The 144179-nt window shown below is 40.0% G+C and overlaps 2 protein-coding genes across 13 annotated transcripts in view; one reads left to right on the top strand and one right to left on the bottom strand.

Moving 5' to 3' along the window:
* Positions 1 to 26650, top strand: part of aatkb (apoptosis-associated tyrosine kinase b) — a 302389-nt gene extending 275739 nt beyond the window's left edge. For 9 of the 11 annotated variants that reach the window (XM_078571176.1, XM_078571183.1, XM_078571177.1 and 6 more), the window contains 8 exons: positions 1878 to 2011; positions 4485 to 4569; positions 8818 to 8939; positions 12451 to 12600; positions 13125 to 16692; positions 20967 to 21120; positions 23516 to 23743; positions 25515 to 26650. In XM_078571176.1, coding sequence (XP_078427302.1) covers positions 1878 to 2011; positions 4485 to 4569; positions 8818 to 8939; positions 12451 to 12600; positions 13125 to 16692; positions 20967 to 21120; positions 23516 to 23743; positions 25515 to 25543 — 4470 coding nt within the window. In that variant the 3' untranslated portion in view covers positions 25544 to 26650. Of the gene's footprint in view, positions 1 to 1877; positions 2012 to 3197; positions 3304 to 4484; positions 4570 to 8817; positions 8940 to 12450; positions 12601 to 13124; positions 16693 to 18545; positions 18652 to 20966; positions 21121 to 23515; positions 23744 to 25514 lie in introns of those variants that run through there. The other 2 variants (XR_013580640.1, XM_078571184.1) reach the window with 2 other exon arrangements.
* Positions 26651 to 34971: 8321 nt separating this feature from the next.
* baiap2a (BAR/IMD domain containing adaptor protein 2a) lies at positions 34972 to 124429 on the bottom strand. Of its 2 annotated transcripts, XM_078571171.1 has the most exons (16): positions 124042 to 124429; positions 118002 to 118077; positions 114269 to 114313; positions 110704 to 110790; positions 75742 to 75803; positions 75036 to 75107; positions 71803 to 71940; positions 55934 to 56086; positions 54073 to 54324; positions 49844 to 50045; positions 47172 to 47373; positions 46920 to 46976; positions 43800 to 43968; positions 40111 to 40145; positions 39021 to 39086; positions 34972 to 37157 (listed from the first exon to the last, which is right to left on the bottom strand). In XM_078571171.1, the coding sequence occupies exons 1-15, from the start codon at positions 124087 to 124089 to the stop codon at positions 39059 to 39061; spliced, it is 1626 nt and encodes a 541-aa protein (XP_078427297.1). In that variant the 5' UTR covers positions 124090 to 124429; the 3' UTR covers positions 34972 to 37157; positions 39021 to 39058. The 2 variants fall into 2 exon arrangements, with proteins under 2 accessions (XP_078427297.1, XP_078427298.1); XM_078571172.1 differs by lacking the exon at positions 114269 to 114313 and having other exon boundaries at positions 124042 to 124376.
* Positions 124430 to 144179: the final 19750 nt, after the last annotated feature.

Raw genomic sequence — 144179 nt, 5'->3', positions numbered from 1 at the left:
CATTAAAACACAATTTTGAATTGGGTATATTTTACACAATGTATGAAAACTGCATAATATATTTAACTTCAATTGTATTTTTTATTACAGAGTATATATTCAGTTTTTGTACCGCACTCCACCCATGCCACAGAATAGTGATAGTGGCAAATAATGTCAGAAAGAAAGGACATGCATTTATTCAGCCTCTTTCACAAACTCAAGGCAATGAAGTACTTTACAGTGTAATCACTGTTGTGATGTGAAGAATGGCTGGAGCTACTTTATATACAACAAACAGGCTAGGCACCTTTACTTTTCAGCACTGTGCATTGAGGGGTAAACATTGACCAAGATATCTGGAGAACTCCCCTGCTCTTCTTCCAATACTGCGTGGGAACATCAACCGGGCACGGCTTTGGTTTAATATTCTCACACACCAGCTCTAGCAACATAGCATTCCCATATCACTGCACTGAAGTGTTAGCTTAGATTCCACAGTCAGATTCCGGGAGTGGGGCTTAACCCCATGAGGTTCTGATTCAGAGACAAGTGTGTTACCACCCAGCCAAGGCTTGGTAGTATGTGTTCAATCGCAAGATATCTTCAATCTCTGCAAATAACACAAGTTATTGTGCTGCACAAATAATACATTCTAGAGTATATACCTAATGACAAGAGATTGCAGGAGAACCATATGAGTTATTCTCACTCCCTTTAGAACCAGACTAGAACCAGGGCCCTTCCTTTATACTTCCTGCTGTTGTGGCTCTGGTTAGCCTCGTGTCTGAGTCAGAAGGTTGTCAAGGACATAATCCAGGCTACACTTCAGTGCAGTACTAAGGGAGTGCTGCACTGCTGGAGGTGCTACCTTTTGAGTGGCACATTAAACCAATCCGTCTGTCCTCTGGGGTCCAATGGTCACTATTTCCAAGACGAGTAGGGGAGTTATCCTCGGTGTTCTGGGCAGTATTTATCCCTCAGTTAACATTTCAAAAACAAATTACTTATCATATTGCTGTTTTTGGGAGTTTGGTGTGTGCTGCATTTCCTACATTACAACAGTGACTAGACTTCAGAAGTACTCCGTTGGACTTTGGGTTGTCCTGGGGTTGTGAAAGGTGCTACAGAGATGCAAATAATTCATCCATTTTGAGATGGCGATCACGTTACCAGTGTGACCCTCTTGGCCTGTCACTCCCACACCAATCTCTTGTAGGATATTAAAATTTTCACTGTGTTGCTAGCTGGCATACTTTTACATGTGCTTTGATGCAGGCTTGTAGAAACCAAGTAAGTGGGAACAGTAAGAGGTAAATTTTCCTTCTCACTGATCTTGGAGAACGCAGGGGCAGTGGTGGATGGGATGGGAAGACCCATTGAGGTAAGGTCTCCATCTCCACATGCTGATCACACGTTTCCCAAATTCCTGTAACTGAGCTTCCAGTTGCAGGAATATTACGATGAGGTGGCTGAGGGGTGTTCCCAGTCTCCTGTTTCACCTGCATTTCTCTGCATCAATGTGGTTCCCCAGTAGGGTGACGCATTGTCGTAGGGTTTATCCCAGGGCCCTCTGCGGACCGGCTGCTCTGCCTGTCAGCCTCAGGAGCAGCTTGAAGCGAGATGGAAAAGGTGATATCTAATGATTGCTAATGTCTCAGGATGTTCATAGCCTCACCCCAAGCAAACCACTGCCCCCCCCCTCTCCCTCTCGCCATGAACCTTGAAGCTCCATGATAACCAGTAGCGGTAGAGGAAATAGAGCAACATCAAGAGGTATAATTGTGTTCACCATTCCGATATCCAGTGTTCATTTTCTGTTGGTACAACAGACCAGCAAAGCAGATTATCCTAAACCTGTCGACTGATGTTTGCTCTTTTGCTGCTCTGTTCCCAAGGGTGACTTAAAAGGTTATCTGAGGACTCATAATGCAGCTGACGAATTGGCCCCTGACACTTCAACACTGCAGAGAATGGCATGTGAGATCACATCAGGCCTACAGTACCTCCATAGACATAATTACATACACAGGTAGGATGCTTTCTGTACTCTCTAAGACTCCCACATTCCTCCCGTAGTGTAAATTTAAATTAAGTTTTAATGACATTTCTGGAATTCAAATCTTTTATATATAGCTCTATTAATTGCCTCCTTGATTAAGGTTTGGGAAATCATCTGGAAGCCAGCAAGGATTCGGCACAATCTGGCTGTACTTTATCCATCTGGGAGAGTTAACCATGATGTGTTTAGAAACTAAATGCGCGTGGGTAGAATATTAAAAGGCATCTCTTGAGCTCAAGCAGCTGCTTTTCCACTGTCGCTGTTTCACTTGGGTCACAGGAACAGGGACAAAGCATTGCAGCAGAGAGCCATTGGCGCAAGAGGGGGGGACTTTCTATAACTTCAGGGGAGACCCCTGGTGGAACCCCTACTACCACAGTGCTTTTCACAATTCCATTGACAAGCAAGTGCCTTTTGAAACATGGAAAGCATTGGTATTATTGTGAGTGGCTGGTCAAATTACATTGATTTGACTAATTTCACGCAACAAAACTCGATTAAAAGCTGGCCATCTATCCTTTTCTAATGTAAACGCATTCAGCCTTATCTTTACAAACCTTGGAGCAATTCAAGTAAGAAAACCCTTTAACACAGCTTTAGAAGGTAGCACAGAATATGAGGAAGTATTCAGCACTACAGCGTAATGTAAAGTACAGTTATCGGTGACTCAGCCCGAAATGATCCTATTGAAGTGACTGACCCATGGGCATGATGGTATTGCTCCTGTGTACTGCAAGCTAAGAAATTACCAAGTTGCTGCTTTTTGCTACCTAAGTTTAAGATAAAAGTTGATGATGATTCTCAAAGGCTTATTTTCCCTTTTATTTTCAGCCTAATGATTGCTTTTGTCTCTTTTTTACACGTTTCTTTTTTCTCTGCTCTGTTTTTCTACCTTGTACCTGCTCGTCGTGACATTGTAGCTGTGGGTGATGATCTGTCAGGCCTGAAGCCACTCTCTCCTCCCTCCCTCCCACCCTCTCTCCCCCCACCACATCTACACCATCCCCCTCCCCTCCCCTCCCCCCCTTCCCCGCTGCACCCACATCTTTCCTGCCGTGGAGACCGTCATTGCTGTTCATTCCCTGCAACAATATCCTGGTGCTGACAGAGTGAACCTCACGGCTCCAGCATCAGTGATTTTGTTGCAGAGGGTGATCACTCACTGCTTGCCCAGCCGAGCTCACTCCCTGACTCGCGGTAAAACCGGGTTTAATCAGCAGCAGCTTCTCCGGTCAGACAGCCTGCTGCTCAGGTCCTGCCAGGTGATTCTCTCCAAAGGTTCTGACCTTTCTCTTCTTCACCTTTCGCCTAAGATTTGGTAAATTTGCTCAGGAAAGCGCGATGAGGTGTCAAGTCAAAAGAACTTTGCAATGACTACTTGTCACGGGTTGTTTCGAATGTGGTAGAGACAATGGCACCTTTTAAAGGAACGTGTTGAAGCAGGAAGATATAGGATTATTGGGAGAGGATAAAGAAGGGGACTGTTAGCAAAGGGCTAGCACAAACAAGGTGGGCTCCATAGCCTCCTTTCGTGCTGTAAACATCTATTTTAATGATTTTTGGCTCCCACTGTTCATAGCCTCCCCATTATATACTGTTGCAAGGCCGTCTTCCACCCCCATGTTATAATGTGGTTCTGCACCTCCTTGGTTAGAGCTCAAGTCATTTTCCACTCTCAAGTGATGCTCTTCAGCATAGTCACTATGAAGTGCATGGGATTGGCCTGATCGTCACCCATTCTTGTGGGGCAGTAACTCACCTCCAGCTGGAAGCATTCCCAATCCCTGTAGGCCAGACCACACAGCGCTCAGCCTGTCGGAGCAGCAGCGCACTGCACCAAACAGTTATAACAAGGCAAGTGACTCGCAGGCTTCCCTATCAAGTGGGCTCCCCAAGTAAAATGCTTCAGAAAAAAATTAAAATCTCTCAACCTGGAATATTTTAAAACAATATATGGTTTCGGGTGCTCCTCAATGTTTCAGCAAGTTTCTCTTAGTCATTACCTGCAACTTGGAGTATCCCCGGTTCAAAGCCTGGCCTGTATTGGTGAGGCTGATCTCCGCTGGGAAGGGTGAAGCCTGTAGGGATTGGCACCAGTGTCCCCCGATCCCATGGGAACAATTGGCTCTGATTGCTACCCGGCCATTTGCTGGTAAAATGTCACACCCGCACATCTTGTGAGGGCAGGGGCAAGCTTGGTTGACTAACCTCCTAACCTGTCATAGTCGCAGGTTGCAAGGTGATGATACCATGTTGGGGGTTGAACCAGCTTCAAACCTTTGTACAATTAATGAGCACTTGGCTAAAGTGAGTGTTTGATGCCTATGGGTCACACCCTAGCAAGGCCTTCAGGAGATGAAGAGAATTGACTATGATCAAGTAGCGATTGTACCGATTTGCAACTAATGTTACAGAGTAATGGCTGTGGTTCTCCTTTATTCAGTGACATGGCCCTGCGAAACTGTTTGCTGTCTGCAGACCTAACTGTTAAAATTGGAGACTACGGACTGTCTCACAATAAGTACAAGGTAAACGAAGAAGGAATAAAGAATCGGGTGCATGTTTGAGCTGTGCGCTATTTAATTTTTGGCGTGCTTTCTAGTTACTAAATAACACATTGTATAATGCCATTTCGGGAATGTCGGGAAGTTATAAGATTGTGTTTGGCTGAAATTCCCACCCGAAGTCAACGGATCTTTGGCCGGCCCTATCAAAATTTCCATCCCACCTGCAACGATTCCCGACGTGGGTGGGCCCGGAAAATCCCTGGTTTCCTGTTGTCGGTTCAACGGGAAATCCATTCGAAGAAGGTATGGGTTTATGAGGTGATGCGGGGTTCTTGTGAGTAGTCTAAACCTATCACACAATTGGGAGCACTGTCCACACTGTTCCATCCATTGACTGGGGCATCATTGAGATAGGTTGGCTATGCTCCCTCCCAGTCAAGGAATGACACGGGTGAACTTCCCAAAAAAATTATCAAGAGAGATCGTTAACAACAAAACAGAAAAACTACTCAGTACGTTAAATCAGCATTGGAAAGGGAGACTGAGGATTCGGGTATGGCCTGGTGAAGAGTCACAAAATACCTAGTTAAGGTCAGTAAGGTAGTCTAGGGGTTATGCTCGTGCACTAACAATCCATAGTTGTCACAAGTTTAGATCCCGCCACGGTTGGTTAATTTAATAAATGTGGTATTTTTTGGACTGATCTGAGAACAAAATTATCACCAAAGCTGCCATTTTTTTTGAAAATGTAACTGGTTCACTGATGCCCTTCAGGGAAGAGAACTTGCCGTCCCTACACATTCCCTTCACATCCCTGTTGAAAGGCTTAGTGAGGAGTTGACACCAGCTACAAACCAGCCGCACTGTGGGAGCAGCATTACCACGTGCAGTGCAATGGTTCAAGCAGAAGGCCCGAACACCACCATCTCAGGTCAACCAAGGGATGGACAATAAGTGCCAGCCTTTCCACTGTCACCCATAGTGAGCGACCTGTTGTGGATTTTTCTTTTTTTTTGTGTTTCCAACATTTAATTTTCTTTTCAATCTCCACTTCAGGAAAGTTGTTATCAACCAGCGGGTTGCTGAATTTGCTGCAAGAGAGCAACGTGGCTGAGATTGGCTATTTATTACTAGTAGTCTCCACCATCAAACTGGACCAGTTGCCCTTGCAGAAACCCACTTGGCATGTACTTAAAAGATACCCCTATGAGATCATAAGATCATAAGAAATAGGAGTAGGCCATTCAGCCCATCGAGCCTACGTCAACATTCAATAAAGTTATGGCTGGCCTGATTGTGGCCTTAATGCCACTTTTTTGCCTCTCCTCCATAACCCTTGATTCCCTTTCTTTCCCTCCCAACTCTGCCTAACACAATCTTGAATATATTCAATGACCCAGCCTCCACTGCTCTCCGGGGAAGAGGATTCCAGAGACTAACAACCCTCTGAGAGAAGAAATTCCTCATCATCCCTGTCTTAAGTGGGCGACTCCTTATCTTTAAACTGTTCTAGTTCTAGATTCTTCCATGAGAGGAAACATCCCCTCAGCATATGGTCTGTCAAGCCCCCTCATTCAGCCAAAGCGGCAGAGTTTTGTTCATAAAACATCCATCCTTTAGTCGCAGAGTGTTGAGATACTGGCCTGTGGCTGCTAACTCTTGCAGCGGGAGCTCCTGCCCCTGAGACACATGGGCTGGATCTGGACTTTGTGCTAGAGTGTAATGTGAGTGGTAATGAGCTGCCAATCAGTGTGACATCTCAGTCACAACTTCATGGAAAGAGGGCTGCCGGCTCATTATCACCCCTTTTCTACACTCTCGCACTAAGTCAAGATCTAGCCCATCATGAGAAGAGTCAAGCACAGGCCCAAACTGTATCCTTGTGATGGGAACAGATAGAATAAAGTGGAGGAAGTCACCTGGGACCACCCTTTCCCACCTTCCGAGTGACTGGTGTGTAAGGGCAGTCTGAGAGCAGAACCTCTTCCTATAGTTATCTGCACATGGAAAGATCAGGGAAGGCAAATTGGAGAGAGAAATAAATTGGGAGTACAGTGTACAGTATTGGTCTCCTTAAGGAAGGATGTAAATGCATTAGAAGCAGTTCAGAGAAGGTTTGCCAGATTAATATCTGGAATGGGCGGGTTGTCTTATGAGGAAAGGCTTGTCAGGCTAGGCTTGTATCTGCTGGAGTTTAGAAGTGTAAGAGATGGCTTGATTGAGAGATATAAGAGGACTTGACAGGGTGGACGTGGAGAGGGTGTTGCCCCTTGTAGGAAAATTTAGAATTAGGGGCCACTGTTTAAAAATAAGGGGTCGCCCATTTAAGACAGAGATGAGGAAATTTTTTTTCTCTCAGAGGGTTGTGAGACTTTGGAATTCTCTTCCTCAAAAGGTGGCTGAGGCAGAGTCCTTGAATATCTTTAAGATAGAGGTAGATAGATTCTTGATAAGCAAGGGGTGAAAGGTTATTGGGGGGAAGCAGGAATATGAGGCTAAGATCAGATCAACCATGATCTTACTGAATGGCAGAGCAGGCTTGAGGGGCCGAGTGGCCCACTCCTGCTCCTAATTTGTATGTTCGCACTTCACTCTTCTTTAAACCGTACTTATAAAAGATTTGTAACTAAGGCTGACCAAGATTGTCCTCATTGTAGACAACAGCATACAGGAAAAGTGGGATGTAATTAGCCGTAGTCCAGCAGGGACCATAGGTATGTCTCTCCTATAGAGAGAGAGAGAGAGACAATTGGTTGTATAACTTGAGGGGCACCACTCCACATCAAGCTTAGGACAACATAGGGAGGCAGTGCCCCCATGAACTACCATAGCCAGTACAGGGATTGAATTTGTGCTATTCTATTCTGCATCACATTCTAGCCATCTAGCCAGCTGAGCTAACCAACAAGGGCTGAGAAATGTTCAATCAAAGATTTGCACCTCAAACATTCCTCATCGCTGGAAAGGGCAGGTGTGCCAGCACCAGCAATGGCCGTGGTAGGGACTTGGCCAAGACTCAGTGCCCCCCTAACAATCACACGTTACAGAGTTGTGATGCCGTGGTCTGTGAGGTCAGAATTTTGAACGACTATTAAAGATTCTGTGATTGGAATTAATTTTCTGAGGGCGTGATGTTACACTTTGTGATGTAAGATGGTTCTTTTTCAGTACCCAGCTCTGGTTGGTAGGTTACAGTTGTTGAATTAAAATAAGGTGACCAGGACTGGGTTATCTTCGAGGGTCGGAAAGACGCATGAAAAGAGTTTGGTTCTCCGAGCGTTAGTAGGTGATTACAATTAGGGTCTCGCAGGAATATGACATAAAATTGGTACTTGGTATATTTTCATGGAGGGCAGTTCACTTCTCTTAACAATGATGGCAAAGTGTCAAATAACATGTCAGTGTCACGCTACGAGGTTACAAAAATACATCTGCCTGAATGGCCTTTACCTGAGGTCATCTCAGTGGCAGTAGTTGGGTGAGGGGAGAGGGAATGTATGTTGCTGATCAAACTGCCGCTCGGTATTGTGTGATTCTTGTGAGACATTGAACCTTGACGTAGTCCCACCATGGCCATTGCTAGTGCTGGTACGGCCTAATTTAAACAAACCTCTGCCCTTTCCTGCTTGGCGATGTCCTGAGAGCAAGGTCAGAACTTCAGCTCCTTACCGTACGTTAATTTAGATTCCACGGGCCTGCTGCAAGAGAGATGGATAAGAACAAAGAATTGCAAGAACAACCCAGGGGAAGCTAAGGGTGAAACTGATAAAATATCAAAAAAAAAAAGAAGCACAAGTGAGAAAGGAAAGCAAGATTTCCTAAACGAGGAGCATAGGAAATAAGAGCTGGAGTAGGCCGTATGGTCCCTCGAGACTGCTCCGCCATTCAACAAGGTCATGGAAGGTCTTCCACCTCAACTCCACATTCCTGCCCTATCCCCAGATGCCTTGATTCCATTGAGCTGAAAGAGAGCAATGATGTGCAGGGTTAGAGGTGAAAGTTCTTCTCTGACATTTCCGTGGGCACCATCATGGCCCGTTAACTTTCCAATGATGATGTCTACAATAATCACAACCTTGTTCATCCTGTCTAACAGTTTCAAATTTACCAATCAAACAAAAACGGGAAAGGAAAGAGCTTAGTTAGGTTGTGGCATCTAATCGAAAGTGACCAATATTCCCGTATGATGTCACTTGTTGTCAAATGTTGGTGTGGGGATTCTTTGGGAGCTGTGTGATATGAACACTGTCTTTCTAATATTTTTAACAGAAAGATTACTTTGTAACTCCTGACCAGCTCTGGATTCCACTGCGCTGGATTGCACCTGAGCTTATCGATGATGTTCATGGGAATCTGCTGGTGGTGGATCAAACCAAGATTAGTAATATCTGGTGAGCGAGTGGCGAGAATGACAGTATCAGTATCTCAGTAGCCATAGAGCAGGACATAGAAATGGAACTCATTTTGGTGCATTTCGAAAGCTAATCTGTATTTTTGAAGAATTTTGAAGGTCTTCCTCCAAATGAAGAAATCCCAGTACTGGAGAAACTTACCATTTTCCCACCAAGCTATCTGATTGTCATTCTAAATCTACTGGTAATATCAATAATGGAAGGGAACTTCCCGTAGCGTCACTGTAATATTTAATTTCCCACCATGAACCATTCTTGAGGCCTCACCAAGTGGAGTTGCCAATGTGGTGCCACTTTGTGAAAAGTTGTCAGTAATTTTGTGCATAGGACTCACTCCCATTAAGGACTAAGTCACTTATTTCACACGGAGGATTGCAAAGAAAGCACCTTCTCATTTATCGAACGTTTTTCGCCTTCTCAGTTTGTTCCATTTCACAGCCAGGAAATTTGCTTTCCAAGTGTCGTCACTTCTTTTCTCCTCATCCTCCGATAAAGTCACCTAACAAAAACCTTTTGATCACAAGACTGTGATCGATAGACTTTTGTTAGGTTAAGTTGTGATGGGATATGGGGCAAAGGTCTGTGAATGGAGTTGAGGTACAGGTCCAATAGAATAGACTCGAGGGGCTGAATGGCCAACTCCTTTTTCTATTATGTGGGCATTGAGGCAGCCAAATGCCCTCTGCAAGATCCTACAAATAGCAAATGGTCAACTGATCAGGTAGTCTGTTGTTTGTGATGGTTGTGGGATGAATGTTAGCTGTGGAATCTTTAACATCCATATAAACAAGCACGGTTTAAGATCTTAAATCTGGAATGAATGCAGCTCCAACAGCGCTCATGGAGCTCTATACCATCCAGGATAAAGCAGCCCGCTTGATCCTCCACCTTCAACATTCACTCCCTCGACCACTGATGCACAGTGTGTACCATCTACAAGATGCACTGCTGCAGCTCACTAAGGCTGCTTTGGCAGCACCTTTCAAACCCAGGACCTTTACCACTCAGAAAGACAAGGGCTGCACATGCATGGGGACACCACCACCTGCAAGTTCCCCTCTAAGCCACAGGCCATCCTGACTTGGAACTGTTCCTTCACTGTCGTTGGGTCAAAATCCTGGAACTCCCTCCCTAGCAGCGGTTCAAGAAGGCAGCTCACCACCACCTTCTCAAGGGCAATTAGGGATGGACAATAAATGCTGACCCAGCCAGCGATGCCCACATCCCCATGAATAAATAAAAAATAGAAAGAAGCATTCATGCTGAAAATAATGCTTAGGGAATGCACAAGTAACAGTGGGACAGAAGAAGATTTGATATCTTGTCAGAGACAAGCTGATGAATGAAGCATTAGGCTTGGAGCAAAATAAATTCTGTATTCTGCAGATCCTTTCAACGATTTCCTTGAAACTACTGATTTGTACAAAATAAAGTGATAAATTTCAATTATCTTGGTGATAAGAAGAACATATCATGCTATCTGATCAGCACATCCATTACTAGCTCATACATCATTATCACAGCCAAATCTCTCTTGCAACTTAATTGCCTCTGTTTATTTAATGTTCATGCTGGAGTCCTGGAGAAGAGGCAATCATTACGGACAAATTCATTCATTTATGAAGTGTCAAACTTTGGTTTCAATGATTTATGTTTTCTTTTATTCTCCATAACCTGTAATGGGATTCATATTTTCATTGTGTTCCAGCCTAGACTGTAATGGAAAGGTACAAAAAGTAAGTTCAGTTGTCACCTTTTAGTGACCAAATATTAATCCGTGCTGGTGATTTGATAGGAAGCTGACAGCCTCTCTATGAATCTAAAGGCCAAAGGGAAATGGACAGCATAATTGATTAGAGGATAATAAGGTAGTCCTGTCTGAAGATGCTTTCACAATCAGCAATTCTGCAGTTTGTGTCAAGGTAGATGATGTTCATGTCTCCCATGTTTATGTTGCTAAAAGCCAACTCCCTCATCCTGACAGTAAGATCATGAACCAGTCATCATTTTTTATAACTGCCTGCTCAGTATTAACAGGAGCAATTTAATTCAAAACCGTCATGAAGATTGTTTGTTTGGAAATAAGATGGCACTCCGATGCTTAGGTAAGCATTCCTCTTACGCAGTTGAGTGAATTGATAGAGCAGAATAGGAGGAGCTATATCCAACCTGTGCTTGATCTCATCTGAAAGTGAAGCTGGCAATGGGCACAATGTTCCACTTACCTTGAGAATCATGAGTTTGCCTGTAAAAAAAAAATGAAATTGGAGGTTAGGTGGTTGAGGAGGAATTAAGACAAAAGTGAATGTCTTTTTTTCCCTGAGCTAACCCATTGGCTCAGACTCTAAAGCTAGGGACCCAGATTTCAGTCCAAGCCTTATTGGGCTTTTGACCTGTGCTGTCGCTTAGGGTTGGTATTTTGGGTTGTTAGCTGGTCCACTATATGGTCATCTTAATGGGGCCCTTGATCTCTCAAGAAACAAAATCACAACCAGAGTCAATTGCTGTTCTCAGCTGATAACGAGATGCAGTGACAACGTTATGGACATGTCTGCAACCCCTCTAGATATTGGCAATCTTGTATTCAATGAAAAGGCAGTGCTTGTAGTAAGTGGCTAAAGACCATAGTAATTATCTGAGGGACAAATCATAAATGTGAGAGAAAGAGAAACCTAAAGCAGGAAAAATATATGCACAGATTGGGGATATTAAGACTCTTGAGATGTTTTTTGGAGAAGAACTTAGCAAATAAAGAGCTTTCCTCTCTCAGTTTAATTGTAGTTTCAGATAAATTCCTATCCCTTGTGTATCGCAAGCATACACAAAAACATCTCTACACTACTTGGTGTGTGATTAATTATTATGTAAAGGCTATTGATTAAATATTAAAAACAAGTGACCGCTTCTGTAAGAACAGTGTTCCACAACCTCCTACCCAAAACTGAATGCCAAAATACCTGTCCAAGTACATTGAAAACTAGGATATGGAGAGTATCAACTAGCCCCTTATCTCTTATACAGTCACACATAAATAGTTTACCTATGATTGGAGAGCTTTAATTACTTGAACAGCTGAATTATTCCACCATCTAGAGCTGTGAATATTAGTCCTGTGTTGCTGTGTGGCTCAGGCTAGATATATGTTTCCAAGTAACATTCCAACCTTCGGTTTTGGTACAATATTGTCTCCATGTATTAACTATGCTTGAGTCCTTGGTTTAATGGCAACTGATAACTGTAGGAAGGGCAAATAATTTGTTTTTGGCCAGGTCCATCAAACATGCAACTCAGTTGTCACCGCCTTCTGATGGGTAATAAGTGTCGGCCTTGCCATCGGTGCCCACATCTTGTGAATGGATAAGTCACACTTGGTTGAAAGTGAACATTTGTCTGTGGACAACTTTGGGATTTGTGAGAGTTGCAGTTGGCAGCAGCCGCCCTTCCTTTGGTTATGAATTGTTTTCATTCTCTAGTTCTTTATTATATACAGGTCGCTGGGTGTAACTTTATGGGAACTGTTTGAGTTTGGTAACCAGCCTTATCACCGGTGCTCAGATAAGGAGGTGCTGACGTATGCTATTAAAGAGCAGCAACTGAAACTGCCAAAACCCCTGCTGAACCTGCCACTGTCTGACCGATGGTAAGTCAATGTCTTCGCAATTTGCATATATAATGTTTTGGTGATTCAGGATCTACTTAGTAACCATTAGCCTTCTATCCATTACACAATGATAATTACTTTGTAATATGAGTCCAGACTAATCTTAATACAAATTCCAGCATACAACCATCACCTTTATAAATCACTGTCATTCACTGAAAACATCAAGTAATTATAATCAGTATTAGAAGTCTATCAGCCATGTCTTTGTGCAATTATCATAAACTACAATTACTTGTAACTTATCGATAAGCTGCTGTAAATTATAATTATGCTCTAACTCAAATGCGTTCTTAATGTCAGTCTTCATAAACTGTAATTTGTAAACAATTTTGAAAAATGGATTCTGTTACAACAATTAACTTGTGCCATTCTTTGCTTTTTCAAAATTATACATTAATTCCCATCTTTAAACAAATGATCTTCTTTGCAGAAATGCATATATATACTTAATCATATCACCACACCAAAACCACCCCTTAAACCTCTCGTGTTGGTTACAGGTACGAGGTGATGCAGTTCTGTTGGCTGCAACCAGAGCAAAGACCCACAGCAGATGAAGTCCATCTGCTCCTCAGTTACCTTTGTGCAAAAGCATCCAGTGAGGCCGAGGAAGAGTTTGAAAAACGCTGGAATGCAATGAAACCAAGTGGCTCAAGCACCAGCCATACAGCTGAAGTCTCGTCCTTTCCACTCCTGGAGCAGTTTGGAACAGATGGGTTTCATACTGAAGTGGATGATGTGTTGACGGTAACTGAGACGAGCCAAGGCCTTAACTTTGAATATAAGTGGGACCACACACAGATGGATAATTTTCCGCCATCTTCTGCAAGCCTGGGCCATGGCAGTGCCCAGTATCAGGAGATCTACTTTCCTAACAGTGCGTCGGGAAGGCTAAGTTTGAGTGTTTCCCCTGTCTCCTCAAACTCCTTCTATGAATCTAAGCAACAGTCTAACATTCCACAGAACCTGCAGCCGCCAGGCGTTGTGCCAGTTATTAGTGCACACAGCCCTTCAGTAACTGGTGAATACTACATACGTATTGAGGAACCAACTGAATGCAATATGGATCTGGACTATACGATGTGTTCCTATAGCCCTGAGTACAATGCAAACTTGCAGGTGGAGTCATCGTCCTGGCAAGAGTTGCAAGGAAGGGACAGCATAGATGATTGTGAGAACAGCCCAACCATCTCCTTGACCATGGAACCTCTTTTGGGGCAGGTATCATCAACAACCCAAGATTCCTGGGAAGACAGCCAATATTTTAGCAAGAATAAGAGCCAAACATACTATGAACATTTCACAGTGGATGATGCTAATCAATATTTGTTAGAGAATTACTCTGAAAATAGTAATGATTGGAAAATACAGACTCCTGGAGAAAACAGTAGTGAGGACCCTTTGGGAATATCTCCTTTGGTAACCAGTTCCTTCAGGGATTCCTGTTCATTGCTTGTAACTTCTTATGATGAACTGGATGAAACTGGATCAAATAAAACATGTCAAGTACCTGCTGCTGAAGAGTTTAAATATTCTGCACAATTTGTAAATACAACATTACATTCAATCGATGATTTGGACACCATGAAAACTCTTGCAATCAGTGACCCTTCACAAGCAAACATGCCATCCAAAAAGGTTACAGCATCATCTACAAGCACATTGTTAACTGAAGATGAAAACCTATTGACACCTGAGATAAAATCATGGGAATCCAATAGTTTCTTAAATAATAACAAGGTGGATTTAGCAAAACAGTTGCAGGAGCAGGAAAATAATGGCACTGAATTCTTTCATGGAAGGCTCCGACCAGAATTTTCAGAACTAGACTTGTCCAAGCTGGGAAATGTCGCACCGCTCTCTTCCCACACAACTGATGCACACAACTCTAGGTTGGGTCATTCTGTTGAAGCAGAGAATGGGAACTGCAACAGGAAGGCAAAGTACAAAGAAGTTGATCAGGACAGTCAAAGTTTTGATCAGTCACTCTCCATTACTGAAGAGAAAGATGGACTTTTTAACACTTTATATAGAGTGACCCAGCAAGAGGAAAGTCGGATTCTCATTTCTGATAGATTGCAAGCTTCAAGGAGTGAAGAACTAGTCGACCCTTTACTTGGCATGACCGTGAAGAGTTGTGCCCTTAGTGACTATGGCAAAGCCAGGACCCAACCTGAGGGTGGTGAAATTAGTTTACCTGGCCGAGATGCAGACGTAGCCAGTATTAATGATCAATCGGAAGTCATTGTTCAAGAGACCAATCAGTTAAAGATTGATAGAGAAGAGGTTCCTAGTCCGACCCAATTGAAGATTGAAGTAGAAGTTAAAGATAGCAATGTCATTCATTTAGAACTGGAAATGACCGATGATACATACCAGGTGCAAACTGCAGTGAGGGATTTGACAAGTTCTCCCCAGTTTGAAACAGTTGATAAAAGTGAAAATTGCACCTCATCTGGTATAGAATCTAAAGACCCTGACAGCTCTCCAATAAAGACCCTTTCCAGTGTAAGCTTTGCTGAAACTGATATGTGCAGTGATGAAGATGAAACAGATATCACTTCCGGAATATTTACGGATTTAACCCAGGACTACGAAAATAGTGACATTGTTCTCTCTCACAAATCTCTGCAGAAACTAGTGGGGACACCAGATTCACTCGAGTCACTTGACATCCCATCTACAACTAGTTCCTGTGAAATGTATAGTCCAACATCACATTATTCATCCCTCCAACCGAAGGCTGCAGACAGTGGCTATGACACAGAGAATTTTGAATCCCCTGAATTTGTTTTGAAGGAGCCAGTTGAACAGAAGGACCCTGAGTTGTTCACCAAAATAGGCAAACCCAATAACGTTACTGTGATGAAGGTGGGTAGTGATGATGCGGAAATGTCACAGGACTCTGAACCACAGTCCATTGATGAAAAAAATCCCTACAGGGACTCAGCATATTTCTCAGATTATGACGCTGAGTCAGAAAGATATCAAGCCTTAGATTCAGAGAAAGATGATCCTGCCCAAGGTGAGATTGATCTCATGGAACTAAATAAAGAACGCCTTGCCAACATTCCTCTACAACAGAATGACTGTGTGCATCTGAATTGCTCAGAGCAGAACAGCGCTGACCTGAAGCAAAACGAAAGCCTAAAGAGTGCAGGTAGAAATTTAGAGCATTGCAATTTGATCCAAAGGTTACACGATGATCCTGCAGAGGGCTTAGTGAGCAGCAAAAAGGGTTTCTCTGCTGAAGTTTCCATTCTCATTGAGAAAGAAATAGATCCAATATTTGATCATCCAGATGCAGTCGTATTGACAGAAGCAGAAACAGAGTTAAGTGTTCCTGTAACAAATGAGAGATTTCATGATCAGGACTTGGAAATTGGGAATGAGAAAAAAGCAGTTCAAGCTGACTATTTAGTTTGTAGACAGATATTAGGAGAAGCGGGTTGCTCCAATTCGAAGGACAAAGATGGATTTGTTCAAAGCAGTTGTAATTCAGAAAATCTTCTCGTAAAGAAGCAGGTATCTTTACGTAAGAAAGGGTGCCTTCACAAAACATCAGGCTGCATCTTTGATGGGACAGAATTAATACTGGAAGAGCAGTTATCTGAACAAGGTAGCGACACAGTTGGACTTCAATGCACTGATGTTGAGATGAGGAAATTCCAGCCGTATTCTTTGAACGTTGAGGAAAAGTTGGAGAGCTGCATTGTTCCCAAAATACAGTCAGTTCAGTTGTCATTAGAGCTTCCTTTGTTAGGTATTAAGAAAGAATCCCGACAGGCTTTTGATGGGGAAGAAGGAGATGAAGAAGATGAGGATGATGATGAAAGTGATGACTCCGACGAGGAACTTGGCATCTATAACATTCAGGAACACAGTGAAGAGAGCGAGGAAGAAATTCCCGCTGTTCCCATTATTGTAACGGAGAAGGATGATGGGAAGAACCTGAGGAGCCTTCTAAAGTTACCTAATCTGGTGTGCGAGACCTTCTGTGATGATCTCGACCGAAAGAAAAAAGCGGTGTCATTCTATGATGACGTCACTGTCTATCTTTTTGACCAGGTAGGGAGGGTCCTGAAAACATTTCTTTTTAGTTTAATAGATTGATGCACCAGCTTCGATAGTAAGTTATCTAATCAGCCATCAAGGACAATTTAAAGTCTATCAGTATGTAAGATACTAAGTGGAATAGAAAAGGCTAATCCAAGGCACAATTTCAAGATAAACCACAACTTGAAGACAAGGGACTTGTGGTATAAAATTCAATACAAGGCTGATACCAAAAAGCTCTTCATCAAACCTTGATTGATACTTGGTATAGTTTTCTGGGTAAGGTAGTAGAAGCAAAATCTTACCAGTCATTTAAAAGGCAGATGGGTGCTGTAATTTCTCTGGAAAGATGAGCTAGGTGGACCAAATGGCTTCAGATGCTTATCTCCCAGACATGAGTTGGGACTTCCCATCTACTGTTCCTCATCACTCCACATATGTGCAACAGGGGTGTTGGATTTTCAGGTCTCTGCCCGTGAGTGCAATGTTAGTCCCCCTCAGAGTCAGAAGGGGCACTAATAATTCTGACAAACCAATTAATGGAAGATTAATATGACTCATGATAATCGCCTCCTCTGCCATTAGGGTGTCTGGTTTTGGTAGGGTTTAAGCCCCAATTCTGAGATGCCAATATGCCATCAGTGCAGTGCTGAGAAAGTATCGAATTGTTGGTGATACTATCATCTGACTGCACAGGCGGGACACATGACAGTATTTGAGGGTGATGGTTCTCTTAATGCCCTAACTAATGTTTATCCCTTAAAATACAACTTTTTAACATATGAAGACAAATTGTAACAGTTTTGAAAGAAAATCCTAAAACCTGCCCATATCTTCTATAAGATTCCCAAGGCAGACCTGCCCCCCCTCCCCCAGGCATGGAGCAAGTCCTTTTCTCCTTCCCCAGAGATGAATCTTCCATGTGTAACAGGAGAGCTTTTCTCTTTAGGTCCTTTCCCCTGTGTGAAGTCTCAACGCCTCCTCGGTGCTCGTTTTCCCAGGCTCCGCGCCTGTGTGGAAGCAGTGGCAGGCGAGCATTGGCAAGAACTCAAAGAAAGTAAATCAGATCCAGTGGGCAAAAAGGAAAAGGTGTGATCAGAGGGCAGGAAAGTGGGAATATGTGAACCAGGCGAAACCACAAGGAAATGGATAAAGTAAAGGCAGTGTTGGTGGGACTGAGAATTTAGAGGGGAAGATAGTCCCACTATCTTAAGCCCCTTTCCTCATCAGCATAGTTTTTTATCTGTGGGATCATCCTGGGGAACCTATGATGTATGTTTTCTGTAGCTTCAATCTCCTTTCTATTATGGGCTCCAAAAGCTGTGCAGTGTTGTATGGCCTAAGCACAGTCTATACAAATTTATCATTACCTCTTGGTTTCTGTGCTCCTACTTGTAAAAGGCAAGTGCAATGAACAGTTTTGTAGTTGAATGCCAGGGCTTCTCTACCACCCACACCTTACAGCTTCTTGCCATTGGAGATATATATATATATATATATATATATATATATTCCCATTGCTTGTTTTTCCCTTCCAGGTGCACTGGCTCAGACGTCTCCAGATTAAATTGTATCTGCCACCTATCTGCCCATTCTCCTGACCTATCTATATCCTCCTGAACTCTTTCATGGTCCCACATAGGGCCTGCCAAACCTCCAAGCTTTAGCGTCATCAGTAAATTTGGTGAATGGTGTGGAGTCAGAATATGAGGATGAAATTAAATTAGATGTTTCTGGAAATCTGCCTTTTTCTAGTTCATATGTATTGAAACTGAGAAATGTACTTCTTAATTCTTTGACATGGCTGTTAAATTCTTACTGTTTAATATGGTGGTGTGATGAATTCACTCTTTAAAACAATGCAGATCTGAAACAATACTTCCTTTGACATGTGTCATCAGACAGACACATATGCATCCTGTCTGAAGCTCCTGTTTAACGTACTCACTGACTGCCTCAATACTTCAGCAAGTAAGTGAAACCATGGCTGTGGCTTGTTTGCATCTCCAGAGACAACAGTGACATTTGGTAAAGTTATATAATTGGCACCATTTTTAGAAAGTATTAATAATTTACAATATTCATTTGCAACAGCTCCAATTGTGTTACTGTCGTATTTGATTCCATAGTTAAATTGATTAAAGGATTCACTTTGTTCCAAGTGTTCAATACTTTGCTCCGGGTAACCTTCTACTGTGCTATTGATTGTAGCATTTATTGAATCAACAGAATGGCAGTGCTTAATATTAAAGTGATGACAGATCTGAATAACCTAATACATCTTCGGTATTGGCGCTCATCTCTGCTTTGGCACTTTTCTTTTTCAGAAATTGGATTAAATAACACAAAAGCAACGAAATACGCAGGTTGCAACACGGATTCAGGCCATTTGGCCCAACAGGCTCTGCTAGCATTTACCCTCCACACAAGCAAATTGCTCCAATCGCATTTGCCCACCGTGTTCCCATACCCCTTCAGCCACTTTTCCAGCCTAAACTTAAATGTTGGCATCATTTCTACCTCAACCGCTAGCACTGAAAGTAAATTTCCCAAGCTCACAATCTCTGTGTAAAGTGGTTTCTCCTGTCCTTTTCTAAATCTTAATCTTGTAACTGTGGCTGCCTTGATCATGATCCTTCAGCTATTCAGCACTGATAATTAATGCCATTAATGGATGTGCAGTCATAGAAGTTCGAAACTGATTTTGTTTATTTAAATTTCAACGTGGTATAGTAGGACTTATTTAACATTGTGCAACATTAAAGCATAGATTTCATTTTGCAGTTTGTGCTGTCGCTGGACATTTAAACATTGTAATATGTCATTGCAGGTATTTTAAATGCAAACAACCTGTATTATTTTAAGAATCTTGCATCTCTGTACATGTGTGTCCTTTTGGTTGTGTAGCTTATGACTTGCAATACTGTAGAAATCCTTCTGAGGGCAGAACCGGAAATGACTGTCCCTTCAACCAATCACGTCTCTAAGCTTCAACTAATTGGGTCTCAGAGGCAATGGCATTTTCCAGTAGGTTTTTAGTGCTTGGACTTGGATCCTCATGGCCTGGGTTCAGTCACCTTCTTGACAGGATTAGTTTGTAGGCTTTCAAATTGGAAAACCTGCTTTAACAGGGGGACCACATGAAGGTTGTAAGCAGGCATTTGAACCTCCTGATGTCCACAGGGAAAGCAGCCTCCTCAAAGAATAACACCAGCTGACAGTTAACACAGCGCTCCCACTGACACAGGACCTCAAAAAAAAACCCATGCACCTGTCTGAAACCCCATAGCCCCTTCTGGAACACACCCACAAACGGATGGCAGCCACACCTCTCGATGGCGCACCTCCTGGCTCACTTCAAACATCACCAACTGCGACCTGGTAACTGACCCTCGTGGTGAAGTCCCAGGTTTCAACCTTCCACAGAAAATCTGGACAATTCTCAACCACTAGAGGACTGGCCAGGGAAGGTGTGGCCACTTCCACAAGTGGAACACGAAGAACAGCTCAAATTGTAACTCTGGCCATCCAAACCATACTGAGCATCTGCCCTGAGGGATCCATTCCTGGTGGCATCACAACCATTCACACTGTGTCAGCTGAAGCTGTTGAATGGATTGTTAACCTCGACATTGAACTCTAACTGCTTCCCCGGCCATAGAAAATATATGTAGAGTCAATCTCTTCCGTCTATCAGTGCAGTACCATTAATCAGACCACCTCTGTTATGCCTCGGTTACAAAACCACCCAATTGCACTCTCACAAGGTGCCGATGTCTGGGCATTATATAGTCCTGGAAATAAACACTGTCTGGTTAGTGCATTAACAATTAATAATTCACTGAAAAATACCATTACCTCCCTATTCCACTTTCCAATCCCGCTCCCCCAAACGAACACAAAATCAAGAGCCTACGCCTTGGGTAAACATTCCCCTACTAGCAGATAGCAACACAAACTGCCCACACTCAGGGCCGAGCCCATCTTAAGTTTGGCGTCCAAAAGCTTGACGGAGAACAGGCACATTCACAACAGATCAAAGATGTGCAGATGCACCTGCTGGTAACTCCACTCTCCTTGCCCTCTGATGTTGTGCCCAGCTGCTCTCCGCTCTCCCATTCATTCCCTCCCACAGCTCTCCATTCAGTGCTAACTCCAGCTGTCTTTCACCCACATCCTCCCAGTGCTCTCTCCTGGGGAAAAAGAAAATGTGGAAGAGTACCGATCACATCAGACACTAGCAAATGTGTGGAAGTATACTCAAATGTGTTATTGCTTTATTCCAGGAAAGTCCAACGGGTGAACTAAGTGAGCAGAACATTCCAGAAGTTGACCCAGCTTTTCAATACCATCCTGAACACTCGCAAAACAAAAGCACCAGTGTCTCCACGGCAACAGAGAGGCAGAATACCTCGTCGGATGGAAACTTCTCTGAAGAAAGTAATCTGAATTTACTGTTTCCAGTATGATTGACATATTCACAAAATGCTGCAGATTGAAAAAAAATCCAATTCTGCTTCATGGTTGTTAGAAGATTTTATCAGACATTACCTGATAGATACTGTATATAATCTGGGAGGTTGGAGCAAGTATGTACAGCACCATCGTAAATATTAGCAAAGATTTCCTCTGTTCATTTACCAGTTGGACCCTAAACACATTTATAATGCCGATTGATCAGAGAAAGATTTATCTCATAGTGTCTCTGCGTATCGATGTTTATCCATGAGTATGTTTACGATTATAATGTTCAGTTCTCATCCGCTCACAGAAACACATCATTTGGCCCATTCAGTCTAATCCCACTTTCTTGCTCCATTTTAATGTCCCACTTCTTTCAAACAACAATCTAATTTAAAAGTGTGTATGGATTTTACTTCAACAAGGGGTTATGATGGATAATTCTACATTCTAACTACCCTCTGCATAAGGAAATTTTTACTAACCTCCCCTTTCATTTTCATTGCTATAGCTCCAATCAGTCTGTCAACGCAATCTATATCACTACCACATTGTAAACCTTCACAACCATAAGAGAATTGCTTGTCAGGCTGATGTTCTGGGCTGCATGATGTGTAACTGCAACTCCAACCTAATCATCATCTTGTACAAATTCAAAGTTTTATTCCATTTATTTTTTATTTCCTGTGACTCTCGACACAAGTCACACTGACCTTGTTTGCCTTTTTTTATGGGCTGTTACCCTCTGTAAACTTGAGCTCATCCGAAACTCTGCTGCTCTTCTTCTAACTTGCACCGAGTTCTGTGCACCCATCAGCCTGGTGCTCACTGACCCATATTGACTCCCAGCCTGGCAACGTATCAGTTTTAAAATTTTCATCCCTGTTTTCAAATCTCTGCATGGCCTCGACCCCCATACCCATCTCATTCATCTCCTCCAGACCTCCAACTCTCCAAAATCTCTACCCTCCTCTAATTCCGGCCCCTTGCGCATCCCCGGGTTTTATCGCGACACCAGTGGTGGCTGTGCCTTCAGCTCTTGAGACCCTAAGTTCTGGAATTCCCTCCGTAAACCTCGGCATCTCCCTCTCTTCCCATAAGACGCTTCTTAAAACCTACCTCTTCATCCAAGCTTTTGGTCGCCTGTTACAATATCTCCTTATGTAGTTTGGTGTCAATTTTAGTTTGATAACACTGCTGTGAAGTGCCTTGGTATGTTTTACTAGATTAAAGGGGCTATCTAAATGCGTGTTTTGTATTACCATATATTTGTATATCTCCATATCAATGTCTTTCTGATCATCTGCTCCAGTTAAAATCTTACCTTTTAAGGTATTTTGCCTTTATTCTTAATTTCATAATACAAAGACGTCTTTCATTTTTCTGCATTGTTCTGTATCTGCCAATCCTGTTCATCCAGCTCTGGCAATCTTTCAGATTCTTTGGGACAATTCCCAATACCTCCCAACTTAATGTCATAAGAAAATGTCAACACTGTTCCTTTAATTTCTGAGCCCAGATCACTTATGTCAAGAGTAAATAACATTGGCGCCAACACTTTTCCAATCTGGAGAACCTGCCTTCTGCCTTCTAGCAATCTCACTGCCAGTGTGAAGAAATTCTCCTTATTTCTGTGTTCTCCTTTATTCTCTGGTGCAGTGCCTTATCAAATGCTTTCTGAAATCCATATAAACCACATCCAATGCCTTCCCTTAACTATCCCTTCTGCAGTTCTTAGAAGAATTCTGTAAGGTATGTTATGATACCTGGGAGATAACACACCAATTGTGACTCAGATTTATTATTACAGCAGCATCTGCCTAATCTTCCCGCTGTTAAATCTCTCTCGCTGCAATGGCATCCTGCACATATCTGTGCCATGGTCTGCTTGTGACTGCCGTCTGCTGGGTTTTGTCTATTACAGCGAGCATTCAAGTGTTGAAAATGTGTTTGTCACAACAGTATCCTCCTGGGACCCTTGGCCTTTCCTTCCTTCTGTTCATGCATGGCCACAGTTTTCACGTTTGTGATCCCAGCATATCCCACCAGGAGCATACATCAGGAAATGATGCAAGTAGCCCATAATTTTCTGTCTAGACTGGAAATCGTATACTGTGTGCCTGATTTAGTACTGCACACTTCCAGGGGGCTCAAGCAGAAAATCTTTCCTTTCTAAAGTCCTAATTTATTATATGGACTATGTAAGAAAAATAAATAGTTATCAAGAGTCAGCCAATTACAAAAGTTGACCTTTTGAATGAGTTGGTTCCATCAGATGGTTGTAATTATGAGTATAAAAGTGTTTGCTTTTCAGTACAAATAATTAATTATCAACCTCTATTTACCTTCTCTCTTGTGTTTCAATGTGCATCAGGTGGAGGCTTTGAGTGGGATGATGACTTTCCTTTGGTGCCAGTAAAGTCATCCTTAGTGACTGAAGGTTCCTCTTTGGCATCTGAAGCTGCTTCCAGTGCTGTTCCCTCAGGCCCAGAGCAAAATCAGGTGCAGAAAACACGATTCTCCCGTTTCACCGTCTCACCTGCCACCGTCTCTAGGTTCTCAATTACACATGTATTGGACTCGGAGATTGAGTCGGTCGGAGGTAAGCGAAAGCTCTTTTAATCGACTTTGCTACAAAAACAGGATGACAGTTTTGCAAAGTGAACAACACTGGGAGATTTCATCAATGATGTGTAATCCTTCTCCAAAAAATAAGCATTAAGAAGGGTGGTTCTGCACTGCCATTTCTTCATTTTACAATTATGACTGCATTCCAGATGGGGTTGTCAACTGTGATCAAATGTATTCCTGGAGGTTTCATCACATGACTTGCCCTACCCCGGCCAACACATCCATCTTTGTGATGTACTACCTACCTCCGCCAATTGGAAAGCAAAAAGTCTCATTACCCATATATAAAAGTAAAATACTGAGGATGCTGGAAATCTGAAATAAAAATAGAAAATGATGGAAAAACTCAGCAGGTCTGACAGCATCTGCGGCGAGAGAAACAGAGTTAACGTTTCGAGTCCGTGTGACTCTTCTTCCGAGTACTTATTACTCAACTGGATGATGTTTGACTGTCAACCAAACAGCCTTTATCTTCCCACTTTCAATATTTTTATATCTGGTAAAGAGAAACGTTCAAAGAAAATTAAAACAAACAATCTTTTTTTAACATCCCAATGGTTTTTCACCAGGGTTTACACACAGCAGTGTCCTGGAGATTGATCTTCAATTCCTGGAGACTCCAGGCCAATCCTGGAAGGTTGGCAACCCTAGTTCAATGGTTGTGCTCTGTATTTCTGTATGATAAAAATATGCTGCACTGCCCCTATTAACAACTTTTCCCTCCACTGCCTTCTGATCCTGAACGGTTCTGGTTTTGAGATGAACAAGCTATTTTTTTTTTGCTTGGGCAGGAGCTTATTGGCTGTCCCCTAGTCCTTGTTTCCTGTGAGTCCCAGCACATGTTAGGGCTTCCCCCCCCATTCAGTGATTCACCAGTGGCCCCATCAAACAAACTAACTCCTCTCTCCCTTAAGAATTTACTGTATTCTTAGAACACACGAATGCGAATTCCTACCTCAAATGCTTCAATCACTAGATTCTGAAGAAGTACCTTTCATTGTCTCAGGTTGTCCAGTTCAAATCTTCTGACTCCTGACCTACGTTTCCAAACTCTACCAAATCCAGGAATTTAATCCCTGGAAAGCTACAATTGACTTAACGTTGAATTTTTAACGTGATTTCGAGATCTTCCTCTTGCAGCCTAGCCGGGCACTGTAAAACATACAGCACGCATCAATCAAGTTCCTTGATCCCTGGCTCAGTGTTCTCTTTACTTAAATCAGTTGATCTGAGGGACCCAGCTGAGGTCAGCATTCCATGTTTATTAAGCTCGGGGTGAGATGCAGTTCCAGAGTGCCTGCAGAAACTCCGTGTGAACAACATGTGTGCATGTGTCCCTGCCCATGTAGTGACACCCATTTCCACAACCTGCGCATGTGTGGGATCTTCCAGGTTGGTTAAAGGTGAATATGGGCCATTCTGACCATTGACACACATGTCGCAGACTCAGGCAAATGTACACGTTATCAATCCATGATATTTCTAAGAAGAATGGGTGACTTCTCCCCAGCTATCCTGGCCAATATTTATCCATCAACCGACTCCTAAAAAGAAATTGCCCAGACATGATCTCATTGCTGTTAGTGCTGTGCACAAATTGACTGCTTTGTTGCCTACATTGCAACAGGGACTACATTTGATTGTAAAAACACTCTGGGACATCAGAAGGAGTGTGTGTGTCTCTTCCACTGGTACTCAGAAAGCGCCATCACTAACGCCTCTTTTTCCTGAATTCCTTGCAGGCAGTTTTGAGGAGGGTGAAAGGGAATGACGCACACATGGGCCAGGGCTGGAATTTTATTTTATTTTTGGAAAATAAAGCAAATGGACAAGACCTGACAGGAAAAAAGAACCGCAAATGAATGTTTCGCTCGATGACTTTAATTGCTTTGAATTGTTGGACAATTTGATCGCAAGTTTTAGCTGCTAGCACATATGGACGCACTGTTACAACACCTGTGGTGGTTAAAGTTGCTGTGCAATTCACAAAGTCTCCTCCATGTAGTTTGGGCACCCCTTCCCTATCCAGCCGATCTGTATTTAATCAGGACTCCGAGGATTTCACTGCAAGCAAATGTGGTGTAGCGCCCAAAGTCATGGGGAAGGTTACCACCGACCGGAAGGTTTTATCACACGGAGGAGACCCTACACGTCGCAGGCCTACCACAGTGAGGAACCTGATATCTCCAATGCAGAGCAACTGTGAAGGCTTATTGAAAATAGACACTGCAGACTGTTTGGGCTCCATTTGTAATGAACCACATTTTGCAAATAATGCCATCCGCTTATAGTCCTCATCTGCTCAGGCATCTGACGAGACGTGCTTGGACGAAGCTGCTCACTAACCTTTGCCCACATCACAGTACAAATGTCGTACCATTGAACATGCCTCACAGTATTCAGTCCACAGTATTTAGTGTTTCTGCCTTTACGCGTTTGATATTGAATAGTGTAGAAAATCAGTTAAACTGCAATCTCTATACTATTTTTGTAAAACCATTCAGACTACTGATGAATATATTGTAAATGTTGCCAAAGAGATGTAAAAATTGTGCAGCTCCTAGCTACATTAGTTGCTACCTGTATGGCTTTAAGCTATCGTGTCATAGTACAAATTTTAAAAAAAAGGAGACGCTGAGTATGTAGCAGTTTTTTGCCTCCCTCATCAAGCTATACAGACGCAACATTTATTATATTAAAAAAAAATTGACCAGTTGCATGATGCCAGTGAGCAGGGCTGTCTTTTAAGTGTTACAGCTGTTAGTACTTTGTATAACTGATCAATACGGGTCATTACTGCTCTTCAATGTTTTATTTCCATTTAGCTAGCAGCATGTGGTTTAAATCACCAGACTAATAAACTTTTTACAATATCTTACATTTGGTTTTGTTTCCTGCCTGACTCTTTCTCTGCTGCGCAGTTAACGAGATTCCTTCGGACCCTTCCCCTACTTTTGTGGGAAGGTTTTCCTCCGTCAGCCCTTCTACACCGGCTGCTTGCTCAGGACGTGACCCAGGTGTAATTTAAACCCACCCCACCCACTTAGTCGTCGGTGAAACTCCACTCACCTTGGGTCTCCCCAGAAAAGACGATGGAAACACAGGATTTGAACGCAAAATAGTGGTAAGACTCCTATGTAATTTAAAAAAAACAGAATTTGACTGACTCAGTCACCATGACCAATGGTTTCTAATTACTGCGTAAGTAGCCTCTTTGTATATTGCAGGAGATGCCATTGCTTAGACAAAAAAAATGGACAAAATTGCAGATTACAACCCATAAAACACCGGTCGAAAAAGAAAATTGGGAATCCTGTTAGGATCAGAAACAAAATTTGATTTATTCAGCCGCTGTGAGGTAGTGGCCTAAGGCAAATTAACCAGTCAGAAGCTAAATTGATAAATAGAGCAGCAGTTTCTGCAATGGATGTTGTGAGTCAAAGGAGCAGGTTTCAAATTGTTAGTTAGGTTGTAATTTATTGTGCTGTTCATTGTGTGTATTTGGTCACACTACCATCTCTGACCACTGAATGCTTCATAGCAAAATGAGTTTAAGTGCATTGGTAACTGGGGTAGTTTGATAAATTTACTCTGGAGTTGGTTGAACATCAGACAGGTTGGTACAGCAGGTGTGACAATATCATCCCCTCTGCTGGTAGATTTCACTTCTTTTAAGAATCGAGGATATTTTGGATATAAATAGACCTATTAATGCCTGCTTAATTTTTCAACTTTTTTAAAATTCAGTCCAATTTTCCTTTGCTCTCTAACCCAACTTTGCATGAAGATTACATATGATCACGTGTGATTACATATGGTATGTTTTGATTACATACGATCAGAGGAGACTATTATATAAAAGTCTGCTATTTAGTCTGCATTCATCCCACTTCAAATATCAACATTTTTTTTTTAGAAGATGTTTATTTTCTGCTGCCTCTCTCTGACCCTGATAATCTGGCCTTTCCCTAATGCAGGAACTAGGGGTTCAGAATTGCCACCAACCCAGAGAGTTAGCTTAGCAATTAGCCTCTACTTGATTTCATGATGGTGCATATTTAAATATTTCCCATGCAGGGAGACTATGAACATTGGCCTGGTAAAACGTTTATATTTCACCCCTCTCCTAACTTTACTCAGTTCTGCTGAAGGGTCATGAGGACTCAAAACGTCAACTCTTTTCTTCTCTGCCGATGCTGCCAGACCTGCTGAGTTTTTCCAGGTAATTCTGTTTTTGTTTTGCAGCTCCACCTCACTAGCTAAACATTTAAGGGCTGAATTTTGTGGTCAGTGGCAAAGGAATGGCACTCGCCACTTTTCTTGAAGAAAGCTGCCCACAAAAGACCTAGCGATCTCTGTGGCATGACTTTCCCTTTTCCTAATGGTAGCTTAAATCTGGCGGCAAGTCAAGGGGATCTTCAGGCATGCAGCAGCAGTGATGTCAGCAGGCAGGATAAGCAGCAAATTATATGGAGGTATTCTCACAGGCAGCAAAACAGGAAGCACTGGTTATCTTAATTTTTAATTTAAATTTACAGATGGCAAAATAAGCGATAACTGGATGAAGATGGAAGTTAAAATGCTCTAGCGAAACTTTTTTTAAAAAAGAGTAAAAATACATGGAGCTTTTATCATTAATGGCAAAATTTGACATTCCGCAAATTTAAATTTGGATGTTCCAGGCCAGTATGGGTGAGTAGTAATAATTATGGAGTTAGTACACCTTTCAAAACCTCATTGAACAATGTGTAAACTTTTTTCAAGGGTTTTTACTAAAAGCTTTAAAGTGGAAGTTTTCATCAATTCGCTGATGGCCTAGGGAATGCAATTTGTGAAACCTCAACAGTGCATCCTCTGGAGGAAGTGTGGCATCACTGACAGCAACCTTTTGGAGTTCTGAGTAATTTTGTGAGTTTTTGCAGGCACCTGAAGTTGCTGTCAGTTATAGTGGAGTAATGACATCGAACACTGACAGTTTGCCATCATTACCATCGCAAAGTCTGGGCCCCAAACTCTGTTATAGGCACTTGTCACAGAAGAGCAGCTGGTCTACAAAACCATCCTGACCAACTCTGTACAAGTCAAACACCCCAGAAAGACAATGACAGCCTCCTTCATACAAATTTTTAATTGTTTTATCAAGAGAGCTTCAATTGTATCCTTAAATATACACAGACAACAGGTAATTCTGGGGGAAGTAATGTGCACAATTATAAAATTGCTAACAAAAAAACAAAGCCCCTTCCAAAAATATGTCCGGTAACCTAGGTGTGGGGAGCTGAGCTTTCCTGCCCAAAGACCTGGGCTGGTTTCTGAATTTCTTCTTCTCTGTAGCCAATATCTCTAGTTAGTGAGAAGCTGTGGGAATGTTTTGATGGGACCAAGATCATAAACAATTGAGAATCATGGTGTTTTATGAGTGTATAACTGCATTGTGGCAATCGGTGTGCTTTGTGAATCTCCCTCCCCGTGATTTGTGACTCCTTACTTTGGGGAACTAACTGAGGTCTCTCCCGTCTATGTGGCTGGCTTTGCTGTGAGTGTTTCTTTCCCGAAGGCTCCCTCTCTCTCTGGAAAACCCCAGGAAATGTCCCTCAGGGAGAGGTGCGGCTTGGTGGACAATATATTTTATGATTCCCCCACGTCCTCCTACATGATGGGGATGCTTTCCTGAATGTTATTCATTTTGGGAGTTAAAGATCTAGCTGTATAGGATGGGACCTCTGGTGCTGGTGATCCAATTTTTTCCCCCCTGCATTTCTACCATTGCCAAATTTCTCCACTTGGGAATAATTGAGGGAAGATGGAGGTTGAAATGAATGAAGAAATGAACAATGACTGTCCTTTGTTCATAATTAATGGTTTGCTAATGGAATTGTATTCTGAGAAATTGCAGGATTCAAAATTGCTCATTCCCACAAATTCATTCATAGGTAGCTAATTATGAAGGAAAAAAGGCATCTCTTTTTTGGCTAAGAGAATTTCACCCTGTGAATGCTCTACTCCTGCTTATTTAGCTCAGGCTGTTGCAGAGCTCGTATTTAACATCTGCAGAAACAATGTGGGATGTTACTCACCCACTGATCCCTGTGCTGGATGTGTCAAGATGGTAGCTGCTTCTCTTTCACTTGGACCGTGGCTGCTCAGTTATTATAGAGAATTGACAAACAGTAATTATTGACTTGTCTAATATGAATAAACAATTATTGCTCTCGCTGTGCATATCAAGTGAGTCAATTAAAATTAGGAAAAGGTCAAAAGACAAACATTGCAACTATTATTAGTAGCTAACAGCATCTAGTTACTAAATGGAAATCATAAAATAGACCCCGTCCTGTGAGACTGGAGAATGCTTATATTAAATGCCTGCTATTAAGGGGCGGGCTGTGATTGTGTACCAACATTTCTGCAGATGCAGTTATTTTGTTAGACCAGCTGGAAGCCTGTTTTAATTTTAAATTGGGCTGTGTTTTTTTGCCTTCAAGTGTGAATTTAAGTACATTAGAATTTTCGTTTTTATGTACTCAGTGTTAACATCAAGCACTCAGAGGTCAGGGGGCACTACAGCAAGACAGTAAATTTCTGCTCCACCTTAACCCCAACCTCACCAAAACAAACAAGCTTCAAAAGAGCAACCTGGCAGAGAGGGAATTGGTCTGGTTCTTTTTTTTAAGGGGAGGCGATGACATAGTGGCATAGCATGTAGCTGGACTAGCATTCCAGAGATCCAGGGCAATGACCTGGGTTCAAATCCCACCACAGCAGATGATGGAATTTGAATCCAATAAAAATCTGGACGATTGTCGCAAACACCCATCTGGTTCACTAATCCCCTTTAGGGAAGGAAATCTGTCGTCCTTACCTGGTCTGGCCTACATGTGACCCCAGACCCACAGCAATGTGGTTGACTCTTAAATGCCCTCTGAACATGGGATGAGTAATGAATGCTAGCCTAGCCAGTGATGCCCACATCCCATGAATGGAAAAAAAAAAACAAGCATGTGATGGGGAGCTTGGGAAATTTTAACTGATCTCAGTGTAAAGAAATATCTCCAGAAAGGATTATAGAATGGCTACAACACAGAAAGAGGCCATGTGGCTTGTTGATCCTGTGTGGGCCTCTCCGAGACTTTTAGCTTGTTCATATCCGCCACCCTTTCCCTGTAGCCCTGTTTCTCCCCTTCAGGTAATTATCCAATTCCCTGTTGAAAGGCACGTTTGCATCTGTCTCCAATCTGCCATCTTTCCAAGGCCGTACCTTCCGGTTCGTAACCACTCGCTACATAAAAATATTTTTACTCATGTTGCCTTGAGTTCTTTTGCCAATCACTTTAAATCTGTGTTCTTTGATTCTCAACCCTTGCTCTAATTGGAACGGTACTTCTCCTTATCTACTCTATCTAGGCCATTCAGGACCTTAAATGCTCCCCTCAATCTTCTCCAAGGAAAACAACCCAGATTCTTCAATCTATCCATGAGACTGTGGTCCCCCTGAAGAGGCATTGGCACTTATTGATGCCTGGGAACTGCAAAGGACTATATATGAATCTACGCTGCATTACAATGCAAACAGTTTGTGTATTTGGTCCCTGTGAGGGGTTCAGAATTTGTGTATTTTTGGTGTGGAGGCCATTGTGGATTAACACCTGTGGCTGTGACCTTTGGTTGACTGGAGATTACAGCCTTTAAGGTACAGAATGTATCAAGGGTTCATGCACTTGACCCTGCAGGAGCTGACCCTGTTGGGAGATTTAAGAGGTCACAGGTTAGTTCAAGGGCTAGAGAACAGCAGCCCATGATGAGCAGTGGTAGCTCAGATTAGTCCGGAGTGGAGGAGGCAGCAGGAAGTTGCTGGCTTTGTGAAGGTGGGAGATTGGGGCTCAGAGAAGCCCATGAGGAGCGGTGTAAAGTCAGTGAAGCTGAAGTGCAGTTGTCTGCTCTCTGAATCTGGCAGTTGGGTGCAAAGGAAAGCCCATGAACAGTGGGGTTCTGCTCAGGGCAGCTAGGAAGCTGGGGCAGGGTGGGGGGTGGTGGTGGGGGGGAGGCAGGGTTTGGAAAAGGTGGTTCTTAAAAACTGTTGTCTCATTGGTGAATAAATCCTGAACCAAAACGCCAAAATCTGTTGGCGTCAGTAACTTGCCAATTAATTAAAAAGTAGTTAATCTTCATGGTATCCATGCTATGTGGCCCACGATGGAGAGAGCTGGGGCACTCCTAAGACTTGGGCAGAAAATACAAACTCCAGCCCAACCAAAGCATTGTGTGGTGGAATTACTGGGAATCGACATTGGCTGGAAGAGGCAGATCCGAGTCTGATTACACAGTGCAAGGAACATGGAAAAGACTTGCACAACTATTTGTAGAGGTGGTCAGAGAGAGAGAGACTGCTGATGTACATTACACCATCTCCCTTCACTTCTATTGTTTTTTTAAGATGTATTATGGGCAGAATGGCTTTTTTCTGTGCTGTTAACATCTGAGTCTATGAATACTTCTCAAACTCTTTTCCCAAGTAAATATTTTTAATGTATCATTGACAGAAGCACTGCCGATCTATCTTAATCATGTAATATAGAAGGATGTGAAGGCGAGAGAAGAAATATTAAAGTGGTAAAAGCTTGTGGTTGATTTTCTATTTCCTACCTTTGCATTTCCATTATTTTGGTTTTGTCTGTTCAAGTTCCCCATCAGATACACTCATCTGAATTTTGTTGCAAAGTCTTTGCATCTTAAGTCCTGACATCAGTTTCCATTCCTCCTGGAATTGATATTTACAGATGCAGTGTGGATTCTGGAAGTTAGTTCCGAGGTGAGATGATCCAGTGTGAAAAGCCTTTGGAGCTTTTGCTAATGACTCACTCTCTGTGCCCTGCCTTGAATAATATTTCACAGCTGTCACAGCCATTTATTGCTTTCTATTGTGCCAAGTGTCACCACAACTCACGTCATCTCAAATGGAGTTGAATATGACTCTCACTTGACAGCTCATATTTTGTGCCACCTCATGCAATCTTATAACTATTGTTCAAATGCCTGTTTCATTCCCTAATAGCCATTTCGTAGCAATAAATATCCATGCATTAATTTCTGTCTTTTCCTAAAAGTCTATGTTCTACTTATTCATCCAGTATTTCTAGGCTTAATATGATTAGTTTTTCCTTTTTACTTGTATTCAGTTTCATTCACAATCCATTCAGAGACCAAAAAAAATACCATATTTCTTTCAAAATGTCTTTATCTGCATTCATGTCATCAGGGATAAACCTATAATTTAGGTTTGAAGAAGCTGTGTTCCTGATGAGATTAGTCACTTCCATTTTGCTGATGTTTTTGGAATGCAAATTACTGGCATCTATGGAATTGGTCATGTGAACTCAGGGTATAGAGCAATACTGAACACACACAGCTGTGCTTTACCTGTATAACAGCTGCTTCCAACATTGACTCACCACAACCTTCACCCTTAGAGATTCTCACTTTACCCAATCCATCTTCTTTAACAATCTTGTTCGTATTTACCCCAAATTTAGGAAGGAATAAGAATTCTGCAATGCTTTTTATTTTAAGTCCCTTACTTTGTGGTGCTTGAAATACCAGATTTTCTCTCGATTTACCTGGGTACGTGTTTTATTTTCAAAAAAAGAGAAATGGAACATTTTTTAAAAATCAATCTCTATTGCCAATTTGAGATCCTCATTCATAGTCACTTAACCATTCTATTTAATATAAAAATGTGCTTTTCTTTACCAACTCAATTTTAAAAATTCATTCACAGGATGTGGGCTTCACTGGCTGGGCCAGCACTTGTTACCCATCCCTGGTTGCCCTCGAGAAGGTGGTGGTGAGCTGCCTTCTTGAACCGCTGCAGTCCATGTGGTGTAGGTACACCCACAGTGCTGTTAGAGAGTTCCAGGATTTTGACCCAGCAACAGTGAAGGAACGGCCAATATATTTCCAAGTCAGGATGGTGAGTGGCTTAGAGGGGAACTTGTAGGTGGTGGTGTTCCCATCTATCTGCTGCCCTTGTCCTTCTAGATTGTAGTGATTGTGGGTTTGGAAGATGTTGTCAAAGGAGCCTTGGTGAATTCCTGCCGTGCATCTTGCAGATTGTACACACTGCTGCTATTGTGCCTCGGTGGTGGAGGGAGTGAATGTTTGTTGATGGGAGGCCAATCAAGCAGGCTGCTTTGTCCTGGATGGTGTCAAGCTTCTCGAGCTGCGCTCATCCAGGCAAGTGGGAGCTATTCCATCACACTCCTGACTTGCGCCTTGTAGATGTTGGACAGGCTTTGGGAAGTCAGGAGGTGAGCCTCTGACCCGCTCTTGTAGCCACAGTATATGGCTAGTCCAATTTCTGGTCAATGGTAACCACCAGGATGTTTCACCCAGTGATGGGTGAAAGGCTAATTCAAAGAAAGAACCTTCTATTTACAAAGTTTGCCCTATACCAGATTAGAGATTGCTTTTAATTGCAACGCCTTTCAAAAGAATTTTGTAGTTTTGCACTGACTTAAAGTTCATGAGAATGTTACTCTATTTACTAATTCATTCCTTCCAGAGAATCCTATCTTCTGCTCAGTTCTAATCTAGTCAGTGAAAATAAATTGCATGTCTGTAAGGCAATAAGCTAAGTACTATAAAAGGTAAATTAGCTCCATATTCAGCTTTGGCTCAATAGGGAGCACTCTTTGCTTCAGAAGGTTGCAGCTTTAATAGGGTTGTGCCTTCACAATTTTAAAGTACTTGTTTTGTAATCTGCATCACTTTAATGAAGCACCAAATAAGAACGGGGATGAGACTGTTTCTTAGGAGACAAAGTTTAACAAAGATAAAAGTGGGTAAGTGACAATGCAATGGTGCTGTGACATGTTACAAAATGTATCTATGATATACCACATAGCAAGCTTCAAATCAAAGTTACGCTTACTTGGGAAGGGGGCAGGCAAGGTAGGCAAGAGTAAGTTATCAAACCAGGAGGAGGCAAAGAAAAGCGGGCATCCTAACAGCATTCCTGAACAAATCTCAACAACCAAGCCACAGACTGAAGTTGTAACCCGCCCATTTGACTGGAATAACATGCAGGCTCTGGAGCTCTGAGTAAAGATATGAGCGGAGTCGATGATAAAGTGACCATAGTGTAGTAACTAAGCACTGAACTTTTCAACTAGTAAATTTCAATAAAGGAACAGAGACAAGGAGGATTTTTAAACAGTGAAACAATTTTATTTCTCATAAGTTACTATCAAAATCATTTTTGATTACCAGAAGAAATAAACTCTAAATGGGTCAATTTAATTCACAAAACATGGTGATTCATGAAAAAATGGCAGCTATAGAAATCTGCATTACAATACAGATTATAATCAACAGTCTTGGCATGTCTTACTACATTACAAAGCTTATGTAAAAATGAAAGGCACCAATTAAACCATATTCCTGCAATAATGTCAAAAGTAAAGGCATGAGGGCTTAATACAGAATTGAAAAAACAGGGTGGCTGTTTTATACGTAGGGTTTAAGTGTACTGATTTGGCGAGTGGGTATGTTTCTCTGTAGCTGAATCTCCACAGTAGCACAGAATAAGAGACTACTAAGTATTGAAGTGCCATTTTCAACATAAAAATAAATATGAAACAGCACAGGCTGAATTTAGTATTCATGGCTTTACAAAAAAAGCACAGCCACACTCAGCAAGTGTCTATGTTTCAACTACCTTTCCTTTATCATCTATAAGCAGTTTAAGACAAATCAAAGTGACTGATGCAATAAAGTTTCTTTTAAAATATCAACCACTGCCTTTACTCAAAATATACCCTCAGAAAATCACAAATTTCATTTGGTTCTTGCAATAAATCATTTCCATGGTTAACTCCTTTCATAGTCCAACCATTGTTCCTTTAGTGATGACAACAGTTTCATTCTTTAACTTATTTTTGCAATGAAAAAAAGTTTTGTATAACTTAACAAATGGGATATCATAGTAACAAGATTTTTTTCATAATTCTGACTAACAGTATATCATTTCTTAAAAAATTACAGAACACTCTTCATTCATAAAAGTGAACCATGGTGTTTTATCTTTGCTCATTAATACTGGTTATCTCTGTGTCTAAACAATCCTTGCTTTAAATATTCCATTTGCAAGGGAGTCACCACTCAACTATTGCTGTGTTGAAATGACTATCACGTCACATAACCTGCCACACGTGCAGCTCCAAATGTTTCCTCCACGTCATCATTTTACAGAATAAAAAAAGTTCCAATTCCTCTTCCCACTTTGAAGCAATGCTGTTAAATAAGTAAAGGGATACTTCTTATATTCTTTTTGCCCCAATGCATCCTGAAGTTTGTGCAAGAGAAAGAACAAGAATGTTTCCCGAAGCATCATGCTTCCTGTTTTTCAGTCTTACCAGCTCAAAGGCATGGTTTCATTCTTGTGGACTTCAGTGGCTTACTTGCTCATTCAACTGACCTACCACCCCTGATAGTCAAAAAAAAAACAAAAGCACTACACATACTACAGATAGGAATGTGAAATAACCTTTGATAACTTTACATTGTGCTGTTTGTTGGGGGAAAAAAAGATGAAACATTAAATTCTACAAAAAGTATAAATTCCTGTTTCTGCAGATTATACAATGCCTTTGCCATCACCAGAGTACTTATTACTTATTTTCAAAAGGAATGGAAGATTTATAGGTGACAGCAAGGATTCAAATAGCAACCATTAAAATTCGAACAAATTGAAATAACTTTGGATTAAAGTTAGCTCAGTTATATATACAATTCTATAATATGATATTTACTTTCTTACCCCCACCCCACCCCAAAACACTTATTTGGAATATGAGCACAGTATACATTTTATAACTAGTTTAACAATTCTCCATATTGCAGTATTCTAGTTTCTACAAAGTGTCAACATTTAGCCAATTCCCGCAAATAGCCAGGTAATAAAATATTGTTTTATATGCTGATTAGTACAAAGTATATAATAAAAAAATACTAACTGCTAATTCTTAACCACATGCATAAATTACAAACACCATACAAATCCCTAGCCAGGCAAGTGTAGTTAAACAATTCTCCCCACATGATCCCTCAAATATAAAGCAGGGAATAAGTTGGGTGGGATTTAAAAGTGGCATTTCCATAACAACATGTGCAACTGATATATCTGTAACTTTAGTGACCATCTTCAGGTGGGTCAATTCTAGTCTAAAGACACTGTTTTCATGCAGCTTCAGATTTAGACATCTTTGGCATCTTTTGCCAGTAGCAAGTGTACAGTGTAAGAATCTTGCAGAGCCAGTGTTCAGTTCACTTTAGAGGCTGATCTGTCATTAGTTTTGGTAGGCTTCAATTTGATATTTGCAACAGCTTCTCTGCAGAGGAGAAAGAGAAAAAGCATGTTAATGGGTGATTCAGAGGAATACAGCAGTGACACCATGACAGTACGGCTTGCAAGAGCTCATGGCACCCCATGAGTACTGTGCTGTGGATATTGGGAACATAAAAATGGGTGTGACCTGGTTGTTATAAATATATAAAATGACTTTCTGCAGCCAGATGTGAGTTAATATTAAAATGCAGTTCATTGAACAGCAAAATTTTAAAAACTGGATTTCCATAAGGATTCTTACATAGTGCTGATTAATGAGAATTAAATATTTTTAATGTTTGTGGTTTTACATTATTCTATTTCTTCTGAATATTCTCCTACTGAAAGTTTGGGCTTTTTTTTTTGCCATTCCTGGGGTGCCTATGCCACTCTGATGGACAGGCTGCAGGATTGCTGTTCTCTGAACCCTGTTCAATACTAGCTGCAAAATGTGCAGGAACCGCTGTTTAGGATTTGTTCTTTAGTTTTCTATGCCTTGCTATCTAGCCTCTGCTCCTGCTGTCTGACACAAAGCACTGGTATGTTTTCAGGTTATACAGAAAACTTGAGAGCCAAAATAATTGATTCATTTATACTAGGTTTCTTTCAGCAGATAGATTTCTCATTTGCTTGGAGATATTTCTATTCAAATTCTAAAATTACTGTAGTGCTGTTGTCCAATTTACACTGGCCTAATACTCTGGGATTGGTATAATCATCAAACATCATAACTGAACATCTGCAAAAACATAAAATTACACACCACGATTCAGCAATTCACCTGCAATTTAATTTGTCTGCTTAAAAGATTTTGGAATTGAAAACCGAATGAAATTTTTAATGCTGATTCTTTGAAAGGCATCAGCTGACCATTACCATGAAGTCATACTGCAGGCTGCAATTAACGACTGCAGCCTTCACAGTCTGTACTTCTGTGGCACACCTGCTCTTGCCGTGCTGAAATGGTAACACAACTGTAAGTGACTTATTGGAACAAATCACATAAGCCAGTAAATTGCAAGCCACAGGAGGACAAGCAGAGAGGTTGTCAGCAATGAATCACAAGACCAAAATGAGTCAACGCCCTGAGTCAAAGGAGCTTTTGTGTGATTGGTGCAACAGTGAAGAGACCCAAAAGAAGGACAGTGATGAAGTTTGTGAAATGATGACAGAAAACATCAGCTTATTTCCTAGGGCAATAAGACATCAAAAAGAACAGGAACAAGTTATTTATACAAAGTAGGAAATAATTGGATAACAAATCTTTTAGTTAAAGCTTTATAGAGCATATTTAGGACCCTATTTCTTTTAATAGTTAGTTTTGTTGGTTTTATTCCCAGTGTCACTCCCTTGCTTGCCTCCATTTCTGGCAGTTCTTAATAGGCTCCACTCAATGGAGTATCATATGCAAGTGAGGGGGTTCTACCTCAGAGGGGACGAAACATGGCGGAGAGCAGCCAAATGATATGAAATGCACCTTCTGCCAGTCAGTCGAGAAGTGGCGCTGAACAGCACACACTGGAAAGTCTGGGGGAAGACAAATACTGGCACACAGCACTTTAGCAATGTCTTTAAAGGAGCTCAGATTGATTCCAGGGGTAATTGCCTTGATAATGAAGTTCTGACAATCTTAAATTTGAAATAGAATTGAAGGAGCGCTCCAATTTGATTTACATTTTCAAAACAATGCAATAAAAATACATCTTTTTTGCCAGGATGAAACACAGAAACAGATGGAGCTCAGGACTGTGGAGAAAGTGAGACAGAACTTGCCCATTTGTGAAGCCACAGTGGAAAATGAGTGATCGTCACCAGCAACAGACAGGGTGATAAAAATCAGACCGGCATATTGAAATGCCAAACTTACTAATCTAGAGAGGCCTTAAATGTGTCAGAAGTTTAAATTCAAAACCTTTCAATCTCGGCATCAGAACTGCAATGAAAAAAATTCAGTCGATTTGTACCTATAATTGTAAAACTCTGGGAGGGAAATCAAATGACACAACACTAAGCTCAGATAAATCATCATTAACATAAAAGCAAAATTTTCATCAGCGTATTACCAATAGAGGAAGGCCCTCCCTCATTCAATGGTTCAGTAATATTATCCAGTGAGTAGCTGATCCATATGGACCAGGTGGCCAAGCCACTACAACTGGCCTAAGGACATTTGGGGTTGGGAAGAGGAAACCCAGTCCTGCTCATCATTCAGAGGGAAGGCTGCAGGTGCAGGTGGGGAAAGCTTTTCCTCGATGGTTCCAGCTGTGGAATGCCTGCCATCATTTACCATCAAAGCTTTCACCTCAGCAATGGCCACAGAGTAACTGAAACCTGTGGAATCATAATCTGTCCAAAGATTCCAGAAGGGACAGGAGTGAGAGAAAAAAATGACATATAGGAAGAACGTTAACATTTAAAATAAACTTTAAAATATTATTACACCGTGCCAACTTCATTTGAAAACTCAATGCTGACACATCAGAAACCCTGCTGATTTTACAAAGCAACATTTAAAAGCTAAGCATTTCCCACAAAAATAGTTGAAGAATCAAATGAAATAACAAAGTTACTTCCAGGAGATACACCTGACACAAAAGGTCTAATACCCATGACTGACTGCCCAATGCTGAATCAATCAATTGACTAACCTGGCTTACACAAGCAAAATACTGCTGATGCTGGAAATCTGAAATTTTAAAATAAATGCTCGAAATACTCAGCAGGTCAGGCAGCATCCGTGCAGAGAGAAACAGGGTTAATGTTTCAGGCCGGACAGGTCTTCAACTAGAAACGTTAACTCTGTTTCTGTCCACAGATGCTGCCTGACCTGCTAACTTGGCTTTGGTGGTTTTTGCCCCTCTTCTAACTTATGAAATTAACTTTGAAAAAAGATTGACTTATGATTTAGTGAAAGTGTAATGTTTTGGTTTCAAAGTTTAAATTTAGAAAATTCTTACTTCAAAGAGAGTCTTGAATGATTAAAATCTGGGCCCTGGAAAGAATGAGATAAAATTAGTATTACTCGAGTGTCCACTAGATGTCAGCATCAATGCTTACTATTTTGTCACTATAGTAGTCACTATTTTGCTGCAAAACTACATTATTACCAACTTCTAGTAATGACAAATCTGAACACATATTTAAGCTTTATGCTCATTGTTTCAACTTTCATATGGTGCACCCCACCACCCCCAACCACAATATTAAATATTTGGTACATTTCCAGGGATGAATTTTCCAAACTAGTCGAAACTGAGAAAGAACTTGCATTTATACATCTTACCTACCCTCAGGATGTCCCATAGAACTTTATAGCCAGTAAACTACTCTGAAGGGAAGCACTCTAGTGCGGGCAAACAGAGCAGCCAGTTTGCGGACAGCAAGGCCCCACAAAGAGCAATGCAATGAAGAACAAGTTAATCTGTTTTGGTGGAAGAATAAATGCTGTCTAGCTTGCTAGGAGAACTCCTCGCTCTTCAAATAGTGCTGCATAGCTTTTTAATAAAAAGGCAGGAGGGACCTCACCTCAGCATGCCTTCAGAAAGATGCCTGCTCTGATAATGCTGCATCCTCCCAGTACTCAGGAGGTGTGAACTTAGGATATATACCCCACATCCTAGTGTGGAGCTTGAACCTACAACCTTCCGATTCCAAGAGGACTGCCAAGCAGTCCATTTCTTCATTCACTTTAATATCCCAATGTAAGGAAATGGAAAGCCGTTTGAGGTTGTATTTTTTCACAAAGCAGGTGGAATATCTGATTTATCATCATCGACAGTAGTCAAATCACATGAGAAACAAAACTTAATAGCTAATAAAATCTCTACGAGAGGGAAAATCCCAAAACCTTCAAATCAAATTTTAGTGGATCGACAAAAAGGTTATCAATAAAACAAGTATGGTGGTGTGGGCAATGTGAATTGAAATTTGAGAGAGAGAGAGATGAGCATCTTCACTACAATAACATTTAAAGTTTAAGTGGCAGAAAATTAATACATTCTTGAAATCTCTCAATTTCTGATCGTTACGAATTCAATGGCATTCCCCTTTCAGGAAACAATTTCAACACTAATTAATTCGTAAATAATTCCTCTAGTCTTTAGATGTTCGCTGGCCTAATGCAACAGGTTTGTAACAGTCTCTGAACAGAATATTAAGTTGTTTAAGTGCGCAACAAGCAGATGACCTAGAAACTTGGATTAAGGAGTGTTCTGTAGTGTGAAGAGGCTCCACTGTATGCAATCACCATGTTGTAATTAAAACCCTGAAGGTCAGCCCACATCTCTTATGAATTTATTTGAACCTCAGCTTTGAGCAACCTAATCTTCTGTTGAATTTGGTATTAGTGACTCAAAAGCTCTGCTGTTTTGGTAATATATTGAGCTGCAGATGCTTTACACGAATGTACTATTTAATTATTTGAAGGCAGCACTAGTGCTTATAGTGCACAATTCTCAAAATTAAAAAATTTTAAAAGTAAGGTTTCAATGTTATGCATTAATTTTTAAAACCTCTGCAAGAGAATATTTAAGAATGTTCAAAATATTCTGTGCTTTTAGTTATGCCTATACTTGGCTGTATTTACTCATATAGCAATTAGGGCCTTTCAAAGCACTTAGTTTGTTACATGACAAGATACTGTACAAATTAAACTCTTATCTTTCAGAAACCCATTTCAGAGATTTACTGTCAGATTTGCAGTTCCTTCCATCAGCACATTATAAAATCCTCAATGTAACTGTACACTGAAGTCCTTTGTGTTCATGGGCAGAATTTTGCCCTTGGTGTGTGGGATCGGCGAGGGTGGTCAGGAAGCCACCCGCAATCAGCAGCACTCTGCGATTTTACGCGGGTGGGCCAATTAAGGCCTGCCCAGAGCTTGAGTGCTGAACACTGCCTTTGCGGGCGGGGTGGGGGGTGGGAGGGGCAGTGCGAGTAGGCCTAGCATGAACTTCGCACATGCGCACGAGAGAACGCTGAATAATCACCCTGAGGCACGGAGCTGCCTCGGAGGGGTGAAGAGATTTTTTTTAAAAATAGTGAAGAGCAGAAAAAAATGAATGAATGAAACATGTCCCCTCATGTGACTCTGTCACATGAGCAGGGACACGTTTTTAATTAAAAATTGACGTTTTTATTTCATTTATATTTGATTTTGGAAACCTCATGGGTGGAGAGTGAAAAATTCAGCACAGTTGATAACTTAATGGCCTGAATAGGCTTTTTAATTGTTGGCGGGTGCTCTGCCGGCTCCGGCCGTGCTCGCCGACCGAACTGTTGTGCAACTGCGCGTTAACGCTGTCATTTCATGCTCTATCGGGTTCGGCGTGCACCCAACCGCCAAGCTAAAAATCCTACCCCGTGTGTGCATATCACTTTCCATCATGATTGCTAGGAGTGGCAGATAAAACATAATCATAAAAACAATACGGATGTGGGATGTAAGACAACTGAAAATCTTTAAAGAAATTTCAGGCCATTAGCTTCTTCATTTCAAAAAAGTAGGTCTGGGAGCAAAGCTACTCAGTTCTACTGTGTATTAAGGTTGGTAGAAATCTGGAATAAGCCTCAAAAAGATGCGAGGCTAGGTCAACTGAAAATTCAAGAATTGAAATTGATAGTACTCTTATCTAACAAAAATCTAAGGGTTACAAAATCAAGTTAGATGAATGGAATTAAGATTCAAATCAGCCATGATCTAATTGAATGGTGAAACAGGCTCAAGGGGGCTGAATGGTCTAACACAACAAACTGCAGTTGACGTTATTGCACTGTTGTAAGGAACAATAAAAAGCCTAAATTTGAGAGTTGCCTTTATCTTGCCTTTCTCAATCGAGGCATAGATTACAAAAGTAGGGAGGTCATGTTGGAGTTGTATAGAACCTTGGTGAGGCCACAGCTGGAGTACTGTGTGCAGTTCTGGTCACCACATTATAGGAAGGATGTAATTACACTGGAGGGGGTGCAGAGGAGATTCACCAGGATGTTGCCTGGGATGAAACATTTAAGTTATGAAGAGAGGTTGGATAGACTTGGGTTGTTTTGGTTGGAGCAGAGAAGACTGAGGGGTGACCTAATCGAGGTGTACAAGATTATGAGGGGCATGGGCAGGGTGGATAGGGAGCAGCTGTTCCCCTTAGTTGAAGGGTCAGTCATGAGGGGACACAAGTTCAAGGTGAGGGGCAGGAGGTTTAGGGGGGGATGTGAGGAAAAACTTTTTTACCCAGAGGGTGGTGACGGTCTGGAATGCGCTGCCTGGGAGGGTGGTGGAGGCGGGTTGCCTCACATCCTTTAAAAAGTACCTGGATGAGCACTTGGCACATCATAACATTCAAGGCTATGGGCCAAGTGCTGGTAAATGGGATTAGGTAGGTGGGTCAGGTGTCTCTCACGTGTCAGTGCAGAATCGATGAGCTGAAGGGCCTCTTCTGCACTGTGTGATTCTGAGAGAGAAATAACAGGGTAAAATTGAACCTTGGCAGTAACACAAACCAGTAGGTAGAAGATCAACCACCTGTTAGACACCCCACCAGAAGACCATGGAAAGGAAAACTGAGTGGAAAGTAGAATGTATTGATGATCCACTACCACCTAAACTGTGCCCCACCAAAGGTGAAATTTACTTACAAAACATAGTTTTAAATACCTGTGAGAAACATGGCACTGCCATACTGTAGGGCCTGGGTTTAAAAGTGCCTGAGCTGGGCAAAGGATGAGAAGTCATTTTTAAAGTTGAGTTGTAGTCAGGTGGAGGAATGGAGAGATCTTCCTTCTGCAGCAGGTTCCCCGTGCTGCTGCTTTTCAGATGGCTCAAGCTACATGAGGCAAAACATGGCAAAATTAATACTTGAGATTAGACATGGATTGTACCATTTAACACAAGTTTATTCATCGCTCAAGTGTATTGAAGGCACTTTTCATGGCAGAGACAGTGAGGAAAACCAACTTGCAGGACATGGGGGTTATCATCATTGCCAAGTTTGATGGTGGGCAATCAAAAGCACATGTCCCACCTCAAGAAGCCAGTTGTAGTGCAAGCTGGATCTTGGCTTTTATAATTAGATCAGTTATTAAATCTTCTACAATATCAATTCTATATTGTTTTGACCAAGAAGTATTACAATCATTCCCACTTCAGATGCACAGAAACAATTAACACAATTCGACCACACCCATGGAAATATTTTCTTGCAAGTATCAATTCCATATTTCTTGAAGTAAACGTCCCTAAAAATAAACTACTTTATAACTTTTCTGATTTATTAGGAAGGAGATTTTCTCTGGACAGCTTCTTGAAAGCGTTCAGGACAGAAAATGCACTATTAAAAATAATGGATGTTCAATTTGAAAATACAGGGTGTAAAACAAAAGATGATTAGTGAGATTAGGAGCTGATGTCAAAAGCATAGATTTTAGGTACTTTGAGGTGGCATGGACTGGAAGATGCACTGATATAACAAGCTTCCAGGTGTGTCAGCATGAAAGATGCTCTCTTCAAATTAGGATCAACACCTCCAAGTTCACATGATGTGTGTCAAATGTATTCACCCCAGTGCTTCAGCGTGTCCGCTTGATATCATGGTCATAAAATATTTTTGTTGGAACGTTAGGTGCATTTTCCAGGAATACCATCTCACTAATTTACAGGAATATTTCTTTAGCGGGGCTTCTAATGTGCAAAAAATATCTAGAAGGCTTAACCTTTAGTGAAATGTCGATTTGAGTGCTGCTTGTTGATCAGGTTGGGGGCATGACACTAAATTGAAATAGTTGATAAATTCAGCCATGAGAAAAATTCAGCAGATTACCAATCAAGTGTGACAAGCATGGTAAAATGAAATCACAAGTCATGTGTCTGAAAATTATGTCAAAATAGACAATTAATATAAAATCTTATAATTTCATTCGCTTCTCAGCATTATTTATAAATGCATAAATAACTCTTGAATCCAATCAAATTAGCCCAATTCTCTCTGTCTCAATCTACTTGATTGAATTTAGCCTAGAGGCACCTAATAATCGACAAAGGTTCCAGTCCTTTTAATACCATGCAACTCCAACACTTGTGGTTCAACGTAGGTTCAAGTAATCAACATCCAGGAGATGTTCACTTATACAATACGCTGCTACTGTGTACAGCAAAAATGGGTTCAGTTCAAGCAATCAAACAAAATGGACAGATTGAAGAGTGAGCAGGAGCACTGAGACTTGGTGGCATGGCAGGAAGTGATACTGGTATAAAAATGGACCTAAAATACCAGGGCAAGCTGGATGAGCAGGACAACTTTGCCTGCTACTAGATCACTACTGGATAATTCACTGATTGCCAGCAACATGATTTCTCTTTAATTTTCCAAAATATTTTCTTAACGGAAGTGGGAGTAGAAAAAAAGAACTATAAAGCTATTTGCTCTCACTGGAAAGAATTTCAGAAACCAATTTCTACAAAAGAAATTTGAATAGTGAATGAAATAGCTTTGAAAAGTGGGTGTTCCAACAGAGATTAAACAAATTTGAACAGCGGATGTAGAACCAGAAGATTAAAGGGCTGTGACTAGTGAATGTTGCACCAAAGGTTAAATGGCTTTGAAAAAGTAGGTGTAGCACCTGAAATGAAACCGCATGAAATCGATAGTGTCACACCCAAGATGAAATTACTTTAAACAGGGGGTTTAGCACTTCAAAAGCAACTATGCTAAAGATAAATCACTTTTTGCAAACAATTTGTTGCAAAACCAGTGCACAAGTTACAACTTAATGTTGGTATTTATATGATCTGAAAAGCAGGTGGATGCAACTCATGGTATGACTGTGAATTTGCCAGGTTGTGGATATAACTAGTACACCTTATTTTGACGGTTTTTTTTATCTTAATGCATAGCTCAGAAATACTAACATAAAATTTAGTTGAACAGATCAGCACAGTCAGTCATTGATAGTAATTTAAGTTGAATGGAGATTTCTTTATTTTCTCCAATCATTAAGTCGAAACACATTTCCACTTTATCTCCTACTTCACCAGGAGGCATAAATTGTGCAACATAGCGCATAATAATATATTTAAAAAAAGACAGACAAAATCTCGACCAGATATACAGACTGATTAACTTGAACAGGGATGGCGGCAGCAGCTGTCACAAACAGGAGAGCTTCTCCCCCTTTAAGTCTTGACCTTGTCTTTTGCAAAGTAACTGAGCCAGACTAAGTTGGGGAGTTGTTTTGGTATGGCTGGTGAGGGGGATGGGACGGTATTCTAATTTGGAAAATTCAGTCACAAGTAAAACTGAACTGGAAGATTAAGTCTCCGAATGTAAATAAATTACTCATTCAATCATTACTGAAGTCTGATAAACAGGTAAAGTGAGCTATTACAATTAACAAGCGTACTAATGAAGAAGCTTTTCACATGCTAGTACAATGGTGAATCTTAATTACCAGTGATCATGTTGGTATCATGCACTAATGTACTGTGTCACTGAGAGGTCAGATACAAGTGGAGGTTTGGCAGTACCCAGTAAAACAAAAGTGGCCTTTCCCAGGAAGGAATGCCAACTCTCACTGCTTTGTGCTCCTCAGTGGCTCATTACAGAACGGTGCCAATAGAGAAGTAGAAGCAGGAAGCCTGCTGGGCCTTTCAGTGGGATTGATACAAAGTATGGGTGAGGAGCCAGTATCGGCAAAAAAACCTATGCCAGGGTGAGCAGGTGGGTACGGGGGAAAATCAGCACATCTTCAAAATCTTACTTATTCTTGAATAGCTACTTACTTGTGCAATAACCCGCCCTGCATCACACGAGTGTAAGAAAAGGGAAACCATCCTCTCCTAGAAACAAAGAGTGATAGGATTATTGGGTCATATAATCTTGTACAGAATAAAATATCAGGTATCGCTAATGTCAACAAGAGCCAGTAATGTTAGTTATGCCACATACTAAATAGAGTTATTAAGCTGTATCAAAGATGAAAGGGAGGATGAAACTGGAAGGAAATAGGAACATACAGTAACAATATTACTTACATCCGCGTCTTTTCATTTTCTCCATAGTGCCAGCCATCCTTGGCCTCAGGAACCAACAATGTGATGACATCGCCTTCACTGAAGCTCAGCAGTGTATTGTTGCCTTTTGCCTGATGTGAAAAAATAGCTTGCACTTTGGTTCTTCCATTCTTTTCTAATCCAGCAGCCATTGAGCTGGATCTGGGTAAAGTTCTGGTCTCAGCTGAATAGTAAGAAAAGATGATGATGATGTCACATTGAGTATAAAGCATGGAGCTCCCTCTTATTTGCTAAGCCTCATTCACACTGTTTCCCAGTTTCATCCTGGCATAAGGATATATTTTTATATTACCCAGCACTAGTAGGGGCTTTCTGCTATCCAACTGAGGCTTGCTAGGGGCAATAAGTATAAAAGGGCAAAATATAGCAGACTTCGGAAATCTGAAATAAAAAAAATAATAGAAATGCTGAAAATACTCAGCTGATCTGGCAACATCCTTGGAGTGAGTTGATATTTCAGGTTAATGATCTTTCATCAGAATAGTAGTATAGGATTGGAGTCATGTGTAGTTCAGACCAGACAGAAAGTCAGGTTCCCTTGAAAAGCACTAGTGAAGCAGTGAGATTTTTATGAAAATCACACTGCTTTCAATGGCTGGGGCCATCTGGTAAATTACAAGATTTATTAGACTTAATTTCACCTCTTGCTATAGTAGTTACTTGAATTTACAACCGCTGGATTGCCAGGTCAGTGCATAAATATGGTGAGTTCTGGGATTACAATATTTCCCCCTGCCCATTCCCAAAAATTTATTACAAATCTAAAAACAATGGCCCGGAACCAAGAGGGTGAACGTGTCAGTAAATATCGAGAGTGAGAAAGGGTCTATAATAAGTCAAATACCATCTTCCTCATATATTGAGACCCATGCCACTGACAATACCAGTATATAAAACCAGCCAGCATCAAGCTTATACTTGGAGCTTAGTGAAAAGAAAAACTGCTGCAGTTGCAGAAAAAAAAGGTGTGCGGATGTCCTTAATCCTTTTACAATAATACATTCACTACATCTTCATTTCTAAGTCTCAACTTCATGGGCAAAATTTTCCCCCTGTTGGAGGGGGGAAGTTCAAGAGCGGGCGTGTGGAGGCGCGCCTCTGGTCGGTGCCCCCAATTGGGGGTGTGCTGCCTTTTTACGTGGGCGGGCCAGTTAAGGCCCGCCCAGCGTGATGTCCATAAGGAAGCGCTATGCGCTCCCTGTGCAGGCGGGGGGGGGGGGGGGGGGGGAGAGATTCCCTCAGCCGAGAGTGTGCTGTTTCACACATGTTCATGAAAGAGCGCACTCATCTCCCTGAGGCTAAGTGCTGCTTCAGAGAGATTGGCTACACATTAAAAAATATTGAAAACAGAAAAATAAAATTTCCCTGTCATGTCCCCTCATGGGACACTGTCACATGAGTTGGGACATGTCCATCACTTTCAGTTTAACTTTTATTAAAAATTTATAAACATACATGAAACCTCATCCTGCCGTGGATGAGGCATCATGCTTTCTCCAATGCCCGCCAGGGCTCCCGGCCTGCCCGACAACCTTAAGTTTGGACAGGCAGAACCACTAATTACATTAATTACTTTGCCAATGGCCTCAATTGGCCATTGAAAGGTCGGCGGGCGCACAGTTGATTCAGCTGAGCCCCCGCCTACCTGAAAATTGAAATGGGGGCGGGGTGACATCGGGAGTTCCGCCCGACATCATCCCGCATCATTTTATGTGTCGGCGAGTGGGCCCCGCCCCCCCACTCCCCAACTGGGAAATCCTGGCCGACGAAACTTAAAAAATAACACACAACTAATACATTTTCCAAACAGTAGCCCTGGTATTGTGACGTGTACAAACATTACAGCACAGCATCTGTTGTGACTACATCGCTATCCATACATGCGCAAGATAAGGCCTACACAAGGAACTTTTGCTGAGCACAAAGCAAGCTGCATTAATAAATAAAAGAAAAAAGAAAATACTGGAAATTCTGAAGTCAGGCAGCATTGGTGGAGAAACAGAGTTAGCCTGAATGATCAATAAACTTCTGTCAGAATTCTGATGTATTCAGACCTGCTGAGTATTTCCAGCATTTCAGGTTTCCAGCATCTGCAGTATTTTGGTTTTGTAGTATCTGCCTCAATCCCATGTCACAAGGTACTGGGCTGCTCACAAGTCTTGGCTAACAATGCAACTTATCCACCGCAAAAACTGTTTACTCAATATACTTTGAGCAGCTTTTGGTGAAAAATTGGGGCAGTAATAACATTCAATATCTAGAAATCTCATCATACTGGACAGTCAGTTATTTGAAAACCAATGACTTTAGCATGATCACAAACTAGCACAGCTTTATGAAATTAAATGGAGTTATTTATATAAGTGACAGGGTCTAAAAGTTAACAGCAGTGAGAGGGTTTGAAGTATTAATATTGATGTACAACTGGAATGGGATTGTTTTTTTATGTAATTTAGGAGGAGGGTAACTAACTACCACAAGACTGTCTCAACTATTATGGTGATAGTTTCAACACTTTTTTTTAAAAAAAATAATTTGCTCTTCCTGTGTATTAAGGAGGGTTAAGTACTTTTCACAACTACTTTGCACCAAGTCCACACCCAGTTCTAATGCCTAGATTAACAGCCACTCACCTGACAAAGGGCTGGCTTTCAATAGCATTGCTTTGCGTGTGGGTAGTGTATTGGAGTAGACATCAGATTGTGGTTTTGGAAGTTGGGGTGGCGTAGGAGGCTTTGGTTTGACTTCAGACAGGCCAGGGTGCTGATAGTCCACAGAATGTGAATTTGTTAGGTCACCATTAGGCACTAATGAAATATCCTGGCCCATCATGCGCTGAAATTCAAACAGAAAAAGTTATTAGTTATTCAATGTCTAACTTAACTGTGTGTGAAAATGAAAATAAAATTTTCTAAAACATACAGCGCATATTCCATTCCCTGTATTTGCATAAGGCCAAGGGTAACTGTTTTCCAATATTTTAGTGTTGTACATTTGTCATCATCAGCCTTCAAGACTACTCCCCTCAATAATAATCAGTATGTTTAGTTTGGAGTTTAGTGTTACACATATCAGGTAGTTTATTGTTAACAAATTATGCAAATGCTTAGATAAGTTTCCTTTATTGTGATAGAAGCTTCAACCTGTGTGTAATTAATTAAAATCCATTTATTCTCCTATCACCACTTATTTTAACAGCATACAAAATTCATATTGAGAGGATCCAAATCACAGAAATTACAACATGGAGACTGGCCATTCAACCCAACCAGTACTTGCTAGTATTTATCCTCCACATGAAAAGTAGTCTAATCCCAGATACCTACCCTCTTCCAATATTCCTTTATTCCCTCTTCCTTCAAACACCTCTCCAACCTAGAGTTCCATGTTGACATGGTTTCTGTTTCAATCACTAACTCTAGTGATGCACTCAACAATCTTACAGTACTCTTTAAAGAGTTTCTCCTGCTCTTTATGTTAAATCTTGACCAAATGGGAATAAATGGAACTCAATTATTTATATAAGAATGAGAACAATGACTAGTTGGTCATGGTCAATAGATTTAGAGCCCATAGGTACAAATAAAGTTAGTTGCCTAGAAGCCCAACAGACTTTGTTTTGCTGTGTCTCAGTCACACAGTGCTAACAGCCTACGCTCAACTGAGGAGGTCCAAGGATCATGGGATTTTGGATCTTAGACCTCATCATGCAGAAAGAGCAGTGGTGGGAGCCCACATGAGCTCTTGGATCAATCACTAGGTATGATTGCAGGACTCTGGGGTATTGTTGGCTGAGCCTCAGAGTGTGATTGGGGAGGGGGAGGAGGAGATCACAGTGGTCTGCATTATTATTGGGGGGAGAGGAGTGTAAGGAAGGCAGGGCTTGGAGATATTGGGTTGGGGAAGGTTGATGTCTAGAGGTCACAGGCAGGAGTGAAGTTGGAGATCTCGAGACCGAGTGCGGCAGTGATTAAGGTACTAACTTTTTATCAATCATGCTGCACAATGTCAGTTTTCTAGGAGGCATTCAATACTGTGCCTTGGGTGCAAATCAAAGTTGCAAGAGGGAAGCAGGTGTTAACGTGCCTTATTTATGTGTGTTAATTACCTACATCAGAAGCAGGCATTAGGCAAAGGACACCTCTCATTTGGCCCTTACCAAAATGCATCCAAGCATGGCCTGCAACAGAATTATACACACACATGGACACCATCTTGGACATAAAATAGTCCCCGTCACATTGATAAACTAGATGCTACACAGCCAAATTTCTAGCCTAGTGAGCCCAAGAGCTAGCACAGCATTTGTTTCTCTACACATAAGATTTGCATTAGTTATTGTACAAGGACATTTAATCATTATCATAAGGAGTCAACCACAAAGGAATTTGGTCACATGATCAGCAGTTCTTTTACGATATATCCTCGCTGCTTTTCATTAATTCCACAACACCAAGTAGGTATTGGGGACAGGTAATTAGACAGAAATCAGCTCCAGTAATTCAAAAAATTAAATGTTTAGTCAGATTTTTACTTGCATTAAAACAGAAATCTTATTCAATCGCTCAAAGTTAGTGGCAGTAGAATGGACAAGTTTGCTTCCTCCAAGTAACCCTGGATACGATTTAGACAAAAACCATCTACTAATAAAATCTAAAGAAATTTTCAGAATACCAAGGCGCTGAAAGAGCAAAACCAATGAACATAAATTAGACCAAATTAATTAAATCTTGAAAGAAACCCACAGATACCAGTACCGCCACTGAAATTGTTGCAAAGATTTTTTAATTATGGTGTGAATAGTTGGTCAGTCTGTTTCAATCTTACTGGGGCAAAATCACTGTTAGGATAGACAGTGAGTGACAACTTCAATTCATGCGTGCATTAAAACTTAAAAAAACTATGCATGAAGTGTACATTGTGCAGATTAATAGATGTGTTGTAAATCAATCTCCTTGCAGAGTGTGTAGCACCATGCAATTACTTCCCAGATAGGTTTTGGGTCACAAATTGTTTGACATCTGCTGTCATTGCCACTCACTGATTAGCTGTTGGGAGGCATTATTCAAGTAGGATGAAGTCAGTTATTTTTCCTCTTGCTACTGTGATAAAGAAGCAATTGCTATTAACATTGTTGGACTAGGCCAACTGAAAAATGACAAGACCGACCAATCTAAGATAGAGTTCCAATTCTTAGAGCTATTACAGTACACAGTTCACCCATAAAGACACAACACAGTAATGGGGAGAGGTTGAAAGGATCACCTAGGTATCTGTTCTTTATGTCCAGGTTCAAAATGAGCACAGATCATTTATCTCATTATTGCAGCAGCACTAAAGTTCTATCTATGGCTTAAACAAAGGAGCATTGTTGATTGTACCCAAAGCCTTTTTCAGAGGGATCAAGCCAATAAGTTACATTTTGACAGATTTGAAGACAATTCTATAGCTGAGTAATATCAGTGATATAAAGCCACCTACAAAGTATACACATAGCCTTAGTATTAAAAGTGACTCATTTAATATGTTCCTCCACTACGCACCAATTTCATCCATTACCAAAAGAAAGCCTCTGAATAATTCAGGTCAGTGCTGCAGTTGTCAAACAAACCAATAACTGGGCTATCAACTACTTCCTAGGAATGGTAAAGAATATAATAATTCAAGAACAGGAACTTCTATCAACCAATTCCCAACAGATAATCAGCCAAAAGTCAAGCTACAGCTGCAGTCTCCCAGCTGCAAGATAATAGAGTAAAGGCTAGTAATGACTCATTAAGAAGGGAACTGAAGAGAAAGAATCAATACATAAACAGTTTGATATTCAGAATGTTAGATACTTTGGTATAAATTGATTTTCATTTAATTTAGATATATATATATATATATATATATATATATATATCACTGCAGTCTAACTGCAACAAGACTAACTTATACCTATCCTGTGTTCACTGAATAAGAAAGCAGCAGCTTTTGAAAATTACTTTAACATTTAGAGACTGGTATTTGTTCACTGTATTGTATTTACAACTGTCAGTTGCAATGCATAAATAATCCTTAACAGCATTTCACAATTCTCATTTATATAGGTCCAATGCCATTTGCCATGACTTCATAAGCATTTACATTATGGGATTACTGAAGGAGATTAATTTAGCTTAATTACACAAGAGGTTGCATCAACAGCAAAAGTAAATTTTCAGGCTCATAAGAGGAGCTGTCGCCTCCATCTGATCAGGGTCCCAGCAAAATCTCCAGGGATAGAAAACCTCCAGCCATCCAGAGGAAAACATGCGACCAATTTCAGGGGGACAAACACTTGGCGAGACTGGTACACAAAGAAATCAAACAAGCTCTGCAGGACCTTGCTTCTCATTATGTGTTAGACAAACTTATCTAACTCATAACCCTTAACCTCACCACCTCCCTGATAAGCCATGTGATGAGTGGGAAGAAGTAGTGGAGGAATTCCCTCCACAACTCAGGCAGCAAGATGTTCGCGTCAAATCAGGTGAAATTTATAAAGTCAGTTTTTCTTTCCCCAGCAACAATGCCACATCAGCATAAGAAGTGGTGCGGGTGAAAACTCTTGAAACCAATTTGGACTTTGGTAGGCAGAACAGGGAAGCCCTCCAGTTGATATCTAGGCATGATCGCATTATATTTTTCTGTCACACTGCTCTAAAAACAGTATAATTAGATAAACTGAGCAGCAGTGTTAAGCGAGAATTCAAAATCTACTTTTATACTGCATGAGGATTCTATTCATGCATAAAAATAGATGAATATATTCAGGCCTTTTAACAAAATTAAAGAGTTTCAAATACACTAAGTTGACTTTGACAACATCAATACTTACAGAACCTTGACCCAATCCACCTCCACCAACAAAGGGTGCAAGTTCTGGTGGTACTGGGAGTGGTTTAGCACCAGGAATGGGGTCTGATATAATCAGCCCTGATTTGGTGGTAGCACCGGGGTCAGAGATGAGGGTTCCTCCAGTGCCTGAAGACATCTGCTGCACCAATGACATTGCACGGTCAGGAATTTTGGATGGATCACTACAGGACTGTTGCCAGCCAGGAATCTTTTGTGTTATCATATCTTTGCCCTGATAAAGAAAGAACAATTTAGGAGGTTATTTCAGGTGAATCCAGACAGAGTATAACACTTTAAAGGGTCTGAGGTTAATCAATTTTAACAGGGGACAAAATCTAAAAATTGACACTATTTGCCTTGAATATTAAAAACTGCAAAAAAAAAGTAAAATGTAAATTTGATAAAAGGAGTTAAACCATTAAAATACAATGTTTCTGCAAAATTTAATTGCCGAATTCCTGATAGTATCCATTTGTATACAACTATGGCTACTGACTCTGTACCGTGCTTCACAGCTGTAAGGAGTCAGCGAAAGATCTCCAATTGCCTATGCGCCTAAAGGCTTTTAACTCTTAAAAAAGCAACCTTTTTTATACAAGTTTTTTCTGCACAAATCAGATATTCTGTAATTTTTCCAAATTGTTTGTGTAATTTCAGTCAATATGCCAAATCTATTCATATAATCACACAGTGCCACTGATAGAAGATTAGAAGACACTACTCTTTACTGCATACTTGCATTGGTGAATATCCTTTTCATTCTTTAGTGCTATGAAGGTTTTTCTTGGATAATTATCAGTAACAAAATGAGTTCCCTTGGTGGCTCAGCTAATCACTTGGATTAAAGGTTCCATCTTTGGATCTATGCCAAGTTAGATGGTTACAACTGAACAGTGCTACAAATGTTCAAATGTCCTCTGCCTTCTGGCTTGTGAAAAAGCACAGGCAGAGGGCCCTTGATCCTTTCTGATCATTGTCTAATAAACTTGCACAGCTTATGTGGACTGGTGAGAACAGAAGCAGAACTGGCTGCAAAACCTTTCAGGAGCAAGTAGCTTGCTGACATTCACTGTCAGCCTACATGAATATTTGGTACTTGGGTGAAGTTTGGGGGATAACAGAACTGTGCACTGGGAAGGGATCAATGTCCTTGCCTCTCTTGAAGCAATGAAGAAATTGGCAAGGAAAAGAAAAAGGAACTAAAATTACATTTTGCCACAATCACAGCAACAAAGAAAAGGAAGCTAATGAAAAGAAATAGAGTTACATTTTTTCCTCAGGATATACAATACAAAGATCTACTGTGGTGTTACTCATCTGATATGGGTGTGTACTACTGCAACTACAGCAGTTCAATTATTTATGAGGCACCACTTCTAATATCAAGGTAACGTTAAACATTGTAACTGAGGAACGTTGTGTGATATTGAACAGGTCAGGAACAGGCCAAACCTGAACCTTGGCCTCTACGAAGTTAGCTGAGTTTATCCAGGCTAACAATTGGACAATACAATCAACCCCAAGCTTACCCAAGTTAGAAAGAGGAAAAATGAAATAACTCTGGGTTCCTGTTCCCAATTGAGGGAACAATGTGAACAGGTAGGCATCAGCTGAGAACAGAATTGATCTCGACTGTGATACTCATTACAGTGTTTGCATATGAAGAATGGTCAATTGAATGAGCTAATATAAGCTTATGGACATTGGAGGACAAATTGCCATTTTTAGATGAGGAGAGAAACATGCATACCTGTTTCTTTATTCCTCTTTGAACATTTTTGAAAAGCTGTAATGTTGTGGTTTAGATTTACTTAATTTGAAAGGATTAGCAAATTACTTACCCTGCTGTGGTATACCATGTTATTCTTGGCAACTGCACACTGCTTTTCTACCAGAAAGCAGTACCGCCTACGTTCTTCACTCAATGCCGTTTTGTAACCACCTCCAATGTAGTTCTCCAGATCAGACTGCTTTTTGCTTATTGTCTCCACAAACTGCAGAAATTAGGAGACAGAAGAGAGAAAAATAAAAGAAAAACTTTTAGCAAATGACGGTGAAACAATGATGTAGGAAGAACGAAGAAAACATTTTTAGTTATAATGACTCGTTATGGTAATGGCATTAAATTAATGTGGGTGCAGAGAGAAAAATCATAGGAAATATTTAGTTTACATATTTAATTGCTCACATACTTTGTTCAACATTTCAACTTTAATACCCAAAGACCCATCAGAAACAAATTTCACTCAAAAAGGCCAATCACTTAATACTGCATTGCTTCTAGGTCGGCCTCTCTCATTCATGGAAAATACTTTGTACTCCATTGTTTCCCATAGAATATCCCTAGTGTGGTCTAATTTAAATAAATTTTATTCGGTAATTTGAAAATTGACTTTTGGCTGATGAATGAGAAACAGGCAGTGTTGGGACTTAACCTGCATCCACATAGATGCACATTAGCTGAATTAACGCATACAATGTTTGTCAATTGCTCAATTTTTATATTACCAGTGAACTTATGCTAAATTGTAGATTCCCAATCTGAAATATAAATTAAAATATTGTAAACAAAATTTACATTGCCACACAATTTTAGTTTGGATTAAATCAGGGATTACTCAGTTTAAAGTCAAATCCACATTTTTGACCTGCGCTCGCATTCAGAACATATGATCCAATGTAAAGTGGCAACATAATAATGGTGAATTAATGACAATGGTTCAATAAGATCATTGCAGGGGTATATTTTTTCAGTGTGGCCCCATGATATACAATCTGCTTTATACACAAGTTAAATGGCAACAGTAGGCACGGTTAGAATTGATTTTACAGCAAGCAAATTCCCAAGAATTTAAAAGGACAATTCAACAATCCTTGTGGCCATTTTTCTGGCGCTGGGCCACCAACCATTAGATTTATTGAACTTCGTTCTCAACTTGCTACAGTGGGATTTAAATCCTCAATTTCTGGATTGCTAATGGGGTTTGCATATTTCTATACAGGATTACAATATTGTCTAAAATGTTTGGTTGTAGACTAATAAACTCAGCAAAATGTATGAACTAGTTCAATGACGATGCCTCTCTTCCTGACAAATGTATTGAATGACTGGTAATTTCTGCTGTAATTTATCTACCATCGTTAATTACACATCACTTGTCAAACTTCTGTCCCTGTTGATATACAGTCAAAATAAGGCAATGCACATATATCAAGATGTATTACAAAATATTTGCTGAAACACAAACTTTAAAAATGTAATGGGAAAATAGAATGTGACCAGTTAGCACTACAGAAACAAAGTTATATTTTTAATAAATCAAAGTTATTAAACTAAATAGTCATTGTAATGGCTCACAAAGTACCACAGAGCAGGATTACTGGAACTGGCTATTTGTTCTCCTCGTTCATGGACATGTTCTTATTAATGTGGTAGTGCGAATAAATAAATAATCGAGAAGGAGTAGCAGCAGAAGTTGCATTAGAAGTAATATAATATCTCTAATAAAGGTAAAAATTTAAGTAAACTTTTAATCAAACATTCCTAAACTTCCCTCCAACACAAGTTGATTAAACATTGGCACTTCAAACATGCCCTTCCAGAGATGTGAGGAGATAATTGCAGGGGAATCAGAGACGATTTCCTGGGCAGGCATCAAACATCTGCTTCTTCTAACCCACAAAAACAAGAACTGAAAAAATACTGTGCCTTTTATGAAAGCCTTTAGCAGTCTTTTAAGGCACAGCTGGTTAGCTACTTCAGTGTTTAGTACAACTAGATAGACGAAGGGTGGCGGAAGCTCTGCCTATGTGCAAATAAATTTCCAAGGCCCAATAATCAGCGTAGAACCCTGATTTACATTAAAGGTCCTAATATGTGTTTCAGGCAGGCAAGGCAGCTGACTAAAAGTCGCTGGAGCCAAAATGGTGCCTGACATGGCAGATCACACCATTAAATTTGGAGGCTTAATGCCAACTTCTATGCTGGAAAAAAAGGTGAGCGTAATTTATATTTCTCTCCAATGTGTTCACTGTTAACTATGGTTTAATAGTTATAACATTTGATGGGTGTGAAAATTGGAATTATTGAAAGAGATTGATTATGTATGCTAATTTCTATCGAAACAAGTTTCACAAGGACTTGGTGCCAAAAGTTGGCTGGCTTGTGGTCAAATACGAACCTTAAAGGTTTAGCATGAAAGTAAGCAGAACCTCACAAAATAAAAGGCTTTACTCTGCTGCACTGCCAATTAAATTTGCATAAAAGTGACATTTAAAGCTTTCAGAAGGTCAAAGAACAAAGGGAGCAATTATATTTTATGAGTCCTAGAGCAGTGTCATCTTACTTCTGAGAGCCAAATCAAAACTAATCCTTTACTGCAGAAAAAATAAATCTCTTTGCTGGTTTCAAAGATTAAGTGAAGTAAACTTGAAAAGTGTAAACTCATTTTACTAGAAAACTTGTACAGTCTACTAAATTACTCAAATATGGTGAGAAATGTAAAGGAATTGAAAAAACATTTAGGTGAGAATTTTCTCCCCATCGGGGAGGCTGAGCAGGAGCGGCTGTGTGCCGCCATTTTACGTGGGCGGGGCCAATTAAGGCCCGCCCAGTGTGACGTGAACCCGGAAGCGCTGAGTGCTCCCTGTGTGGGCGGGGGGAGGAGGGAGAGTCAGGGCCTGCACTCTTTTGTATATGCGTGCGAAAGAGCGCAGAAATCTCCCTGAGGCACAGAGCTGCCTCAGGGAGATTATTTTCTTTATCAAAACTTCAAAAAAGTAGATAAAATTATTCAGACATGTCCCCTCATGTTACAGTGTCACATGAGCTGGGACATGTCAATGAATTTTAATTAAAAAATTTATTTGATTTATAAAGCCTTCATGAAACCTCATCCTGCCCATGGATGGGGTTTCATGATAAATGTGAAGGTCGCTTGGACTCTTCACCTGCCCACCAACCTTGAGGTTGGACGGGCAGCCCTGCTCATTGTTTCAATTAAATGGCCTTAGTTGGCCTTTGACAGTTCCACGGGCGCGCAGCTGACTCCGGTGCGCGCCCGCTGAGCTGAAGATCGGAATGATGCGCGGTGACGTCAGGACGCACGCCGACATCACCGCGCATCATTTTACGCGACGGCAAGTGGGGCCCGCCCCTGCACGCCGACCAGAAGATTCAGGCCTTAGTGTCCCCTAAGGCAGATATGAGAAATCAAGCATTCACACCAGTATGTAGCAGGTAATGACTAAATAGAAATTAAGCATGCTCTAGAGAATATGGGGTTGTTCAATACCAATACTGAGCTGTCAAAAGTATAACTATATCATTCTCTAATACAGACCATTAGCTTTAGTGACATGACTTCAAGAGGAAAAAGGAGGCCAAAGATATAGTTCCCTTCATTAATGCAGAGTAAGAAGAAATACAATGAAAGCCAGCACTGTGTTGAGATAGAGTAGTGAAGAAAATGCCAATGCTGCTCTATTTTTGGTTAATATTAATAGTTAACAAAAGGAACACTGGTAAGTCGATACAATTCCTTGAAATTTCATTGACAGAGAAAAGTAAACTCATTTTTTCAATCAAATAGATGAGTTTAAAAATGGAGAAAGGAGGAAGGATGTCACCACAATAGTGCACCCCACGCTCATGTACTGTGGGGGAAGGATTATGATATAGAAATATGTAGCTAAATCAAGGCCTCCAAGAGATTATGTTTATGTGGGATTTGGCAGTGAACAAAAGGCAAGCTGTGGATTTAGATTTAAAAGCAAAATGGTTTCCATGTTGTTAATTAAAGCGCATATGCTTTCAGTGATCAAAGACTAAGCTTACTACGATCATCAAAGACGTACCCCAAGATTTAAAGTTTTTTGCTCATGTTTCAGAAGAAAGTTAGTTGAGCAAGCCAAATCAGCCAAAGTACAATTAGAAATCTGGAGTTGTAATAGTTAAGTGGTGGGAGGGACAGATAAAGCCGCACCCTGCGCACACAATGCTCCATTGGATTCTCAAGGAAGTTAGGCATAACTATAGAAAGGAGAAGTTAACAGAAACAGGTTATGCAGGATGAGTGTTAAATTAAGATGTCTGCAATTATTATCATCCTTCAAGATGCTAACTAAAATATGCTAAAACAAGCAGAATTTTCAACATATATGCTCATTTGCACTCACAGCAAGCCTTTACCTTTGCTCTGAAGGGCATTGCATTTTTGGCTTCCCAGAATTTTTTTTTCTTGAAATTCTTGTGTTGGTAAGATTTCCATAAACATCCTTGATCTTCAATTATTGCATGGAAATGTCATTTTCATGACTCACAACAGTGTTCCAAAGAAATGTGATGATGGGCTGTTGCCATAGCTACAAGAAATAGGTCATAGCAGAAATTCTTTTCATAGTTGGGACGGCAATACTTAAGGAATGAAACCCAGGGATGATACTGCAAACAGTTAAAACAAACATATGGCAACTCCAGGCTGACACAAGGGTCATATTATTAATTGCTCAAGATATCCACAAATCAGAGAACAAATAATGCTGTAAAAAATCTATAAAACGTTCGTAAGGACACTGGCACTGTAGCAGTCATGCTGCACTCATTCCATGACTCACTGTCCATCAGGGACAGTTACTGTCTGAACGTTCTCTTATTTAATAAAAATACAACATTTCAGATTTAACCCCTGCACTCATTTTATATAAGCGATTAGCAACTGTGCTAGTGTAATATTGTCCCCTCTGCTCAGGAGGATATTCTTTTTATATATATTTTAATTCTAGGCTCTAATCCAAAATGTTTGTGTGCCAGTCCACCCCTGGTACAGTTAAGCTCTTTTGTTGCAACTGCGATAGAATGGAAGGAAATCAGTGGGCAACTTTCCCTCCTCCTGCACAGTCTAATCCCATCATTTCAGTTACCACAGCAAGTGGGAACAGAAAGAAGCAATTTTTAAATTTTTTTTTAGAACTTGCGTATTTAGCAACAGCTGCTTTAATGAACTTTCTGTGAACTAAGTAGAATCTTTCACTGTACCTCTAGTTTATTTACAGGTTTAGCTTGGTGCTATTAGAAAAGTCTAAACACAGTACAGGGAGAATTTTCAGGTCGGCGAGTGGGGGCAGGGCCCACTCACCGACATGCGGTGATGTCGGGCGGGTGTCCCGACGTCACCACGCGTCATTTAGATTTTCAGTTCGGTGGGCATGCCTGTCAAAAGTCTAATAAAAACTAATTAAATGAGCTGCCTGTCCAACCTTAAGGTTGGCGGGCAGGTGAAGAGCCCAGGCGGCCTTCGCATTTTTCATGGAACCTCATCCACAGGCGAGATGAGGTTTCATGAAGTGTTTATAAATCAAATAAATTTTTTCATTAATGTTCTTTGACATGTCCCAGCTCATGAATGAGATTACTACTTCCAATCCAGAGTTTACACTAAAAGTGCACGAAATCTTTAGGTTCGTAAGTATTGAAAGTTTTAATAAAAATAATGCAGTTTTAAAATGTCACTTTGAACTCTCACTAATCACTCATCACAAAAGTTGCAGCTAACATTTGTGCTGCTGGCTTTACATAATTAAGACAATGACTAAAGCTTCTTCTGAATGTTCTCACCAGTTCACTTCTTTCAAAAAACCTTCATAAATGAGAATTTTAAACAGTAATTATCATACAAATTAATGACGGTATATGCAAATAATTGGAACGAAATGCAATTAAAAATAACTTTAAAAATTTTTCTATATCAAAACCATTGGAAATGATTGAAATACAAAAAAAAAACCGCTGCCTAATGAGGTAGAGAAGATATTGGTACATGTACCCTATAGCCGCACATTATACTGAGCCACTCAAAATCCTGATCTATACCGAGCTGGAGCTGCAGTAAGGGCATTACAATAGGCCATAATGCCTCTCGGCTAGGAAGAAGGAAAATTAAAATAAACTATAAGCTGGAGTTACAACTCTTGATCATATGAGACAGAAATGCACGTATGTATATGGACGTTGATCACGTCCGTGGAATGAGGGCTTGGCTACGACGCCCAACAGAAACTGAAAAACCTGCCGACCATCGCTATCGTGACTCTCAACAATACTACTTGGCTATGGCTGGGCTCTGAACACTCAGGAACCTGTACATCAGCAAGACTCACCACCTTCAACTAAGAAAGGATGGAAATTGGAGGGGGGAAATTTATTCCCTCCCAAAAAAATGAAAAGGGTGGTGCAACAAAATGCAGTGATAAACAGTTATTCCAGAAGTGTAAATCGCCTTTTTTTTATTCATTCATGGGATGTGGGCATCACTGGCTCAGTCAGGATTTATTGCCCATCCCCAATTGCCCTTGTTCAGAGGACGTTTAAGAGTCAACCACATTGCCGAGAGGCTGGAGTCACATGTACGCCAGACCGGGTAAGGACGGCAGATCTCTTTCCCCAATGGGAAGGACATTAATGAACCAGATGGGTTTTTATGACAATCGGCAATGGTTTCACAGTCACCATTAGACTTTTTTAATTCCAGATTTTTGTTGGATTCAAATTCCATCATCTGCCGTGGTGGGATTTGAACCTGGGTCCCCAGAGGATTACTGGGTCTCTGGATTACCAGTCCACTGACAAGTCCACTATGCCACTGTCTCCCCAATTATTGAATTTATGCATGTACAATAATAGCAGAAATCTGTACAGCGCAACAGCATGGGGGTGGTAGTGAGCGGGTTAAAAAAAGAGTTGGGGTACTAATCCAAGACCACAGTGACGTAAATGCAGAGAATATCCAATTCCCTTACTCCACACCAAACACTGACATTCGTTTACAGGAGTCAGTGCTATACAGTGCCAAATATACTAAGCTAACTGAAGTAACGTTAATCAGGTTAGACAACTATGATGTATTTTTACGCTGGTCTGTCAATGGCATAAAAATAACAAGGTACAACTGCACTCTCTTTTGGCTGATGACTGTTCAAATGCCAGTTTTCAAGAAGCAACTGTCAAATTTGGAGTGGTTTCACAATAATCTGCTAGACAGCTTTAGCTCCCAGGTGAAACTGTCATTTTTTGATACAAGTAGTAATTCTGGGAAGCATTCAAACCCATCTATAGTGCAGCTAGGCAATTTGGAAGCAGCAGATTTGATTAACATGGTACCCCACTACAATGCAACAAAAATCTGCAGTGCAAATTAATATACTTTTAATGAAAATCAAGATGAAAGAAGCAAAATATTTTACAGAAAAGGTGACATCCATTTGGATAGATCAGCAGAAATATCCACTCTGTGGTTTACAGGATAACTGGAAAAATAATGACCTTGTTCTGTGTTTTGCACTGAACTGAAAATAGCTACCATCCTTTTGCATACTCTATCATTAGGTAGAATATAAACACAGAAAACTCATTAACAGCATCTCCATAAATGCAAAAACTGGTCACAAAAATGTTGTACTGTATATGAACCCACTTAGATGAAACAGTCAATAAACTGAAGCTTCCTTAAATGGTAGGCTAATGATGCCGGATTGGTGCTCCACCACAGAAAGTCATGACATGGGTCCACACCCATGCTTTCTACACCAGTGATCTCCAAATCTTAGCTGTGTCATTAGGAAGGTAGGTAACATGCCCCATCAACAGGAAATGCTGCGAACCTTATAAGAACTCTTGGAAGAAATAACAGAGGATAGATATGCAGTGGGTGCAGTTCAGTCGGATCTTCAAAAGGTTTTAATAAAGCATTGCACACAACAATATAAATATAATAGAATGACATTCCAGAAGAGACTACATTTCAAAAGTGCAATATTGCTCATAATGCTTTTTGGGACATGCTGGGGTTGTAAAAGGTATTATATAAATTCAAGTTCTTTCTTCTTTCTAAGTGGCTTGTTGCGAAGATAATGGTGTGTGTAGTGAAAGGTCAATGTGGTCACAGAGAGACAGATGGTTTGGAGTCAGAAAATAAGGGTTATGGGCAAAGAAGTTTTTCAGACTGGAAAGATTTAGTTAGTCATGATTCATAGTGGTCATAGTGCATAATTTAAAAAAGAGCAATATCCAGAAATAACTTGGACTTGGGAAATGAGGGAATAATATCAAAATTTACTGATGACATCGAATGAAGGGAGGAATGTTTACAAATTGTGAACTGGACTGTTAAAGCCTCCACAAAGGCCTATATAAGAGAGCAGGGAGAGTAGACAGGTGGAAGATACAATGGGTCTAATAGTTTGTTGTTCATCCTTTGAGGCAAAGATGACCTTATTCATCATCTGTGGTGTTTGGTGGAATTCCAGTGGGTATGCAGGTGACTGCTAAGACCAATCTGTGCCTGGAAAGTTCTGCTGCAAACAGGTTAGGATACCACAGATGAGCTTTGGACAAGTTACTAGCTCGTGGATTCCCTCTGCTTGCGTTTTCTGCTTCCGATATGCGCTTTCAAAGGAGGCCACACCGTTTATTTGGTTGCGCCCAGTGCAGCAATCCTGAGCAAGCTTCTCCTAGGACTTGGGGTCAAAATCAAAATTCTGAAGTGAAACCCTCAGAGTGCCTTTGTAGCACTTCCTTTGACTGCCATGATGGCACACCCGAGACTCAAGCTCTCTATGGAAGATTCGCTTTGGTAAGCAAATGTCAGGCATTCTGCTTACGTGACAAGCCCAACTGAGCTGTGACTGTCTCAAAACGGTGTGAATGTTGGCATGCCAGCTCAAGTGAGCACCTCAGTGTCCGATATTTTGTCCTGCCATCTGATCTTTCGAAGCTTTCGAAGACAACACCAGTTAAAGTGGTTGAGCTTCTTGGCATGACACTGGTACAATCCAAGTTTAGCACACATAGAGCAGAGTGGACAGGACTATTGCTGTATGGACTCAGTTTGGTAGACAGACTTATTCCTCTTCATTCCCAGACTAAGGTTCCAGGTCTGCCGAATGCTACACTTACTTGACAGTTCTTGGATGCGTCGCGTTGTTGATACAGACAGCTTGTGAGAGTGTGTTGCCAGATTTCTACACATGGACCTCTACATCACGTTTATTGATCTGATGAGGGCCTTTGACACAGTCGACCATGAGGGCCTTTGTGTAAGGCAATGGAAAAATTCGACTGCCCTGAGATATACATCATGCTTGTCTGACAGTTCCACGAAAGCATGCTAGCAGGTTTCTGGGTACTGATGAGTCTTCAGACCCATTCCCAGTTACTTATTTAGTTAAAAGCAAAAAACTGCAGATGCTGGAAATCCAAAACAAAAATAAAAATACCTGGAAAAACTCAGCAGGTCTGGCAGCATCTGTGGAGAGGAACACAGTTAACGTTTCAAGTCCGTATGACTCTTCAGCAGAACTTACTTACTTAGTACAAGGCTGCATGCTAGCACTAACCCTCTTCAGCACTTTTTTCTCTGCCATGCTCTCACCTTCCATGATGCTGATCCTGGCATCGAAATCAGATATCACATGGATGGAAAGCTGTTCAATCTCAGGCAACTCCAGGCAAAGACCAAGGTCTCCAAGAACATAATCTGGTGATTTCCTGTTTGCCAGATGACTGTGCACTAGCTGCCGGTTCAGAGCTGAACGAGTAATGTAGCATGGATTCGTTTTCCAATGCATGAGACAACTTCCGCCTTACAATCAGCATGAAGAAAACTGAAGTAATATACCTGCCTACTCCAAGGTTTCAGTCCATGTCAGCAGTGGGTAAGTTCACTTATTCCAGCAGGGTCTAATCGTACAGAAATATGAAATAATACATTTTGGAAGCAATAAGAGGGAAAGGAAACTCAACTTCTAAGATTTTAAATAGACCAGTGGAATAAAGGAACATGGTGTGCAGATACACTGGTCATTAAATATGGCCGTGCAAGTAGATGAAACTGTATGAAGTGCATATGGAATCTCAGATTTTATATTCAGAGGCATCAAATAAAAAAAGCAAGATTTTACAATTTGAACCAGTAGTAAAATGCGTGAAGCTACTGAAAAACGAATATATTCTGGAAAATAAACCGGAATCACTGGGAATTTTAACTGCAAGAACGTCTTTCAGTTATTTCATGATCTCACTCACTCCTATTTGATTTGTCACATTAGTTCTTTGTAATTCCATTTATACTGTACTTGTAAAGGAAGAATAATAAAACATACAACAAAAAATAATTTTGTTCATGCTGTCAAGATTTGACAGGCTAAAACCCTCCATTACAAGGGAATCCTAGAGGAAGTCTTGCATTGTAAGCCCAATTCATACTCTTGGAGCCACCACTTGTATTGTCCTTAGAAACAGCACACCTACGTAGAGCATTTAACAGATTTAAAATGTTATGACAGCTTTCTAAAAGCACTGCTGATACATAGTACAGTTGGTAGCAGTGTATGGCTTATATTGTGGTTGGCTGTCGTACTAGACAAAGAGCATGTCGGTGGTGGGGGAACCACCCTTCATTGCAATCATTTTGAAGAAGGTTGTTAGAAAGTTTTAAAATGCGCATTGGTTATTTAGAGGTATAGTTTTGAGAGAACTGAAAAGAGATTGTACCCAGATATCAGCCATTTTAGTGTAAAACTGGGGACTGAATATGACCGAATATCCCCAGCACACAATACTCATGTTAGAGGTATTCTGTGTGATAGAATTACCTCCAATATCATCTGAATAACAATTGTAAAGTAACATGTTAACTTGAAAAAAATTTATAAGCATGTACATATGAATTAAATTCCCGACCTATTCTTATTCCTGAATGATCTACAATTGGCCTGAATTTCTTTTGGGGGTGGGGCGTGGGGTGGTGGCTGAGGCTACACACAAAACTGAGGCCTGTTGAGACAAGTTAATGTTCTCCAAAGGAAGAACAAGTGGCTTGTAATTCTAAGAACAGTGGAGCATCAGCACACACCGTTCCTGAGCACAAAGCACACAAGTCCAAATGTTTTAGGACTATAAATTTTAATAAGCTCATTTGTGTGTAGCTAAAGTGGACCTGCAAGAGGTGTGATAACACATCTCAGGACCACAAGGATTCTCAGCAACACATCATAGCAACAGCACTTTCTGCTGAAGTGTCTAGTATGACTATGTCTCCATGGCATTAGACATACAAAATAAATTTAGTTTGGTAAGAAAGGAATCGTATAGTACAGCATTTCATTTCTCTCAAATGCTTATTTGCTACAAGTCTCTCTAAACTCATATCTGGTCTAAATAACTATATGATGCTAGATATTGGTATGCTTCATGAAAATGGGTCAACTTTAGTAAACAAAAATGTGAACATTTTATAAAAGGGCTTTAATTGAACAGTAGTACAAAAAGGTCTAAGCTGATGAAATGTTTTAACAACCTCAGTAGATATAATTCTTCTGATTGCATAGACAGAAAACAGAAAGAGCACAAACAGTTTCAAGATGCATGAGCAGCAAAACATCACTAAATTTCTAGATATATTTTAACCAGTAGGTACCAGAACAGAGAAAGTGACCAGGTTAAGCAGCTTTTCTTTTCATCAAAATCGGACATTTTCTGGAGCTTTAAGAGCAGGTCGAAAAATAAAATTGTTTCATTTTAGAAACAATGAAAACATTTAGCTTTCACCAAGGTAGGCACAACCAATAAAATCCTCATTCATGCCTGTTACCTCGAGACTTGACTATTTGAATGCTTGCTTAGCCAGCCTCCCATCTTCCACCCTCCACAACTCGAACTCATCCAAAAATCTGCTGCCTATATCCCAACATTCACTAGGCCTGCCCATCCATCGATCCACCACGTTGCTCACTGGCTCCCAGTCACCCTTGATATTAAAATTCTCATCCTTGTTTCAAAAATCTTTTCCCCCTCATTTTATCTGTAATCTCCTCCAGTCCTACAAACTCCAAGGTCTCTCTTTTCCTCCAACATTGGCCTCTTGCACGTTCCCAATTTCAATTGTTCCACCATTGGGATCTGTACCATCAGTCTTCTTGGACCTAATGTTAGGGATTCCCTTCCTAAACCTCTCTACCCCTCTAGCTCTCTCTTATCCTTTAAAACACTCCTTAAAACCTCTTTCTTTGATCAAACTTTGGTCACCTGTCCTAGTAGCTCCTTATGTGGCTCAATGTCACAAAAGATCCTGTAAAGCACCTTGAGACATTTTACTGCATTAAAATTGCTATATAGATGCAAATTGCTGTCGTAAAATAAATCTTTTTAGTGTTCACAAGATGATGTAAGACTGTGAACTCTAAATTTTAATAGAACCCTCACACTGCTTGAATGATTCTGTAGAAAGGTTAATCTTAAAAATGCAATTAATCTAATTACAGTGCTAGTCTTGCTTGAAGACAAGTGCTAAAGAAAGAAAAGATCTTGCTTCTCCTATTCTATCGCTTTTTATGCTCTTCAGTGAAATTACCCATACATCAGCATAGTACTACGTGCCAAGACTGTGGGATTTTACAATGAGAAAATATGTATTCAAGGTAGTCATTAACATTTAATACATAGAGGTTCAGTAATTTAAATAGTCCAAAGAAGATATATGAATCGAACTTCCACAACCACACTTTTCAGCACAATTTACATCTCTATACTGGATTTTTAAAAATATCATTATTTTCATTGATAGATCATGAAAATATTTATTTAGTAGCCATCATAACTTTATATGGGGCATATTTCTCTATAAGAATCAGTATTAAAAATGGTACAGAGAACCAGACTCTCATCATTCCTATTCTAGTATGAAGCCAAGTAAGAAACAAGCTCTATATTCCCTCAGTGATTCAATGGGTAAATTAATCAATGTTTTATTAGTTCGCTTTACAGACCAGGGAGGTCTCAGCTTCAATCCCTTGAGTTAACTAATCACAGCCGAAGGATCACTGGCAGCATTACAATTGGCTCAGCATCCATTGGCAAGGGAGAAAAAATAAATTAGTCAGGGTTTCTGCTTTAACTATTATCCAGGGGTCTGTGCTGAACATGCTAATGATACTAAAAGACAAAGCTACAATATACGTAATATTATTTATCATTTTGAAAAGAAATTCAAGATGTAAATGACAGTTCCATCATCTCTGGGGATTGAGTTCTGTTTTCCAGAATTAGAAATTTTTCCTGAGCTTTGGGTGCAGAGGATTTCTAAATACTGGGACTGAGTTTTGTGGGGAAATTCATTGCAAGTATTTCTAACATTTAATATTTATTTTGGGGTTAAGCCTAACTATTTCAGGTAAATTATTTAAATTTTACGTTATATATGAAACATAATTGGCTGGGTCAAAAGTCAAGCTGGTACCTGCAACTGCTCGAAAGAATGTAAATGAGAAAATGTATTCACAAGTACTTAAACTTGTCAATGTAAGTGTTCACCAAGATCACTACACAACTATGTTTTTCCATTGGTCTGTCTACGATGTAAATTTTTTTGTTTAAGCAAAGTCAATAGCCAACATCAGCATTAAAAGTAAGATTAATGAAGACAAACTTGGGTCCCGTACAGTCCGAAACAGGGGAATTTATAATAGAGAACAAGGAAATGGCAGAGCAATTAATTAAATTAGTTCTGTCTTCATGTAGGGAGATACAAATAACTTTCCAGAAATGCTAGGGAACCAAGGGTCTAGTGAGAAGGAGGAATTGAAGGAAATTAGTATTATGAAAACAATAGTGCTGGAGAAATTAATAGGACTTAAAACCGATAAATCCCCAGGGCCTGATAATCTACATCCCAGGGTACTAAAGGAGGTCGCCTTGGAAATGGTGGATACATTGGTAATCACCTTCCAAAATTCTGTAGATTCTGGAACAGTCCTGGCAGATTGGAGGGTGGTAAATATAACCCCACTGTTTAAAAAAGGAGGGAGGGAGAAAACAGCGAATTACAGACCAGTTAGCCTAACATCAGTAGTAGGGAAAATGTTAAGAGTCTATTATAAAGAATGCTTAGAAAATATCAAAAGGGATTAGACAAAGTGAACATGGATTTATGAAAGGGAAATCATGTTTGACAAACCTACTGGAGTTTTTCTGAGGATGTAACTAGCAGAATAGATAAGGGAGAACCAGTAAATGTGCTGTATTTGGATTTTCAGAAAGCTTTTGATAAAGTCCCACAAAAGAGGTTAGTGTGTAAAATTAAAGCACATGGGATTGGGGGTAATATATTGGCATGGATTGAGAATTGGCTAGCAGACAGAAAACAGAGAATAGGAACAAACATGTCTTTTTCGGAGTGACAGGCGGTGACAAGTGGGGTAGAGGAGGGATCAGCATTTGGGCCCCAGCTATTCACAACATATATTAATGATTTGAATGAGGGAACCAAATGTAATATTTCCAACTTTGCTGACGACACAAAACTTGGTGGGAATGTGAGGGGTGAGAAGTGTGTTAAGAGGTTTCAAGGCGATTTGGACAGGTTGAGTGAGTGGGCAAATACATGACAGATACAGTGTAATGTGGAGAAGTGTGAAGTTATCCACTTTGGTAGGAAAAACAGAATGGCAGAGCATTATTTAAATGGTGATAGATTGGGAAATGTTGATGTACAAAGGGACCTGGGTGTCCTTATACACCAATCACTGAAAGCAAACGTGCAGGTACAGCAAGCAGTTAAGAAGGCAAATGGTATGTTTGCCTTCATTGCAAGACGACTTGAGTACAGGAGCAAGGATGTCTTACTGCAGCTGTACAGGGCCTTTGTGAGACTACACCTGGAATATTGTGCGCAGTTTTGGTCTTCTTGCCTAAGAAAGGATATACTTACAATAGAGGGAGTACAGCGAAGGTTTACTAAACCGATTCCTGGGATGGCAGGATTGCCATATGACGAGAGACTGGACCGACTAGGCCTGTATTCACTGAAGTTTAGAAGAATGAGACGGGGTCTCAACAAAATGTATAAAATTCTGACAGGGATGGACAGACTGGATGCAGGGATGGTTTCCTCTGGCTGGGGGGGTCTAGATCAAGGGGTCACAATCTCAGGATACAGGGTGGGCCATTTAGGACCGAGATGAGGAGAAACTTCTTCACTCAGAGGGTGGTGAACCTGTGGAATTCTCTACCATAAAAGGCTGTGTAGGCCAAGTCACAATGTACTTAAGAAGGAAATAGATAGATTTCTGGACTGAAGGTGTCAAGGTACATGGGGAGAGCAGGAGTATAGTGATGAGATAGAGGATCAGCCATGATCATATTAAATGGCGAAGCAGGCTTGAAGGGCCGAATGACCTACTCCTGCTCCTATTTTTTATGCTTCTATGTTTCACTCTAGACACTCAGTTTTGACTTCGAGCACTCCAGGTCAGGGTGCAGCACAATCTGTCTATGGCATCCCAAACTCTTTGAATCTCAGAAGAGCATCCACTACTGCATCAATCACATTCTTAAGGCCTTGCTGAACAAGACTGGAAATTTTACTGCAAATTATTTGTACTGCATACCTATGTTGGATTGAAGCCATCTTCACAGAGGCTCCTTTCAGTTGACAGTAGGAAATGTTTTCCATTCCATTCAGGCTCCAAAAAGGGAAAGACCAGTGTTCCAACTTACCAGGTTACTCAGCCTCCCAAAAAGAAGAAAATGAAAAATAATTCCACCACGTCCCTGCCCACCCGATGGAGACTAACCTTTCCAAGAGAATTTTTCTTAATCATTTCCAAAAAGTGTTCAAATAACTGATTATGTGAAGAGCCACCAGGGGAGAGTCCATACCTGCATTTCTTTATCTCCATATTTTTGTGGGTTCTTGCTCCCATGGCTCTTTCTTCGCAGTTTCTTCAGCTCCGCGTGACACTTTTCCAGGGACTCCAACCTGGCTTTGTGTTCAGCTTGATACTTCTTCAATGTTGCCTAAACGGAAAAACATAAATAGAAGTTCATTATCAAAACTGTCAACGGTTACAAATATTACTTTAGCAACAGGAAGGAGGCTTGCCTTTGTTGTGGGTTAATAAAGTGGAAGGAACATAAAGTAAAAGGCAAAATTTAATTTAATTTTAAAAATCAGTCAATGCTTAATTATGGTATTGATTTCGAACTGGTTTTAGTTCAATTCACTTCCTAATGGTTTCTGACACAACCTATATATTATGAGGTTTATTATTTCATACCTATCATTAAAGTGAGTAGCTGTCTGGCTTCCTAAAACAGACAAAACAGGATAAGCCTTTGGCCTACCAGTAAAGGTAGCCACATCTTGTTCCACTGTCCATTATACAGTAAGGTTTGAATCTAACAGCTAACAATAGGAGACTTGAAGGAACAATGCTAAGAAAATCCTTTGGAGCGCCTTGGGATATTTTATTATACTAATGATGCCAGATAAATGCAATAATTGTTGTTGAGGCCAGCCAGTCCAAGTAACGAGAATAGCATTTCTGGCAGTGGATATTAAAAACATGCCAAACTATTCAAAAAATTAACTACTGGAAAGTTTACAAATTCCTCAAAGCACATGAGCTATAATGCAATTTTATGAAGTTTTTGGCTGACAACGTGAGGTGCTCTTTGAGCTAGCAGCAAACAAAGACTGTCTCAACTATTACGGATTTACTGGAGAATTGCCTCTAACTTGGGACACCAACTGTTCATCATGATATCGGATCGTTTCCACTTATCACTCAGGTCAGTAAATTAGTACTATTAATATGGTATACACACTTTCAAAAGCAGATTCACTCAACTGTCAGAAACTTGCATTTCTCTGAATGAAAAGTATGGTTCTGATGCCAGTGATCCAGACAGAGAGAATATGAATTACATAAGGTGAATAAGTTAAGAAAATGCAAAACATCACACACAAACACACAGAAAATGGGCCTATAAACTGAAATGTGTGTCTCTGTCAAAGTAGGAGTAGACAACTTTATCCATATGCCACTTCAACCCAAACATTTTAATTGTTAATAAGTGCAAGGAAGTCATGGACTTCATTGTCACCAAAATCAAGACCATCCGATCGGCTACCTCTGCCGAGTCCCTCCCTTCCACTAGCCCACCTAGCCAAACTTTCAATAATTCACCTCCCGTCTTAGTGCTGAACTTGCATCTTTTTCTAGTTTATCTCCTATCTGCCCTCATGCCCTCTCTAAGCTCATCTTGTCCAAGAGACCCATCTTCTGTTCCCTTGATCCTATTCCCACTAAACTTATCACCCAACTTCCCTTCCTGGCGTCCATGTTAGCTGATATTGTTAATGGTTTTCTCTCTTCAGATGTTGTCCCTCTCTCCTTTAAATCTGCCATCATGACACCTTTCCTCAAAAAAAACCCTCAATTCTTGACCTCATTGTCCCATCTTCAATTTCCCTTTTCAGTCCAAAGTCCTTGAGCGTGTCTTCGGCTCCCAAATCCGTTCTCATCTTCCCAGAATTCTATGTCCAATCAGAATTCCATCCGTCCAGTACCAAAGCAGCTCTTATCAAAATCACAAATGACGTCCAATGTGACCGTGACAAAGGTGAACTTTCCCTCCTCGTCTTCTTGACCTGTCGACCACACCATCCCTCCTCTAACACCTCTCTACTGTCATCCAGCTGGGTGGGACTGCTCTCACCTGGTTCCATTCTTAACTATCGAATCGTAATCAGAGCATCACTTACAACGACTTCTCTTCCTGCTCTCGGCACCATTACCTCTTGTATTCCCCCAAGGATTTATCCTTGGCCCCCCTCCCATTTCTCATCCACATGGTGCTCCTCGATGACATCATCCAAAAAGACAGCATTAGCGTTAACATGTAATCTGACATCACCTAGCTCTACCTTACCATCTCCTCTCTCAATTCCCCCACTGTTACTAAATTAGCAGATATCCAGTACTGGATGAGCAGAAATTTCCTCCAATTAAATACTGGGAAGAATGAAGCCATTGTTTTTAGTCACGCTCCAAACTCCATTCCCCAACTACCAACTCCATCCCCCTCCCTGGTGATAGTCTGTGATTAAGTCAATCTCTTTGCAATCTGGATATCTTAACTTGTATCTTGTTTCCCTGTCGCACCTGTGTTCACTGACCTACAATGGTTCCCAGTCAAGCAACAGCTTGATTTTAACATTCTCATCCTGGTTTTCAAATGCCTCCATGGCCTCACCCCTCCCTACTTATGTAATTTCCTTCAGCCCAAAAACCTCTTGAGGGGGCCTCTTGTGGATCCCAGTTTTATTTGTTCCACCAGAGACAGCCACATCTTTAGCTGTCTCGGCCCCAAGTGCTAGAATGCCCTTCCTACACATCTCCCCTCTCTACCTTGCTTTCTTGCTTTAAAATACTCATTAAAGCCTACCTCTTTGATCAAGATTTTGGTTATCTGACTCAACATCTCCTTATGTGGCATGTTCCTGTGAAGTGCCTTGGGACATTTTATTACTTTGAAGGTGCTACATCAGTTGTTGTTGGTGTTAATGAATCGTGTGTTAGCTTGCCAGCTGAATACTACAGAAAAGGCTGCAATAACTTGATTGGATGAAATGATCTTGTCATGTCAGCAAATGGTGTCTTGCGTAAAATTTAAGACACATGTATAAAGCCCACCACTCCAGAATGTCTGTAGAATCTACTGATGACAACTGCTATGGCAGGAAACATTTTCCAAAAGCCAAATAAAGAGATCTAAACCAGAAGTTTCAGAAGGCATTCCAGGAACCTAGTCTGCCTGAAAAACTTCCCAAACTCTAGTTCTTTTAAACCACCATTCCTTCCTAATAAATGACTGGTGGGTAGGAACAATTTCAAAGCTGTAATTCAACCCTTGAGTTCATTACAGTTACACAGTCTGAACCCTTTTAGATTACAATCTTGTGATCAGGTCATGCTATGTTTAATTTACATCTGAAGCTATGCCAGCTCTTTTGCTGTAAAATTAGACAATAAAAAGTGAACAGAAAGATTAATAATGATTTTCTTAATCAAGTGATGTGACAGCACAGAGTTCAGCCTGAAACTTACACTTAAGTATTTGGCATCTAGCTCAACCTTCTGTTCCAGTTGCATCAGCAGCTCATTGTGGAACACTTTCAACTGCAATGACAAGAAAACGTCAGCAACATTTAATTTCAATAATGTCAAGAGCACAAGAATCCCCCTGAACACCCACACACATATACTCACACACACCCACGTTGCAGAGGCACTGATTGTACTTTGGATCCTCAGATTAGTCATGTGCAAGTGATGCTTCCCTCCTCCAAAAGTTCAGTTCCTTAAAAGCTATAATTTTAACCACACATACACATTCTCGCAACACTAATTAACCTGGATTTTTATCCTAAGAGGTGCATGTTACAATTCCATTTTACCTCTTTTCCTAATCAAGAATTGCATTCTCTATATTGATAAAAAATTTCATAAAGCAAAGATGACAATTTTGATTTTTACCTGAATAAAACTGCTATATAGCAGTTATAATTTTAATTTGCTGGCCAAATGTCAAACATATTTTTCTCAACGAGCAAACAGGATTTGAACACAGGTGTGAGTGCCTAATCTGGCAAAAGTACATTCATTTGTAGCTATTTCAGCTGAAAAGTATCCCCTTCTCAAGAATAATTAAACAGAATTTAATTTACATAAATCTCTTGACAGAAACCTTTGCTTATTGGGTTCAAGCTCTAGCAGATTCAACTGTACATACTGCCTTAAAAGGAATACTCACCATTTCTTCAAGCTGTATCTGAATTTGCCTGTGGACCTCTGCCATCTGGAACAAAACATCCCCTGCAAAGTAACAAATGGAAGCTAAAATAACTATTTCTATCATTTTAGAATGTTAAGTAGAGCATCCACACAACATATGGGCATAATGATTAAGGGATTTGGGATTCAAAAAGGTGTCATGTCAAAAATGCTGAACAAAAGTTTAATTAAAAATCTACTATTTAAACTCTGCTCTCAGAGGTTCCTTTGCTTTTTTAAAAATTACAGTTTTTTCCACTTACATTTCTGTTCTCCCTCCCAAGTAACAATGCCTGTTATCCATGGTCAAGAGTTTAATGGCATTTAGCCTTCAGACATCCCCATAGACATCATCAATAGCAATCTAATTATCTTACTAAAAGGTAAGAATTTTGCACTCGGAAAGCTGACTATGTTGCAAGTCTAAACCTGCAATTTAGTCTGCTCAAAACTAACTGAGCCACTTCTGCCCCTCCCATTACTAAAGTTGTCTTTTTACCTTCTCTCAGAATACGCTCCCCTTACATGAATATTTTAACCTCACTCCAATCAAGATATACCACATGGGTAATCTCTTGGGGAAGGGAGGGAAGGGAAAAATTACAGCCTTTATTACAGCACTTGCAACAACCAGCAATGCAAGCCAGGAATAGAACTCAGCATTAAAAGCACAAACTAGAAGCCTTTTCTTAAAATATATAAATATGGAACACAGGAAAAATTATTTAAATTATATATAAAAAATCCAATTTTGGTGACTTCATTTTAAAATTTGATAGAAGTGTTCCTTTACAGGCTATTTGAACAAGTAGTCTTCTTGCCAATATACTGGAAGACATTTGAACATGGAAGTGACAAAATACGATACACCTTTGGGATGCGATCCAGGAAACCATCAAAGCTGGACAGCACAAGTGAGGAAGCAACTACTACACAGCATTAACAATATTTCTATTCCTATTCAAAAGGCTAGTAGCAAAAATACGATTATGGCACTTTGCATGTGGCCTCGTACTTTAGATTATTATATTTATTGTGCAAGAAAGCACATATTGCAACCTGATTCAAGTTTTTCTTCAACTACAACAGTAATTCTCTAACAATGCTATTATGTAAGTGCAAATTACAGCTGACAACCAGTTCGCCCCTCAGGTGGGCACCACTCTCCAAAATTGGTTTCCACACAGCCAGCAGTAACAAAGGCCAACAGTCTGTCATCAAAAAACCTCTTCCCTCTGTGGCCTGCTGAATCTGTTCAGTGCATCAACACACTAGTGTCATGCCACAAAGCAGCCCAAAATATGAGGGCAGGGATACATGGACCGGCTCAGTGTCAAAATATCAGCAATACCAACTTTAAGCCTTTAAAGCAGATTGTAAGTTGATTTTTAAAAAATCATAACTTCACTGCCAATACATTTGGAAAACATAGTTATTTAAATTGCTTTACACTGTATCAGAAATATATTTGAAGACGTCATCAAATCTAAAATTTGTGAGCACCTCTGGGCCTATGGGCTGGCAAGAAATTGTGAACACACAAACATTTCCAGCTTCAAAAACAAGTCTTGGAATCTAGTCAGCTCGCAATCCATGAATTAGAAGAGGCCAGAGCCACCAAAACAACCCACTACACTCATATTGAAGGCCCAGAATGTGCTCCTCTAAGCCATCAGCCCTTTTCCCAATCTGATACTCCCAAATGAGTGTGGGTGGATTCCAATAACTAGCATGAGAAAGGAATCAGGCTAGGTTGGTTCCTCAAGAAGAGATTGCTGATGCAGAAATTCCGTTTCCCAAAACATGATCAGTACCTTTATATTGTAACTCCGTTCTCGAATCGACCCCATAAATGCAACCCTATATTTTGCTCCAATTATCAAATCAGAGTTCCAGAGGGAAGCTGAAAGGGCTGAAGGGGTTGAGGTTGGAAATGCAGACTGCGCTACATACAGCCATTTGGACAGGAATCCAGAAGACCACAGGAAATATGATGGGGCTCAATTCCAACAGGCTAAACCTATGTCTATTAGACCTATCCTCTATAAAAATAGTTCCCCTACTTATGCTGATGTCACTGCTAGAGGGTACATTTTCCCTCCCCACAATAAACATGTGAGTAAAATGCTTTTGGGATACACATCAGTCACTTTGCGAACATATGGAGCCTCTTTGGTAGCTCCAAGCAGTCCCAAACCTTTCCATGAAATGCTATTTTACACAGATTGCCCCACCCACACTGTACCACAGGAAAGAGACAATGGGTTAACTTGGAAAGCACTCATAAGCCATCAAAGATTCTCGTACATTCAGCATGACTGTAAAAACCCGATATATTGTAACGACCCAGCCCTATGAAACCTTAGTTTCACTGACGGACCTATGAGATCTCAGTGATTCCATTGGACCGGAAGGAAGGCCAATCACCCTGACTCCAAGAGGGTGTGGTTCCCAGCGTAGACTCAATTACAGTAATAACCAATATATTTTCCTTAAGTACCATCTTCATCTAACCAATGGTATGTCAACTTCACGAAATATATATAACATAATTTTTCTTTGAATAATAAAACAAAGTATAAGAAAAGGGAAGCATGTGTACATAACAGACCTATCACATGCATCAGACTCCAAAATGTTGTCCTAACAATGGGACAATCATTGGATGCGCAGGCCTTGCAGACGCTCACACTAACGAGTGGCATAGATTTGAGACTTGGACAGGTCAGTATTCTCCTGGGCAGCCTTCCATTTTCCACCTTCTACAAGCTTGAGTCAATGCTCTGCTGCCCATACCCTGACTCACACCATGTCTTGTTCACCCATGCTTGTTGACCTACATTGGCTCCAAGCCCAGCAACACCCATGTTTTCAAACACCTCCAAGGATTCATCTCTCCTCGTCTCTAACCTCCAGTCCTACAATCCTCGGAAATGTTTGTCCTCCTCCAATTCTGGCCTTTTGCACATGCCCCATTTTAATCATTCCACCATTGGCAGCCATGCCTTCAACTGCCTAACTCCCCCCCCCCGCCCCCCCCCCCCCCCCCCACCCCGCACACACAAGCGCTCAAATTCCCTCACTAAACTTCTAGGCCTCTTCTCTTTTCCTATGAGACAATCCTACAACTCAAAATATCCCCTTAGGTGGTTTGGTGTCAAATTTTGTTTGGTAACATTCCGTGAAGTGCCTTGGGATGTTTTTCGCCGTTAAAAACTGATTTAGTCATTTCTTCAAATTTATACGAACTGGTACTATAATATGGCTTTGAAACAGGGGAGGCAGAAGAAATAATGTGGGGCTCATTTGTTTGCAAAGGCCAATGACACACGCCACAAAAAGATACGGTTATTATAGTGCTTAAAAGCAATGCAGCTCATTTGGTTACAAAAGCTGAACATCATTTCTATACCTGTGCCAAACTCAATTCAAAACAACTAATGCGGATTAGAATGGTCTTGGGTGGTTGAAGCTTTCACATGAGGTACAATAATCAGGTAAACATCTATAAACTTTTGTACTAACTTGCAGTTTCAGACACTGGTATGTTTACCTAACCAATCTAACAGCATTAATGAGGTTGGATATATCTCAGCACAATCCACTTTCTTATGATACAATAGCAAATATTATTTTTCAAGGTGGCAGTAGGACAGTTCTGTAAAGATTTGTAGATCTAATAGTCCATCTGCAGGCTAGTCAACCACAGAGAGCTTCACAGTTAAGCCCAGTTCTGTTCGTGGCACACCTTTGTTGGTGGTAAATGAAGCAGGTATAAATAGAAAGTCTGTTTGTTGCAGTTGCCAACAGAAACCTGTTTCCATGCAAAGTTTGCCACTCCCAAATGATGTCAAAATATCCTCGCAAAAACAAAGTTGTTATTCATGTAGTGTCCTCAAACATACACAACTATATTTAGCGCACTGCCTGCAAGTAAGAAAAAAATCAATGAAATTTCAAAGAGCATGTTGAAATAACCATTAATAAGAAAGAACATCGAGCAGATTTTTAAACTGCAATGGTTGCTGTGGGCTGTGCTGTGTAGATTTGTATCGACAGGTAGGTCTGGGTCTTAATCTCACACCTGGTTACCATTGATTCTCTCAGATTTTATCAGGGTCATAGCCATTATAAGGAGTGGCACCAATGATTAAAAGGGAAAGGAATGAGGTGGAGTGGGGAATCCGTGTTTCCCCTGGGATCACATTTCAACTATAATTAGAATTAGGATCTGACTCAATCCTTAGGATGGGAGTTCCACTGATTAGTTAATTTTTCTTAAGTTAATTACATTTCATACATTTTCATCTTGGCTTACCTGACAGTGCTAAAGACTTTGGGGGGGGGAAATTGGTCTGCACATGTTTCTGGACACTGGAGTCACAATTTGGGACTTGCCACACTGGTTCCCATTGAGGCAGACAGCACACAAACTATATATGCTGCCTCCTCATTTAAATGATTTCTGCCTGACCCACACTGCTGACTGGCTTCAGGAACAACAGAGGGCTAAGTGTGCAAGGCCAGCATGTGTTCCAGCACTTAAAGGAAAGCATGTTGCAAACCATAGATGCAATTGCAACAAAGGGAGCTGGAACGCCAGGGCAGAGAGAGGGCTATATGGTTAATGGATGTGGACAGGAGGAGACAGACAATAAGGCCCTCAAGGAACGTCCTCCAGAGTGAGTGGGAGCAGTGGCCATGGTGATCCATTCCCACGATCTGGCACTGAGGACCTGGCAGCTCTGTCACAAGAACTTTAATTACATCAAGTGGCTGGTCAAGGTCAATGAATGCATCTTCAAATGACATCTCCTACCCACCATATCACCAATCTTTCTCACAGCCCCACTCACCCAGAAGCATTCCAAAGCGATCAGGACGCACACCTAGTATTCACATACTCCATCTCACCTTCAGAAAACCTACAAAAACGCCAGCCTCCACCTAATCAGCTATATCAGGCACAACATCCAAAAACAGTGCTTACACAATCACTGGCATTGTGCTCCCCGGCTCTTGCAGGACAAGGTCTCACGTAACAGAATGGGGGCAGCAGAGAACTGGTAGGGGCCAGGCGCACAATCATCCACTGAGAAGATAGCTAAAGGAGATGGTGCTCTGAATGAGGGAACCATGTACAACAGGTCCATAGCATCCAGTGTCACCAAGACCATTCATGATGGCAGCATGTTACTGCCTTACAGCCTGCCATTTGGTATCATAAGCAAGTTGCAGATAGCGTGACCTTGGATCTTTTGCTTTACACTCAATCCACCCCAATCCTCCCCTTCCTATATTATGCATTCAGATACGAAAGAACTGATACCTGGCTAGCCACATTTTACATAAGATCAAATTTCACCTATTTGTCTAAGTAACTTTGATTAAGAGTACTGCATGTGCAAAGAATGTAGAACTAAAATGGCTTTGCTTTTCCAGTAGATCCCTTGTGAATGCAAATCAGGACAATTTGTAACTTTTATTAACATTCCTCACCCTTTTAAAAAATAAATTGCCTTATTTTGTTATTGGCACTTCTAAAACAAAGTATATATGTCAAAATAATTTAACATTTTCTCAGTATTTTTAAAGTTTATTAAAGTCGCTAGTTTATACAACCCTATTTGCAACTACTCTTAAGAAAAAGCATCACACATTATCACTGAGCACTGCTATCACATGCCCAATAGAGAATTTCAGATGCAAAAGGAGTCACGTCAGCAGTACGAGAGGTGACTTTGTAGCATATGCTACCTAAAGTACATAGCTGTGGTGACACAGAGATTGTAGAAACTTGGACTTTCAGCCTTTTTCAGTAAGCTGTTGAAATCAGAAGTTACCTCAACACAGTACACTTGGACTTCAGCCTTTTTCAGTAAGCTGTTGAAATCAGAAGTTACCTCAACACAGTACTATCAAGTTTCACATAAACATGCATTGAATAAAATTAAGATGAGAGTTTGTAGCACTGGAGAAGATTTTAACCACAACCTTTGGGCACTGCGTCACACTGTTTTACAAGAAAATTGCTTTTCGCCCCCCATTCAATTGTGTCCAAACTGCTGACAAACATTTAAACCAGGAATGCCCAGCAAAATGTTATAGAGAAGATGCTGACACGAATGGAAAGTTTAAATTAATTTTAATGTTATACTGAGGGGATGAAGATCAATTTTGCATATCTATTCTAGCCTATACTTTGCTGAATAAACTGGAGCTTTCTACAATTAAAACAGCAAATTCTGAGACCACATTTGAAGATTCTGAAGATAGAAGTAACAAGTTGGACTTCATTTAAAAAAAAGTTAGCCACAAAACTGCGTTTGCACAGCTAAAAGTAAGGCTTTTTTGGGCACTGCAAATATTACACCACAAAACCATATTTTTTTTCACCTTATGTAAAGATATATTTTCACCGAATGCCAATGGTCTTTTGAAAGTAGGGAAGGCACACTCCCAATTTTTGGACCTTCTCTGGCTAAGGAATGTGAAAATGCAGGATGTGTTTTTGTTAGATGTTAACAGTGCTTGAGTAGGGGAAAGCAGAGTTTTCACACTTGGAGGTGTTGCATGTGGCCATTCCTCCCAGCACTGTAGATATCTGCAATTTTGGCAGCCTGGCACATTAAATGAAGCATTACTGTCTCATGATATTGTTAGAGCACCACACCTTGATCCCACCAAAGCATCAAAGAAATCTCTCTCGACTGGAACTGAAGTGCAAATTATGCATCTACTCTGCACGAGCATTAAAGGAGGATTCAATGCAGAGAACTCACAGTAATTAATGTTTTGAGCTGCATTATGTTCATTAATGGTCAACCAAATTCAAATCGATTTGGCAAATAAATGCAGTGATTTGCTAGCACAGTTCTAATTCAGGGATGTCTGCTTGCTGCACACTGTACTCAGATTTACTGAGTATTGCGTCAATCACACTGTGTAGAGGAAGATATATTTAATAATGTATATCCCCAAGATCTTCAGGCACAGCTTCAGAGAGAATTTGTTGCAAAACAATGTTGTTTCCATTTCAACGCCTCATTCATCTTAAATCAAACCAGATCTGCAAAGGATGAATTCAGCTGCAATAATGACCCATGTGGAATCTTGAATCTTACTTTCTCAAAGAATGCAAAAAAAAAACATGATTAAAGTATCAGAATAATTCAATAATCTAGCAATCTGAAGGGAATTACATTACCCTAAAAAGGCTGCTGTCACTTTCTTGGTTATTTTGGTGAATGGCATCTTAAATTCCTATTTAGCATCTACACATCATTCCTTCACTAAGCTTGCTTTGACAGTTCTTGCAGTGGTTTCTGCTGGCTGGAATTCCCTATGAAAATCAGTACAGTATATTATTGACATCACGCCACCTATATCTGACAAATTGCAAAGCTCCACATCTAATTAATTTCAACAATGGAATCATTCCCATAAAAAGACAACCTGTCAATAGTAGTGCTTATAGACCAAATACACTTCATAAAATCACCCTCCACCTCAAACAAAAATGAGGCACATCCTTCCCTGGTTGGGATTATTTTAATCTGTTCTGTTGAAAATGCATTGCACATTGTTTAGACATAAAAAGACTCAACTTTCAATTTTTAAAATATCAGTTCGACAATACTGAAATGTTTTGAAAGCTGGACAGTCACTCCCTCAACATACATTTATTTTGGAAAATTATACATGTTACATTATTGCACCACCTACAATATCCCAAAGATCTCAGGTGTTTCAAGGTCAACATTACCATGTGCCCATCCACTGGGGGCACCCAAATATTGCTGGCAAGCACCTGAAAGTTCTTTAGACAGTCTTGTTGGGCTATTTTTCCCCATAAACTTGAGTTAGTAAACTATCACTCCAGTTCTCATAGTGAGAGAAGAAGTAATTTGAGCACTACCAGGAATCCCAGATTTCCTTACCAGAGGGATCAGGGGCAGGACAGGCAGAAGCAGCACAACATGAAAATTCTCTGCTCACCACATGGGGTACCACTCAGTAGGAGCATTGATCAGAGAATTAAGAATGAATGTTCCCAATACAAATTGTTTTTTTAGAAAACCAGAAAATCAGGGGTCCTGCAAATCATCCTCGCTGACTTGAAGCTCAGCTTTTCAATCTGCACTCCTGTTAAGTGAAACTCTACAGAGGGAGCTGAAACTCCAAAAATGTACCCACTGAAATGATAATCAAATGATATCTGGGAGTTCAAAAAAAACCATCTGCCTTTTACAGCATCTCCAAGCTACGTGAACTGCAACCGCTAGATAGCACTTTAGGTCATGTTTGAATCCTGCATATAGTTGGAAGAAAAGACTTGCTTTTTATAATGCCTTTTCAGAACCACATGACGTCCCAAAGCTCTTTAAAGCCAATGAAGTATTACTGGAACAGAGTCACTGTTATAGTGTTGGAAAACACGGTAACCAACTTGTGTACAGCATGGTCCCACAAACAGCAATGAAATAAAGACCAAATCATCTGTTTTAGTGATAAATGCAAGCCTGGATGTTAACTGGGAAATATGTTCAAAAGTATAGCCTTCCATTATGACTCAGGCATAAAAACTTGTGCACGTTGTTGAACTGAACTACAAAAATATTGCTACATCGCTGTGGTTGGTTAAACTGTAAAGTTTCCATGACTGCAGCATATTAAGCTTTAAAAGTGTTGCATTTCTTCCATTTTGTTAATGACCGCTGTGGTACTATGGTTATCACTTGTTTCATCAATCTGCAAATCCAACTGGTAAACCTGTTAAGTCTTACTATATTCCAATCTGCAGCAGTTCAAGAAGGCAGCTCACCACCACCTTCTCAAGGGCAACTCGGGATGGGCAATAAATGCTGGTACAAAATGCTAAGGACAAAACGTAATAAATGACATGACGTTATGGCACTTCTCTGCACTACCTCCTTAGATTTAACGTCTTAGTGAACAGAACCAAATATTCAAGTTGTAGCCTGACAAGAGCAATATCCAACTCATCAACACAACCTTAGATTTGAACTTGGCCAATTTGGCAGCATAACTCCATATTCTGTTTGCTTTGTAAATGCTACTCTGTAATGATTCAACGTGGTCAAAGTGCAGGTTTTCCTCCCCCAGATTTCTTACAGCTCCTTCCCTGGTTCGTATATATCATGTCTTAAGTAGGTTATAACTCTATTTTGTTCTTCCAATGCCTAGGACTTTATTGCCATTGTATGTGCTGAATTTAATGTGATATAGTCCTGCCCTTACAAATAGACTCTTACATTCTTCTGTAATTCTCCGGCTGCTTCATTGAAGTCTATTATCATTTTAGACTATTATTTTTTTTAAATCTGCAAGTCTAAAACAATCTTGATCATTCCATCATTGGGGCCCATTCCTTCAGCCACCAAATCCCTTCCCAAGCTTCACTGCCTTTCTACTTCCATTTCTTCCTATTAAACACTCTTTAACACATAACTTCTTGACCATCTGCCCAAATATCTCATGTGGCTCAGTGTCAAATGTTGATTAATAATACTCCTGTGAAGTGTCTTGTGATGTTTTACTATGTTAAAGGTGTGACACAAAAAGAAGTTGCTGTAGTAGGCAGGTAGACACAGAATCTGGCTCAGTTGTGATACCATCCATGATCAGTACCACACCATATTATAACCTTGAAACACTACCTAACAGTATGCTGGGAGTACCTTCATCATGTGGACTACAGTAGTTCAAGACAACAACCCATCACCACTTTCTCATGGGGAAGAGGAGTGGACACTAAATATTGGCTTTGCTAGTAATACCCATATATTAAGTTTTGTTTTGTACAGCCACGGTCCTCCATTACATTCACGATCTTTGAAGCGCTAGGTTTATTAGTAACGAGGTGAGATTTGTGAAGTAAAGTTTTTCAGTTGCTCCTATCATCTCAGTTTATAGACTTCCTCTTATTTCAATTGAAGATTATTTTTGACACCAGTAATAATTAGCTTTGGTTCTTTTTTCCTAAGGACCACTGTATATCTACCAACTGAGAGCAGTGAGAAGATCAACACCATTTGATAGATTGACCTGGCTAACCAGAGTGCTGCTGCATAATCATATTGAAGTGCTAATGCAAACAAAAGCAATGAGAGATCCTGCAAGAGCAGGCTTTGAGGCCAGTGTGAGCCCCACTTCAGATGTGCTTCATTCCATTATGAAGCATAATGATGCTCTCAGTCAAATGGCTGATGTGTGGAAATAAGCTAGCTATTGAAAAAACATTGTAGCCCGTTTGAATGCCAATAAGCTGATTACAAGTGCCTGATGTGGTGAGTTACTCAAAAATGAATTATCTCTGCAGAGAAATACCTTCAATATTAACTGAAAAGAAGTTTCATTTAAAACAGATACATTTGTCAGATTTCATACAGTAAATTACAGCCTGTGAAAGCTAAAAGTGGGGTTTTGAATACAATTTACTGAGCATGCAAAATTCAGCAGCTACAGTGCTGTTAAAAATGAAGGATATTAACCCCACTGCTAACCCCACCTTTCCCCACCACACTGCCCACCTCCAACACCACTCAAGATAATCTCTGTCTAGTTTTAGAGGAATTTCTGAATACTTTATCTTCAAAATATCATTCAAATTCTGATTAGTATACTTCAATCATTGTTTATTCTCCATGAATTAGAAAAATTGTTAATCATAAATAACTGCATTTTGCTCAATGTCATTTAACCACTTGGAAATGTAAACTATCACCTCCTGGTCTGCACAGCCTGACACTATCTAGTGACTTTGAATAATCTTATATTGAATAGTTTAATCAATGTTGTGCCTAATGATACAGAATGCTGAAGGGAAGGATTTCATTTTGTTAAACTGATTGCTGTAAGGTTTTATAAGATGGTTATATTTCAACCGTCTCTTAAATTTGAAGCAAAATGGAGTAATGAAGAGAGTCCTGTAATCTGCTACGAGTTCTGCCCCACAACAAGCCTATGTGGCCTGGTTACCATGGGGACCAAGGACCCAGGTCAGATGTTAATGAAGGCAGAAGTAGATATTCTTGTTATTGCAGACTTTCTAGCTCAGAGACTTTGAACAGCAATTGAGACACATTGGGGGAGAGAGAGAGAGACATATGGAGAGAGAGAGAGAGAGAGAGACACTGGGAGAGATATGGAGAGAGAGACATATGGAGAGAGAGAGACACATATGGAGAGAGAAAGAGAGAGAGACATATGGAGAGAGAGAGAGAGAGACAAATGGAGAAAGAGAGAGAGACATATGGAGAGAGAGAGAGAGAGAGACATATGGAGAGAGAGAGAGACATATGGAGAGAGAGAGAGAGACAGACAGACATATTGAGAGAGAGAGAGAGAGACATTGAGAGAGAGAGAGAGAGAGAGACATTGAGAGAGAGAGAGAGACATTGGGAGAAAGAGAGAGACATTGGGAGAGAGAGAGACATTGGGAGAGAGAGAGAGACATTGGGAGAGAGAGAGAGACATTGGGAGAGACAGAGAGACATTGGGAGAGAGAGAGAGACATTGGGGGAGAGAGAGAGAGAGAGAGAGACAGAGAGAGAGACAGAGAGAGAGACATGGAGAGAGAGAGAGACATGGAGAGAGAGAGAGAGAGAGACATGGAGAGAGAGAGAGAGAGAGACATGGAGAGAGAGAGAGAGAGACATGGAGAGAGAGAGAGAGAGACATGGAGAGAGAGAGAGAGAGAGAGACATGGAGAGAGAGAGAGAGACATAGAGAGAGAGAGAGACAGAGACATAGAGAGAGAGAGAGACAGAGACATGGAGAGAGAGAGAGAGACATGGAGAGAGAGAGAGAGACATGGAGAGAGAGAGAGGCAAACAGGGAACAGCAGTTGCTGTTGTCCATAGAGGGAAAGGGCTGTTTTCTGCTAGCTGCCAGACAGAATGCTGGGGAAAGTTGTACACTGGTGAAACAGAAGGATCCCGCAGTGATTTAAGGTCATTGAAAGATTCACCCTGGTGAAGCCAGGAGAAGAAAATATTGGAGTGGGCCTTATTGCTGAAAGTCAGTTTGGGAATTCTCAGAGGACTGAGGGAGAGGACCTTTGACTGTCGCTATATGGCCTGACTCAGCAAAAAGAAGTGATGTGAACCTGTTGGTAGGTGGGAGTGAATTCAGACCGTTTTCTGAAAGACTGCAATTCTGAGGAAAGCGTGCTGTACAGTATATATGCAGTGTGCATTGATCGCGTTGAGACATTAATAAGGGTTATCTTATCTGTAGTTTAGAGTACTAGTTGCCTACTAAGTAATGTTTAGTAAAAGCAACCCAATGTTGCAAAATCTTGTTGTGCAATTCCTTAAAGTCAGTCACTGGGAATTCAAACATCTTTGTGAAAGTTATTGGTCTCTAACAGGGATCATGACATGATGTTCAAAATGTATGATGCGTGTTACAATGTTGCCTCAATCACAGAAGACTATTGTGGTCTTTACCATAAATTACATTCAAAAAGTTTCAATTTTCATCAGTTTAGATAACATCAGTACATTTACAGTTTGGATTTCAAAATCACAAGTTCTATCATTGTCCTTCTGCCCCCACTATTTCGGTTGGGAGTGTTAAAGTGACTGTGAGCAAATTAAGGCACTGCAGGAGAAGAGAAACAAAAGCCAAAGAAGCCAAGAGGCATCAGCAGGGAGATGGTGATGTAGTGCTGATGTCACTGGTAACGTCACTAGTAATCCAGAGGCCGAGGTTAATAATCCGGTGACACAGGTTCAAGTCCCACCATAGTAGCTGGTGGAATTGAAACTCAACTAATAAATCTGGAATTGCAAGTTACTCTCAATGGTGAACATTAAATGATCAATTGTTGTAAAAACTTATCTGGTTCACTAATGCCCTTTAGGGAAGGAAATCAGCTGTCCACACCTGGTCTGAGCTACATGTGACCCACAGCAATGTGGTTGACTCTTAAATCCTCCCAAAGGTCAATTCAGGATGGGCAACAAAAGCTGGCCTTTCTAGCGATGCCCACGTCCCATGAATGAATAAACTGGGTAAAAAGTCAGAGGTAAACTTTACTTTCAGATTCACAGAAGCTCTGGCATTCGACCTACATGGTCTGCAATGCTTGTTGAATTCACAGAAATTGATTGATGTGGATGGAAGGGAAGAAAGTGCTGCATAACACTGGAAATAAAAATATCTTCCAGGCAATGGTAGAGAACCCTTCAAAAATAATGAATTAATCCAGGAAAACATGTTTAAAAACGCTTTTCCTGTTTTTATGCAGTTAACTTTTTGCATTTTTTAATTTTAATTCCGCCCACCCCTCCCCAACTCATCCTCATACCATTCGTCAGTTTTGGCCTAAAATATGTACTGGAGGCCCATTCTTCTCCCAGATCCTCACCAATATCATTCTACACCCAGATGCTAAGGTGCACAAGGCCAGCTCATGGTGACTAGATCTGACATTGCACCACCACCCTTCCCTTATGGGAAAGTGATAAATCATTCCTGGCACCTTCCCATGTTTGAGATCAGTTGTTCACAGTATGTTGGAACTCTAGTGCAACACAAGTATAGCACCTTCATGCTACCTACTTAATTAAAGAACAATCATTTCTGCTAGTTTTGCAACTATGCCTTTTCATTACATCACCTCCACCATGCAAAGCATCATAAGCCATTGGCTGTCAGGTCTTCTTTGCTTTAGTCAAATTAGATCAGGTTGAAGAATACATTATAGTGGGTGCGGTATTTTAGTTGGCCTGTTCAAAAGGAGAAAAGCAAATAAGAAACTTAATATAGTACTTATACCATCGGGATGACGATAAGAATGCATTCCCATCACTCAATAAGTTCTAGAAAGGATGCTATACCCATTCATCTTAATCTCCTAAATCACTTGGGTTACAAGCTCATAAGCAGTTCAATCATGGCTAAGCTGCTCACTTCACATACTACAGCTTAGATGCAATTCTACAGGCCATACAAGTTCAGTAGTTTTCATCTGCGATGCAAGAGGTAGTGACACCATTGGCAGATTCTGACCCCTCTGAGAGGGGTAACCTGATGTAGCAGGCTATTTCAACCAAGGGCAATTGTACTCTCTGCAAGGTAGAGTACTAGGGCCAGAAATTTGTCTCTGGTAGAGGCACAAGATGGGCAGCATTCAATCAGCCACCCTATTATACGCAGCACCCAATATTCAGTTCCATTGCAGTCAATGGAATTAAATATCTGGCACTGCGTATAATGATGACACCAGTCCTTCATGTTGGAACACATAACAATTCCGCACAGAGAGTAAGGGGGAGAAAAAGGTCTATCCCCTACTTTGCTCATGGTCTAAGCTGGAAGGTCCCATATGCAGTTAAGGGAGCAAGTCTTTATATAGAGGGGGGCGGGGAAGAAGAAAGTCAGGTAAACTGCCTTGCTTATTTCATCAGGGTAGGTCTTGTAAAATAGAAACACCTGCCTTTCCTATCACAAAGCTGCACAGCCCAGCAGAATCTATTATGTATCAACAGATTTTTCCTTGCTGTGCAGGGCTATATACACTTGGATTAAATTAGTGACACATGTGATGAGTACAGACTCATTCTTCTGCTACAGTTCAAAAGTGAAATGGCCTACTTCCCTTCTGTAACTAAAATCACTGGGTTTTAAAGGCTGTTGAGATGTGAGGTATGTACCTAGTGGTCACTGATCTCCTAAACTCATTTTGATCACCTTATGGGGTCAACGAGGAACTTCCCAGACTGTTTTCCCCGAATTGGCATAGGGTTTTTAAATCTGTTTATTTGCCTTTTCCCATGAGAACACTGGGGTCATGATACTTAGTTGCATTGTGATTACTTGGAACAGGCTTCATACACCAGCCTATTGTATCTGTCTTTTCATAGGTTTGTAAATGTCCTCAATAAAGCCAAAATTAAAAGTCCGTCATGAGCAACTAATAACCCATTAAATTTACCAGCAGGTACCGTACAGCTGTGTTTATTAAAAATAAGTAATTAAAATTAATGAAAAAAATCCTAGTTTTCTGAAACTTCTAGGGTATCAGATTAAAATTTGAAAAATTGACAGATTTATTAATAAAGTATTTGGCTTCTTACAGTGAATCCGTCAACAGAAAAAAAACACTTTGCCCAATTTCCTTTGTTATTAAAATAGTCAAAATATCTTGCAGCAATGAATCTCTTACTTCAAACACTGCTTCAATATGTATTCAGTTATATAGTCAACCAATAACCACAATGCTGCAACCATAAGATAAAAGCAAAGTACTGTGGATGCTGGAAATCTGAAACAAAAACAAAAATTGCTGGAAAAACTCAGCAGGTCTGACAGCATCTGTGGCGAGAAAGACAGAGTTAACATTTCGAGTCCGTATGACTCTTCTTAAGAGTCGTACGGACTTGAAAAGTTAACACTGTCTTCCTCTCCACAGATGCTGTCAGACCGGCTGAGATTTTCCAGCAATTTTTGTTTTTATTGCTACAAACATAAGCCCAACTCCACAAACAGATGAATTATTTCTTCAGTCAGTTATCAGGGCAGAAATTCAAAAAACAATGCACAGAATTGCATTTTGTTAAAGCAAAGAAGGGCAAATTATTTCCAAAACATAATTTGAAGCATTCTGCTTCACTGAGTGAAATTGTGATTCTTAAACTTAATACTGTATAAATAGTGTGGCTACAAGAGCAGGTCAGAGACTAGGAACCCTGCAGTGAGTAACCCACCTCCTGACTCCCCAAAGCCTGTCCACCATCTACAAGGCAAAAGTCAGGAGTATGATGGAATGTTCTCCACTTGCTTGGACGAGTACAGCTCCAACAACACTCAAGAAGCTTGATATCATCCAGGACAAGCAGCCCACTTGATTGGCACCCCATCCACAAATATTGACTCCCTCCACCACCAACATACAATGGCAGCAGTGTGTACCATCTACAAGATGCACTGCAGGAACTCACCAAGGCTCCTTAGACAGCACCTTCCAAACCCACGACTACTACCATCTAGAAGGGCAAGGGCAGCAGACACATGAGAACACCGCCACCTGGAAATTTCCCTCCAAGCCACTCACCATCCTAACTTGGAAATATATCGCCGTTCCTTCATTGTCGCTGGGTCAAAATCCTGGAACTCCCTCCCTAACAGCACTGTGGGTGTACCTACACCACACGGACTGCAGCAGTTCAAGGAGGCAGTTCACCACCACCTTCTCAAGGGCAATTAGAGATGGACAATAAATGCTGGCCTAGTCGGTGGCACCTATATCCCATGAATGAAAAAAACAAACATTGTACTATTCATCTTTTTCTGACCATCAATTCAACAATTTAGAAAGCAGCTAAATGTGGGGTTCACTAACAATTTGAGTGAAAATATGGTAGGGCCTGTAACCTTCATTCGTAAAGCAGAAGTGGATCCTTCTGTATAAGTTATAGCAAATATTCCCCCCGCCCACCCCCCATCACCCCACCCCAGAGTTTTATTGAATTGCTGCAAAAGCTTTGGGTACAAATCCCTTTGTTACGAAACAAGGTTAACAAAATGCACAAGTCTCAAAAGGGACATAAATAACTGTACAGCAATTCCCACTACTGAATAACACCCCCAGAAGAAGCAAATAACTTATTAGTGCAGCAACCTAATTTGTTTACTGGTGACTTTGTCACGACAGTGCTGCAGGTCAGCTTATCCTCTGCTTTGAACGAATAGCTTTAAAACATGGTGCATGCTCTGCAAAACGCATTTCCACCATCACTTTTTTAAAAAAATTGTATTCAATCAGCTACTTTAAGAACAAAAGGCACATGTAGATTTTAAAAACTTCAATAATATGAATAATCAAATACAGCATTCAAAAACATGTTGTTAAGGACTTACATCCAGTGGATAGAACATGTCATATGCCAAACTAAGCTCAAGAATTACTTATACAAATATAGGAACAAAAACACCTGGAACTCATCAAAGTTCAGCTATGAGGTTTCCTCCATGGGCATATGGCTCCTGCTGGAATTATAAGAGATTTTTTTGTTGCACTTAAACTAATACACTTCTGGCACTTGCACCAGGACTGGCACCAGCAACAACTTTAATGCCAATGAGACAGTGCTACTACCTCTGGAACGGCATGGTACCACCCCAGAAGGTGTTTTACTACTAACTCTACCCCCAACATTGCCACAGGCACAGTGCTGACAACATACAACCATTAATGACAGCTGCTGAAAGGCCCTCTTCATGCATTACTAGCATATAGCAACCAATCTCCAACATCAGGGAACTTCCATGGAGGTAAAATGAAACCATTTTTTAACAATTACAACTTGCCTTTACAAAGGTGAAAAACGTTCAAGCATTTGTAACAGAAACCAAACACCTAGCCAAAGTAAAAAAGGCAAAGAGTGGTCAAAAACTTTGCCAAAGAGTTGGGTGTTAGGGAGCGTTTTACAAGAGAGGGAACTGAGGAATTCCATAGTACAGGGTCTAGACAGATGAAGGCACAGCTACCTATGATAGGGAATGCAGGATGCACAACAGACTGGAGTCAGAAGAACAGAATTTGGTACTGGTTGTAGGGCTAGGAGGTTCCACAGATAGGGAGGGGCAAGGTCATTTGACAACTGCACATGTTTCATCTTGTTCACAGCCTACATATTTGTTTATATTTAGGCACTGGTGTTTCAGAATCTTCCCACCAATTGAAATAAATTGCATATTGTTGGAAGGCATTTACAGTACTGCTTCCATTTAAAAATTAGTTCCATATAATCATGAATCCAACATTAAGTTCTACCATATTTCTTAATATTGATGCTATTTCCCACATCCAAAAATGTGGTAGGCAATGGAATCAAGTTGCATCCACATAATATCACAGTTTAAGAACAATGGTTCCCAACGAGTCTACTCTAGACATCGGAATCATGGCCAACCAAGGCATTAAAATCCTCCAGAAGAATGGTATTTTCTTTGCTCAGGATGGCAATGAGGACTCCTTCAAGGTCAGAATAAAACTTTTCTTTAACATCTTTATTGGAGTCAAGGGTTGAGGTGTAAGCGCTGATATTGGTTACGGCTGGGCTGCAGGTGGACTGTCATAAGCCTTTCATTTACACAACTGGGGAGCTCTGGCTGTGCATCAAAGATCATATTGCACATGACAAAGCCAATTCAGTGGATATGAGGGTCGCTGTCAGCCTTTCAGTTCCTGTAGAAGGTGTATCCATCCATTTGTTCCTTCAGCTGCCCCCACCACCCCCCACCAGGGAGCTGGGTCTCACTGAGGGCAATGATGTAAATTTGGAGTCTTCATAGTTCATGTGATACGACTGCAATTCTTTCTGGACAGCCACTCTGGAGATCATCCATGAGTGCTCTAACATTCCAAGTTTCAAAATTTAAAGTTTTCTTTCTTTGACCACAAAGATGGTGATTCTGCAGGGTGTGGTTCCCCAACCAGGAGAAAGTTGATTTAGCCGATATTTAGGGCACCTTTTCTCGTACCCTTCCCATTTGAAGTGAGCAGAAGGCATGCTGAAGAGAACTGCTCAGTCACAGATGCTGCTGCCCAAAGACACCTCTGTCCCAACACAGGTGTCCATTGACCTTCATGCATCTGTCGCCTGTGTGCAGATTCTTGACTAGGGACTCCCAGGTTCATAGCCCTGTCCCTATGCCAATCCTCCATCACCACATGACTTAGAAAATGAACCCTGGTAGAAGCCTGTGCATGACTTTGTTTAACGTGGGGACCTTAGGGTGTCATCACTGTCTACATGATCTTAACAGGTTGGTGATCAAACTTCAGTTACATACCAAACCATGATGACCAAGACCACCTTTCTGCTGCAGCTTTCTTCCACCTTCGCAGCCAGTGAGGCAGTCTTCTTTTGCCTGTTCTGCTGTTGCAGGCATTTTGGATTACACTTTGTCTGGAACCTCCCCTACCGACCTTGCTGCCCTAGCTGGCCCTACCAGGAGCAAGGAGCTCCCAACAGCATTACTCAAGGGATTACACAAGCCTCTCCACCATGTCAAGGTGGAGGTCCACCTTCTTGCAGCCAGCTCCACAAACATTCAGGCAAAACTCCCGCAAAACCAACTGTAATGGACTGGACGTAGTCTCCAGATGGCCGAAAACCATCTCCATTGTTATGTCCTGTTTTCTCAACTCTCAAATGGCCAGGGTTCCAGGGGAGGGCAGTCTGAAGCTCTCCTTGAAGCATGGCAGCATTGACTGGAAGGAGCTTGCTACCAATCATTCAGAATGGCAGCAACTTGCCCATCAAGCTGCATCATGCTTTGAGTCACTACGTCTGAGTGATGAGGCAGAGCAGTGGTGGTGAAGGAAAGAAAAGGAAGCAAGTCCTACACTCCAGATCCTACTACCTTGCGAGATGTCCTGCACCGTGCCTAAAGATACGCGGGTTTAGAGTTGGTCTGTTCAGTCACATGAAGACCCATGGCAGAGACTCGCGATCCTGAGTAGACGTCAGCCTCAAATCGAGGGGCAGCCGATGATTAAGAACAAGTAATGGGCGAGTTAAAGGACATTTGAGTCAAACCATGTCCTGCTACACTCATTTTAGGGTACCCTCTAACTATTTCCTGCTGTATTAAATCTATGGGGTTTTCCCAACAGCCGCATCCCACACACACATTCACATTTCAACATGAGCCAATACATGATCTGGGCTTTGTGACATGATTTACAACACGCAAGTATTTGACAAAGCTCTGTCTTTGACCATTTCAGTGAAGAGGCAATCTAGCTACAAATCAAAATTAAAGCGCTTCGTTCAATTTGATCTCTCTTACTAAATTGACCAAAATTAGGCAGATTCAAACATTGCAACTTATGCCGAGAAAGATCCTTTCCCATTGATTATGACTGGTTCTGTGCTTAGAACCGTACAAGTTATTGATAGAAAATAAACAAAGGATATAACAATATTCCAATAATGAAGTATTAATGGTAATATTTTCACTTTATTTTTTAAGTAGTAAATTCATAAATATCTTCCTCACTAATGAAAGAGCAGTAAAAACAAAGTATGAGATGAATTCCAGAGAAAAGTGCATCAATTAATTATGGAAAGATCTTTAACATGCATAATGCTACACTGGAAAGTTGGTACTTCAATTGAAACTGCAAAGCATACCAATTTTTACCCCACTGACTCATCAAGCACAAACCTTGACAATTTCAATGGAAAATTTGGTTCAGATGTCATGATAAATCCACAAATTACTTGACAATAAACATTACACTACAACAAGGATTGTGGGATATGGAGTATCTACAGCTGAAGTAAATATATGTTTTCTGCCAGAATAGTGTACTGGGAAGCTTTAATAAGTGTCTTGATATTGGGTCTTTCAAACATTCATGTGTATGTGGTCATTCTCCAATATTGAAAAAAAAAGTCCAATTTCTTTGCAACATAATGATGTGGTAATTACTCCATCATTGGTGGCTGTGCTTTCAGTTACCCAGGCCCCAAGCTTTGGAATACAGTAATTCCTCACTTAACATCCTAATTGTGTTCTTTAAAAGTGCGACTTTAAGTGAAAAAATGTTAAGTGAATCAGATTTGCTTGTAAGGGTTAATGTACAAATTGGAGTTATGGTCCACAGTGGGTTTTCTCCCCTGATCCCCAGCAAACCTCTCTCCAATTCCCAATGAGTCTCTCCCCCTCCGCTCCCCAGCAATTCTCTCCCCCTCCGATCCTCAGCAATATTCGCCCTCCCGAACCTCTGCGAGTCTCTCCCCGATCTGATCTCTAACGAGGGTCTCCCTAGTCTCTATTACCTGAATGTGGAAACAGTGAATCAATAGTATATTTGGCCATTTGGAGTGAGGCAGCAAGCAAGCCAGTGAGCAGGGCGGAGCAGGAGCAAGACAGCTAGCAGGGCAGAAATAGGGCTGATCTGGGAATCTAACAAGCCCATTCCTAAACAAAAACAGAATTACCTGGAAAAACTCAGCAGGTCTGGCAGCATCGGCGGAGAAGAAAAGAGTTGACGTTTCGAGTCCTCATGACCCTTCAGGAGAACTGAGTAAAGTTAGGAGAGGGGTGAAATATAAGCTGGTTTAAGGTGGGGTGGGGGTGGTGATTGTAGGGACAAGCAAGCAGTGATAGGAGCAGATAATCAAAAGATGTCACAGACAAAAGGACAAAGAGGTGTTGAAGGTGGTGATATTATCTAAGAAAATGTGCTAATTAATTAATTCCCAACTTCTCTCCCCCCCCCCCACCACCTGAAACCAGCTTATATTTCACCCCTCTCCTAACTTTACTCAGTTCTGTTGAAGGGTCATGAGGACTCGAAACGTCAACTCTTTTCTTCTCCGCCGATGCTGCCAGACCTGCTGAGTTTTTCCAGGTAATTCTGTTTTTGTTTTGGATTTCCAGCATCCGCAGTAGTTTTTTGTTTTTAAGCCCATTCCTAACGTTGCAAACGTGCTGTCAGCAGTGTTCCGTTGCACTGCTGACAGCAATGGTGACACACAATGCATAATGACCACGTTAAAATGGAAATCACAATGTAACTCAGAGAAATAGACGCTAAAGAATATTTTGAAACAAAACAACATTAAGCAGGGTGACTTAAAGTGAGAACTTACTGTGCCCTCCTTACACCTCTCTACATGCTTTCTTCCTTTAAGACACTTCTTAAAACCTATGTCTTTGACCAAGCTTTTGGTCATTTGATCTAATATCTCAAAGTGGCTCAGTGTCATACTTTGTTTTATAATGCTCCTGTGAAGCACCTTGGAATGTTTCATTAAATGTGGTATATAAATAATTTGTTGCTGTGTGATTACTTATAGAAGACAAAAATTGCCTTACTATGGAGTATTATCTACAATGTAGATTTAAACTTGAAAGTGTGTATACGCTACCTTATCTGAAGGAAACCATCTTTACACATCTACAAATCATCCAGAAATGGTACATGGGTTTAACTGAGCAAATGTATGTATGGCAAAGTTTGATCGAAATTTCCAAAGCCATTTATTGTTCTATCTAATGCATATGTTCTCAAACAGAAAATAAGGATTTTTTAAAAAATGGTTGGAAAATTAAGCATGTGGACACTAATTAGTTAATCTTGTTATCTTAGCTTGCTCACTTCAGAGTGTCTTTGATGATAAATGCGTGTGATTTGCTTCATAGCTACTGATTTACTGATTTCACTCATCTGTCATTAACAGGCCTAGAAAAACACAGCTGGAATAAAGGAAAATTGTCTGTTTCTACTGAGCTCTTCTGTCCAAATGACAGGGCTTTAGGTTATGATGTACTTTCTTATTTGTATATCTCATTACAAATACTTAATGCAATCATCACTCTTCACTCCAAACCCTTCAGTATATTTGCAATACGTTAAATTTTTCACATAACGAGCAAATCAGTGTTTCAGTTAGCCATTAACTTTCCTACAAGCGATACTCAGTATATAAAACAGAAAGACAGCAAGTGAACCAACCTGTAATGTGCTAGAAAAGCTGGGTTTGCCAGGACAGCCATAGGGATCAAATATCATTTATGGCTTTGTAACTGCTGTAAACTAAGAGCACAGACTTACAAAGCCCAAACCTTGCATAATAAAATCCTACCATCACTTTGTACTAACACGTTAACTTGGGGGCTGAAATGGCAATTTTACAGAGCAATGGATAATGATTAGTTTAGATATAAGATATGGGGAGAAATTTAAAATGTCAGTCACTTTGAGGAAATGATTCAACTTCCACTTTGTCATCATACTGCTCAGATGTAAATAATCAGGTCCTTATTGTCAGTGCAGATATGAAGTGCTATTGGTACACTATTAATGACAACTTAGAATAAATGAGTTACAAAAGAAACTTTGACTCTCAAAAGAAATCCAAATAAAGGATCAGCTACAAAGGAATAATTGGTACAAATCTTACGGTTGGCTGTTTTATTTGGGAGGACACCAAGTGAAATGAAAATAGTGTTGAATATACCAAATAGATAATTGGTTTCCCATCACAGAAATTTTAGAGTTAACAATAACTTCCTTTTGACTATGCTTGTCAAGTCAGTAATTCAACATTTTAGTTTCCTTCAGGAGACTCAAGATAAAATTTAATGATGTATGGCATCATAGTTTAAGCGATTTTGAAACTGACCTTTTTCACTTACATGGCTACGGAATGATCACTTACACAGATTTTACAAACCCTTCCATTCCTAATTGTGTGAAGGCTTGCATGGCCTCGAGCACATGAAATGCAAAACATACACACTCATCAATCAGGAATAGGCTGCTAAAGACAGAACAAAGGGTGAGAAAGGTGCTTGGTACATATCAGTAGCTAAGTACGTGAAGAACTAATCTGGAAATTGCAGAAAAAAAATTACTTGCGCAAAACTTTTCAGAAGCGCATAAATCCATCAAACCAAAAAAGATTGCCGATTATTGAGGCCATTTTATGTTTCATGTCCAACTTTTTGATGTAACTATGACCCAAGGTAAACATTCACTGATTTGATATCAGATTAACAAGTGCAGAATTTTTTATTTTATAGTTTATTAGTAATGGGTTTATAGTTCATTAGTAATGGGTTTGCAGTATAAATTAGGCAACATCCTACATTGGCCTCACTTACAGAATGGCCTGAGTAAATTGGTTGCTGAAGGACACTGGTACAGCTCTACTAAACTACACAAACTTCTAAACTACCGCCCATTTAGAAAACTTGAAATTATTGAATTTTTCTTTAATTGTAGCTCCAGAATTTAAAGTTGGATGGTCATTTTTCACTTGGAATTAGTATTGTCTATCCTCAATTTTAAAAACTCGCATCCAGATTTAAACTAGCTGCATTTATACCCTGTAATGTTTGTTTTTCCAATTTCTTTATGGATGAAAATACTTCCATATTTCCTCTGAGCTTGCACTTACTTCCCCATTAGTGTGCACTTCCCGTGTTAAATACTGGTCCTTGATGCATCATAATGTTTTTCAAAGCGTGTTTTAAAAAAGCATTTGAAGGACTCCTGTGAATACCCGTGTGAAAAAGAAAGCAGATGTGATGCACTGATATCAGCTGAGGGGATCCCCCTAGAGCAGGTCTGCTTCCTAGCATTGATTCCAAAGGGAGTGCACCAACAAGAGGTTGGTCTCAATTTTTTTTTAGGTTGCTGTGCTTCAGCACAGTTTTGGTGAACTGAATGCACAATGGGAAATCAGACAGTAATTCAAAGACAAGGACAAAAGAAGTCTGACAGTTTAAAGGAGGTCCAGGGAAAGCTGATTTACAAAAGATTAAGGAAATACCCTTTGTTTTGGTAATGGGGAAAGTAAATGCTCAACCTACTGGTTCAGAGCAGCAATGGGGTGGGGGGTTACCAAATAATCAGAATTGAAAATCATGATGAAAAACTGCATGCAAATAGGCATTGTATGCACATTTGGATTATTGTCCCTGATGCCATAACTTTTATCAAAGTAAATGAACCAATTCAACTGCACCATTAATAAAAAACTATTGGAGAACAGCTTCATGTAAAAATGGTTATGTGATGCACCTCAATATATAACTTAGCTGCAAATGTTAAGCATCAGATATTACTGTAACTTGATCTAGCAACTAAAGCGCTGTAAAGTGCATAGGCTTAGTGACTTCAAGTTTAAACCTACTGTCAGAGATGTCAAATTAATTTGAAACAACTGTAAAATATTTCTTGTAAATATAACTGATGCTCCAGTTTTTTTTAAAAAACAATAAGAAATAAACAATATAAGGCACACCTGATAGAAAGGTCACAAATTAGTCAGGCTTGTTTGAACTCTCTATCCTGTAGCAAAAAAAACATGAAAGCCTTTTGTTCTTGCTGAGAATAGCAAACCATGCTAAAATGTCACGAGAATTGGTTTCTCGCTATTGTGTTAAGTTTGCTCCAAGGTTTCCTCTTAGGAACTAGCTGTTTTTGGCATATTGTGCCACCAACGTAAAAAACAGGCCTTTACTCACCATAAATCTAATCTAAGTATTTGCTAATTCACCATCCAATCACAGTTTACAGAGCTGTTGGTAACAGCCATCACTTTCACTATAAAATATGCACTACTCAACACATAAAAGACTTTCAACAAGTTACTCAAACTGAAGCTTTAACAACAACTCTTAATGAGGCCGAGGGAAGCATCTTAATTCTTAATTTTTAAAAAAGCTCCTGCCCTGAACAATGGAGTAATTTGGTATTGGCACTGCATATAAAAGGTCTTTAACCCATTGGATGAAGGTTTAGGGAGGGAATTCCAGGGTGTAGGGTACAGACCCAAATGGGGGAGGGCTGGTTAGGGGAGATACCACGCAGCTTGACAAGCATAGAGATGAGCATGAATTGGTTTGGGCAGCAAAGTTCTGAATGAGCTGAAGTTTAGAACCTGGAGAATGGGAGGTTGTCCAGGGAGGCATTGGAATAGTCAAAACTTGAGATGCCAACAGCATGGATGAGGATTTCATTAGCAGGAGGGCTGAGGCAGGAACAGAGATGAGCAATGTTACAGAGTAGGCAGTTTTAAGGGTGGAGCAGAAAGCTTACCTCAGGGATCACACTAAGGTGTGAACAGTCTGGTTCAACCTGAGAATGGCCAAGAAGAGATGGAGCCAGTAGCCAGAGGCAGAGGGCACAATTCACATTTTAAAGTTTTTGAAAGAGTAGGTGACTGTCTCTCTCAAAATATTTAAATAAGCTTTGATTAAGCTTCTAAACTTTTGAAGAGGTCCAATGAACTACTTAGGCACGAAACTTAGTTTGACATTGCACTGAAATTGTATTCCACATGGTCTCTCACCCAGGCAACTGAAGACGGGCATCCAATAGGGTTTCATGCTCTTGAACTCAAGTTAGGCCAGGAACTGACTCTGGAGTTATGCTCTGTCGCTTCTGCAATGGTTTGAAGTGGATATTGCTTTGCAGTATCACAAAATTGACCCTAATACATTGTGCATGGCTGGTCTTGTATTAAACCACACAGGGTACCAGTATGACTGGCTTTATACAAAGTCCAACAAAATCCCTATGGAAAGATTTATAACAGGTTGTGAACAAAATTAACATATTTTTCATGTACAAAACTGTATTTTTGGAAATACAATATACAAGGCCAAAATAAAATGGGCTCTTTCATTCAATTGTTTTTAATTTTCATACCTTATGGTGGTTGTGCCATTTTGAAACTGTAGCATTTCTTTGCACTGAATATTGCAAAATTGTGATTTACAGTATTCCAGTGGCTGAATGGTGTGTTGAATCAAAGGTGGATTATAATCAAATAAGACACTGAAATGAAGACTTTTCCTATATTCTAGGAGAGCATGGCATTGTTCGCCCACTACAGAGAACAGAATTTTGTTAGTGAAGGCAGAGCAGAACATACAAGATCACTGCTCTTTGCTTTGTTTGCTTGCCTTTTTTCAATTAGCAGCTCAACAGGATATGCTGAAGTGTACTATCTCAACTATTAGCAGTCACTGTAACCTCAGGCTTTCCTAGGATCTTTGGAATCCCTTTTCATAAGATGTTATTTGGTTTCTTTCCTTCCCTCTCTCCATTTTTCAAAGGAAAATTTGGGCAGTTAATGATGATTCCATGTCTTCAAATAAAAGTTTCAAATGCACCAAAATGAAAATATATTTGACAATGCATTTTGGGGGCGCTAACAAGACAAGGGAGTACACGATGAATGGCAGGATCTGAGGAAGTACAGAGGATCCGAGGGACCTTGGTGTGTATGTCCATAGATCCTTGAAGACAGCAGGACAGGTTGATAAGGTGGTTAAGAAGGCATATGGGATACTCGCCTTTATTAGTCGAGGTATTGAATACAAGAGCAGGGAGGTTATGATGGAGCTGTATAAAACGTTAGGCCACATCTGGAGCAGCGTGTGCAGCTCTGGTTGCCACACTATAGGAAGGATGTGATTTCACTAGTGAGAGTGCAGAGGAGATTCACCAGGATGTGGCCTGGGCTGGAGTGTTTCAGCTATGAAGAGAGACTAGATAGTGTTTCCTTAGAGCAGTAAAGGTTGAGGGGGGGACCTGATTGAGGGGCATAGATAGGGTGGATAGGAAAAATCTTTTCCCCTTAGTCAATAACCAGGGGGCATAGATTTAAGGTAAGGGGCAGGAGGTTTAGAGGGGATTTGAGAAAACATTTTTTCACCAGGGGGTGATGGGGTATCTGGAATCCACTGCCTAAAAGGGTGGTAGAGGCGGTAACCCTCAACATTTAAGAAGTATTTAGATGAACACTTGAAACGCCATAGCATACTAGACTACGGGCCAAGTGCTGGAAAATGGGATTAGAGTAGATAGGGGCTTGATGACCAGCGCGGACACGATGGGCCTCTTTCCATGCTGTAAAACTCTATAACTGAAGTATCAGCAACATCAATATAGGTAAATAATAGGCAGCTGCCAAAGTCATTATCCAGTTACAAAACCATAAAAGTTCCTAAGGAAATCAAAATTACTTCTAGTTTATGTAGGACTGGATGGCAAAATTGATTAAAGCCTGATAAGTCCTTTCAATGTAGCAAAACTACAATGATAAAAGCTTGGAACTAGCACTCTCTCTCAAACACCTATGCTCCTTTTTTGTTATAATCAGCTTTCCAAGGGCAATGTGCTTTACAGCACTTTTGATATTTAGTCTTTGTTGTAATGTAGGAAACACAGCAGTCAATTTGCAATCACCCACAATCAGCAATGTGATAATGACCACATAATCTATTCTAGTGATATTGGTTGAGGGTTAAATATCGGCCAGAACATCAGTGAGAACTTCTCAACTCGAAAAGTACCGAGGAATCTTTTATACCAACTTCAAAATACATGCAGGGTCTTAGTTTAATATCTCATCGAAAAGATGAATGCAAAGAATTATGCCTTTTATATAAAAGGGGCACCATTATTGCAAGGCAAAGGATGGGGGTGTCCGGCACAACGCAGAAAGTGACTAACGTAAGCAAACTTGAACTGCTCAAGACCTGCTCAAACTAAAACAGACGAATCATTTGCATTTTTTCCAGTAATGTCTGACGAGTTTAAGCAAAACACTCTTCATATACAATAGTAACTTTCAACCAAAATAGAACTGAGGAGAAAAGCGCATGCTGCCTACTGCCAAATGGGCAGTCTGTTTATCACAGGATAATGTCCCTTTAAAGCAAAACACAGTGTGCACGTCTTAACACTGCCAGCATCTTAATGATACTAGTAACCTTAAGCATAATAGCAAAAGTACAAACTACTGTCAACTCCTCAACAATCATCTGTGTTAACTGTGTAGTCAAACTAGGAGACACCTCCGCCAAAATATTTGCAATGTAGAAAAGAAAAATGACATATTTTCTATTAATATTGTAATTTCTCAAATCTGTTTGTATTAAAATGAAAGGAACACTGCAGGCTGTTAAAATCCACAATTAATAGTTCTGACTGCAACTTAAAAAAGTAGTCTTGCATATATTTGTGTTCAAAAGGCTGATTTTATCAGCTGTTATATGCTGTTGAAACCACCTGCTTTGGACTGCAAAGCACTAGCTGTTTTATTCTTAAACAATATGTTGCACTAATGGATCTGTTGCTATAAATATGCTCAGAGATAGAATTCATATTCTAACTGCCTGTTCTTTATTTAACCAGTACACTGGAACCTCCAGCATCCACCATAATGGTAGGGACCAAAATAATGCATAAAGGAAATCAGCAGACAAGAGAAATTTTGGTCCTACATAAATATTATCCTATCCGCTACAATATTCCACACATGGTATTGAAGATGAGCATAATACAAATAACATTAAGAAAATTACTAAGAAAGTGATGAAATACAATAGCAAAATAACGTGATCTCTTCTGCAAAACAGTGCCTTGGAATGAGGTAACATGGCTGCAATGTTAATCAAGTAGTGTTTTGAAAAAAAATGCAGGTGAATACTGGTCAAGAGAAGTAAAAAGGTATAGCAAGATGAGAGATAAAATATTCCTAGGTGAAAGAAGCCAATTTAATTATTTGACTTTCAATGCAGTTTTTCCATAAGAAAACTAAACTTTAGTTTGGTCTGCTGGGGTACCCATTGCTCAATAATTCATATTAATTGTTTTCATCTGGAAAGCTACTGAAGGTAAAGCTTTCCAGGGAGTTTAAAGAGTTGCAACTGGTAGCGTGATTAAAAGGAGATTGAAATGAACAAGGTTTCTGAAAAGGTTTTAATACACAGAATTATTGCTTAATGGTTATAATCTGCACTGGCTTTGTGGTAAAGGGGTGCAAAATGCAAACTGTTCTCTGTTGGAACAGTTACCATTCAATTTAATCAAAACAAATCAAATCCTAGTCTTCGGAGCATCTCAATTCAAATAGAAACCAAGTTAATATTTTCAACAATTTGAACTTTAACAGGCAAAATTAAGAGTCATTTTCCCCAGTAATTATGTAATGTTATTTGTAAAACAGTACACCAAGGCAACTAAATAAAACAGATAAATCAGAATTTTCTTTTCTTGATAATAGCACAAGGCACTAGTGTGAAATGTAATTTGTGGTACTGCTTGTAGGCTTTGGATGTTTCCTGGTTCCTCAAGGAAGACTTCAGCTTCCCCTCTGCCAATTATGGCCTCCTTCTCTTGACTTGATCACTAATTTACCCAAACTTCTGACCACTGACCTTTCCCCTTCCTGATTGCTGTGGAGCATCCCCAGAGATGCCTGACTGCTGCCTCCGCGGCCACTGCTATTCCCAACCATCAGTCAGTCAGTTTGCCAATTTGGCCAGATGCCAGGTAAAAAGCGAAAGAAAAAACTGATAATGGAGGTCCTGTATTAAATACGGCAGAAAGCCGCATCCCCAGCTTTGCTGGGTTCTTTGATCACTCTAGGCTTCCGCCCTCCCTGTAAATATCAAGGCCATTAAAATACAGAGATTTACAGACATCTACAATCTGGCCACTGATTTAATTATTTTAAAACATGTGGGACTTCTAAATTATAGATCAGTATTTATAGTAGACTCTTAAAAAGGTATAATGCGGCCTAAGCTAATTGATTTACGCTAAGCTGCAAACATAATTCAGTACTCAATGGAGTGGCGCAGCATGCATGCAATGAGAAAACAAAAAGCTGCAGTGAAAGAAAGCTTGCCTTGGGTCTCTGTCAAAGCATGCTCCCACAGCATCATCTCTTGGTCCCTTACTAAATTAGGTGCTATCTTAACATAGAACACAGGGATCAAAAACAAGTTCATTCATCAGTAGCAATCAGATAACAAGCTGTTTGGGCAGGAAAATCAGCTGCCCATGCTTGGCAATGCTGCCATGCTCCTAAGGGAGCATCAGGCCATATTTGTGTACTGAAGAACCCAGGAAATCTCTCTCGTGGGACCATGACAACTAGTGAAAATAAAACCAAGTCTGAAATTAGAATACTTGTAAAGCTGACAAGTACTTAAAGGCAGACAATTGAAGGCACTTGAATAGAATGAAAACATTTAATAAGGCATTTTTTTTTAAAAAGCAGCATGGGCCACACTGAGCTACAAAGACCAGTGGCAGGATTTGGATCTTGGGAATCTGACCCCGATGTTGGGATCAACTGGGGTCCCAACCCCGCATTTTGTCGGGGGCTGGCACTCAGTGATTTTCCCTGAATTGGCCAATTAGTGGTCAGGGGACCTGTTCGCCAGTGTATTATAGCTTGCGGGCTCTTGAAGCTGGAGGACCAGCCAAGAGATCCTCCAGCAGAAAGGGAGGCGGGGCTGCAAGCATTGAGAAACGTGTGGGCGGCTGCAGTTTAGAAATGGCACCCGGATTGAGGAAAGAGTGAGGTAACACAATGGCGGGCAATTCCGAGGCCGCCTGCCAGCGAGACAACGTGTTTCTTTTGGCTGCATAATTAATGAGGTGGGAAACAGATGATATGGTGTGAAAAGATACTATTGCTGCCAACTGGTAAAACATCCTTTTCCCCCCGCTTGCTACCACACTTAGGGCAGAATTGTCCCAGATTTGCACTATGAGTTTAAACTAGGCCAGCAGTTTTCATACATCATCAATTTATGTGGCGAAATTGAGCAAGGCATCATTTATGTAAAATCGTCCACTGTGTAAAAATTAGTTACCTTAGAAATAAAACAACTTGCTATTTTTACGTATAAAACATTTTAACAAAAGCAAGCATTTATGGGCAGTTTTACGTTGTTCGAATAAACTCAAACTTCTTCAAACGATTTCTATTTTTTTGTTATTTGCCTAACAAAGTTCTGTCTGGATTTGCTTAGCATGCTCTGGTCTCCCAATAGCAGTTAATGGATCCCATGACCCCAGTCACAAGGCATATTAATTCATTTCATGTAGCAGCATGGAAATAATCTACCTCTCAGAATGTGGTCATAACACCATAAACTTCAACGCTTTGGTCTATTCACTTAAATCCTACCAATTCTGTTTAAAGGTTTGTGTGTATCCTAGAATTGTGACCATTATGATGCTAACTGCAATCTGTGACTTCAAGTTAGTTCATTGTTGAAGACACACACGCTGCAATCACAATGAGTATTGTACTGTATCAAAACTACTTAACTGTTAAAAAAATAAGCTAAAAACAAACATATGAACATGAAGTCAAACAAATTGGAAGTACAATTACTTTTCAAGCCAAGCTAAGTTAGAAATGCTGTTAAGAAAATATTTTAAAGTGACTTTGTGCCACTTAAACTTCGTACTTCAAAGCTAAGGAAAAACGGATGTTTTATTCTTTCACGGGATGTGGTCGTTGCTGGCTAGACCAGCATTTTTTGCTCATCCCTAATTGCCTTTGACAAGGCGGTGCTAGTGAGCTGCCTTCTTGAACCACTGTAGCCCATGTGGTGTGGGTACACCCAAAATGCTATTAGGGAATTCCAGAACTTTGACCTAGCAGTTTTGACTTGATTACTAATAAAGCATACTGATCCAGCAGCAAAACAAATGTTATGGCAATGCATCACACAGTTTGAAAACCTACAACCCAGGGAAAACGCCAGCAAATATTTAACAAGGTATATGAAATATACTGTGTATAATTAATTGGACTGTCAGTAGATAGTACCCAAGGCAAGGCACTTCCCGAGAACCAGAGACATAGATAAAAATCAGCACAAGGAACTCTCAGCACATTCCAGAGATTATTATTGAACAGCAACAACAGATAGTCATGATCAGGATAGCTGTCCATCTTCCCAGCCAAGGAGCTCAATGCAGGATCCTACATTTCACAAGTTCCACATTTCAGTAAGATTCAAATCTACTCCATCATTTAAAAAGTCACCTGCTAAAGCTCCCCGCTTTACCCAATTGAGAATAAGAAGATCAAATACATTGGTACGATAGATTGGTGGTTATGTCCTGAACAAGTAATCTAGGAGTCAGGGCTAATTATTCATGGAATGTAAGTTCAAATTCCACCATGGCAATTTGAGGAACTAAAAAGCTGGTATTGGTGAAACAAAAGGAATCCTGAAATGATTGAATTGTGTTCACTAATATCATTTAGGAAAGGTACGCTTCTGTTCTTACCCTGTCTGGTCTATATTAGACTCCAGTCCAATATCAAGTGATTGACTCATTAACTTCCTACCAAAGTGGATTAACAATCCATTCATTTGCATCAAATTGCTAAAGGTAGCCCATCACTTTCTCAGGGATACTAAGGATAGGCAATAGATGCCAGTGTTGTCAACAATGCCCACATCTCAAGAACAAATAAAGAATTATGTCAAATTTCACTTACTTTCCTAATGAAATGAAACTTATTTCCTACTTTAAGCTCTGGTCATAGTTCATAAGTTGTTTTGAAATGGGGACTGGCAGAAGAACCACTGAAAACCACATTTATAGGAAAAACACATATGTGCTGCAAAGTGAAAACGTGACTTGAAAAGGAGGGTACAAGAAACATCATAAAACTGGTTACTGTTCATGTGTTAACAATAATTCCATACTTCAACCTTTGGTATCTTGCTGGTGTATTACACAAAACTGCATTTACAGCTGCTATTGTTGGGCGTAAACTGCTCTGCAAGTTACAACAGTTCACATATTTGAAGAATAAGCAGTTTGGCTGCATAAATTATTTATATCATTAATTCAAGACCTATTTTGCTTTCAGGTGAAATACAGAGTAACTGTTATCACCACAAACTTTAAACAAAATAATAAGCGCCTTCTCAGATTCAGTTAGCCTGATCATAGCTCGTTGTCAATGCAGCTTTAGGAGCATAGGAAATAGGAGGAGTAGGCCATTCAGCCCCTCAAGCTTGCTCCACCGTTCAACTAGATCATGGCTGATCTTCTACTTGAACACTATTTTCCTGCACTATCCCCATATACCTAGATGTCTTTAATATCTAGAAATCTATCGATCTCTGTCTTGAACATACTCAATGGCTGAGCCTCCACAGTCCTCTACAATAGAGAATTCTAAAGATTAGCCACACTCTGAGTGAAGCAATTCCTTCTCATCTCAGTCCTAAGTGGCCTGCCTCTTATTCTGAGACTGTGTCCCCTGGTTCTAGACCTGCCCCCAGCCAGGGTAAACATCCTTCCTGCATCCTGTCGAGATGTGTGAGAATTTTGTATGCTTTAATGAGATCACCTCTCATTCTTCTAAGCTCTAGAGGATACAGGTCCAGTCTCCTCAATCTATCCTCATAGGACAATCTCACCATCTCAAGAATCAGTCTGGTGAACTTTCATTGCACTTCCTCTACTGCAAGCCTATCCTTCCTTAGGTAAGGTGACAAAAACTGTACAAATTAATATATTTGACAAATAAAGATTACTGGAGAGGACTTCAAAGCTGTAATTTAATCAATGAGCTCTAATGTCAAACTGCTAAAAAAAACTGATTTAACGTCTGAATTAACTAAACTACAAGAGATAATTACAGAGACATGCGATTTGTTTCCATTGACTTATACCTCAAATATCTTGAGGTTGCACACTTGGAAGGAAGGTACAAGGCTGTAAGGGATTCATATGACAGCAAATGACAACTATCTGGATTTTTGGCTAATGGGTCACTAGATTAAAAAAGACATATATGATATACACACACATACATATACATATATATCCCATCAAAGCAAGCATTTACAAAAAAAAACATAAATTAAGATATTAAGAATGTGGTCTCTTTTATCAATTTTTCACTAAGAGAATGGGATGCATAAATACTGCTGTGTGCTGAAACTCATCAGTTACAATATGGAAAGCATTTGGGACCACATGTTAACAATGTCAACTCCTGAACTGCATCAACAAATCCCATATAGTCAAGAGCATAAAACCAGGTGATCGCTTTGTCCTCCCTTCCTATCCTGAGGGTGTTAATTTAGATCTGGGTATGGTTCCATTGGTGCAGACAGCTCTCCAATGCCTCACCTAAAGTCATTGGTCATGCAGGAACCCATGCAACAAGTCTGGCAAGCGATCCACCTTTGAGGAGCATCAAAGCTAAATCTAATCTTATTCTCACATGACAGACACTTTCCCACACAGTTAGGTCACTGGATAGTTATCAGGAGCAACCAGTCTTGGGTGATTTACTTTCTTACCTTTCGCCAGGAATGCTCAGGGATTATTACTTGTGAATCATATGGAGATTTTAAAACACTGAACCATTTCCACATACTTTCCAGCCTTTGTTCCATTAAATATTACCAACATTAATAAGCTATTAAAGCAGCACTTCAACTTTTCACCAAATTACAAAAGCCATGCTGTTTTTTTTATTACCCATGAAGGAAATTAATGTGGGATCACAAGTAGAACTTCACCTTTACAACAAGTACAAACATGCAACTCATTCATATTCTAGTCATGTTGTAAATTAACACTCACCCATCTCCTTGGAAGCATGGCTATCGCTGGCAAGTTCACCCATTTTCACGAGCGCCTCAAAATAGCCTTTTGCTGCAAAGGTCATACCTGGAACATTGAGATTTTGGAAAGTGTATTTGTAGATTAGAGCCTTATTTGCTGGTTTACTGTAGAATTAGTTGGTTTCTGTGGTCAAACCATTTAACATATATTTAACATGTACGTTTTTTTAGAAAATTGCCATTATGGTTTCAAATTTTGATATTTCTAAATGTTAAAGGGCAAATCAGGATTACAAAATTGAATTTTGGCTTTAAAATAAGAGGAAAATTTATTCAACGTTTCAGTGACATTTTTAGGTTCTACCATGGTTAAACTGGGAAATGAAAGCAATAAGAGCAAAGCAACCAGTGGTACAAACCATGTTTTTGAACAATATCAATACCAGTTTTATGAATTATAGATGGGGCGTACATTGATCAGAGGATAGTAACTCAAATATAATCAAAGCATAGCAAGTTATACATTGGCATACTCACCTTCATCTAGCACATAAATGTACAGGTTACAATACAATACTTATATTTTTGTAACAAAAATATAAATGTAAGCTTGGCTGATCAGATTTTCTTTCATAATTTATGTACATATATGACTGTACAGGAGATGTAGCAGAATAGAACTATACAGGAGTAACCAATGGGCTTCAATTAAATCATTTACATTTATTGTTTATAAAGTTTGATTGTTTTTATTTTAATTATTCCTGCATAATATTTACTGAACTTTTTAGAAAAGAGGGAGTTTGGGTATCCAACCCTAGCAAGTTTGCTATTTATCACTGTCAATTTCATGTTCCTTTTCATCTCAATAAGATGAATACAGCCAATTTCAGGAAGTGACAATTTCTTTGAACGATATTAAAATTAAACCCAATCATCTAATCCAAATAAAAATAAAGTTGAATTAGGTTCTGCAGGGTAAATTCCAAAGATCCCATTTCACTCATGGTAGATGCATTGCAAACATTAGCTTTCAACCACCTGCGTCATTGAAGCCTGATTCCAAAAAGTCCTTTTATAATCCGGTGAATTGTTTTTCTATCTGAGTGACTTGATCAATAAAAATGAGTACTAAACTCTGAAGTATACCCCAGGGTAACTCATTTCCTTCCCAAACAAAACGATGTGGCTTATGCTCATCAAGGAAAAGTGCTACACAACGGTGTTTTTAATTTTCCAGTATTGGTGATTTGTTAAGTTATGTTTAACTGACATGTTTACAGTTACATTTATATCTATTTACCTTTAGTTGCATTTAAGGTAGTATATTATTTTACTTGATAACTACATATTAGATTTTTCTCCCTTATTTATCATGTAGAGGGATTGAATTCTACACTATATGGAACAAATAGCACCCAATTAACTTTTAAAATAGTTAAAAGCTTGCAAATATGTTAATACAGCTTTAAAGCTAACAAAAAAACCTCAAAACAGTGATCAAACTTTGTAAGGGAAATCAATCACAGTATTCCTAGTTCAGCAAATTTCCAAGTTAGACAATGAGTTATAGCACGATTTATAAATAAAATATAAAATATTTTAAGAGGAGGTTGAATGATTTGGATTAAAATACAGGTTGTATAGGCCATCAGAAGAGAGGACATGTGGATTTTTAAATTTAAAGTTGTGATCAGCACTAATGTTCCCGGATTCACGTAGTGAAAGATGTTTTATTCAGTGTATGCTAACACAAATCCAGGTACAGTACAACCACTGTGAAATAGATGAAGCACAACAATTATAAACTTGGATCTTACCTGAAGAGATATGCATCAACAATAAAATCAGACACACACACACACACACACACACACAATCATCAAAAAGCAAAAAAAAACTTCAAAAGCTGGAAAACTAAACAGAAAATGCTAGAAACACTAGAGGTCAGGCAGCATCTGTGGAGAGAGGAAGGTTAATGTTTCAGCTCGATATGACCTTTCACCAGACCCACAGTTCTGATGAACGGTCACAGACCTGAACTGTTAGCTTTACCTTACCAAGTCATCAATTTATTTTACTCTCTTCTACAGAGTTTCAGCAAATTGCCAACAGCTGCCATATGTCCAAGGTCAATGTTTATAGTGGTTTATGTATGAATGTGAAAAAAAATCAATCCTAAAAAGGAGCTTTTGATTTGTTGATGTTCAACAGTACTCTCAACGGTTACAAAAACATTAGGGACAAAACATACTGAACTAATGGTATCACTTCTGTTGACCTTTACAGCCTGTCTCTTAAGATAATTCAAACCCAAAGTGCTCTTTTGCGGTGCATATCCTAGTTTTACAGCAATAATGCATGCTGCCACTTTCATTAAAGATGCTATCTTTTTTAATAAATAAATGATTTTCTGCAAATATGAACCAGTTATAAAAAAAATCATTAAAAGAAAAATATCAAATTTAAGACAGATTTCCAAATATTTGTGTCATGCAGAAATTTTATATGCTCCATTATAGCTGTGTGACAGAGGGACAGGACATTACTCATTCTCATTTCCACTGAGCTTAGAACATTCATCTCATGGGACCACATAGTTATGCAAGGCAGTCTCAAAGCAACTAATGTTAATAAATTAAGCCAAAAGTATCTTGTCAGTTATTGTGGAAACTATTTCTCTAAGCGGATTTGTGTGAAGTCAGAAGAAATGAATTATTCAGTACAGTACAATTATATTTATGTTATTCCAGATCACTCATACTATGCAATATAAACATTTTACATACATCATGCTGGTTAACCAAAAAGGGAAGGTCACACTCAATTTAATTTCAATGTGTGGACTTCCCCTTCCTTGTTGCTCATTTCCACGAAATCTCCTTCAGCCTGGAGAGTAGTTTAGCCAAGATCATAGCCTTCACTATGCTGATTGGCTGACAAGGATCTTCCAGAGAGGAGAGAAAGAATTCTTATCTACTTTCACATCATAGCAAGATGAAAAGCTTTATCAATGCAAGATGTTTCTTAATTTCAAAGAAACCTTGCTCATTATAAATAAGGCCTAAAATTAGGCAGCCCTAGGATTTGAACCAGACTCAGCGATCAGTCTTACTACTGCACTACCCAGACAATATTCAGAATCTGCTTTTCAATTAGCCCATAAACTACTTACTTTTGTGCTACAAAGAGACATAATTTACATATCGATCTCCATAGCATATTTACGTAGTCACACTATAAATTTTACGCAACAAAGTAACAACAGAAGTATTCATTACAATGAAACGTCGTATAAAAAAAATTCAGGGCTCGAATTTAATGCTAGCTGGCTAACCTAGTGTTAAGGAGCCTTTACATGTTGTTAAGTCAGCCTCAGATACAAACAGAACTTTGCCAATTAAGGGTAAAAAAAAATCACAGCTCAGATTGTCCGCATTCACTCTCCATTATGGTGGTATGGTTTTTTAAAAAAAAATTCAATGTCAATAATGGAATTAGGTGGTGGAGCAATAACAAAATGCAGTTTCCGTACATGCACGAATATACTTTGGTTCACTGCACATACGGTATGAATTTCTCACCTGTTCTGGCTTTCTTGATCCAAATTTTCTCTGCACCCATGTGGCCTGAGGTAATGTTCCAACAAGGTTTGAGAAAAAACAGTAACAGTAAAAAAAAACACAAAATTCAGGATGGTGTTCCCAGCAGAACTAGCGATAGCTACAACCACCAGTAAAAATTTACCATGGAGAGCCACTTTGTTTTGTTGATATTGTTTCAGTTTGGATTCCAGAAGATCGGCATCCATGAATCGGTGCCCGCTTCCCTTAACCTGATGGCAGGCCTGTTGTAGACTTTCAAATATTAGATCTACTAGTCTGCTTTTAGGAGCAGGATTTCAAAGCATCAAAACCAAAAGCTCGCTCACTGAATCCAAATTAAAACAATGGCAATGTAAAAGCAGCCTAAGGAAGATTTAGATTCGAGCCCCGAGATTACAATATTTTCTGTATTAAAATCTGAGAATTAGTGCTTTAGTGACTTCCCACAGTGACAGTGGAAATTTCAATTTGACTAGCATTTGGAATTTTTACTAGCAAATGTGCTGCCACAAATACCAAGTCGAACACTGAATCAAGTCAAAAAGGACACATTGCATTCAATCTTGCAATATTTACCACTGAATTAAAAAAAAAACAGGACCAGCATCAGCATCTCACTAGGGTTATGACAAATGCTTTTTAGCTGACTGTAAATGCTATTATTTTAGTTGCTAACAGTAGGACTTTGAAAATTGCACACAGCCATAAATTTGGTGTTCAGCTTATGCAAACAAATATTTTGCGTCAATCCAAATCAAGATACCAATGGATACAGCTTTCTGTACCTTAGGCTTTCTCTTTTGATGCCAGCTAAGAAATGCATCAATAAATCCTGGGGCTGCAACAAGGGCTCCAGATCTCAATGCGTCTGCTGTGCGAGATACTCTGGCCATGGTAGAAGATGCTGATCCTTTGCTGAAAATGCCCCAAGTGCTGTTCAGGCGATGAAAGACTGGAGAACATGTTTCCTTGCACACTGCAAGATTTTTTTTTAAAAGGCGTGTTTTACATCATAGAACCTTACATCACTGAAGAAGACAGACTCTTTGAAAGAGCTATCCCACTTATTCCACAGCCCTGCAAATTCTTCATTTTCAGTTAGAAATCCAAGTCCCTTTTGAAAGTTACTATTGATCCTGTGTCCATTGCCCTTTCAGAAAGTACATTCCAGATCATAACAGCTTGCTGCAGAAAACAATTTCTCCTCATCTCTATTTTAACCAAGATTGATAACAGATGTCAACCCTTTATTACGATGTATCGTTGCACTATTTTTAAACACTTCTTAGTGCTTCATTAGTACTACACTCAATGACTACTTTATATAGAGGATTTGTTTGGCATTATACAAAGTGCAGAATAATTACCAAAAAATTAATGTAAACCTCAAACATTGAGGTTATTTTGTTCATAAATGTTGCCAGGAATGTTTTAGAATATATACCATCACTTGCACAGAACACCCCAATTCTCGTTTATTTTAATGAGTATGCTGCTTCTATGCAACTACCACTATCACTTTTATTATGTAAATAAAAATGACAACATTGAACTAATATAAAATTGCTGGCAATTCATAAATGTAGCACATAATTTTGATGGGAAGAATGAGGAGAGGTAATATAAACTAAATGGTACCATTTTAAACTGGGTGCAGGGACAAAGAGACCTGGAGTTACATGTACACAAATCTTTGAAGGTGCTCTTTGTTTTATGAATAAAGTAAAAAAGCAAGGAAGTTATATAAAACCTTTATAAAACACTGGTTAGGCTCCAACTGGTGTGTTTTGTCCAATTTTGGGCACCATGCTTTAGGAAGTATGGCAAGACTTGTGAGGGTGCAAAGGAGATTTACTAGAGTGGTACCAAGGATGTAAGACTTCAGCCATGAGGTGGGACTAGAGAAACTGGGGCTGTGCTCCTTACAGCAAAGAAGGTTAAAGGAAGGTTTAATAAGAGGTGTTCAAAAAGCACAAAGGATTTCCTCTGTTTCCAGCAGCAGAAGGGTCAGTAACCAGAGGACACAGATTTAAGTTAATTGGTAACAGAACTAGAGGGGTATAAGAAAATAGTTTTATGCAGCAAGTTAAAATCTAGTTTGCACTGCTTGAAAGGATGGTTTAAGCAGATTCAATGATAACTTTCAAAAGGGAATTGAATAAATACTTGAAGTGAATAAACCTGCAAAGCTATGGAGAGAGCAGGGGAGTGGGACTAATTAAATAGTTTTTTTTAAAAAAAGAGTCGGCACAGGCACGATGGACCGAATGGGCTCCTGTGTGCTGTATCATTCTATGATTCTACATGATACGTAATTTACACATGATTCTACATTGATCCAACACCCACCTCAATGCTAGCCTCTGAAGCAAATCTTTATTATAAAAGAGCACTGTTCTCTCTCACTAAATTTTGGTTGTAGCCTCACCAAATGAGAAAGAAACCAATATCAATGAGAAGTTTTCAGTAAATGCATTTATATCTATTATGAGTTAAATTGTGATCACAAAATCATTTGGCAAATGATCTCTTTACAACTGCCATTGTGGAGACATTTACTTAATCTCAAACCAGTTGTACTGGTCGCTTTGAGCCCCACTTTCACCCGCCAAATTTGCAATAGTCTGTTTATTCTCTCCAGCCTATTTTTCACCTACCTTTCCAGTGTAATTTAAAAAAGTCAAGAAGTATTATTGGTGAAACATTAACACAAGTGAAAAGACTCACATACACTAAGCTGGTAATTGTTAGAATGAGCACATAGAAGAAACCTGCAGACTTACAAAGGAACAACCCCGACTGATTTTTTTTAATATAAAGAATTCCACCCAACCTTATGCAAATATTTTAACTAGGCAAAAAAAAAAGGCCGTTTAATATGACTCAGCATCACTCATTCAAATCCAGAGGTGAAATATCAAGTGGAACACATTGTTTTAAATGATCCCATCCAAACTTTTCCCTATTCTGCCCGGCTAAAGGGATCACTCTAACTTTCTAAGATATGCTTTCAGAAACTCTATTGCTCACTGAAACGAGCAGAAAATTGAGTTTCGTTGGCTCTGGCATGCTGCTAAAGCAGTTTCACTAACACGTCAAAGGTACATTCCAGGAAGCAGAAATTATCCCTGTTTTATTAAAATAACCCTTTTGCAGGCACTACAACTCACACATATTCTGCACAATGTCTGGCTACACATTTTATGAAACTTTCATCCTTTATTGTGCAAGTTACCTGACAGGCAACGGCCAACTAATCAACATGATTTCAGTTTGAGCACCCCAGTAGTGTAGTACAGTAATTAAGACAGTCGCTTAAATCCACTGTGGTTACAAGGTTAAAATCTCAACAATGGCTACTACCATTCAAATCTTCCATTACATGATGCACCAACTTTCATTAGTTCTTAGTAGGACTGTTGACAGGACACATTGCATAAACAAAGTGTAACAGTTTGGGCAGAAATGGGACACTTCTGCCTCACCCCACAGGTACAGGCTGAGTTAATAATCACTAGCACCAGAAGCTGTGGAGAAGTCAGCGATCTGGTCACCCACCTAGCTACAGGAGAATGCATGGAGATGAGCAAACATACTTACACAAGCAAAAACAAACAAGGACAATGCATATGCAGACATTAATATAAATGGATATTAAAAATAAAATCAAGTAATAAAGCATGATTAATATCCAAACGGACAAATAACTTACTGGAAAGCGTCTTTTCATAAGACTTTCCCATAGCGATGAAGTTTCTCAAGCTAGGATTGAATTGGTCCATAATGGTCTACAAAAATAAAATGGTGGAATTTTTTTCATAGTCAGTATTTTTCAATTATACAATATTTTTCCATCTCTAAATTTTTTTCATATACCAGTAATAAATATTTATGGTTTGAGCATACCTGAAACACAAAGAACAAAAACTACTTTTGGAGTTAATCTCTGCAACTATTTAATGTGAAACTTACACTTGGTCTATTTAACAATGGCAAATGTTTGAAGAGTTACATAAGTCATTATGTATCATGTGGTTCCTCTCAATAGAGGGAAATAATTATACACAACACAAAGTATCATTTAATGTTATAAAACAATCAATCTAACTTTACAGCATATAAAGAACAATTACTGGAGCACATACAGTTTATTGTTCAGCCTGTGTCCAATGGTGATTGGTACATGAACAATTGGTTTAAAAAGGGAGTCAATTCTCTATAATTGGTTTTTGATAGACATTATTCAGATGAGCACAGTCATACCAATAATTAGGTTCTGTTTGTAAAAGCCAACCTGCAACAGTTCCATAGACTGCTGCTGATCGCAGGGTTCTTTAAAGAGTGATGGTATTCACACAATTGGTAGCTGCCCCCTTGGTAGAACAGTCATCAGGTGGGTCAACCAATTTTGCTGGGCTTGTCAGCAGTTTTGGTTCAATTTAAACTAGTTGGAGTCTTTTCCTCCAACTTTGAGGTATTTTCACAGATGTTAGTTATACTCATTGCTGTCAGGTTAAATCCAGTAGTTCAATAATTTGTGCAACAGATGAGGAATACTAGTTATGTCCCAACTATTATTAATCCGAATTCATCAAATGGGTGCTACCAAAATTTGCAGCAGCTTTAGAAGGACATTTGGCATGGGGAAGTTTCAGATAGCGGAACCATGGACTTGAACCAGAAATAGGTCCTTCATGTAAAAGATGATCTTGTGGTGGCTGATAAAGTGATGGCCGGAAGTTGATAACGTCACGCTGTTTGTCTGAGTTGTGTACGTCTTTTATATCGAGTCCTAACCACAGTTACAATAGACTACATAACTTTATAGCCACAAACTTTGAAGTATTATTTGAACAACTGTCAAAGTCATAATTACCACATTCAAACCAGATTATTCATGTTTTTATTCAAATTTTCACCCACATTACAGTCCAGCATCCAATATATAGTGAATGAGTTATCTTGTTTCATAATGATCGAGATAATCCCTTTTCAATGCATGGCTATTGAAAAGGAATGTACGCAAACAAGTAGTGAGTTTCAATGTCAAATATTCGTTTGAAATCTACCCATCTAATTTCAGGGTGTAAAAGAGATAGTGTTGCATATCTGAGACATTTACCTTCTTATAAAAGGCTTATTACTCTCTTCCCTATCCAATTTTCTTCTCTTGTCAGAACTCCTGCCTGCTTCCTGGTGCTACCACAGAGAAGCAGGTGGCTTCCCTAAACATTTGTCCAGCACACCATGGCTGAGATTGAAAGGTCAGTGCTAAACACTACATCAGACCTTTGGATCATCACTCCAAGGTAATTCATGCTAGTGTTTCAATATGCTGCATCACAGCTCCAGGCAGATTGTGTGTAATAATTATAATCTAAATTTGTTAATTAATAACTTCATTTAAATTACTGCTAATTAAACTAGCTGACTATCGAAGCATTAATCATACTGCATGGTCAGTTACTTATGATGGGACTGTTGGGCAGCAGGAAGGGAAATTGTATTTGCAGTTCTCCACAAAACAAACACCTAATCTCTGTCAAACTGTGGAGGGCAATAGTGATTGTATGTGAAATATTTTCCCGGAGGGAAGCTAAAATTATACCAATCTGCATTACCTCAGATAGCTGGCTACAGTAGACTTTGAAGGAGATTACCAGTCTGTCCTTTGGGGCAGGACATGATTTGGTGGTTCTGCTTCCTACTATTTGGTTGTGTTCAGGTTGTCAGATGGGTCAGCAGTGGATAGCTGCTCTTGTATCTATTTGATTATGGGGACGTTGCATTCCAAATTTAACAATCATTTGATGGGAGGGTAAAGCCCACTAACAGTCAGCACACTGTAACTACAACAAACAATTCAACATTTCTGAAGTCATCCAGTATGAATCATCCACAAGTTGACTGTGCTCCACTATGAATCCTAGCCAATTATTTCACAGTGAGCTTTAACCGCCTTGCTAGGAAGGAAAGTGCTGATTTAATGACTCACTGAACACTGAATATTTTTTCTTTACAGGGTAATGTGTGTACATCAATTTATCAGCATCTAAAGGCCATATTCAATCTAGCTTCACACTCTTCCCTGCTGCTGATCAATAAGCTGTATTAAACTCAAGATACAATCATATCAGGTCAGAAATGAAAAATGGGCTTTAAATAACTGAAAGATATGCTGGCAGTAATAGAGGGACAATGGAAAGACTTCAGCTGACAGCTGTGATAGGTATACTCCCTTCTGTTTGGTTCAGAAAAATCTATTGATTAAGTAGGAAATTTGACCCATTCCTCTATAAAGATTGTTGTCATATTAATATCAAAGAATGCATTTTCTGCCCTATTTTTAAAAAAATGTCTGGCCCTCATCCACCTCGAAATGACATGTAAACTCAAATGAAGCCTCATGAATACAAAGCTTGGCTCAAGCATTTCTTTACCTTGTTTTTTTTGAGTTTTGTTTTATTCATTCATGAGATGTGGGCATCGCTGGATAGGCCAACATTTATTGCCCATCCCTAATTGCTCTTGTTCAGAGGGCATTTTTAAGAGTCAACCATATTGCTGTGGGTTTGGAGTCACATGTAGGTCAGACCAGGTAAGGACAGCAGATTTCCTTCCTTAAAGGTTATTAGTGAATCAGGTGGGTTTTTACAATAATTGACATCATTAGACTTTTAATTCCAGATTTTTATTGAATTCAAATTTCACCATCTGCTGTGGGATTCGAACCTGGGCCCCCTTAGCATTACCCTGGGTCTCTGGAATACCAGTCCAACGACAATGCCACCGCCTCTCCCAAACAGAAACTCATGGGGAACTATGGGTTGTCAAAGCAGCACTATCTTTTAAACCAATATACTTAAGCGCTGTTAGGATTTTTTTTAAACTCAAAAACTTCTTAAAATTTCCCAGCTATCGCTCATGCGACGATCAAAACATTGCCCTGTTTTGCAACACATCAAAAGCAAACTAACCTAATTGACTCTAGAATTGGAAAGAATATTATTCTGCATCTTCTAAGGGACTAAACCGCTTAAAAAGTAACTCCCTGATAAATAATGTCTCGTGTTAGGATGGAGATTAGTTTATCAACACTGACCCCCAGGTGACTCATTTTACTTCTTAGGATACATCCTAATAAACTAAAAATAAAGCAGACAATTAATGCAAAACATTCCCCTCTCTATTTGGTCCTAGCAATACTGCCCTTCCCTGCACTACTAAAAGCAGGGCCATGGAAGATGAGATAAGTATAGGGTAGCCATTTCTTATATATAAATTCATATTAAATATGGCAAACATGTTCTGCATGTGTTTCCATGGAGGAGAGATATTGCAGCACATATCATCAAACCAGAAGCCACAAAACTGTTGCCCCCTATGCCAGCTCCTGATTTGCACAGTGCCAGTTCTGGTATGTTAGGATGCCCATATCATCTAAAGTGATGTGGGTAAAAAAACAAAAAACACCACACTCAATAAACTGGGAAGAAGAATAAAAATATTGCCTTCAGTGAATTTCAAAATTTCTGCATTTCAATAGTAAATCTGAGGCAAATTCTTCATTTCGATGCTCCAGTTTTCTCCCTTTAAATTAATGTCTTAAGGAAGAGATAAGCTGCCTTTGAAATGGTATGCCCTTGAGATGATAATATCCTCAGTGAAAGAAGACCTGAATACCACCAGGAGTTTTCTGTTGCTCACAGTCATGATTAGTCATCCATCATTTCAATGCTGCTGTGGCACTTGCTGCTGCCCACCCACTGCACAACAGCAATAAGGGCACCGACTGGCTTCTTCCTGCAAACTGGGACCTACAGTAGAATTTAAGCCTGTAGCTATTGCTGCACAGATTCTACTGTCCAATTCCAAGGTTTTCTTTCATTCATCATTATGAAAATGGTGACAACTTTGAACTGCCTCTAACAAGTTAATCAGGCAGCAGTCTGATAATGTGACAATTCAGGTTTCTGTTACATAGTTGACATCTGTGATGCCTGTATTGCTACATCATTTTATGATGAGAGGTTAATCAGAAAGCCCAAAGCAGGTTCTGCAGTCAAGGAATGCATTACGCTGGATGTGAAATAAGGTCCCAGATTGGATGAAATCAGAAACCACCCACTGCAATCTGACAGGATGAAGTCTGAAAACCAGACCATCATCAATTCTGATTGCAGTAAACACCACTTATCCAAATGCTGCAACGGCAGCATTCTCACACTACATACTTTGAATAGAAACAACGTATGCAATAGGGTGGAGAGGGGAATACAGCATCAGCAGTTTATTTTTTGGCAAACTTGGAAGATTCCCTTCCAGCAACCCTGATCATACACCATCTTCAGGAAAAAATGAATGCCTGCCTGCTGGTAATTAAACAAACTCAAAAGATCATGCTTGCAGGTAGACAGCATTACTCTTAACAATAAACTCTTCACATTTCACACAGTAAAACTGATATTTATTTTAAAAAGGATAAATATGAAATATTCTGCATTCAGATGCATCATTCTGAAACATAGCACAAATTGTGCAAAATGACTGAAGCCTATTGTAAAGGAGAAGGCAGGATACTCCTACACTCATTGCATAAAGCTTCAAGGGCATGGTTTTCAAAATGAGTTAGGATTCCCCAGGTCTATCCCTTGTAAGTGAACTTCTTTCGATTTTGAGCGACTACAGACTAATTAAAAATCCAAACTCTATTACTATCATTAGAAGGGGGTGGACTACTCTGCACACAAAAACAAATGCAAAAGGAACCTTATATATGGGGGGAAAGCAGACTACACTAAAGGTATTGATTGTATCACCCGATGATGCCAATAAAGGCTAAAAGACATATAAAGATGGGTGTAAGGATTAATAGGCAGTATCTCCGTTCCGATGATTAGCAAGTTGCCCAAGCTTTGCTTTCGTATCTCATGACATCAACTGGACTCCACGCCTAGGTTAGTGCCCCGGAATCCACCCCCACCCGTCCAGGATTTCCCACTCCTATATCATGAAAATTCATACGCCACGATTTCTCGAGCGCATTCTACCTAAAGATTGTACTTCCAAAGTGACAAGTATAAAAAAAAAATTAAACACACTTAATCTTGCTCGACACTAGACTTTTAAAACAAAAACGATTTCATAATAAGGCAGGTTTCCTTTGTGCTGTGTAGCACAATTAGGATTAGTAAGAGTCCTGCTTTGAAAAAAGCCAACTGGAAACTTGGAAAAACAGATACTTGTACCTTGGAGATACTTATCCCTAAAAACTCAATTATTTAAAATAAAAAGAAAGTCTGCAATGACTGAATTACAGTCAATAATCCTCATCAGGATTGCAAGGACCTCCATTAAAAAAAATAGAACATCACAGAAAATCCTTAATTCAGTGACACATTTGGCCAGAAAATCAAAACTTTTCACAAAAAAAGGACTAAAAAGAAAATGCTGGACCTTCGTTTTAAAAAAAAAAGTAGTATAATGACCAAAAAATCACTGGGATGACCACTTTTTTTTTTTGGCCAGCAAACCAAATCGTTTCACAAAAGACTCATCAGGAAGTCTCCAAAACAAAAAAAGAAAAAGGTTGGACACTGTGACTGTCCAAGGAAAAGTAAAAGAAAAAAAAAGTTATAAGTTGCTGCTGGCTTGGCATTAGATTGTTTAAGGAGGCAATAGGCAACATTTAAAACGTTGGAAAAGAAGGTGACCCCCCTCTGGAAGCTGCTGCCAACAACGAACTCACTCACCTTGTAGACATTCTCGGTCATACGATGCACTTCATCCGTGCGAGACATGGTCGCTGGATTCTCTCCTCAGTCAGTCAGTCAGCGTCGAGCAACTTGCAAAATGTAATCTAAAAGTTACTCCACGGCGCGAATAAAAAGCCTCTCTCGCCCCCTGAAACTTTTTTTTTCTCTCTCTCTCACACTTTCTCACAGCTTGACAGTAATTTCCAATCCACCCACGCAGCAGAGAAGAGACTGGGAAGGAGGGAGGGAGGGAGGGAGGGAGTGAGAGAGAAAAAAAAGCAGCCCTGGGTTCCTCTACCACGCAGCCGCCAACTCGGCCTCCGCCGTCGCCTAGGAACCTGGGCAGGTCCTCCCAGGTGGTGGGGGAGCGCGACAACCGAACCTGACAGCTGGGAGGACTCGTCGCCCAGGCCTCCTTGCCCATTGGCTGGGCCCGCGGAACCCCGCGCTCTCATTGGCTAACCGCTCTCCGCCTTCACACCCGCCCCGCCCCTCCCTTCCCATACCGTTAGGTTGCGTCCGCACTGCTGATGTCACGGCCAACCCTCCCCCTCCCCGGATCCCGTCGAGCGGATTTCGTCGGAGAGAGACTTCGCAGGGAAGATCAAAGAGGGATTTTTTTTTTCCACAAAAAAAAGTAGATATAAATAAGAAGAAACGTAAGTCGTTTCCACAGCAACTCAGGTTAATACTACGTTCGAAATTTCCCCTTCGCATGTACCAGACTCTGCAGCAAAATATACGTAACATTGGCAGCTCCTGCAGGCTTTTTTTTTCATTCCCCCTCCCCTCCCCCTTTTGCTTGACTTTTAGGAAGGAATCATCATTGCAAACAAAAAGGGGTAATTATTTTGCAGATTAATCCAGTGTGGGCTCATCTGGTGGGCAACGGTGAGTCACTCTCCACCAGCGGTTTACTCAGGTGCTCAGGGATGACTACCCCACCAGCCTCCTTCGGGTAAATGTCATTCCAAACTCATCACCATCACCACCACCACGTCGAGTTACTGCGAAAATGCTGGATGGTCCGGAGGAGCCTCTGCCGCAGTTTGAAAACCGCTCTCCGAACGTCTCTCCCCTGTTTTAAAGAGTTTGCTGCTTTTGCAAATGCATTGCGAGGTCCCCTTCTCCTGCTGTCGATTCATGTCCTATCATATATTTTTTTTTTAACTGATTCCCTGAATAGCAGCTATGAGAGCCCAGAGGTTCTCCTCCTCTACCCCATGGCTCCCTCTGGAAGGAGACTCCCCTGTTTCGTTTCGTGACAAAATTCTGTAATGTCTGTAACCGTTTTCCGATGGTATTTTTCTTTTTTTTAAATTAAAAAAAAAACAAACCGTTTCAATAAATTTGCTGTTACAACCTCCCTTTTTTTAAAAAAAAATGAATATCGAGGTTGGAAAATGTAAAGAATAACCACATGTACAAGGCTACCACTGTTTCAAATGCATCCCTGAGAAAGATATCTATCTTCCTGATTCTGTCCTGATTCACAATATGTTGTGAATTGCTGACAAGCTAAATATATGCATTGGTTTAATTGGAAATATTTTCGTTTAAAACAAAGATGATATCCAAGCAATGGAGTGATCATAGAGTTGTACAGCACAGAAACAGGCCCTTTGGCCAACCTTGTCCACGTCAGCCATCAAGCACCTATCTATTCTAATCCCATTTTCCAGCACATGGCCTGTAGCCCTGTATGCTATGGTATTTCAAGTGCTCATCTAAATACTTCTTCAATGTTGTGAGGGTTCCTGCTTCTACCACCCCCTCAGGCAGTGTGTTCCAGATTCCAACCACCCCCTGGGTGAAAAAAAATTTCCTCAAATGCCCTCTAAACCTCCTGCCCCTTACCTTAAATCTATGCCCCCTGGTTATTGACACCTCCGCTAAGGGGAAAAGTTTCTTCCTATATGCCTCTCATAATTTTGTATACCTCTATGAGGTCCCCCCCTCAGCCTTCTCTGCTCTAAGGAAAACACCCCAGCCTATCCAGTCTCTCTTCATAGCTGAAATGCATCAGCCCAGGCAACATCCTGGTGAATCTCCTCTGCACCCTCTCCAGTCTATATCCTTCCTATAGTGTGGCGACCAGAACTGCACACAGTGCTCCAGCTGTGGCCTAACTAGCGTTTTATACAGCTCCAGCATAACCTCCCTGCTCTTATATTCTATGCTTTGGCTAATAAAGCCAAGTAACCCATGTGCCACCTTAACCACCTTATCTACCTGTGCTGCTGCCTTCAGGGTTCTATGGACATGTACACCAAGGTTCTTCTGATCCCCCGATTGTGTGGTAGACCAGAAAGTTCAACCCAAAGGCCAATTAAGAAAACATTTGAAAAATGTAAAACTTGAATCACAATAGCCACTAAAGAAAGTTTGCAACAATAAATGAGTCACACAATTAAGTCCCAAACTGATCATTTATATCGTATGCAAGCAGCAAGTATTGCTTATCATATCTGGAAAATTGTTCCTGTAACTCTACTCAAGGACAAGGAGAATTGTCAGATGTAAGGTGCTTAGCCTGTGGTATTTACTTGGTGAAATCCTATCTTTACTGGGCAATTGTCGCGTAAAGTGCTCATTCACAGGGACAAGCATTATGTGATTTCATGCAATGATCAGGGAAGCCCATCCAGAATTCCTGCTAAGGACCACACCATTTCATGTAGTGAGCACAGCCATGGTTACAAATCAGTTAATGGCCTTTTATTTTTCCCTTTTATGCATCAGTCTATTTTATGCATGGTTGCCTTTTGTTTATCAGGCTATGGCAAGATGGGTTGACAATCTGTTCCCAGGTGACAACAAATGCAGCTGTCAGCCAACTGCTAGGAGCTGGCCAGAATTGCCTGGACTGTGCTCAGCAACTCCTCATAGCAACCAAGTGGAGCTGGGGGGAAAAAACATATCGCTCCTTGGCGCCCCATACTGGCATTTCAATATACTGCAATATTTAATGTAATATTCTTCGCTTCAGATTTCTACATCTGTGTTTCCTTTTCTACTACAATGATAACAGCAGATATTTATATAATATATTTAACGTAAAAAAAATCCAAGGCCCTTCAGGTAAGCATAATCAGACAAAAATGGGTGCTGTGCCAAAGAGAAAGCTATTCAGCGTTGTAATTAAAAGCTTGGTCAAAGTGGGGGATTTTAAGGGCGGGGGAACTCTCAAAGGTTAGCAACACAATTTTTAAGTGGCATATTGGCGGCAAAATGTTGCATTCTTTTTACCATTCCTGAAACAGTTCACGTTCCATGATGCCCTGTCGAACAGTAATATGGTCCCTCCAAAGCTCGGAGTTGCCCAACTTTAGTCATACCTTCATTGTACCAGCCAAATAAAAATGCTTCCCTACAGTGAAGAAGAGAAAATCGGATGATAGTCCCCCCACATTTGTTGTCAAGGACATCTTATTCCTGCAATCAAGAGCAGTACCAGCAGTACTGGGTGCAGCTCATTTGCTCATGTGTCCCAGTCTCAGATGTGATTTCCCAATACAAAATAAAGTGCAACATTTACATCTATACTGTAAGATTAAAACTTTTTAATATTTAATTTTCCTCCAAGTAGGAATGAAAAAAGCCCAAAGAATTGACATAAAGATGGTTTTGAATTAACCTATTTTCAGTATACAATCTTTATCACAAAGTTGCTTTAAGTTGATTGCTGATCAGCTTTAGGGTTCAGTAGGTTAGTGTCTACTAGATTATTAAGTCAGGCTATGTTTATAAGGATGTCCTAGTCTCAAGATAGGGGTCGTGGTGTCAAGATAAGGGTCGGCCAATTAGGACCAAGACGAAGAGTTCACTTCGAGGATTGTGAATCTTTGGAATTCTCTACCACATGGACTAGGAATGTTCGGTTGTTGAGTGAATGCAAGACTGAGATTGATTAAATTTTTGCACACTAAAAGAATCACGATATATGGGGATAGGCAGGAAAGTGAATATCTTGTGCTCTTATTGAATGGCAGAGCAGGCTCAAAGGGCCTTATGAGCTATTGTTGCTCCTATTTCCTATGTTCTTATGTTAGTTTGCTTTTTTTAAATTTTCAAATGTAATAATTTTAAAAAGAGCGTAACTAATTGAATACGCCTACAGTACCTTTAAATCAAAATCTTTATGCTGCTACAATTTCACAGATTTCCTAACCTGGAAATAACCCAATACTAAATAAAAACTATTTGTGCACTACTGTATTTTATTATTAAAGATTGTATTAAAAACAACATACTCATAAAGCTATATTACATTTTTCTGCTAGCAGTAAAATTATTTGTACTATGACCAAAATAAACAGCTATAGTTAGGACAACTATAAAGAATTAGTTCAATTCTTTAATAGATGGGTGTTCATATAAATATTTAAATAAGTCTAGAACATTGGTAGTGAATGCTAAGTGATCGGCTTATATACATTATGCTACTTAAATCACTGATCAGTAGTGCAATGTTGTACCAAAGGAACAAAACATTAAGTACATTAATACATACAGCACATGAGGCCATTCAGCCCATCATGTAAGAGTTAGTTCATTGAAAGAGCTATCCAGTTAGTCCCTGTCACTCTTGCCCTTTCCCTGCAGCCCTGCAAATTTTTCTCCAAGTATCTATTCAATTCCCTTTTGAAAGTTACATCTAAATCTGCTTCCACCATCCTCTCGGGCAGTGTGTTCCAAATCATAACAATTTGCTGTGTAAAAGAAAAACTTTTCATCTCCCCTCTGGTTCTTTTGCCAATTACCTTAAATCTGTCTCCTCTGGTTACAGACCCTCCTACAAGTAGAAGCAGTTTCTCCTAATGTATTTAATCAAAATACCTCATGTAAAGCATATGGTAACCTATGTTTTATTAATAGAGGCATTGAGTACAAGAGTAAGGAGGTCATGTTAAACTTGGATAAGACACTAGCTAGGCTTCATCTGGAGTACTGCGTCCAGTTCTGGGCACCGTACTTGAGGAAGGATGTGAAGGCATTGGAGAGTACAGAGGAGATTCACAAGAATGATTCCAGGGATAAACAACTGTAGCTATGAGGATAGATTGGAGAGGTTAGGTCTGTTTTCCTTGGAGAAAAGAAGGCTGAGAGGAGACTTAGGGAATAGTGAGAAACTGCTCCCTCTCAAGTGTACATCAAGAACTAGAGGGGACAGATTCAAAATAATGGGCAAAAGGAGTAGAAGTGTGAGGAAAAGTCATTTCACCCAGAGGGTGGTTAGAGTCTGGAACAAACTTCCAGAAAGGGTGGTGAAGGCAGGTTCGATCGAGGTATTCAAAAGGGAATTGAATTGCTATCTGAAAAGAAAGAATGTGCAAGATTATGGGGATAAGGCAGGGGAGTGGGATTAGGTAGATTGCTCCTTCAGCGAGCCTGTGCAGACTTGATGGGCTGAATGGCCTCCTTCTGCACTGTAAAGATTCTGTGATCTCCATTAAATCTTCCCTTAATGTTCTCTGCTCAAAGGAGAATAACTCCAGGTTCCCCATCTTCTTCGCATAAATGAAGTCCCTCATCCAGATACCATTTTAGGTCAATTCTCTTTGCATTCTCTACAAGGCCTTGACATGCTTCCTAAAGTATGTTGCCCAGAATTGGACATAATAGTCTAGCTGAGGACTAATCATTATTTTATAAATGTTGAGCGCAATTTCTTTGTGTTTACATGCTGTGCCTCTACTTATAAAGTCGTGTTCTGTATGCTTTTTTTAAACAGCCTTTTCAACTTGTCCTGCCGCTTTAAAACATTTTTTTGGTCCACTTTGATTCACTGCATATAAACAGATATCCTTTTCAGACGCGGCAGAAGTGAGAGTCTCTGATGAATTTGAGTAGGCAAAAAATAAAAAATCTTTTAAGAGCTTGTTAAATCTCCACTTTACTGAACGAAGACAGTGAGGTTAAAAAAAAAGATGCATCATCAAATCTACCACTGCCTATTATTTGGCCATTTTGTGCTTGCACATCATTAAAGCCTAAAATGTTTAATGACCAAAACAGAGGAAAGTATCAAATTAGAAATGGGTGTGATTATTTTCAGACAAAAACAAAATACTGCAGATGCTGGAAATCTGAAACTAAAGCAAAAAAATGTTAACCAGAGTTAACGTTTCAGGTTGTTGACCTTTCATGTTCTAACAAAAGGTATTCAATCTGAAACGCTTACACTGTTGTCTCTCCACAGATGCTGTCTGACCTGCTGAGTATTTCCAGTATTTTCCATAATTACCTTCAAATTTTAGAAGCAAGGTTTTTAAAAAATCAACAATAGTATTGTCTTACCAATAGAATGTGAAGTAGTGGACAAAATGTATATAAGATGAACAATGCCTTTGCTCTGAGTGGCCTAACCTAAAGTTGGTGACCACAGTTTATGCTCATCAGCTTAGTTGTTTTTATTTTGTTTGCAGTGGTTCAATAGGGAATTCTTAAAGAGATGATGTCAAGTGTAATTATAGTTTGGCATAACTAATGCTTAGGTTTCTAGGTGGGACAATTTGGCTTTGCCCTTCTAGACAGTCAAGAAACCCAAAGCTAACCAGCTAAAGTAAACAAAACATTTAAAACTAGTCTTTGTATGAAAAATGTGCTAACAAGCATAGCCTCGAAGAGCACTTTGTTCATGGCCAACATCATCAATGGGATGGAAACAGATACAGATGGCCATCATAAAGCAAAGAAAGAAGTTAAATTATGTGTTATACTCAATACACTGATAGTGTGTTTTATGCAGGGTGGAGTGTGACAAGCAGCGTATATTGTGTTCCAAAACTTGAAGCCTCCTATTTCACTTCTACAGTTGTGAAAATGTCCCTGTCAATACAATGGATTAACTTGCTAGATTGGAATACATAGAATATATGTCACAGAATAGGCTAGTGGGCCCACAACCAATCAATCCATGCTGGCATTTATGCTGCACTCAAATTTCCTTCTATCTTTCCTCATCCATCTCTAACATTGTAACCCACCATTCCCTTTTCCCTCAAATGCTGGTCTAGCTTCCCCTTAAATGCATTTTTACTATTTGCTTCAACTACTCCCTATGGTAGAGAGTTCCACATTTTCAACACTCTTTTGGTAAAGAAGTTCCTTCTGATTTCCACATTAGATCTCTTGCTGACTATCATATATTGATGGTTCTAGTTATGCTGTTCCCCACAAGAGGAAACATTCTCTCTGTATCCACTCTATCAAAACCTTTCATAGTTTTAAATATCTCTAATAGGTCTCCTCTCAGCCTTATTTTTTCAAGAGAAAAGAGACCCAACCTGTCAATCCTTCCCTGATATGTATACCCACACATTTCTGGTATCCTTGTGAATCTTTTCTGCACCCGCTCCAGGTGTCTCTATATCCTTTTCATAATATGGTGAACAGAACTGTACGCAGTACTCTACAGGTGGTCTAACCAAGATTCAATACAGATTTAGCATAACTTCACTAGGTTTCAATTCTATCCCTCTACAAATAACGCCTAATCCTTGGTTTGATGATTTTATGACCTTGCTAACCTGTGGCACAACCTTCAGTGATTGATGTATTTGTACGCTGAGATCTCTTTGTCCCTCTACCCCACCTAAACTTGCCCTTTCCAAGCAATACGTGACCTCCCTATTCTTCCTACCAAAATGTACTAGCTCACATTTATCGTATCAAACTTCATTTGTCAATCATTTTTCCATTCTGCAAGTTTATTAATATACTCCTGTTATTTGTTGCAGCCCTCGTCAGTGTTGACTATCTCCCCCCAAATTTGGTGTCATCCGCAAATTTAGAAATTGTTTTTTGTATTCCAAAGTTCAAATCGCTAATGTAAATTGTGAACAGCAATGGTTCCAGCACTGATCTTTGTGGAACACCACTTCCACCTTCTGCCATTCTGAATACTATGTTTTACTCCCACTCTCTGCTTTCTGTCTTGAAGCCAGCCAGCAATCCAGTCTGCCTCTTGTTCCCTGACTCCACGTTCTCTGACCTTATTCTCTAGTTTATTATGGGGCACCTTACCAAAGACCTTTTGAAAATCTAGATGAATTACATCTACTACATTACCATTGTCGACTCTCTCTGTTACCTCCTCAAAGAATTCAATGTGCTTGGTCAAGCAAGAGTTTCTCTTTTGAAATTCATGCTGACTATTCATTGTTAGACTTTTATTTTCTAGATGTTCTTCTATTTCCACCTTTAGTAAGGATTCCATTATTTTTCCTACCACCATGTTCAGTTGACTGGTCTGCAGTTCCCTGACTTTTTTGCTGTGATTTTTTTTCCCTTCAGCAAGATGTCCATGTCACAGGGTCGGGGGGAGGGATGGGAGCATGCTGTTGATTTGTCTGTTCATTGCCAGCAGTAAGCCAACAGTGGAATCCAGATTTTGAAGAATTCTCATGATTCTGACACACTGGAGACATGACTTTTTCAGACCGGGCTACTCTACATAATGATTCAATCCATGAAGGGAACATATTTATTGTCACCTCAGTAGGAAGTGTTGTTGAGTTAGCAGTAAGCCAAGAGTTACTGGTATTTTGGATCCAAGGGAATCATTGTGTATAAATGCTGAAGATAGGGTGACAAATCTGGCTCAACAATTAGTACTTAATTCTTGACATTTTAAAATTTTGCACAGGCTTTGTTGTAAGTAGGCCTGCCTATTGCGATATGTCCAAAAGATGTGCCTTCGTGTGCTGCCCTGTCATACGCTCTTCAGTGGTCATCTAAGAGCTAAGGATTCCATTTATCCCAGGACAAAGATATGTTGTGAGAGTCATGATTTATTTTAACTGGTTCCTGTTTCATTGTTGGAAGTAGAGACTGCATACAGATAGATTCATCCCATTCATCTTCAATTAACATTCTTTGTAGGCCTCTTTTTTTTAAAAACTGCTTTGATTTTCTGTATACTTTGGAATCAAGATTGTGTAGCCTCCTGACAGTAGTTTGGTTGTACTCTATCTTTATTGTGGTTGGTGTCATTTTGGGATATATTGGTTTTTGTGGTTAAGGATGTCATAGTTGATGTTTACTGTCATTGTGCCATAAATCAAAGCCCATACCTATGACTCTTGGGCAGGATGTCAGGGTGATATCATTTAGGCTGCCATACAGTTGTCAGCATATGCCTCTCCAAATTCAAAAAATGAATAGAAAGAAACAGAAATGTTAGACCATAGGAATAACTTGTCAACATTCTTGTTCATGTGCTACCTAAGGGTGGAGTCCTGGATCATTAGCCAAGCACAACAACAACTTGCATTTACGTAGCATCCTTTAGATAGAATTTACAGCGCAGAAGGAGGCCATTTGGCCCAACCAGTCTATGCTGGCATTTATGCTCCCAGCCTATTTGATCTAATCGTAGATGATAAGTAAACAGTAAATTTATTTTATCCTGGCTGCTGGTGAAGAGACCTGTGCTCTGAGAGCCAGCTATCAAAAGTCAACATCAAAGCTGCTACAAAAGCAGTTGCCACTCTAGATAACGAATTTCTTCCATTATTCTCTTTAATGCAGTAAAATGTCCCTAGACAATTCACAGCAGCGATTATCAAACAAAATTTTGCACCAAGTAACATGAAGAGCTATTAGGGCAGGTCAGCAAAAGCTTGGTCAAAGAGGTAGGTTTTAAGGAGGTAAAAGAGGAGAGGTAGAGTTGCAGAGAGGTGTAGGGAGGGAATTCAAGAGCTTAGGGCTTTGGCAGCTGAAGGCATGGCCACAAGTGATGGAGCAAAGAAAATCGGGGATATGCAAGAACCCAGAATCAAATGAGTGCAGATATCTCAAAGAACTGTAGGGCTGGAGGAGGTTAACATCAAGTTGTTGCTGGACTAGTTAGCAAGAACAGGGGTGATGGGTGAATGGTGCAAGTTAGGATACAGGCAGCAGAGTTTTGAATGAGCTCATGGTTCCAAAAGGTATAAGAGGGGAGGCCAGCCAGAGGAACATTGGGCATAGTCGAGTCCAGAGGTAATCAAGACAAGGAGTGGCAGAAACAGGAGATGTTATGATGTTGGAAGTAGGCAATCTTGGTGAAAGAAAGGATATGGGGTCAGAAGTCAGCTTAGGGTCAAATAGGACGCTAAGGTTTCAACCAGTCTGGTTCAATCTCAGACAGTGGCTAGTGAGAGGGACAGAGTCAGTGGCTAGGGAATGGAATTTGTGGTGGGGGACTTAAGATCATGGCTTCGGACTTCCCAATATTTAATTGGAGGAAATTTCTTCTCATTCAACACTGGATGTCAAACAAGCAGTGTAACAAATCAGACGCAGTGGAGAAGGCAAGATAGATGGTGGTGAGGTTGAGCTAGGTGTTGTCAATGTAATAGGGAACATAACATGATTTTGGCTGATGTCGCTGAGGGACAGCCTGTAGATGAGAAATAGGAAAGGGACAAGAATAGATCTTTGTGGGACTCCACAGGGAAATATTCCCCAGGGCACTTCAGCAACTTGAGCAGCTGTAGCCTTCTGATGTGGTTTCTAAGTGTTTTATCCTTCAGAGGAATTTGTTCATCAATTTGCCTGGGACAGTGAAGGTGAATTAGGAGAATCCCGATTGTATCTGCATCACTTAATTAGCTTGCTAGAATTTTCTAATGATGGAAGAGGTATTCAGCAGTGCTATCAACCAGCACTTACTCAGCAGTAACCCGCTCACTGACGCTCAGTTTGGGTTTAGCCAGGGCCACTCAGTTCCTGACCACATTACAGCCTTGGTCCAAACATCAACGAAAGAGCTGAACTCCCAAGGTGAGGTGAGAGTGACTCTCCTTGACATCAAGGCTGCATTTGACTGAGTGTGGCATCAAGGATCCCTAGCAAAACTGAAGTCAATAGGAATCAGGGGAAACTCTCCACTGATTGGAGTCATATCTAGCACAAAGGAAGATAGTTGAGACTGTTGGAGGTCAGTCATCTGAGCTCCAGGACATCACTGCAGGAGTTCCTCAGGGTAGTATCCTAGGACCAGCCATCTTCAGCTGCATCAACAATGACCTTCCCTCCATCATAAGGTCAGAATTGGGGATGTTCACTGATGATTGCACAATGTTCAGAACCATTCACGACTCCGCAGATACTAAGAAAGTCTGTGTCCATATGCAGCAAGACCTGGACAACATTCAAGCTTGGGCTGAAAAGTGGCAAATAACATTCATATCACACAAGTGCCAGGCAATGACCATCTCCAACAAGAGAGAATCTAACCATCTCCCCATGACATTCAATGGCATTACCATCACTGAATCCTCTACTATCAACATCCTGAGGATGTGACCAGAAACTGACCTAAACTAGCCACATAAATACTGTAGCTACAACAGCAGGTCAGAAGCTGGGATTTCTGCAGCGAGTAATTTACCTCCTGACTTCCCAAAGCCTGTCGACCATCTACAAGGCACAAGTCAAGAGTGTGATGGAACACTCTCTGCTTGCCTGGATGAGTGCAGCTCCAGCGAGACTCAAGAAGCTCAACACCATCCAAGACAAGGCAGCCCGCCTGAGTGGCACCCCATCCACCACCTTAAACATTCACTCCCTCCATCACCGATTCACAGTGGCAGCAGGGTGTACCATTTACAAGATGCACTTCAGCAACTCCCCAAAGTTCTTTTGAGAGCACCTTTTAAACCCATAACCTTGATCACCTAGAAAGACAAGGGTAGCAGATGCCTGGGACCACCACCACCTCCCAAGTCCCCTCCAAGACACACACCACCCTGACTTGGAACTATATTGTCGTTCCTTCACTGTCACTACCTACACCACATGGACTGCAGTGCTTCAGGTAGGTGGTTCACCACCACCTTTCCAAGGGCAATTAGGGATAGGCAATAAATGCTGGCCTAGCCAGCAATGCCCACTTCCTGTGAAATAATATAAAAAATAATTTTAACAATAGATTTTTTTTTAGTAAGAAGGTTGAGGTCTGTTTAAAATATCTATCTACAATTGACTTTGCAGAGGATTTACTGTTCTGGAATTAATTGAGCTTGGCAATTTAAACCCAACAGGAGATCATTTGAAGGGGATTGCATTTTTAATGACTGGGGAAAAATGGGACAACTAAAACAAAATCAGTTCTCTATGGCAGGCTTGGTAATCCAATACCTGAGTAAGCTTATATAAAAACAAAAAACTGCAGATGCTGGAAATCCAAAACAAAAACAGAAATACCTGGAAAAACTCAGCAGGTCTGGCAGCATCGGCGGAGAAGAGCAAAGTTGACGTTTCGAGTCCTCATGACCCTTTTGTCCCAACAACCCCGCCCTCCCACCTTAAACCAGCTTATATTTCACCCCTTTCCTATTTCTACTTAGTTCTGTTGAAGGGTCATGAGGACTCGAAACGTCAACTTTGCTCTTCTCCACCGATGCTGCCAGACCTGCTGAATTTTTCCAGGTATTTCTGTTTTTGACCTGAGTAAGCTTAGGTCTGCAGTACTTCAGGACGTTGTTGATGATTAACCAACCTTGCTCATTAACAGGTCCCAGATGGGTAAACTTATTACCGTGATAAGGCATTCTTCCCACTTGTCTCCAGCCCTAGCAGGTAGGTTCTGGACAGACAAGCAGAAGGCCTCTGCTCTTGTAAACTTTCAATTTAAGCTATTTAAATTCCAGCAGTACCCCTGAAAATGCATGAGGGCTGCTGATATTTAGCTCTTGCCATTTGAGCCTGAGATCTGTCTACAGCAGGGATAAGGAACCAACAGCCCATTCAGCCAGCGCATCAAAACAGCGGTGAGTTGAACTCTGTATTCTCTAGAAAAAAAATAATTACATTGATTTTTAGGTGTGTGTGGCCCGCGACTGATTTTGTCTGTGAGAATATTTTTTTTTGGAAATTTATACTTTATTCATTAAGTATCTGAAAGAACATCACACTTTTTGTGATGGCCATTTTCAAATATTTTGTAATCATATTCAAGTTTTCCACATAGATCATGAGGTGCTTCAATACAGTCAATGAACATTACAGCCATTTCAACATGGTCAGTACAGACAGTCAGACAGTGCAATGGTATTTATGTTATCTGCATAGATCATGCTGCACTCTGAGCTGCTACAATACAACTGTGATACATGTAATATTCGTTGCATACATTTTGAGTCATACAGCCCAAGGGATCTGTATAATTCCCAGCCCCTCGGTGCACTACGGCTGAAAGGTCTTGAAAAACAGCGATCTTTCCCCATTGCGCCTTTGCGGCAGCTGCCTCAAGTTTTAGTGCATCCCTCAGCACATCTATGGGTGAATGGCCGATGATAAGAAAAAGGTTCCCCACCCACGGTCTACAGTAAGTGGAATTTCTCCCTACGGAGAGAAAATGTGCATCTCATAGTCAGACTGGTGGAAACGTTTTTTTTTAGGCGTGGGGGGAGTAGCTTTGTTTGCAGTCTCTTCAGCATCTGATGATCTCTGGTGACGAAGAGAAAACACCCAGAAAAATAGCTTTTGTTCTTGTATAGTTACTTTGTATTCCAAATGGGATGTTAAGTATTTCTGTGCAAGTTTCCACATTGTGGAGAGACAAAGTGAGAGAGTGGGTGTCTACAGTTTAATGATAATTTGCTTACAGTAAGACTTTGTGTTTTGGGCCTGCTACTTTAGTCCGTTGTATTTCTGGATGGATGCAAACTTCTACGACCATTTATTCAATGATTGGAACACAGAGTGATTCTAGGCATTTGGTGGTGAGATTCAACGTCTCCTACACCCAAATCCACCAGCTGTTCTCTGAACTAGCTCTGTTTGACTCCTGGATGCCTCTTTGGAATACAAAGAAAGCAGAAATTGATGCAGGTATATAAACTCGCATTGCTGAATTGATTAATGCTGAGTAACAAAGGTTTTTCCTGGTAGAATTCCTAGCTCCTACCAAAAACCGGAGTGTTGCCAGGCCTGAGGATCCTTACGGCTTGCTCATTCCAGAGATCAAGGTTTACTGTTTGCTTATCTTTTGAATGCTGATCAGAGCCAAGTTCTGCATTTTATTTTCCATTCATGCCTCTTGTTTATTGTCCTTTATCATTTCCCTCGGGGAAGGCACCTGGTTTTGCTGAATAACTTTCCATGGTATCTGAGATTGGAATTTGTCAAGAATAATGGACACAATCTGGCCCCCAACCTTTTTGTAAAACTGTAGATTGAAGCTTCAGTATCTCATGCATGTTATTTCTGCTTTATTTAAAATGCTGCTTTTCAAATTTATAGCAACATAAGCTGGAAGACTGTTTTGTAAGATACCACATTGTTTCAGCTTTATCTGTGCCTTCCATAGTGTCAATTCATTGTTCAAACATGCAAAAACATAAGAATCTATTGAATGAGAAAAGGCCACTCAGCTCATCTCAAACAAATTATTTGGTCATTATCGCATTACTGCTAATGGGAGTTTGCTGTGAGAAAATTGGCTGTCATGTTTCTACATTACAACAGTGACTGCACTTCAAAAGTACTTCATTGGTTGTAAAGTGCTTTGGGACATCCTGCAGTCATGAAAGGCGCCATCTTGCTTTCTACCTCATTGTGAGCTCAACCCTACCCAACAAGCAAATTTTCAGCACCTGTAGATAGAAAGTGATTCAGCCTAAGTTAGCTGCATAACTTCAGCTTTTGCTGGTATGATTGGGGGAGGGGTGGGTGATTGATTTGCAGACCAAAAATTGCAACAAAAAAAAAAGGCTCATTCACTGCTGGATTCAGTTTTTGTAATTTTTTTGTAACTATTTTAACAGATGGAAGCAAAATGCAAGAAGTAAATTCGACTAAATTTTTTATAAAGATTTGGTTGACAAATATAAAACATTTGACACTTTCTGGTAGATGTTGGTCTAACTTGACCAGACTTCCCATTAAATACAAACTACTTCAAAGTTTAACAGCAATTTTCATGCTCTGAACTGACATCCCTAGGAAACCTGATTGGGACCACCCAGGTTATATCATTTGTAACAATTAATAGCTGATTGATTATAGTATGCATAGCGAATCAAGACAAAGCACAGTCTTCAGATAAAGTCAGGTAAGGAATAATTGAACCAATGCATGTAGACATAATTCAATCCCCATTCTAAAGTCATACATTCTGTCCTTATTTTGTATTTCTGTTATAAATTCCTCTGGCCGAAGTTAGAATGGAAACTGTAAACTTGAAATGGTGTAATTACACACTCCTGCCAGTGGAGGTGCTGCAGTGTCTCCAGTGGAGGGGGCATGTAATTATGGATTGACAAGCTTTACATAGGCTGGGTACAAACACAGATTCCCATGCTGAAAAGGAAGTATTTTCAGTCTAATGTGCTACTGTATTACAAAGTTAGTTTATTTTTAGAATAGGAAAGACACTTTCAATAAAATGGTATCGTGTTAAAAGTCACAGAGGGTGCAATAATTTATATGAAACTCACGGATGGGCTAAAACCTAAAATGTTTTGCTTACTGGTTTCTGCTTTCACAATTTAAGATTGAATATAATCTGTGGCAGCATTTATATGCAAGCCAACACACTTTCTTCACTCTACTGGGAAAGACTTCCAGTAAGGAAGGAGGACTTTTCTCATGTGTTCTATTAATTAAATATACCAGGCATTACACTGCAGTTTGCACAGTTTGACTGGAAGAAGTCTACCCTTCTGCTATTTGCAGCCTCCGCATTTTACACCGTCACTCAGACTTAAAGAGTACAGACACTGAAATGTTACAAAGCAGCATTCAGTTGTAAGATAGGATTCTAATTTAAATATTCTAGTTAGAACTTAACATTAAATTTTATATTCAGTCTTCACATGCAACAGACTTCTTTTAAAAGTGGCAGTGTTCATTTCCTTTGGGGATAGGGCTGGCCTCTACTTGTTTCCTGCTTCCAACAGCATGCTTGAGCTTGGGAACAATGTAGAGGCAATACAGGAAATAACATAGTTCCACTCAGTGGTATGATGTGTTAGACTCACATTCTCCCGTATTGCAAAACTTTGCACTTTAAATACTGTAATCATTTTAAAAAGATGTATACTTTAAAGATAGATTGAACATTTCACATTAGTATATATTATGCAAACACATATTTGCATTCTACATGCATATTTAGTTGGGGACACAATCCCCAAATCCACCTAATCCTGCCTCCCTCTAGCTGTGGGTGACAGGTGCAGTCGTGAGCCTATCACTGTATCACTATCTGCCTGGAAAACACTGTCAGGCTGTAGGTGGGTGGGAATGTGTGGTAGCAGTCTGCTCAGCACGCCTACATATAAAGTCACAACACTAGTACTAGAGCAGCAATGTTACTCCATTTACAGATAATGTTTTATTATATATTAATTCTATTTTATTTGGCAGGTTGCTGATTTTAAGATTCTGAATATTAGTGATCTTTCTATGTATGGTGCTGGAAAAAAGACACACTTATAACCTTCCTCTTGTGCACTGCTATTAATGTCTGTTTATTTCAATCTTTATATCAACCTGGGATTACACCGGAATCCCTGAACACAGCTCTACTTTATCTTGTACATTCACCAAGCCATACAAAAACGAAAATACAATAGCAAGGAGATAATTAGACAGCAAATGCATAACTTAGTCCATAACTAAACCAGAAGACTGAGAGTTCAAACCCCACTCCAGGCCTCAAGAGCATAACCTCAGCTGACATTGTACAAGAGGGAAAGGTGGCACCTTTGAAGTAAGATAACTGCAGCTCTAGGTTGAAGGGTTAAGGAGCCCAGCAATATCTGAATAATAGCAGTGAGTTCACCTAGATTCCTATCCAACACCCCTCCCTTAACCCTTAACCAAATTAACTGTTTGATAGCTGTGGGATCTGGCTGTGTATACATTGCTCTGTTTGCTTACTTAACCACAGTGGTTACATGTCAAAAAGGTAGCTCACTATATATGAAAAGCTTTGAGGTACGATAGGTCACTATATAGATGCAAATTTCATATATCTGCACTAACATAAAAGGCACTCAAGCATACATTCTTTCCAGTTAAATGTAAACCTTAGAAGGCAGCAGGTGGCAAGAATATGCCATTAGCACACAACACGAGGCTACACACGAGATTCTCTCAGGGTTTGTGCCACCTGCCACTTTAATGGAAAACTTCACCCTTCAAGCTCAGTTATGTGCAGATGAGAATACCATGAATTAATGCAATGCTGATGCACAACAGAAGTGTTTTCTCTATCAGACATGTGTGACTTGTGGCTTCAACATTCAAGCACATCCAGGAAACCTATTTAATTAGATGTAAAGTATATGCCTGGTGGATGACTCTGAATATCAGATGTAAACTCACTTAACTCTGCAAAAAAGAGCCTCCAATACACCATGTATCAATGGCATAAAACACAAGCACAAATCTAAACTCTTTAGATAAATTTGAATTAAATGTTTTTTATTAATCTGTGGAAGATTCAGAAATATCAGAATAATCTCAATAAAACACAATACTCAGACTATAAAAAAAGGCATAATTTGTTCATTACAGGAATATGGATATAGAACATTATCACATTATCCCTTGAAGTGTTTTGCTGTTTTCAAAGATTCATGTACAGTAACAATGCTTGTATCATGGAACCTACTAATTAATTATTATTGCTGGAATATGAATAAAAGTTTTATGATCAAATTACTCTTTGAAGTACTGAGTGCCCTCTTTCACTTTAATGTGTTCACAACAATCTTTTTATCATGTGCAAATGAGTTTGCTCTACATTTCTCAGGTAGAACCCATCACGTTAAATAGTGGTGTTTTACTGGATGTGCTTCACAAGCACGAGAATAAACTCTGAAGTTTTCTCAGGAGTAATGTAAGCCCAGAAATAAATCACTATCATAACAATATTCTTCTGCATTCTTTACAGCAGAAATGTTGAGGGGGAAAAATATATTTTTTGAGGGGGGATTCTAAATCGTGTGTTTTGAGTTTATGAGCTATGGAATCCTACAGCATAGGAGGCCATTCAGCCCATTGGGCCCATGTCAGCTGTTTGAAAGAGCTATCTAATTTAGTTCCATCGCCCAATTTTCCCTCAGAGCAAATTAGTTCTCTTCAAATACATGTCCCATTGCTTTTTAAAAGAATCTGGTTGCACCACCCCTTCTGGATTCTGGATCTCAATGACTCTCTGTGTGAAGAAGTTTCTTCTCATTTGCTCTCTAGATCTAGATCTTTTCCCAATTATTTTAAATCTATAATCTCTAGTTCTTATCCACTAGTCAGAGGAAATGGGTTTCCCCTTACTAGCTCTATCAAAGCCCTCCCTCCTCATAATTTTGGGTACCTTTATTATGTCTTCTCTTAACCTTCTCTGCTCTATTGAGAACAATACCAGCTTCTCCAATCTCTCAACATAACTGAATTCCCCTCATCCCTGGTATCATGCTGGTAAACCTCCTCTGTGCCCTCTCCAAGGCCTTGAGATCCTTCCAAAAGTGTGGTGCCCAGAATTGTACACAATGCCCCAGCTGAGGCCAGAAGTTTGTAAATATTTAGCATGATCTCTGTTTCTGTATTCAATTTCCCTATTTACAAAGGCAAATTTGCCCTTCCTCCTCAAAGATTTTTTGAATATATACCCCCCTGCTTCAAAATAGCACCATTTATATTATACTGCCTCCAGTATTGTTTATCCCAAAGTGCATCACTTCTCACTTATCTACGTTTACATCTGCCATGTGTCTGCCCATTTCACCAATCAATGTCCTCCTGAACAAAAACAAAAACAGAATTACCTGGAAATGTCCTCCTGAAGTTTGCTACACTCTTACTCACTGTTTACCATGTTGCCAAGGTTTGTATTGTTCCCAAACTTCAAAATTGTGCTCCCTATGTCCAAGTCCAGTAATGTATATATAAGAAAATAAAAAGTTCTCATACCAACCCCTGAAGGACCCCACTCCACAATTGTGTCCAGTCTGAAAAACATCAGTTCAACACTGCACTCTGTCTTCTATCCCTTAGCCAATTTCATTACCAAGGTACTACGGTCCTTTTGATGCCATATGATTCTATTTTCCAAATTACCCTATTATGATGCACTTTACTACATGTCTTTTGAAACTCCATATATACAACATTCTACTGCACTACCTTCATAACTCTCTCTGTCACTACATGAAATAACACAATCAGGTCAGTCAAACATGCTTTCTGTCCCTAATAACCCAGGCTTCTCCAAATAAGGATTCATTTTGTCTTTGACAATGGTCTTTAGCAATTTTCTCATCACTGATGTTGGACCGATTCTCATGTAGTTATCAAGTTTATCCCTCTTCCCTTTTCTGACTGGGGGTGGAACTTTTACAATCCTCCAGTCCTCTGGCACCAGTCCAATATCCAAGGAGGATTGAAAGATTATGGCCAGGGTTTCTACTGTCTCCATCCTAGCTTCCTTCAGCAATCTAGGATTCACCCCAACTGGACCAGGTGAGTCGTTGAATTTGAATGATGTCAACCTATTTAGCACATCCTTTCTATCTATGTTTATCCTATCCAATATCTCCACTCCTTTCTTATCTATTCTAACATTGAATTCAACCTCTTTTGTGAAAACAGAATCAAAATATTTATTCAGTATCTCGATCATATCCTCTGCCTCCACAAGACTTTTTTTGTCCCTGACATTCCTTTAACTATCCTTTTACTATTTTTTATGTTTATAAAATATTTTTGGGTTCCCTTTTATGTTACCTGCCAATCTTTCTGCATACATTCGCTTTGCCTTTTTTAAATCCTTTTACAATTTCCCCCTACACACACTATTATACATGGTTTTTGATTGTACAGATACAACCTCTGTTTTATTTTAACTTCTCTTTTTCATCTGAGAGGCTGTATTTTGGTTGCCCTATGTTTACTCCTTACAAGAATATGCTTGGTTTGTACCCAAACTATCTCCATCTCAAAGCCCTGTCCTTGCTCATTTACTGTTTTCTGATCCAATCTTTGTTTCCAGTGCTAGCTCCTTTGTCACAATACTGAAATTGGCTCTCTTCCAGTTGGGTATTTTCACTTTGGGTTTTTCATTGTCCCTCTCCATAACTACTTTAAACCTAATTATGTAATGATCATTGTTACCCAGATGATGTCCCACTGAAACA

This window comes from Cetorhinus maximus, chromosome 24 (assembly GCF_964194155.1).
Source record: "Cetorhinus maximus chromosome 24, sCetMax3.hap1.1, whole genome shotgun sequence".
Taxonomy (NCBI): domain Eukaryota; kingdom Metazoa; phylum Chordata; class Chondrichthyes; order Lamniformes; family Cetorhinidae; genus Cetorhinus; species Cetorhinus maximus.
The sequence above is the reverse complement of the archived record's forward strand: the minus strand, read 5'-3'. Positions and strand labels throughout refer to the sequence as shown.

Coding starts and splice junctions, on each gene's coding strand:
- baiap2a (XM_078571171.1), bottom strand. CDS start 124,089: ATGTCTCGCACGGATGAAGTGCATCGTATGACCGAGAATGTCTACAAG. Junction 56,087..71,802: donor ATGGAGATAAAGAAATGCAG/GTATGGACTCTC, acceptor TAATTTCTGCAG/TTTGTGGAGACAATAAGCAA. Junction 39,087..40,110: donor CATTCAAGACTCTCTTTGAA/GTAAGAATTTTC, acceptor TTTTCATTGCAG/TTCTGATGCCGAGATTGAAA.